The sequence below is a fragment of the Thunnus albacares genome, chromosome 17, assembly GCF_914725855.1.
Source record: "Thunnus albacares chromosome 17, fThuAlb1.1, whole genome shotgun sequence".
In the NCBI taxonomy this organism is placed as follows: domain Eukaryota; kingdom Metazoa; phylum Chordata; class Actinopteri; order Scombriformes; family Scombridae; genus Thunnus; species Thunnus albacares.
Genome location: NC_058122.1, coordinates 9,135,654 through 9,279,257, shown reverse-complemented (window position 1 = coordinate 9,279,257; position 143,604 = coordinate 9,135,654). Strand labels below are relative to the sequence as shown.

At 38.7% G+C, this 143,604-nt stretch overlaps 8 protein-coding genes, 2 long non-coding RNA genes and 1 pseudogene across 15 annotated transcripts; 4 read left to right on the top strand and 7 right to left on the bottom strand.

Annotated features, from left to right (window-relative positions):
• Nucleotides 1-15,967: 15,967 nt before the first annotated feature.
• On the top strand, nt 15,968-16,775 carry LOC122967537 (annotated as a pseudogene).
• Nucleotides 16,776-38,961: 22,186 nt separating this feature from the next.
• Nucleotides 38,962-79,069, bottom strand: LOC122967698 (myocardin-related transcription factor B-like). Of its 2 annotated transcripts, XM_044332474.1 has the most exons (20): nt 78,813-79,069; nt 73,970-74,139; nt 60,104-60,169; nt 52,256-52,311; nt 51,828-51,903; nt 51,551-51,712; nt 48,226-48,392; nt 47,803-47,919; nt 47,113-47,181; nt 46,778-46,986; nt 46,472-46,658; nt 45,741-46,014; nt 45,287-45,453; nt 43,922-44,899; nt 43,538-43,735; nt 43,014-43,130; nt 41,755-41,904; nt 41,442-41,525; nt 41,103-41,151; nt 38,962-40,968 (listed from the first exon to the last, which is right to left on the bottom strand). In XM_044332474.1, exons 2-20 carry the CDS (start codon nt 74,106-74,108, stop codon nt 40,436-40,438), a joined length of 3,798 nt encoding a protein of 1,265 aa, XP_044188409.1. In that variant the 5' UTR covers nt 74,109-74,139; nt 78,813-79,069; the 3' UTR covers nt 38,962-40,435. The 2 variants fall into 2 exon arrangements, with proteins under 2 accessions (XP_044188409.1, XP_044188410.1); XM_044332475.1 differs by lacking the exons at nt 73,970-74,139; nt 78,813-79,069 and adding an exon at nt 66,544-67,151.
• Nucleotides 79,070-80,257: 1,188 nt separating this feature from the next.
• Nucleotides 80,258-85,128, top strand: ccdc97 (coiled-coil domain containing 97). The gene is made up of 7 exons (XM_044330171.1): nt 80,258-80,679; nt 81,448-81,612; nt 82,201-82,360; nt 83,429-83,517; nt 83,646-83,838; nt 84,032-84,155; nt 84,867-85,128. The coding sequence occupies exons 1-7, from the start codon at nt 80,524-80,526 to the stop codon at nt 84,982-84,984; spliced, it is 1,005 nt and encodes a 334-aa protein (XP_044186106.1). The 5' UTR covers nt 80,258-80,523; the 3' UTR covers nt 84,985-85,128.
• A 955-nt stretch (nt 85,129-86,083) lies between these two features.
• LOC122966162 (myb-like protein X) lies at nt 86,084-93,044 on the bottom strand. 2 transcript variants are annotated; one of them, XM_044330163.1, is made up of 14 exons: nt 92,964-93,044; nt 91,136-91,186; nt 89,958-90,468; nt 89,759-89,821; nt 89,495-89,628; nt 89,345-89,398; nt 89,202-89,250; nt 88,790-89,026; nt 88,589-88,674; nt 88,041-88,086; nt 87,556-87,828; nt 87,195-87,446; nt 86,952-87,054; nt 86,084-86,870 (listed from the first exon to the last, which is right to left on the bottom strand). In XM_044330163.1, the coding sequence occupies exons 3-14, from the start codon at nt 90,178-90,180 to the stop codon at nt 86,687-86,689; spliced, it is 1,704 nt and encodes a 567-aa protein (XP_044186098.1). In that variant the 5' UTR covers nt 90,181-90,468; nt 91,136-91,186; nt 92,964-93,044; the 3' UTR covers nt 86,084-86,686. The 2 variants fall into 2 exon arrangements, with proteins under 2 accessions (XP_044186098.1, XP_044186099.1); XM_044330164.1 differs by having other exon boundaries at nt 87,556-87,813.
• On the bottom strand, nt 92,824-107,930 carry LOC122966168 (GTPase IMAP family member 7-like). The gene is made up of 2 exons (XM_044330173.1): nt 106,988-107,930; nt 92,824-94,577 (listed from the first exon to the last, which is right to left on the bottom strand). The coding sequence occupies exons 1-2, from the start codon at nt 107,034-107,036 to the stop codon at nt 93,628-93,630; spliced, it is 999 nt and encodes a 332-aa protein (XP_044186108.1). The 5' UTR covers nt 107,037-107,930; the 3' UTR covers nt 92,824-93,627.
• Nucleotides 99,211-100,405, top strand: LOC122966170. Of its 2 annotated transcripts, none has more exons than XR_006398336.1 (3): nt 99,211-99,410; nt 99,939-100,118; nt 100,319-100,405. It is a non-coding gene; the product is annotated as an uncharacterized LOC122966170 (long non-coding RNA). The 2 variants fall into 2 exon arrangements; XR_006398335.1 differs by lacking the exon at nt 99,211-99,410 and adding an exon at nt 99,440-99,525.
• On the bottom strand, nt 100,227-105,375 carry LOC122966167. The gene is made up of 10 exons (XM_044330172.1): nt 105,319-105,375; nt 103,516-103,566; nt 101,876-102,057; nt 101,676-101,738; nt 101,410-101,543; nt 101,260-101,313; nt 101,117-101,165; nt 100,709-100,942; nt 100,494-100,593; nt 100,227-100,412 (listed from the first exon to the last, which is right to left on the bottom strand). Exons 3-10 carry the CDS (start codon nt 102,054-102,056, stop codon nt 100,229-100,231), a joined length of 999 nt encoding a protein of 332 aa, XP_044186107.1. The 5' UTR covers nt 102,057; nt 103,516-103,566; nt 105,319-105,375; the 3' UTR covers nt 100,227-100,228.
• Nucleotides 106,072-116,969, top strand: LOC122966169. Its single transcript, XR_006398334.1, has 2 exons — nt 106,072-106,243; nt 116,705-116,969. It is a non-coding gene; the product is annotated as an uncharacterized LOC122966169 (long non-coding RNA).
• On the bottom strand, nt 108,014-111,454 carry LOC122966165. Of its 3 annotated transcripts, XM_044330167.1 has the most exons (5): nt 111,293-111,452; nt 110,913-111,149; nt 110,675-110,743; nt 110,096-110,388; nt 108,014-109,156 (listed from the first exon to the last, which is right to left on the bottom strand). In XM_044330167.1, exons 2-5 carry the CDS (start codon nt 111,145-111,147, stop codon nt 108,290-108,292), a joined length of 1,464 nt encoding a protein of 487 aa, XP_044186102.1. In that variant the 5' UTR covers nt 111,148-111,149; nt 111,293-111,452; the 3' UTR covers nt 108,014-108,289. The 3 variants fall into 3 exon arrangements, with proteins under 3 accessions (XP_044186102.1, XP_044186103.1, XP_044186104.1); XM_044330168.1 differs by having other exon boundaries at nt 110,096-110,304; nt 110,913-111,454; XM_044330169.1 differs by lacking the exon at nt 111,293-111,452 and having other exon boundaries at nt 110,968-111,127.
• sp100.1 (SP110 nuclear antigen, tandem duplicate 1) lies at nt 111,858-125,327 on the bottom strand. The gene is made up of 16 exons (XM_044330161.1): nt 124,964-125,327; nt 120,582-120,756; nt 120,184-120,414; nt 119,817-119,936; nt 119,550-119,683; nt 119,372-119,416; nt 119,245-119,284; nt 118,891-118,968; nt 118,686-118,793; nt 117,104-117,243; nt 116,418-116,486; nt 116,061-116,194; nt 114,960-115,077; nt 114,771-114,845; nt 114,460-114,603; nt 111,858-114,310 (listed from the first exon to the last, which is right to left on the bottom strand). The coding sequence occupies exons 1-16, from the start codon at nt 125,105-125,107 to the stop codon at nt 114,215-114,217; spliced, it is 1,851 nt and encodes a 616-aa protein (XP_044186096.1). The 5' UTR covers nt 125,108-125,327; the 3' UTR covers nt 111,858-114,214.
• An 884-nt stretch (nt 125,328-126,211) lies between these two features.
• Nucleotides 126,212-133,528, bottom strand: LOC122966163 (extracellular serine/threonine protein kinase FAM20C-like). Its single transcript, XM_044330165.1, has 10 exons — nt 133,002-133,528; nt 131,759-131,937; nt 129,448-129,526; nt 129,241-129,333; nt 128,900-129,015; nt 128,604-128,784; nt 127,337-127,446; nt 126,914-126,995; nt 126,664-126,723; nt 126,212-126,470 (listed from the first exon to the last, which is right to left on the bottom strand). Exons 1-10 carry the CDS (start codon nt 133,526-133,528, stop codon nt 126,212-126,214), a joined length of 1,686 nt encoding a protein of 561 aa, XP_044186100.1.
• Nucleotides 133,529-143,604: the final 10,076 nt, after the last annotated feature.

Genomic DNA, 143,604 nt, shown 5'->3' with positions numbered 1-143,604 from the left:
TTTGATATCTCTGTTTGTCATAACAAGTATATGAAAATGTCCACCTCTAACATGTGTTTATAGCAACAGTGGTGACACACAGTATGTCACAGTGTGCACATCATCTGTAGGTGCATCTCAAGGTGCCCTTACTGCACAACTCACTACTCTTGCTCTTTTGCCTTTAGCTCTTTTAGCTGTCTCAGCCATGCTTACTTTTTTAAAAATCTTTCTTGATGATTATTCAAGACCCCACTTGGCCCCGTAGAGGAAAAAGTGGCTGAAGCATCATCTATGTTAGGGTCAGCGAGTTGTGTGTGTCATCATGTTCTGTTTTCTTCTTTCTCGCTCCTCCTGACTCAACCTGAGGAAGCAGTGCCCTCAAGTAACCATGCAGTCATCACCATGGAAACCAAGACAATATGAAGGAAGAGGAAGTGTATCAACTAAACTATTGCCATCTGGTTGTTCTTCATCACCTATTATGCTTATATGATTTTATTTATTTTGAGTGACATGTTTTATGAAACTTTGGGGGTTTATTTCATATGAATGTTTTCTATTCTTTTATTTTGTTATTTATGTAGAAGTAAATCAAACAAAGCTTGAACTAAAAATAAAAGAGAAAAATCAGTAAGAAATTGACAAACATGAAAGTCAATTTGCAGTAGGGAATCTGCACCTGATCGATGCACAGTTAACATAATAATTGTTTTTCCAATCTTTAATTGCATATTGCTCGTGTTCACCAACAGCTTCTCTGCAAGCAGCTTACCTCAGCCTCGGGCTAGATGCTGTTTCCACGTAGACAGCTCATCAAGATGAGAGACGAGTGTTGGCTTGTGAACTAACCGAACTGAGCGTCAGGACTAACAATACACTTCCTGCCTCCAGGCATAAAGTTGTGTTATTGTAGCTTTAATTCCTACTGTGGCAAACCTCTACTGACTTTCGGAGACAGTGAAAAACAAGCAGTTTTTGTTTATTTTTCCTTTCTGGATCACACTCATTTTGTAAAAGCTCAACAGGCTTCTGCCCATATATTGGTCTAGCGTGTAGTAAAGCAGTATAATAGCTTGCAATGCTCTCTTTTGCCCACATTCTCAAATTACTAAGAAGAAAGAGAAACATAACAGAGTTAATGGGGTTCAGTTGTCCCTCACTGCCACATTAGCACAACACAGGAGTGCTACTATAAGACACAACACTGATACAGTAAAAACTCTCCTGTGGCAACTCTGAGGACTTCCCGCTGGTCATCTCTTCCCAGTGTTGTGTAACATCAGGCTGCGACTGACCATCGATTCTTCCCGCTGACTGTGTGAAGTCATGCGTGGTGCTCATCCTCACACAGCACATCGACTACAACAGTTCCTAATCAATGCTAATGACACCACATGTGCAACATCACTACAACTTTTACACAACTTCCACATTTTGCTCATTTAGCACAAACACACGTCGGCAGATAACTGCAGGGTAATCGATCTTAGATGCTGTTTCCTGATCCTGGGATGCTGCTTAACTGTGTGCAGCTTCGGTAAGGTTAGTTTCAGCTGTGAGACAGCAGACAGACCAAAGTTCTTAAGTCCCTCTTGTGTCAGAATGCACTATATGCAGAAGCAAACAACTACTGCTCTATTGGTCACCACAGCAATATTCCAATAAAAGTCAACCCTGTCGTCTAGAAATGTATTTATATACTACTAATATGAAATAGTAAATATGTTTTGAGAGAAATGTTATGCCACTCAGACATTTGAAGAAATGTGTTTAATATTCACTCAGTGCAACTAAAGCATAGTTAACATTTTTGGTTATGTTTTGGCAGCTAAGGACACTTAGTTAAAGTGGCTATAAACAATTGTTTAGTATGGTGTCTTTCAGCACATAATTTCCCACAATTTTATTCTTTTGGTTCATTCGTATCTGCTGGATGTGTAAATAGGCAACACAATATGTCAGTTTTGTGTTCACAACTTGTTTTAGCTGCCCTCAAGTTGCCAACAATCTGGTTCATCATTGCAAGTTTAAAGTCCAACAGAAATCCAATTTAATCATCCTTATTTTCAGTCAAAAATATTATCAACATGTTTTGTTAAATGTATTGTTAACAGTTTTGTGTTATTAGAATAAATAAAAAGGGTCTTTGGAAAAATATCAGAAACACTCTCTTTTGTCTCAGCTGGCTGGGGGGCGTTTGTTTGATTGACATTAGCTGGCAGGCTACCAGTATTGCTGTAAGGAACGGAGACAAAGTAAACAAACTGCTGTAGCTACAAGTCATGGACAGACAGTGTGTCACTAACAGGGATTTTAGGAAAGAGTAATGACCAAACCAGCAAATGTTACCAAGTAACATTTTCAGGTATGTTTACACACTGTTTAATGTGCTGCAGTTGAGCAGCTAATCTGCTATCTAGCCTGCTAACTTATGTTAGCAGTGCACTCTCATTTGTTTGTTTGTTCTCATTTGTTTGGTGGCTAACTCAACAAGTTAGGACAAGATGTGTGTTTATGCTTGTAAGTTATAAGAAGGAGAATTGTGTTGTGTAGCAGGAAGCTATTAGGCTCAGTGTGACTGTCTGCTCTGTATAGAGATAAGGTCTCTCGATCTACATAAGTGGATGACGGAACAGTATTTTATAGAAATAATGTAAAACTATTGGACACAATCACGGACTCAAAGGCTTTAAAATATAAGTTTCTCACTTTTGCACTTTTGGTTTCCAATTTCTTTCTCAAAGGAGAACAAAGGACCAGTGATTTACAGAGCAGAAAAATATGCTGTAATAGACAAAAAGAGGCAATTCAATTTCAGTTGAACTTTAAAGTTAAGGATAAGAATATTGAAAAAGTGAACATTGACTTGAAGCATGAGACAGAGCACTTTTTCAGTATTTACCCAAAACCATGATATTCCACCACCCCTAACCAGTTTGTTTTGGCTGCCTAAACCTAACAACCAAGCAAACTCCGGTCTCCACTTTGTACACTCATCATCCCTCCCAACCACCTCCCTACCATACACCAACACCTGTGACCTGCAAGAAAGCAATACTTGAGTCTGGACTGAAAAAAACATAATAAATATAATAAATATCCTTGCAGCATCTACTTGGAAAATTTACATGCAAGGCCATTTTAGTTATACATAAATGTAACTTCTAGGAGTCAGGGGTAAAAAAACAAACAAACACAAAATACCAGAGTTGTTTCCTGTTTTTGTGACTTACAATTAGTTCACAGAATACCTTTAACATTTAATGAATATGTGCTTGGTTGATGGTATACATGCTTCTCACAGTGTGTACCTATGTTTGAATGTTTATTTGTTACACACACACCTTCTGCAATCCTCTACTATGATGTTATTTATATGCTGTCTGAGAATACTCATTAAATAAGGGCTGAACAGATACAGAGGTGCCAGGCCACCAAATCTGTGAGATTGGAGGGGATGATATTACTGTACTGGAGTCAGCTATAAATCACAGACTGATAAGGTCAGCTCCTGAATAATGATCATAATAATGTGATGAGTCCCAGCCATGAGACCGAGCCAGCAGACATTTCTTGGGCATAAAGTAGTTAGAGGGGAGCTCACACACGCATAGTGTGGAACATTGATGTATATATACTGTATATGTTTGTGTGTGAAGGGTCTAGTGCATCTGTATGTGGATTGTTTGCATGCGCATGACTGAGCAATTGTGCACTTTGGATAGGTTTACTGAGAAAGCTCAATTTGGAGAGCCATCCGCCTTTCCCATCCCCCCCAACCACAAAACAATAGCTCCTCTGCTAAATATAGAACGTCTGCATTTTACCTCTCCCTTCTTTCTCACTCTGTCCCACCTCGCTCTAACACACAAAACATACTCTCTTATCTCTCTAACATATTACGCACTCTCCACTCTCACTCTCTCATTCTCCGAATTTTGTTCTTGCAATCTCTCATCTTTTTAGGCATGCTAGAGGCGTGGCCCAAGGGATGGTTATATTGGTCGAACAGTTAGTCTGTAAATCCAACACTTTGATCCTTAGCTTTTGGATTACCATGAAATCAAAACTGCTGACAGACCTTCATGGTCGCCAGAAGATAAATCCTAATGACTTTGAAGATTTACTGATTTAGCATCTCACTTATCCATCTCTTTAATTCTTGACAGGATAACTCTAAAGCTACTACTTAGCAAACACAGATATCTGAATTAGTGCTGAAACATTAGTGCTGAGGATTAGAAAGTCATCAATAATTATTTATAATGTCAAATGTCATCTTTCTTCAAGAGAAAAAATGCCCAAACTGTGCTGATTAAACAATTTGCTTATTAAAGGATAGGTTCACAACTTTTCAAGTCTGTCTTAAAACCACAGTCAGATGCCCAAATGACCATTGAAACATGTTTTTCTTGCTGTAATCATTCCTCCTGCTCATACTGACCATTAGAAGATCCCTTCATAATGCTCTTACAATGTAAGTGATGGGGGACAAAATACACAGTCCTTGTTTTGAACAAAAATGCATTTAAAAGTTTATCTGCAGAGAGAGGCTTCAGGCATCTGAGTCAAATAAGGTCTAAAAGTATTTCACAGTTGCTGTCTTTTTTATATAAAAAATTCACAAAGACAACTCTTTGTGTCTCTAAGGACAGTGTTTCCCTGTTCAGTTGCAGTGAAAGGATCGTAACAAAAACAGGGAATTTGGCACTAAAGATTTGATTTGACTGATATGGATGACTCAAGCCTCATACTAGCAGACAAACTTTTAAATACACTTTGGCACAAGGAGGACTGTGGATTTTGGCGTCCATCACTTAGATTGAAAGTGCATTATGGAGGGATCTTTCTACAGCATGAAAAACATGAATCAGTGTTTATTTGGGTACTTGATTGTTATTTTAAGACAGACTTGAAAAATGTAAACCTATCCTTTAATTATAATGTAATGTAGTATGAGATTCTTGATTCTTGGAGCATAATGTAAGCATGTTAATGTATCTATGTTAACATGTTAACATGTTTTATGTTATCACTCCTGCCTGTATGCTGTTGCAGGGCTGTGATCATCGCAAACTCAGCTTGTCGTCATAGCAGCCAATGGGGTCACACTAATGCTAATAGCTTTGATGAGTGTTTTCTAGTTGCTCTCCACCCGGCCCCACTGCCCCATTACCACGGTTCCCCCCTACCACACACTGTGTCAGCATTTTCTCAGCTTGTATGCCGCATTGGCATATGCAGGAGAAATGTGTGTGTGTGTGTGTGTGTGTGAACGCATGGGTGGGAATGTGTGTTCAATTTTACTGCTTGGTCGTCTGTCGATGCGCATTGATTCAGCTGCATGTCATTTGCATTTTGCTTTGTGTCTGTTGAATCTTTATCTGTTGTGTGGAAATATAATTCTCAGTTCTGGCTACATGACATGAAACACATGCAAAAATTAAGGGCAACCAATTAAAAATAATTGTAAGTAGGACAGTCTCATCAGTGGTATGAGCTGATGCATATGAATATGCTGATGAGGTAAATCTCCTTTTTTTTCTTGAGTTTTCTTGTTGTTAAATATTTCTCTTTTCCAGTTAAAGATTAAGCAGTAATATAATGATAACTGCAAGACATTCCAGACAGCAACCCTTTTAGTTTCTTTAAACACTCAATCACAGAAATAAATTTTCATAATGCTCTGCAATTCTTAAAAGAAAAAAAAAAAATCCTCTTTATGCAATGATTGAGCATCTCCTCAAACATAGATTGGACATAATGGTGAATACTGGTCACATTTTACTGAAAAGACAATGATGTCATGACAACAAAAATGAAAAAATGAAAATAATTAGCATTTTGATAGTAAATATTGATTTGGTTTGAGTAAGTTTTTTCTAAAGATTAGTGGTGGCCCATAATATTCTTGATCTACCTGAAATTTCCTGACATCATTATTTCAGCTGGGTTCCTGTGTGAAATCAAAGTATAAATGATCATTATTATAAATTATTTTGATTGTACTGCTGTTAGATATATTGGTTTAGTTATTGTTCTCCTGTTGGGGCCATAAAGACTTTTTTAACATGAGAATGATGGATGACACCATCCCAACACTGATTTATCCACTCAGCACAGAATAACAGAGGCCCTGTCTACAAGACAATTATTGCATATCAGTAAACAGCCATGAAACATAGTGTTTTATTTACATGAACAAAGAAACACTGTTAAGGAGCATGTGCTGTCAAATGGAAAGAAATGGCATTCTGTTTGACAGCCTCCTTTAAAATGTGATAATTTGTTGGGAATACATACAAGGGGAGAAAGGATGGCCATTTACTTTCCTGTTAACAGATTTACGAAACATTTAAAATGTGATTCATACCATCAACAGAGCATAACATAAACTGAGGATATTTGGTAAACTTTCAGCCATCTGTCAATAACAACTGCCTCCTGTACATATATGGTGTCTCTATGGTATGAAACAGAGAAAAAAATGAATAACACATTTAGTCATGTGTTCATGGCAATCTGTCACTTACATTTTGACATAGATCAGGACAGGGTAAAACTAACACTGGGACTTAAATATAGTTCTAAATGTGTTCCAGCCATTTAAACACATCCTACAATGTTGCAAATACTTTGGTTTGGTGACGTATCTTGCTTATTCATCCAGTTTGATCTTTCCTTGTAGGCACAAACCTCCCTAATTTATAACATGACAGCAGCAGTTTTCAGGCCAGTATTTGCAGTATTTTGATGCTGTGGTGGTAATCAGGATAACAAGCAGGGAGAGAGAGCGTACTACAAGAGGGAGGGAGGAAAAAGCATTTGAGGCAAAAGGGTTGGTTACTTAAAACAGCAAAGCACCATGGGAGCAAAGAATGGCATTTGAGAAGATGTTGTACTGCAACAGGGAGCATTGTTGAATTCATTTTTTTACACACAAACATTACTATTTACATTATACTTGAAAACATCAGTCTTCCAATAATCTTTTTTTGCAGATGATACAATTTTATATGTCTTGGGCTCCACCACAGCCTGGGCTCTGACTCGTCTTTATTCTGCCTTTGAAGCTTTCCGATTACCACTTAATTATGCACTTCTTTTAAATGCAGAAAAGATCAAGAATTCTCCAGCCCATACCTATATCACTCTTTCTGAACCATACAAATACTTTGGAATTTAGCTTGATAATTTGACTGTCAAATTCAACATTTAAACTATGCTTCCTGTATAGAATTAAAGACAGTTTGTCTTCTTTAAACTGTAAAACCAGTCAACTGTCAACTTTAATGTGTTCACTTTATGGAGATTGTGTACTGTCATGCTATTCCATCATTAATTTAGCAGCTAAACACTTTTTATCACAGTGCATTACGCTTTATCACTAATGAAAATTTCATACTTTCATTGCTCTCTTTATTACAAGGTTGGATGAACTTCCTTACAGACAAGAAGGAATAATCATCTCATGATATTCATCTACAAATCTCTACTGCTGAAAATTCCAAACTCCCTCACATCTCTTCACACGTTTAAATCTTGTAACTATAGCACTCATTCAGTATTTATTCTTGTCTGGCCTTATTTGTGTTGTGTCTGTATTCTGGTGGTGTGGTTGTCTGATTATTTCTTGTCTCTTGGTCTCTTTTGAAAAGTATATCTCAATCTCAATGAAACTATCCAATTAAACCCGCAGTGCAATATTTTTACATATAAATAAATGTCCGTCACAGTGGTGGAAGAAGTATTCAGATCCTTTACTTAAGTAAAAGTACCAATACAGCAATGTTAAAATACTCCATTGCAAGTAAAAGTCCTGCATGAAAAATCCTACTTAAGTAAAAGTACATAAGTATTAGCAGCAAAATGTACTCAAAGTATTAAAGTAAAAGTAGTGGTTTGCTCCCTCTTACTGATATATTATTATATATGACATCATTAGATTATTAATACTGAAGCATCAGTGTGTAAGCAGCATGTTACTGTTGTAGCTGCTGGAGGTGGAACTTGTTTGAAATGTAGTGTAAAGTCGCATATAAGTATAAAGTAGCATAAAATGGAAATACTCAAGTAAAATACAAGTACCTCAAAAATGTACTGAAGTGCAGTACTTGAGTAAATGTACTTAGTTACTTACTACCACTGCACAATATGAACAAAACTGCTTTTAACTTGAGCTTCTTGTTTACTGTAGTTAAAGGTCTTGACCACTAAACACAGGTGTGGTCTAGCATCACACTGTCAGCCTAGGCTGGTCTCAGCAGTTTCAAGTAAAACACTGACCTGGGCCAAGTTAGCAGCTGGCCAAGCTTCATCCTTTAGCAAAAACCAAACTAACAACAAAACTCTAAGAATGACAAAACCTTTGCCGTCATCAGTCACACCCATAAATAAATGGTCGGGCTTCTGTAACAAATTATGGCAAGATCATGGCAATCGAAAGAAAAATCAAATGAATGACAGTTTTATTTTTAAATCGCATGTTATTCATAAAATTATGTGTCAAAGATTAATAAACAGAAGCACATATCACATTTTTGATCACCTTGTTACTGCTCATTAGAACCCCTCTTCAATTGCTGGAACATCCGCACCTTTCCGAAGATGTGAGCAAGTTTGAAATAGCCACGTGCTATTAAGACACACATGTGCCAATGGCAGTGCTTGGCTTTACAACTGCATATAAAACCTGACTTTAGTGTACACATTGTATGTTATTTGAAAGTTTAAAACCGTGTCATTTGTTCGCCATGGGGTGCGGCTATGGTGCTGTTAGTGCATATTTTAGTACCAAGGCTGACCCAGTTTGAGAAGTTAATGTTTTTCTATTGTTCAACACAGCTGTTCAACATTTTAGGAGTTTGACATGAAATTAATTTTTAAGAATTCGACAAAATGCAGGTTATATTTAAAGACATGTATTAAGACAAAAATACTCTGCTTGGAACAATAATGGGTGCCTGATACGTTTTTTCCACAAAAAAGTATAATTACCACTTTAAAATCTTCAAAATTACATTTACTCTTTCTCCCTCATTAAAAACTCAGAATCTTTGAATATGCGAATATATTTCATTCAAAAAGTTTAACTGTTGGACACAACATATCTCCTACTTCACTTTAAATTTGGTTTCCAGTGTATGTGCTCTAAAGGCTTCAAGTTTCCACATCACACTTGCATAAGTTGTAAATTTGACAACGATTGACTCCAAACTAGTTGTGGTGTCAGAAATAATACTCACAGGCTCACCCCTTAAAATCAGATTTTCAGTTAGCACAGAAAAACTTTATGCTTTCAGCAGATGAGTGTAAAAAACAGCCTCCTAGTGTCAAACTCTGCACATACATCATTCTGCACAGTGAAGCTCAAACATCCAGCTGAAGGAACAAGAAGAAAAACATATTTTTGAGAGGAGGGGGACTTTGATGCTTTCTGTCTTTGTGCAGACAAATAACTGATGTTATAGTTTCTAACTTTGACCATTATAGAACAATGAACATGAGCATTTCATGATCATTTGTTTTGAAGGTATTAACCGTAAGTAATAGTATGCCATCATGTCTGAGTGTGTGTGAGTTTCACCACAGTTTCACCATAAATGCTTGTTGTTTATGCAGTTATTACAGTATTATAGAATATTATAATACTGTTATTTGTTGTAATCACACTAATAAGTTGTACATATTGTTACTAATTACAGTCATGCTGACTTAAACATTTTGTGTCAGCCACAAATTTGATGTAGGCTAGTGACTACTGTAGGCGACAGGGCCAGTGGTGGAGAAAAGACACATGGAGCCAGGGAAACACCTGGTGTATGGTTTACCTGCTGCTGTACATGCATGAGAGTTGTATCTATTTCATCAAACCACAACTGCTGCAAATACCTTTGGCAGTTCTGGTGGATGGGAAGCCAGTGAGGGATCATGTCCGTGTTGCAGGTCATGCCATTCTCTCCAAAAGGTCTTGTGATGAAGCTTTTGATAAACATGAACACAGTGACACCTTGAGGATGCCATGGAGAGCTGCTGAGTAATTAACTAAGTGCCCTCACCCAAGTCTATGCTTTTGTAGCCTAACCCCTAACCCCTAACCCCTAACCCCCTAACCCTAACCCCAACCGTCATCAGCCTCCAAAAGAAAGTTGTTTGATGTCAAACCTGTGATACACATCACACACATACAATACCAGCATTAATGTATCATAAAGACAGCATGTGGGTGGTAGATTGGCATGAGTACTTCTCAGGCATAAACATCCAGAGGTTTCCTTGTTCTTGGCTTAAATGCTTAGCATTTCCTGTCAGCATGTTCAAGTATTTTGTGAATTTATGAAATATATGTTTTACAAAAACATCAATCACAGAAATGTGTTTTTTGGTTTTTGTGTGCTACTATTTACTGTTAGGAATTGGCATGAGGTCAAAATGTAGGATAAGGTTTGGCACTGTTGCAGCTTCAACAAACCTTTAAGCTGTTCAAAGTGATGTTGTGGCGTCAGGCCACCCTGGACAAAAAAAAAAAATGCATATCAGCAGTCAAACTCCAAGCTCCCTAAAAATCCAAGACTGATTTTCTCATTACAAAAGCAGCATGTACCCATAGGTTTTATTCTGCCTGTTCTGCCTGTTTTTGCCCTACAGATGTTATATTCTATCTTATAGTCCTGTTGTTTGCACTTTGCAGGAAAAACAGCCAAGAACAAAATTGCTGACATGGTTAACATCAGCACAGTAACATAAAAAAATACAACAAAAGAACGTAAGAGAAATGCAAAAGAGACATGAAAATCTGACTGACTTCTTTTTTTTGCTCCAAGTAATGATGACTTTTGGTAAAACCAGCCATTGACAAAATTAGATAAGAATGAAACAATAAAGCTTCCCCTCTGACAAAATATTTCACACTTATACAAAACAAATAAACCGAAAGGCAGTGAGACAACACTGAGACATTACTGTGAACATGTACATCTTAGTGACTTGCAAAGTAATGTGGCACAGAGCATGTCCATGACATCACGTACAGTACAAACCACACAGTATCGCTGTGTGGTAAATGATCGGCAGGGTACACAGAGCGATCCACTGGACACAACCACTTTAAAAAGCATACGGACAGAAATCTCACAGAATCATGAATCACACAAATTTCCAGAAAGACAGTTAGATAAATCTGCTGAAGGGCTCTGCTGTTTCAAATTCTTCCCAAATAATTCTCACACAAGATAAACAAGGCCCAGTATATCAAATATACCTTGTTGTGGCTTCATACAGCTGTCACTGTATAGTGTTCAAAGTAAAAATTAAGTCCTTCTACAAAAACACTTTTTTTGCTGTGTAAACTTTTGCAACCAAAGGCACTATCTTATCTTCCACTCTTTTCATACAGTATGAACCATGGAATCAGATCCATATCCAGATCATGATGTGATTAATCCTGACTCTAACCATGTTCACACCTGTACTTAGAAACTCTGACATTAAGACTCATCCTATACTTAATATGCTAGCATCAACCCAACTTACGGAGTGTTGTATCTTCACAACAGCACAGTAGTAGTGCACATACTCAAAATCACTCCTTGTTGGCTTCATGTAATGTGCTCAGCTTCTTGCACAAGGCAATCTACAGAACACTGCAATCCATGAAAATACTGCCCTTAAAACATAAAAATGTTCGTCACACTCGGGGGAATAACAACACTGTCGCATTCCTCGTCAACTCATTACTCAGCTCTGTAACCACTGAATCTAAATTTCATCTCATGGTCTTCTCATGAATGCAAATAATCTTGCTTTTAATTTGACAAGCTTACATTATTAATTTCTGGTTTACATTGTGGGTGTATGTGATGTGCTATTGTGTGTAGCTTTGTATTTTGTATAATGTATCCTGTGTGTTTTTTGTTCTGTTTGTTATTGTGCTGTTATATGTTTTAACCGTAAGGGACTGCAAATGAAAATTAGCCTTAAGCTAAATCTGGTGCAGTACATCAAATGTTAACATTTATGTTTAACAGTGTACACGGTCCCAATAAATACAATACACACACACACACACATACACACACACACACACACACACACACACCCACACATATATATACATATATATATAGTTCAGTGTCAATTACTGCAGTTTGTGAGTGAAAAAACAAAAGTGAAAAAGTGATCAAATGCTGATGAAAACACTGTCATGGTAACAAGCAATAACACAAAATGTTTTCCCATTTGAAAACTCTGTATGTTAAAATATAACAGAGGCTCACCCGTGCACATCCAGCTGAGATGAAATCAAAAGAATGTTGGAACGCCAGTTTTATGCCTCAAAGACAAGCTGAGACAAATCCAGCTATTTAGGTTGGTTTTCACTGGAGCTGCTGTGCTACAATGTGGCATCCATATCATGCTTTGAAACTGGTCAAATAAAGCAAGCTGCTAAAATACTGTCAGAAATTATTCTATTAATATAATTTAATTAACTTCTATGCTGAAACCTAATGTGCTAAGGTGGCGTTCACAGAGATACTTTGCTAGACATGTCTGCATCAACAGACTGGCCAAAGCTCAGTGAGCTGGCAGCTGTCTGATTGAAGTGTGATTGTGATGAGTGATGCATCTCCAAATATTAATAATAATTTTGATTTTGTTCCTTGAAAAATGACAATTCACCAGCACAAAGACTCACCATGCACCAACAATATCAACAGCACATTTAACAAATAATTACACCAATTACACATTCAATGAATAAACCATATTGTGAATTTTATAATTTTGTGTTATTATCACCATAAATTGCATTATGAAGTGAGCAGACCTTCATGAGGTGCCTTGCAAACTTTCTGTAATGTTTCCAGAACGTGTGGAAAGTAAAGCGCATGCTGCTGTTGTGGGCCAAGTCTCTGGGGAACGCCATCATGCAGCAGGCTCTCACTAAGAACTATCATGATCCGCTTCCAGTTACTTCACACTAACTGAGGGAGGCAGGGAGCACTTATGAAAGAGGATCAAAAGAAAATCTTCAGTTACTACTGTGAAACATTTAAAAACTGGTGGAAATAATTGGAAACATGCTGGTATAAAAACAATGGCTCAGGTTGGTTTGACACAAGCATATCCATGCAATTTATTGGGATGATCATTAATGACATTTATTTATTTTTTGGTTTTCACAGACACAATATTTTACAGACCAAATGTTACATGTTAATCCAGACCAACCAGGTGAAACTGTGTAATGTCTATACTGTAAAAGTCCACAACAGTATCAAATAACCACAAATGTGTTCTATTCTTAAGACTGCAATTAGATGTCAGCTCTTACTGCCAGTCTAAGTTGTGGTCTAAATCAAACTGGGATTTGTTGCTGCACAAATCATATGTAATTTTCTCCTTATGAAGAAAATTATATTACAGTTTAGTCTTGTTCCAAGAGAATAGCTTCGGGGTCAGTACAGAGAGTTTAATTGTTGCAGCAACTAAGACCCATTTCCACATACATAATGGCACCAGTATTGTATTGAGACAGACTTGAAAAAACCTGAACCTATCCTTTAATCCATACAAAAACCAAAGTGAAAAACTGTCTCAGCTGGTTGTTTTGCAGCCTCATAGTGATGACAAGCCTCCAGGAATTCTGTACACCTGGCCAAGAAAGAGTCTGGCACATAACGTCCCATAAAACCACAACATGTCATTTTTGCATTTCAGTTTTTGCACAGATAAAACAAATATATAGATTGTAAAAGAATGGCTGAGTAGGAAGTCTACACCAGCAGCTGAGGCCCCAAACATGAGGAGGGCTTTTATAAAGCCTGGAATTAAAAGTTTGAGGGTTTTTTTTTTTTAGCAAATTTCAAATGTTATTAGGGATACAAGTAAAATTGTTATTATTATTATTATTATTATTATTATTTTTTTTTTTTTATTTTTTTATTTTTTTTTATTTATTTATTTATTCATTTATTTATTTATTTATTTATTTTATTTATTTTATTTTATTTTTTTATTTTTTATTATAAATAGACAGACAGACTATTTCTAAAGCAACATTAGAACCACACCCTCTAATTATCTCATAATAGAATTATTGAACGTCCTTGTAATGTTTGATATTGTCCTGAAACCTCATTGTAAAAGCTTCACCCAGTTATTACAGTATGATTAGAGAGAAGGGCTGAAATATACAGAGATCTCAGATTATACAAACTTTCTTAAATGTGTTATAAACACTTAATTACTGATAACCCTAATAACTACTACAGGTGTGAGTGTTTACAGTACTTGATGATTCATTTATTTTTACAGGTGTGACAATGAATGTATTAAAAGAGGAGGGGGGCAACTGCCAAGATAGCAAAATGCCGTGGCTCAGATCCAGCCCACACCCGACACTTTCAGCACTTTCATCTGGCCCACATACCGCGTGATGATGGCACTTGGGCAGTCCGCTCTGTTTCCCAGATCTGGGACATAAGCAAGTTGTATGTCAACCAAGAACAAACCAGATAAACCAGAACTGGCCCACATCCAGAATACACATAGCTTAGAGCACTGCATCTTTACCAAAAAAAGGTCCACATTTGATTTCGGATATTTGGGCCATATTTGCTATTTTACATGTGGGCCATTTCAGGCTCACATCCATTTTGTCCAGGCCAGAAGAAGGCCAGCAGTGCCGCATCATTGCCTGAAGTGGCCCACTTTTGTATGCTGTCTGAGTGAGGCTGCATATGTACCAGACACCGCTGTCACCAATAACGGTATCCTTCACTAAGCACAGATAGAGTAAGAGAAAAGAATGGAGCTTTTGTGACGTAGAAACTGGGCCTATGCAGCACAAAACAAAACAGCATATTGCATGAGATACTTATCTGAATATGGCATTTTAGCTTAGCGTCATCCCTGGGTTAGAAGCACAAACTTCTTATTTATTTTTATTTATTCTAATGATTTATTCTTATTTTCTCTGTAATTATTCATTAGTTTTATTTCTTAATAGTCCTCATCACTGCTTAGTAGTGCTAAAAACTGTTTCTACCGTATTATATTGCAATTTTATTAGGTACACCTAGATAAAACTAACACAGAATAATACAGTAGCCCTGCAATAATTCCTATACATAAAGGTTATAATGTTCAGTTTTTATTTAATCTTTTTTAGAGAGGTGTTGATTGATTTTATGGGCATTTTGGAGTTTGTTGTATTGTATTTATTGGGACCATGTGCACTGTTAAACATAAATGTTACCATTTGATGTACTGCACCAGAGTTAGCTCATAGCTAATTTTCATCTGCAGTCCCTTCAGCAGGTCACAATTAAAACATATAAGAGAACAATGACGAACAGTACAAAGCAAAAAACACACAGGACACATAATACAAAATACACAATCGCACATCACATACACCCACAATGTCAACTAGAAATTAATAATGTAAGCTTGTTAATTAAAAGCAAGATTATTTGCATTCATGAGAAGAAATTGTAGAGTCAGTGGTTACAGAGCTGAGTAGTTTTTCACAGATTTTTTAAATTTGGTTTTGAACGTACTGATGGAACTGCAGCTCTTCATATCATCAGGTATGGCATTCCACTGAGTTGTGGCTTTCACAGAGAAAGCTGTCTGTCCAAATGCAGTGCGATGAAATGGTACAGTACAATCTTGTATAGAGGATATTCTGGAGGATCTAATAGAACTTACCAAACTTACTGTTGAACTATATTGAATTATACTGAGTGTACAATGCAAACAGTATTATGATTGTCTGTATGCTCTTGTTCTTGAGATACAGAAAAAAAAAAAAAACTTAACCAGCATAACAACAGTAACCAACGGGTGGGGCTTAACAACAGCATTATAATAAAACTTTTAGAATGTTCATGCATGTCTTGATGTCCCCAAATGGCCTTTTTATGTCTGACTTCATAGGAAAACAAGAGCACCTTGTGATAGCAACCACTAAACAACCACTACAAAAAACAACAGGCATCATGTTTTGAGAGTCATAGAGTCAAATTGGCGAGATTGCTTTGTTTTCGGTTTGGATTTGCCCCAATATTTAACAAGAGAGGATCTGTGGATATGTTGAGGAACAAGAAGGAGCTAAAAGCCCAAGGCTTCACCGTGAAGGCCACCAGGAAGAACGTCATGGTTGAGGGTCCCCTGGCTGCAGGGGCTTTTCGGGAGCGCCCTTCCAAACCAACAACCTTTCGTTCTATGAGCGTGGAGAGTTACCGATAGCACTGCAGCATAAGCCAGCACGCAACTGCACTTGTATGGAAGGTAGAGATTGAAAAGCTGGACTACCACCACTACCTCCCTCTGTTCTTTGATGGCTTAAGGGAAACGGTTCATCTGTATGAGGTCTTCGCACACCAGGGAGTCCATGACCTGCTGGAGCACGGAGGCCCCAAGATCCTTCACGTCATCCCCCAGCTCATCATTCCCATCAGGAATGCCCTGAACACAAGGAACTGTCAGGTGATAGCCATCACCCTGAAAGTGGTGCAGCATCTGGTGATGTCTGGAGACAAGGTGGAAGAGGCTCTGCGGCCCTACTAGAGACAGAGCCTTCCCATTTTCAGAATCTTCAAGAACATGAATATAAACTCTGGAGATGGCATTGTATACAGTCAGCGGGAGAGAAAAAAAGAGCATTTGTGACCTGATCCAGGAGATTCTGGAGATGTTTGAGTGCTATGGAGGGAAAGATGCCTTCATAAACATCAAATACATGGTGCCCATCTATCAGTCCTGCATGAGCAGCTGAGGGAGCTGTCAGATCATGAAGCACAGATTTCAAACTTTTCTTATTAGATTGAATAAATTATGAAATTTTGCATTTAAGAACTGAGAACTTCTTTGTAAAACTATTATGCAAGAGCATTCGTAAGACATCTGTTACTGTCACAATGTAGCTATTTCAGTATATATATATATATATATATATATATATATATATATATATATATATATATATATATAAGAAATCCATAGATGACACTTATTTAAAAAAAATTCTGTTCCATGCATTATTTATGATTTTAATAACAGCTTCATTTAGGCTGTCTGAAAACCCTCTCCTTACATTGATTCAGTTCCTATGGCCATCTCAAGTCAGCAGGACAAATAATGAGCAGTTTGTTACATTAGGCTTATAATTAAACAGTAAACAAGGCTAAAGTTCTGACTTTCAGCTGTAAACTGGTTGAGCAGTGAGGGGTAGTACATTCCTTACATTCCTTTTAGTCACGCTAGCAGCCTGGCTCTGGGCTGGCAGTGGTGGTTGCTTGGTTCGTTCACCACTATGGTCCAGACTGAAATATCTCAACAAATATTTGGAGGATTTCCGTGAAATTTTGTGCAGACATTCATGCAGGAGTGGAAGAATTATTCAGATGCTTTACTTAAGTAAAAGTACCAATACAGCAATGTAAAAATACTCCAAGTAAAGTACTCCAAGTAAAATACTACAAGTAAAAGTCCTGCATGAAAAATCCTACTTAAGTAAAAGTACATAAATGTTAGTAGCAAAATGTACTTAAATTATTAACTCTCTATTGCATAGTGCAACAATTACAATTATTTTATCTCAATTTTACTAAAAGGCAGTAATATCAAACCTATGTTTTACTGTTTAGTTGTGAAAACTTTGATACAACAAATAATTGCTCACATCACATTACCAGGAAATCCTGTTTGCACTTTCCATGGACATGGACACTGAGAAAGTCATGATCTGAGGGCTCCCAAAGTTGACTAATTGATCAATATTTAGGCAAAATTCCTTCAAGAACAAAACTGAACAAAACTCCATCATTAAAAGCAGTTTAAATGTGATAAGTGTATATAACATAGTAAATGCATGAATGGTTGTTTGTCCATATGCAAAGGCCCTGCATACGCCACCTTTCACCCAGCCGGGATAGGCCACCCGCCGCCCTGCAGAGTATAAGCGAGTATAGATTATTTGAGTAGATATTAGTCAGGATAGTCTGTGTACAAACACTCATAATCACATTTAGCAATAGAGTCACTGATAAATACTCTTGATGTGCACTGCATGTGCTCAGTTATCAGTTTAATGCTTCATAATGGTTCCCTAAATTGATTCAAATCATCTGAAACATATTGTATGGAGTGACATAGGACACTACATTTCTCCACAGAAGACAAAACAAAACACTGTTGTGTGCTCATTTTAAGCCTCACTGCCTGCTCTACTGTAGCTATCTGTGGTAGGCCTGACATGCTGCTTGCTAGTTAAACAGCATGCTGCCTGGCACAAATCCCCCTCTCTGCTGACGCATGTATTGGAAATCAATTCTGTGCAGGCGAACTATACAGACAGCACTGCAGTGAGGTTTTCCAATGTTCCTATAGTGCCTTATGTGCTAAAGAGGTAAACACTGCTCGAGTCCAATTGTCAGAGTCATTACTGCGATTATAATTACTGTGTTCATCAATAAATTGAAGCAATTTACCATATTATTTCAGGAAATAGGCAAGTGAGCACATTGCATAGTAGAGGGATTACTTTCTTATAAAATTTGATGGAATCGAACTGCTCCTCTTAGCCCTGCCTTAAAAAATATTGATTGAATACTTGATCACTCATACATCTGGTCTTAATGGGAAAATCTAGCTTCTGTGTTGACTTTTGAAATTATTTTTGCCATAAATTGAATACAGTTCCTGCTCATTATTCATTTTCCTTTGAGGCCATTTGAGGATACAGTAAGAACAGAAGTACCATTGCCCATACTCCTGTGAGCAAAGTGTTGCAGCATCCTATTGTACGTCATTTGCTTTTGGGAAGCTACTGACATCAAATGAAATAGGTAAGAGAAATTTGAATTAAGACTCATGGATAACAAGAACGGAATCTGTTGTTCTGTTAAAGTAATGGAATTCATCAGTGTATATTGAGTCTTAACACATTTTTTTCTCTCCGTGTCCTAGAATTACATAATAATAATACATGCAGCAACCTGATTATTCATTATTAGACCCCAAGCACATAAAAGGAAAGCTGACAACACACAAAAAGGTCAGTTAATGTGTATGCGTGTCTCTGAATGCAGAGAAAAAACTGAAAATTTCCCACTCTCTAATTAGATGATTCTCTCTCGGTTCCCCTTCTCGACAATAACTCAATTTCCTGATAAGTGATTACACCATGCTTCCTCCGACATGAACAAGCACCACAACACTGACCCTGCTTGGTTTGATTCGCTAATGCTCTTTCCCTCCTCAAACCAACTGTTCTTTCCCAGCACTGACAGTATTCCGTTTTATCTCTGACAAAAGGATTTAAATAGGCTACACTGAATGGGACTTTTGATGGCGCCCTATCTGTTAACATCAGCTGTGATCATCACCAATTGTGGTTTAAAAAAGGAGCTGCTGAAAAAAAAAATCTTAGTCTGACAGTTTCAGAACTGGTGCAGACATTAAAGAAGACTTGCAAAACTATCCGAGCTGTCATCCGGATGCAGTGTAATGAGAAGAAGTGCTTCAAGTGTCTTTGGAATTTTGTTGCGGTGTCAACACAATATTAAGTATCATCTCATGTAAAACCACTTGTGGTTTGTGCAAAGCAAAGCTTTGATCTGTGTATGTGTGTGTGCATATTTCTTCCCTGTTTCTTTGTAGCAATGGAGGTAGATGTAGCCTTAAGAAGGGAAGTGAACTATAATGTCATTTTCATTTTCATCATCTGCAACTTTTACCAATTTTCTTATTTTCCATATCATTTCACCTCATTTCCTCTAAAATCCTCTCAGCATGTTGTTGTGGCAGCTTTGGAACCTGCCTGTGTTAGCTGTGAATTTGTGAGAAAATGGTGCTTTTAGAAAGAGAAATTGAAATGAATGCTGAGTGCAGAGTGAAATAAGGAAAATGAGACACTAAGGGTTGTGATCAGGAAAGAGGGCAAATGGGAGAACATACCACACCTGAAAAGATTGGGGTTTTGTATTATAAAACAAGGAATCTATAATCGGCAGACGTAAGGGAAATATTAAGATGATTATAGAGAGATGCTGGAGTTGTTGAATAGAAAAGAAGAATTCTATGATTGAGCTCATGCTGTATTTCCCATAATTTATTTTATGCCCTCTTCTAGCCAGATGATGCAGACGAAAAGACAAGAAAAAATCAACTGGCTTTTGGACAAGTGCACACCCAAATAATCTTACAGTGTCATGAAGAAATGAATAATAACTGAGATGAAATCTGTCATGTACCTGAAACTACGTATTTTAGGTACATGGTTGGTAAGTCAAAGTTGAATTACACTTGAAGTCACACTGCAAAATCTAACAGACAGTTACACCCGGTAGATAGTGTTTTCACCTCACAGCAAAGGAAGTTAGAGAGGAGTTTGTATGAAAGTTAAGAGGTGAGAACAAGGAGTGTTGAGGCGTGCTTTTTGTGGTTGTGATTGTTTCAGTCACAGCCTCTAATCTTTCAACAGCATTCCTGTAAGAGAATCCTCTTTGGCCCCTCTGTGTGAAAACAGGTTTAAATGTGGAGCTGGGATGAGAAAGAGTGAGAGAGGAAAATGGAGAGTGTGTCTGAAATGTTAATCACTGAGAAGGTGTGCAGCAAGAGCAAAGAAAGACAAGATATTTAGGGCGTTTTAAAACCTATAGTTGGTTTGCTCTGGTCCAAATCAATGGATGAGTTAGTAAACTCGTTGTATTTTCCCCTTCGTTTTCACAGAGGAAGAGATTAAAGCAAACCAAAATGCATCACTAAAAGCCACATGAGAACGTGGTTAGTTGTGTCTAGGGAGGAGCACTGGTAGAAGGCCCTGAAGAAGGTCTTCTGGTCAAATATCAAGAATGCAATGTACTTCATTGTGTTGTCCAGGTCGGATCTCGATTACTTTTCCGGCTAGTGGCTTGCAAATGTTGATTTTGCTTATCCGCATCCCTGTATGGAAAGCATGTTATGCCCCTGTAAGCGGAGATTATAGTGCAGAATTCAACTTCCTCACCCTTTACCTTGCGCTGGCAGTACTTCATACATTGGCATATATTTTCCCACCTGATGGATGACTTTGTGGATGCAATCTTCCCAAGTGGTACTTTTGGTTACCTCCTGAATAGGAGATGAGCCTATGACTTCACATCAAGTACTGCTGTATGCATAAATGAGTTAATGCAATGACTTTCCAATTTGACTTCTGCCTTTCAGTGAGCATTTTCAGTTTTTACAGTGGTGCTCTATTTAGCCGCTGAACTTGTCTGTTACCTTCTGGTTGGTACAGTGCTGTTCTTGAGCCCATCACTCCACAGTTCTTCTTTAGCTATGCAAATAACTGGTCTTCAAATTCACCTCCCTGGTCATGCTGGATGCTCAAGGGGAAATCAAACTTCAGTGCATAATCTTTAAAAAGATATCCATGACTGCCAGCAGCGGTTTCCCATGATATTCTGGGCCATCTTGATGAACCCTCTGCAGAGCTTTCTGGTCCTACCTGGTGTAGCTGGCATACCACGCTGTAATGCAGTATGTCAGGATATTCTCCATTGTGCAGTGGTAGAAGTTCATGAGAAGGATCTGCAGCAGTCTGGCTTTCCTCAGCTTCCTCAGAAAGTAGAGGCATCGTTGTGCCTTTCCGATGACAGTGGAGGTGTGTATGTCCCAGGAGAAGTCCTCAGTGATGTGTGCCCTGAAGTATTTAAAACTGGAGACTCTCTCCACAGCCTCACCGTCAATGAACACTGGGCTGGGATCTGTTCAACTTGTCTTCCTGAAGTCCACCACAATCTCTTTAGTCTTCTTGTTGTTAAGAATGAGATTGTTGCCAGCAAACCAGGCTGTCAGGTTTCGCACCTCGTCCCTGTATACTTACTCATCGGTGTTAGAAATCAGGCCCATGACTGTCATGTCATCTGCAAACTCAATAATGTTGTGTGGACAGGTAGACAGTCATGGGTGAAGAGGGCATAAAGGAGAGGGTTCAGCACACCAGTGTTCACGGTGAGGGTGAAGGACATATGTAGGTTTTCCTAACCTAACAGTATGGGGTTGGTTGGTCAGAAAATCCAGAGTCCAGTTGCAAATGGTTGTGTTCAGGACACTAGTCTCTTGGGAATGACAGTGATGAAGGCCCAACTGAAATCCAAGAAGAGCATCCTGATGTACGTGTCTAGTCTTTTCAGGTGATGCAGGGCAGTATGCAGGGCAAAGCTGATCGCATCCTTGGTTGAGTTTCCCCATTAGGCAAACTGGTGCTGATCCTATGTGGTCAGGAGGGTACATTTGATGTGGGCCAAAATCACCCTCTCGAAGCATTTGGCTATCACCAGGATGACTGCAATCGGCCAATTGTCGTTCAGGCAACTCACAGTTTTTTTTGCTTAGGGATGGGCACGATGGTTGTGGATTTGATGTATGTTAGGACAACAGTGTAGGTCAGGGAGAGGTTGAAAACATTGGTAAAGGCCTCTGCTAACTGGTTGGCACATTCCTGAAGCACATGCCCTGGGTCGCCATCAGGTCCAGCTGCTCTCCTTGCATTGACACTGTGCAGTGCCCTTCTGACCTCATTAGTGTCCAGTTTCAGTCCATGGTGAACTGATGGCAGTCTATCCATTTCTCTATTGTTGTTATCTCTGTCAAAGTTGGTAAAGAACCCGTTATGGTCCTCTGCCGGTGAGGGGTTGCTGCAGGCTTCCTTCATTTTATAATCTTTAACGGCCTGCCAGATGCATCATGCATCATTATTATTAAAATTGTCCTCAATCCTGAGTTTGTTGTTGTATTTTGCTGCCTTAATGCCTCGTTTAAGATTAGCTCTTGTTAGACTATAGGCTGCAGTGTCATTAGCTCTGTAAGCAGCATCTCTAAGCCTTAGCAGATTCCTGACCTTTTTGTTCATCCAGGGATTCTGGCTCGGGAACCCCCAGGAACACCTAACACCTCAACCCTCTGGTTGTGACTGGTCTGAGACCACATCGACAAAAGGTCTCAGTAGTTTTTTTCCACACCCGAGTATGATTGCTGTGTTCAGATCTGCCCAAATTAATCGCATCAAGGGGGAAAACAAACCAGAGCCCAATTCAACCAGACTAAACAATGCAGGTCTGAAAACACCCTTAGAAGCCTGTGTGTGTGTGTGTGTGTGTGTGTGTGTGTGTGTGTGTGTGTGTGTGTGTGTGTGTGTGTGTGTGTGTATGCGTCCATGTATGTGAGCATATGCATTTCAGTCCAGTAGCTGAAAAATGCATGTGTGTTTGAAGCTGACATCAATCCCTTGCTTCTTAACCTTTACATTTCCCCTGCCAAGAGAGGAGTATGGACATGTCATGAATCAAGAATAAAGAACACCACACACACACACACACACACACACACATACACACAAGGAGCAAAAGTGAAAAATCTATAATAGAAAGACATTCAGCGATCAACTGGTAAAAGCCATTTGTTGCATGCTTCTCTACCCTTATAAAGTAGTGCAGGTACATACAGTAATAACCACGACACACTATTTGCAGCAGGGAATGCATGATGTGTTTACATCCACTATATGTGTCTTCTTCTCTGACGTTTATGGTTATTACTTCATGTCTTTATAAGGCTCTCTCACTGACAGCTACAAACAGCTTTACTAGCAGCAACCATCGTAGTTATACAGCTATAGGGACATACAAAAAGTTATCCAAGCACTTTGGCCTGTGGAAGAAAAAAGAAGATCAGAGAGAGAATAATAAGATTTGAACTCAACCTTCAATCTGTTGTCATGGGAAATGTGCGGTTGCTGAACAGGAGGTGGATAAGCTCACTGCCTTGATCTTCACTCTTTGGGAATATCACAACTGCCTGCTAATATTCTTGACTGAGAATACACGGGAAAATAACTGACGCATTGATCATGCCGGAGGGTTTTCAGGCAGTGTGGGCAGACTGAGGGTAAAGCAGAAACTGTTATCATTATGGGGTTTGGCTCCTGTGTTAATTGCAGAGGGTGTATTCTGTGGAAACAGTGAAGATGTTGCAGAAGAGAGGGAAAATATCTACACCAAGATATTAAGATACAACATTAAAGGATAGGTTCACAGTTTGTCAAGTCTGTCTTGGAATAAATCAAGTGAACAAATGAACATTGAAACAGGTTTTGCAATAGTATTTCATCATACTGTTTAAAGATCCTCTTCCCAATGCACCTCTCTTTCTGTGCAAAAAATTTTAAGGCTTAGGAACTTAAATAAAATAGGCAACATTAGGGCTGTGACGATAACTGCATTACAACAATACAGCATTCATGTGATGCCTATCGTGGGGCTGAGCTCATTACCGTCATCACCACAAAGTTTTTTAAAATGCCAAACACAACTGGGTGGAGATACATTGGCGAATCTGCGTTGCCTCAGCTTTCTCTGGGCACCAGATCATAAGACTTCAGCATCACTCCACGAGAACAATCGCCCAGGTGGATGCTGAAAGCAGTGCCCGAGGAAGCGGAAGTGCAGCAAGGGAGCAGGAATCCAAGCTAGGCTAGAGACTATCCCCAGTCTATCACCTCTCATGTCAGCCTTCTTCACCAACATCCGCTCCAATGACAAACCTGAAAACTAGACCACATAAAACTGCTTCTGACCTTCCGGAGATATATCACAAACTGCTGTGCCCTCATCTTCGCCAAGACATGGCTGCATGAGAGTATCTCTGACTCCGCTATCCAGCTAGCTAGGCTAACCGCTCTCTAGTCAGGCAGGATTGCTTCACTGTCCGGTAAGACCCGAGGTGGTGGCCTGTGTGTTTATATTAACAAAGACTGGTGTATGAACTAGGGGTGTGCCCGAATACAGATATGTTGTTCTGCAAAGCACAAATAGTGTGGTTTTTTATGAATATTTGTTTCATACAAATATTTTAAAAATTACTTGTTTTTGGGTAGAAAAAAAAAAACATGTCAAACATCAGGGCACAGGTCAGTTATATCGCTATGTCAGTCTCTCTTTTCTGCTCCGCTGTTAAGTCTATCAGCAGGTCTCAACAAGGGGAGTCCCATCCACCTGCAACATGATGCACATTACGTTACACAGTGTGTTGTCTCTGTGTTATGGGTGTATAAATAGGTAAAGGTCTGCCTGCAATGAGGCGATGAGTAAAGTTTTAGGCCAGTAGTCAGCGCAGTCGTCTATGATGTGAGAGACTCCAGTTTGAGACTCGGTGTGGGGACCTCCTTCGTAAGGTAGTTTATTCAGCCTCTTTCCACTTTTATTCGAAAACAAATACAAATACAAATAATTTTGCTGCCTCAACAAATACAGATACAAATACAAATACTGGGCTCTCTGCACATCCCTAGTATGAACACAGCGATCATCTCTGCACACTGCTCAGAATTAGTCAAGGTTCTAGCAGCCAAATGAAGTCTTTTTATCTATTAACAATATTTTTGGACTGTGAAGTCCGATTAGAAAAAGTCCAATAAGAAAATATTCTAATTATTACATTATATATTAATTATATAGTCCTTTTTCTCTGTGGTAAGAAAAAGTCACAGTCCTGGGCAGCATTTCAGGATAAAGCAGATGTAATTTATCTTTTCATTATGATCAACAATTCCCCTCCATAGACTGTAATCAACAATTAATTTATCCTGTTTGTATGTGTAATTTGATAGCATTCCCCACTCTGTCTTCCTTTGCCCTCCTCTGCTGCTTGTAATTTTGGGGGCCACATGTTCCACTTATAAGAAAAGTCAGGTCAAGTAACATCTGCATCTGAGTCATAAATCTTACAACTTAATCTGTTGTCACATGACACATAGGGTGGAAAGAATACAGTTGCTCTAACAAGGATAAAATGGAGAGAGGGAGCAGGAGGGATGCTTGTCTGCATAATTTGATAAAGTTTCTTTAAACTTTAAATTCAAAGCTGCAGTTGGTCAGATTTCTGTATAAAAACACACTTGTCTTGATGTAAATCACAGGTTGGCATTTAGCATATGCATATTGTTTCTAAACAAAGAAATGTTCATTTTAGTCATGGAGTGGTTCAGGATGTGTCATTTTACCAACAAAGTGAAATTCAAATTTATAGTATTGTTCTATTGTGACAACAGATTCATGTTCTCATCAGAAACAGACAACATATCACATGATTTACATGTGTTTCCTGTGTGTTTTCTTAGTATACAGAAATATATTAAGTGCCACAAAATTTATAATCTGATACAGGTACAGATCAGTGCTGAATACAAGAAAGATTGAACACTAAAAACATTCACAGATCTAAAAGTGTAGGTTCACATCAGAAAGTATTAATGCATGTATCAAATACATGACTTACACACTCTTATCTATATGCACAACATACAAAATATAGTCTACAAAGCTGACATGTTATCATTCATTCATTCACTAATCACACAACATCAACAGGCGACTGAACAACCACTCAATTAAAAACGGGATCAATTCCAAGTGAATGAGTGAGTCCAGACAGCTCACTGTAACTTCAACAAGCAAACTACCTACAGCACATTATATGATATCTGCTATATTCTTGTTAAGGAGATAAATTCACACAGCAGCCACACAGAGAGACATTTAACAATCAGAGATGAAATTAGTGACCAAAGAGACAGAGAGAGAAGCTGTATCTGACTCACATTATCTGATATCTTCTTCTTTCTTTCATGGAGATGAAGTATCATGTCATTTGCGGTTGTTGGTCATCTTGTTTGTTAGTTAACAGAACTTTGTGGCTGCTGGTTAAGCAGTCTGATATCATTAGCAACAATGACAAACAAGCTAACTCTCCTAGTTGTTTCTCCGGTTGCCCCTCTCTCCAGCCTCCCCAGTGGCGTCCTGCCACTGCTGCGCCGCACAGTCCAAATCCATTCTCCTGTTAGCTTAACAACAGTCCTTAACAGTCCTTCCATTGGTATATAAAGAGTCCTTCAGGCTGCTACAACAAGCTAACGCAATGAGCTATCTACTGCTCGTTATCTACTGCTGCTACCCTGCCTTACAGTGGAGAGAATTGGAAACTATCATTGGACCAACGCAAAGTCAATATTGCATTCTGGTTGTTGATTGGTTAGGGAGGACATCCTCCCTTGGAGCGTCATTTTACGTGTCTTGGCCAATCATAGATGAGCATGAAAAAAAATTAAGTACATTAAATTGATGTAAGAGATCCCGCTCTGAAGAGGATAGCAGGCACCCATCCTCCTCTTTGTATTGAATAATAACTTGTGTCTGATTTTTGTTTTGTTTGGTTTATTAAAGAAGAAAATAAAATCAGTTCCCTATTTATACCTCTCATCCAAGTCATCTGCAAATTTACACATTTTCTGTGGTAACACACATCAACTTCACATTACATCAGCTTTCTTAGGGCTCTCTTGCTGCAACTCCACTGCTGCATAGACAGTCTCCTTTGACAACTTTTATGGACTTGAGCCACAGCCTGGAAAACATGTTTGAGGTAAACAACCTGTTTTCAAAGTGCCCTCATTTTACTGATACATTCCCTCCATGGCTCCAAGAGACTATAAATTGCTTTTTCTTAACTCTCTAGGGTATGTCCAGTTGTAGGAGACTGAAAAAGCACTCATTTGATGCTTTTATTAAATTTCAGTAACAGATTATGTAGGGACTTACTCTAAAAATGTCCTGCACCATTTTGCCATTACAACAAACTGTTGCTTACAATTATAATCCTTCTAGGGGCTTTGCGATCCATGGAACCACGGTGTTATTTTTGGATACTTCCAAAAACAAATAAAATCGATAAGTCACTGTTATATGTCCTTATTCATCTAATATTTACCGTAAAAACAACTATTTGGGTCTTCTGGTAAATGAAATCGATGGCAGACATATTGACTCTCTCTCGACCAATCATAAACTGTGTTATTGAACTGTGCGTAAAGAGCTGAGCCAATGAGAGTCACAAAATGTCAGATTGTTGATTTACCAACATGATTGGAGAGGTCTATGCTGTGTCTCGATTATTAAGAAATCTAGCATGAAAGCGCCTTTGAGACAGGAAATAATCTGTAAAGATAGTAATCTGAAGTTCATTGAGATGCATAAAGACATGTTTCTAACTCCATACACACTTGGAGAGCATTTTAGTGTGCAATGTGGCACCGCAAACCCCCCCCCCCCCCCCCCAAAAAAAAACAAACAAACCTGTGGACACTAACAATAAATATGTAAATAGTTTGGGTTTTAACTCAATAGAGAATTTTTTTTTTTGTTACCTGAGACCAAATACTTTTTTGTGTTGAAAAATGAATAAAATGTACATTCAAATTAAATAAAAATTCATATTTGCATACATATTGAATAATATATGGTGAGCAGTTGATTGCAAAATAAATACATGTGAAGTTCTAAAGTGCATGGGTGCCATTCACTGCTTATTATCTTCATTTTCTTGTGAGAAAAATGTTGTCACCTGTTTGGAACCTCACCAGTTCGCACCCCTGGCTAAAGACATACCAGTCTTGTCCAATACAGAGAGGGACATAGCTGAAGGCACTTACTCCACAGCTAAAGGACAGATGTACATAAACACAGCCAGATGGACAGACAGACTTATGAGATCAAACATAGAAACCTGACAGAAACGCTGACAGGAAAAACTGCACATCATCGTAAACAGATGGGAACCCTGGATGCAGAGCTGTCTTTCTGTGTGTGTCTCTCCGTCTCTCCTCTCTCCCCTCTCTGGCAAGGGTTCAGCAGTTTTATTGAGCAGAGGGAGAAAGTATGGAAGCTGTCAGGGGCCATATGATGCTGCCTCTTGATGCAGAGTACACATTTGGGCCCCTTCAGACTTGCTAATTGATTGAGTCTCGGTGCCCCTCCCCTCCTAGTTTAGCCCCTTTAATCCTGTCAACTGTGTCCCTCCTGCCCCCTACAGGTCTAAATGCAAATACCCCCCTTCCTGCTTTTTGTTTCCATTTGTAATTGCATACCGTCTGATCACTGCCTTCTCTTACCCTTTGATCCCTACCTATTTACATACTGTCTGATCACTGCTGTTATTACTGTATAAAAGTACTTCACTGTCATTATTCTTGGTCAGCTCACCAGCTCAGATCCTCTCTGTATCTGTCAGTTCACCAATGTGGCAGCCTGCTTTAATAAACTAACCACTATAACCAAGCTCTGAACAGGACTTGAATGATTTTCTTCAACACTCCTCAGTTTATTCACAGAGACAGGGAAAGAGATTGATGGCAAGGACATGGAGACATAAAGAGTTCTGCCAGATGACAGTGAATATTTTACAAAGGGTTGAAGGTAGACATTAAAGGAATATTCAGGTATATTTCAACCTGATGTATTTCCTGTAAATGTGGCCATTATAACTCTATGGATCATGCTAACTTTGCATTCACCGTTATAGAGATTTGAGGAAACAAGGACTCACGCATGACAACGTATATTGGGGCAAGCTGCTGAGCCTCCTACAGCTTTTCAAAGTAAACACAGAAAGTAACCATCTAGAATAGCCATTATTAATTATGTTTAGAGCAACATGCTGGCCAACCTACCCACCCTGCATGGTTATCCGCATGCACCAGGCTGTTTACATGCACCAAGTTAAAATGCACCAAAGTTTTCCTTTAAAGACACAAACCCAGGTAAAACTCATGTTTATTTTCTTATTCCCATGTGTTTCCTTCTCCATACCTGTAGTTTTTGTCAGGTAATGTGTGTTGTGTGTGCATTAAAGGTCAGTACTGTCTCCACCACTCAGCTGACCTAGATTCATGTACGTGTGATGGTGTGCACATTTGTGTGTGTTTGTGCGTATGTGCATGTGTGGGTGGGTGGCCTGCCACTGTCTCTGTATAATCCCCCTGGTAGCATTTGGTTTTGAGCATAAGTCAGAGAACAGTCAGGGACTCAGTTTGCAATACGCCTGACCTACATCGGCTGCTCACAGTGTGCTTAAGACGACACATGAAGTCACACTTACTGTATCTTCCCGCAACATGTCTGCTTTCAAGGGCGCGTGGGTACATGTGTGTCTATAGTCTGCTTAAACACATGCACACACACGCACACACACCAAAGCTCAACAGTTTAGTAATGATGGTAGTTTCACAGAAAATGCTGCTGTCACATTAAGGCAAGGATTAGATTCTCCTTAAGCTTCTCTCACCAGGCTGCCTCTCTCCAGGTGGTTAACAGGAGAGGTATAATCTCCACACACACACACATACACACACACACACACAGTGACAAAAACACAAAAAGAATTACAGGCACTGAAATATAGAGACAAGATGTGCAGAAACAGTCTTGTAAAGGCACAGAAAATGTGGAAAAACACGTCCTTTACATGAATATGTACTGTACACAAATACAGCTACACAAGGACATGCACATACACACACACACACTTCCCTGATTGTGTCATATTTGCAGCAATGTGGCAGCAGTAATTAGAGGTGCGACAGCCAGACAGGTAGAGGTGATGATAATGGGCTGCAGCTATTTCTGTTCTCCACTCTTGCTTTTCACCTCTCTCTCTGTCTTCTTTCTCTCTCAATCTCTACTGCTCACAAATTTTCTCACCGTCAAACACCCAACTGGTCCAGGTGGAACTGAAATATTCCTATACACACATGCACATCATACACACTCCAACACGTATGCCTCTCTTTCCTTACACACCCTCCCCTCTCCCCCCTCATTCCCCATTCACCTCCTCCTGAATTCTCTAACACCTTATCTCGCACTGCTTAATTTTCTTCATTCCTTTTGTGTGTTGAATTGACTTGATGTCAGCTTTTTCTCCGGGATCATTACATTCCTCCGTCAGTTTCACCGTGATACAGAGGGAGAATGGTAGACAATAGTTGAGGTGCACAGTATTGAAAAAACATTAATTGGCAGAAAATAAGCCATATACTTTAGATGCATTAATAGTGACTGCTGAAGCTATAGCTCCATGTGAGATAATATTATCAAAGAAAATCTCCACTATGCTAGACACATAAAAAACTGCATATAAGATGTACCAGACTCAAAGTTAAATTTCATCACATTCCTTTCAATAAATGTTATCGAGATGTATGGATATCACCAAATTAAAAGGGCCATGGTGGTGGTTGAGTTAAAGAAAAAAGGGACCATATTTTGGTGAAACTTATTTAAAGTTGGCAGCTCACAGAGTTCACAAGGCACGAGGAGTTCAGTAGACTGATTCAGTTATTCCAATTATTATTCTCAGAGTCAGAGTTCTGTGATTAAAAAAACCTGTTCATATGAGTAAAAACTTATAATATTAAATGTAACATTATCTAAAATTGAAAAAGGTTGTGATTTCTATTAAGTCTTCCTACTTATACTGAAAAACAGAAGTCTAGAGGCAATAGGATCGAAAAAAATTTGGCCACTTTTAAGACGATTGGGCGGGTTCTAGTTCTTGGATTGGGCTACTTTTTGTCACTTCTACTGTATCTGGCAACACTGTCCATGAATCTATGTCCATTACTCTCCTTTTAGCTCCGTTTTGGTCTCCAACAACATTTTTAGAACAAAGTCTTTGTTCTAAAAATGTTCTGAGAATGTTACATGTAGTGTTCTAACAACGTTTTCAGCGGGAAGTTTTCTTTTGGTTCCAGGATAATGTTCTCTAAAAACATCCTAAAAATGTTTTTTGATAACATTGCTAGAACAGTATGCCCAAATGTTTCTTAAAACGTTTTCAGTGGGAAGTTTTTCAATTGCTTACACCCTTGAATATGGCATGCAGCGCTAAATGGCACAATCACTGCAAGACCTCAATTGTCACTTCACATATATTATATGCTTAACCTGTACCAATAATACAATAAATACAAGAATAGGCATGTGGGCATGTGTGTCTCTTGCAGGCATGTTTTACTCAGCTGCATGTGTTTCTGACAGCCACTGTCAGCATTTTTGTCTGTACATACAGCTGGAGATGAAGTCTGCCAGTGCGTGTGTGTGTGTGTCGGTATGAATATTTCATCACCGCAGGTTTCCATTAGAGTGGTCCAGATTTAGCATATTATCTGTCATCTGGGGTGAGACTGCTTTGACCTTGAGGATCTTACTAAGAATACATGTTGCACTGTTTCTACTCTGCTGTTCCTGTCCTCTCCTTCCTCCCTCTATCCTGCCGTGTCTTTGACAGTCCCATTCTTTCTATATGTGTCTCCTCCAGCTTGAAAATGATGCTGCGTCAGTGGGCAGATATTCTTTACCCCCCTTGCTAACAATGAATTAATTTCACTCCCTCATCCACCATGGGGGTGTCATGATGTTTGATCTGAAATAACCCAAGCTTTCAAAGGACTGTCACATTTGATCAAGAACTATAGCAGCATCATACCCAGTCTCCGCTTTTTGCTTCGTGACTGAGGTTGTTTTCACATTAGGAGTTTGGTTTGCTTGGTCCACACCAAAGAGGAAAATGTAGTTTTTAAGTATAAAGTAGTGTCACAAACTGGCTCAGGAATGTGACAAGGAAGGAGTCCACACAAGAGTTTGCTTAAACCAAATGTTTATTAAAACTAAAGCTAAAACAAAACAATAAGGTGTTTAGAACAAAGTGCAAAACCAAAAGAAGATGATGTAGGGTGGATGTCAGCAAGAGGAAGGGAGAGAAAGAGTGACCACATGGGTCAGCTTTTATAGTTTGGCAGGCCCAGGTGAACCATATTACACTGACGACCCTCCACTGTCAGCCAATATCCAGAAGGCAGCCTCCAAGACAGTGGGAGGGGTGTCACAGTAGCATAATATGGATTTATTCTAGTAAAATACAAGTATATCAAAACTGTACAGTGTGGTACTTGGGTAAATGCACTTAGTTACTTTCCATCACTGATGACAACTGGGTAAGCTCCCTGTGATGATGATGCTGATATATGATGATCAAAAGCTCAATAACAGCTACCAAACTTAGGAAGAATTAAGTAGTAGTAGTTGACATGAGTAGAGACAGACATCATGGCTACACAAACATGGTATACATACATACATTTATGTTTTCTAATGTGTAATGATTCCTGAACCATATGTGTCTCACCCTTAATATTTTCCCTTGTAAGGGTTGTAAGTACATATGTGTGTATTTGTGCACTCCTGTGTTTAAGAATAAATCCCTGTTTACATTTTGTGTGTATTTTTGCATGAACGTGTTTCTGTGTGTGTGTTTGCAATATGTGCAAAATATACTTCCACATCACAAGCAGACCCCCCTCTGCTGCGCTGAGTTGCATCAAAGCATCTACGGAATTACTTCAGGCTGCCTGATGGCAAAACTCCCTCTAAGACCAGCCCTTGCATTGGAATTAGGGATGTGTGAACGAATATGGTGTGCGTGTGTGCATGCAGCTTACACTTCTGACTCATGCTAGAGGTTAAGATATGCATATTAGAGTAAGTGGGATAACAGACATAGCAGAGCAGAAGGTTGCAATTTCTTTGGCTCTGAGTTTTAAAGAATGCCTCTCATAAACATCTCTAGAAGAGGGACCGGTGGTTTGTTTTTCTGACCTGGTAGAAAAACACAAGCTGCTCAGTTACACTAACATCAATCAATTCGATCCATTCTTTTTAAAGCTTTCCACTCCATTTATCACTGAGCAAATAACACACATATTTAATCTTTCCATTTCAACTGGTATAATTCCCAGTACCTGGAAGTCTACTCATGTGATTCCTTTGTATAAGGGAGGAGACAACAGCAATCTCAATAATTATTGGCCAATATCCAAACTTCCTTGTCTGGCAAAAAACCTGGAATCACTGGTGAGTAACCAACTCAAAGTATTTCTCTCAAAATATTCTGTTTTGTGCCCTTACCAGTCTGGTTTCAGACATATGCATAGTACCAAATCTGCTGTTACATTAGTTGTAAATGATATTGTTTCTTGTACGGACAAAAATAAGCACTGTGGTGCTGTTTTTTATTGACTTTTCAAAAGCATTCAATACAATTGACCATTCTCTGTTTATTCAGAGACCGTGTAATATTGGGTTTGATTTAATTGCTTGTAGAAGGTTTCAGAATCACCTTTCTTAAAGATTTCAGTGTGTGAAAGGTGGAAATATCCAATCTGATTTTTTACCAGTAACAAAAGGTGCTCCACAAGGATCAGTTCTGGGCCCTGCCTTGTTTACAATTTATATTAATAATAGTGTCTCTTCTCTAAGTCACTGTTGTGCCCATCTTTACGCAGATGACACTATTCTGTATTGTTTTGCTGACTCCATACAATTTGCTGTTGAGAACCTGCAACTTTCTTTTATTGCCCTTCAAGATGCACTTGTCAACCTTAAATTAGTACTCAATGCAGCCAAAACAAAGTTTGTGCTTTTTTCTAGGGCAAGAGATTGATTTTAACAGTCTACACCTATCCACATTGAATGGTAACAATATTGAGAGAGTCACAGGATATAAATATGTAGGTATTTGGCTTGATGAATCATTTACATTTAAACGGCATACTGAAAATCTCATCACCAAATTGCGGCAAAAACTCAGTTTTTGTACAGAAACAGATCCGGCTTCCCTTTGAATTGTAGGAAAAGTATAGTTGAGGCAGTCTTTCTATCAGTCCTATGGTGATATAATCCACAGACATGCTGCTGCTTCCACTCTCAAATCCCTAGACTCATCATTCTGTCCTCAGATTCATTGCCGGAGATTGCTATGCTACTCACCATTGTATTCTGTATGCCAAAGTTGGTTGGTCCTCTGTGGCACTGAGGCGTGATAAACGCTTGTATCTTTTCATGCATAAATCCCTTATTGGACATTCACTCCCCTATATAACATCTATGCTGGACTGGACCACAGGACCCTACCAAACTCGCTCTACTAACAGTCTTATGCTTCAAGTCCCACAAGGTTATTCTGAACTTGGAAAATTCGTTTTTATGCACCAGACACATGGAAACATCTTTAACACATCCTCAAGATCGACACTCTCACTACCCCTGGACAATTCAAGATGACAATCTCAAACTACTTCACCTCAGTGTGCGATTGTTTTCATTGAGTATTGTCGTCCTCTTTGATTTGTTTACCTCTGCGTATTTCTCTGTATCTCAACATCATTGCAAATTAGGGAAACCTCAATGATTTTCGAGGCTTGTTTAAGATTACTTCAGGTTATTGAAGTTCTTCTGAATGACATGGTCTGCTCCCCAAGGAAAATCAAGCTGTTTAAGGCTTTAAAATTCATACAACAACATCTTACATCAGTGGTTGTGCATAGTTGTGGAAGAATGTAGATTTGGGAGCTGTTTATTCACACACACTTCTTTGTTATGGGCTTCAGTGAGAGGCCTGGGAAGCCCACTGCGGAATAGATGTTTGCCTGGCATCCTATGCTCCCCTCTATTAGTAGATAGAGTTGTTATCAGCCAATCATCCGCCTCCTTCACATGCCCACCCATATCCTGGTCTGGCAAGGATGTGTGTGTGTGTGTGTGTGTGTTGCTTTTCATATGTTCATGTTTATTCGTGTGTTTGTGTGTGTGTGTGTTCGTGCTCCCTCTCCCCAGAGCTGTAACCATGTAGTTATCTAGTTTTCCGCCCTCCTGTGACTCACTTTTTTTTAATACTACAGTTCTGTCGTCCTCCTGCTCAAAGCACATTTTAACCACACAAATGTGTGCATTTGTGTTTGCACAGGCTTGTGTTGAGGGAGGTTTACTTGTGCGTGTGTGTAGTGACAGCATGTGTATGAAGACAGTGTTGCATTAAGGAGAGCTTTCTTGCACCCATGTTGGCTTATAGTGGCATGAGCTTGCTTGTTTGTATGTGTGTAATTTTATGCAACACTTCAGAGACAAGCAGCACGCTTGTGGGTGTAAAGGCCAACACAACTGTGCACATTAGCATGTGATTATGTATGTGCTTTATGGTTCAGTGTCATTAGCTTTTATCACAGAATGTCTGGGAACATCAAACCAACAAAGACCTAATAGACAAATCATTTTGTTGTGTTTTTCTAAAAACAAACCCTCTAGCATTATTGTCTGACAGTTTCAAAATGTCAATGTGATTATTATATCATCAAGTTAAAAGCATATTGTTACCACTTGGAGAAATCCCCCAATATAGCACTAATGTGTGCTGTACCATTTACAATATTTACAATTTACATAACAAAATATCTTGTTATCTCATGTCTGTTGGTAAATTTGTACAAACATGGTTTTTCTCTTCAGCCAATTACTTTGCTCTCTGTGTCATGTGCATGCACACACAGCGAACAACCAGTAATTTGTTCAGTAGCTGATCAAGTCCCACATAAAGGTAGTGTATTTGCACGGTATTACATTATTCAAGGTGATGCTACTAGACCAGAAGAATGTGAAAAAGAGGAGGAGAGCAAGGCAAGGAGAGATACCAAAGTGTCTTTTCACTTTATAATTATATATAAATAAATGTCACATAATTAGAAGTTATGATACCACACCAGACTTAATTACAGTATATTTTCTTTTATTAATAAATCCCCTTTTCTTCTAGAAAAGAAATGCTTACATTTAAAGTATGCAAAAGGCTCAAATACTTGAAGCAGCTCAACATCTACAGGTATATATACAGCAGAAACAAAACAAAACAAAAAAAAACAAAAACAAGTTTGACAAAGTTGAAGTGTATTTGATACATCCAGCCAGGCACTTAAAATCCTAAAAGGTTAAACAAAAACCCGCATGAGAGTATTTGATCATAACTATTTGAAATAGCTGAGTTTGCAGTATTTAGTAGGTTTGTCAAACAATACCAGACTATTTACTAGACACTCATTTGAAACAATATTTTACCATTAGAATTACAAGAATACATTAGTTTCAGCATGTGTACTATGTAACTGTTAGGTGCACTATAGACATTTTATCAATTAAGCAGCCAGACCGTAAAAATCTGACAATCAAGGATGTTGTACTGGACAAACACTAAAACTGAAGTAACCACTATTCCTCAGAATGATTCATGCAGATAGAGAACAATAATGCAAAATATTTGGGTTACTGCATCCTCGTCACATTAGGAGATCATCAGTAAAACCTGCAAAATATTTTTTATTCATCTTTTAAAAGATGAAGAAAAAGTCTCCAAACCCATCACACACTAGGTAGAAATATGATTACAACAGTATGTTTGTGATGACAAAAGCATGAATATGTGTGTTTGCAGTAAAAAAGCAAGTCTGTTTTCTCAAGAGCTTAATGCAGACATTTTGTCATGAACTTAATTAGTAATGCAGAAATCTTAATTACCAGAGTGTTCCTTAGACAAAAATGGAAAAACTATACAATCAAATATGTCTTTTAAGACATCTTCAGCATCTAAACTGGCACATTAAAGCACTTTAAAGTAGGAAAGTACTTAGATAAAATGTGTTTTCTCCATTGACAAAAGTACTGATACAGTACAGGACAGCAAAAATATCACCGATGAGAGAAACATCAAAATGATTTTAAAAATCCTTATGAAGAAGGCATTTCATCCCACTAAATCATTTGTTGAGAAATTGTTATGTGTGTATTTATCCATTAGTGCAAGTGCAAATAGAGAGCATCCCAAATGACCACACAGACCTGTTGGTACCATGAAACAGGAAGCCTTGTGAGCACACAGTATATACAGGGTTCACATCAAGCTGTGTAGTCTGTGTTAGATGCAGTAATGCATAAACATTATTCTCTGACCTTTACATTCAGATGGCTTAATACCAAAGACATGAAATATGAATACATTTGTATAGATTTTTATAATGTACATACTATAAAGTAGCATTATGTTGAATAAAAATTAAGACACTTGGATTCACATGTGACACATTCAAAGAACATTTCACAAAAATATGCAAAAAAAACCCCTATTTAATATTTTTTTAAATCATGCCAAATAAATTGGACCATTTAAGTGTATTTTGTTATCATTATCTGCAGGAATCAGCTTCTCACAACTCAGTACTTGTAAATAGTAAATCGCTTTATAGACCAGAAAAAAACATTTTAGAAACACCCTTAATAATGTACTTATTTGCTTTGAAGAAGTTTCTGGTTTCTTTAGTCTTCTATGATAGTGCACTGAGGGGCAAATTCACAAAAGGATTGCTAAACCTGTGCAAATGAAACAAACAGAAACCGTGTAATTCACAAAGGGTGAAATGCACCCCAAACTGTGCTGCCAAGCAAGTAGCCTCGGCGCTCTTTTGCTATATGCATGTATGTAAATTAGATAATATGGATACATGTGACGCAAAATTGGCCCCTTTCTATGCAAATGAGCCTCACTGGAAAAACAGTTCAATTCACAAAGACCAGCGCTAATAGCCACACACAGTTAGACTGAAATTATTAGTGTCTTCAGAGAGTTGATGGTAACTGAATCTCATTCAATCTCTCTCTCTTCAAATCAAGCTTGTGCAGCACTGAATGATATTGAATTGATATTATTATTACATATTATTATTATTATTATAATTATTATTCACCCATAAAGACTTCTTTATTACAAACAATTCCACCTCATAAATCTGTGTTTAGTGGCTGACCTGTGTAGATGTGTAGCAGAACACAGAACATTAATTACTGTCAGATCCTGACCGATCCAGTGTTAATGAAGTTACCGCTGCTGTGCCACGTGCGTAAATTGTATTGTTAGAGCTGCTGTATGATGCTGCAGCCAGCTGTGACACACAGCCAGTTGTGGGCAACAAACATCAGTACTGATGTTTATGCCACAACCCGACACATTCAGTGGCATCTGAACAACATTATTGTAAGATTCAGACGTTAATATAACACATATCAGACCTGCCTGAGTCACATTAATAGCTGTATTCTGACATTTGACATGTCAGAAAATTATTTTACTAGATGTGAAATACTAGAGAAGTAAAAGTAGCAAAACACATGAAAGTTGGTTTGTGATTGTGGAGAGCTCTGTGTGTGCGCACCTCTGCTAATTAAAGACACACTGCAGTTTTCATTTTGGACCAAACTGTGTGCTGAAATGTGGAGAAAAGCCTGAAACAGTGGAAACTGCTCCACTATATCAGTCAGATGCAAAACAAGCTGCAAAAACAGCTGCAAAACTTTATGGGCGTGTTTGCACCGTCATATCATTAGCGCAAAATCTTTTATGCATCGGACCTTGTGATGGGGCAGATTGCAAATGATGCACAATTCATGGTGCAATCAGCAGCTGCAATCCATTCTTTGTGAATTCGCCCTTGAATATCTTTGGGTTGTGGAGAGTTGGTTGGGACATTTTCCCCCATTTTCTGACATTTTATCGACCAAACAACTAATCAATTAATCAAGAAATAATCGACAGATGAATCGATAATGAAAATAAGAGTTAGTTGCGGTGCTAGTCATGTTCGTTATTGTATAGAATTACCCACAAATCTATCAAATTAATAAACTCTAACACGCAATCATGTACAATTCGTGTTTCTGTTAGCACAGCAGCCTGATAACAGCATGTACTGCAGACTGCAAAGTATTTTTATTACCTACAGAAAGGTTGTGAGATACTTCTTACAACTCTTTGGAAAAACAAAACCTTTGTTTAAGTTAAAGCTTGAATACTGAGGAGGTTTTGTGCAATGGACCCCAGATTTTTGTACATCACTGATGTTGATGACCATCTATTTTATAATGTCACCACACTGCAACACTGGAACTTTTGACTTATCCCATAATTTTAACAGAGGACGTTTAGTATTTTATCATTTTGACTTGCATCTTTTAAATGTAATCTCTGAAAGTTTAAGAATCACTGGACAGAATATAAATAAGTGAAAAGTTCCAAAAAAGTACCATATGTAGTAACACTTTCAGCACTTTTCAGCACTTTAACATGCATAAAATCAAGATTAAATTTAAACATGGAGACAGTATACATATATATATATATATATATATATATATATATATATATATATATATATATATATATATATATATATATATATATATATAAAATACTGATGTTATAAAATTTTCTCTCACCTTAACTTTGGTTATGGATGAGCCATACCTTTTTCCTATAATAGTAACATATTGGTTTTCTTTACTACATAAGGCAGCTAAGAAGGAGTTTGCATCCTAATTACAGAAAGGTCAAATGAATCAATATACTTTTTCACTTTAACATGGTGTCTGTGACAAGGAAAGTTGTGATTAATTCATATGTGGTGCGAATAGAAGCACGAATAGATGTAGGGCCTGCCTGAAGAGTGTGTGCACAAAAATCAATGTTGCAGTGTGTAAATAAAATAAATAAAGGTCAAAGTGCTTGAAGATTCAATACACCAGTGTGTGTGAAGATACCAGCGAGAGTGCTCTAATCAAATACTGAAGCCTCAGCAATCAATTACATGATTTCGTGCATGCAGCTTCATATTGGACACTTGTTTTCTGACTGCTGTAGGCTATAGGCAGGAGTCCCAGTGTGTCTGCAGGTCATATGTGTCCAGGAAGTCTGTGGAAAAGACACTAGTGGGTGTTGGAGGGCCCAGTGGAGCCAGAGCAGGGGTTTCCTCACCCCTCTCTTCTCCCATGGTGAGGTCCAACCAATCCATACTGTCCAGGCCTTGCTCCCCCTCCGCTGATAGGTTGAATGTATCCATGGGAGATGGTGGATGGTCCAAGATGCTGGGGGTGCACAGCATTTGGCTGTGGAGGTCATCAATCAAAGTCAACAGACCACCAGGCTCCACCCCCAGGAGAGGCGTTCCAGTGGTGCTTTCCAGAAAGTCCTCCAGACGTCCACTTGTACAATCACTGAGCTGTTGCTTCTCTTCTGGGGTGTCGACTGGAATCTGAAGCTCAGGTGGCGCAGGGGGGGTGAACTGTGGGGTGTCACAGCCTGGCAGGGAGGGGGGAGGAGGGGAAGAGACAGAAGACGTGGAACTAAGGTGGTCCAGAGAAGGGTCTGGTGCTGGTTTGAAAGTGGTGGACATTTCTGAAAGGAAAAACACAAATACTATTAAAAACACTAAATTTTAAAATCAGATGGTCTTAATGGTTACTTAATTGCTGAGTAAACCTTAAAAAATATTAATTCAGAACAAACATGTTCATGTTATTGCATCTTACCTCCTGTCTGCAAAATGATGTCAATAAAATCATCTTCATGCTCTGTATCCTGAGAACAGACAAACAGGTGGGAACAACACAGTTCAGCTGAGTCCATGGTTAAGTCACAACTCACCACAATACAACACAATACTAATCTAACATGGCATGGTGTAATGCAAAACAATGTACCGAAACAGAACACAAAGCAACACAACTTTGCTTAATAAAAGGTACAGTAGCAAAACCTAAGAAAAGGCCCCCGAGGGCAGTAAAAATCATACTTTTTGAAATATGATCATTAAATTCATAGTGTGGAAAGGGCCTCCATGAAACAATCAAACATGCAGTGCATCATACTTTGTTATCAGGTGATGACGCAACTGTCTTAATGGAAGCAGGAGAAAGAGGACTAAACAGGACATCCATACTAGGGCACACCTCCTAGAGGAGAGGAGAGGAGAGGAGAAGAGAGGAGAGGAGAGGAGAGGAGAGGAGAGGAGAGGAGAGGAGAGGAGAGGAGAGGAGGAAATTAGAAGCTTCCATTCACTTTCTGTTGCAAGATATGGGGGAGATTTGATTTTCTGTGCATCCAAAGTCATCACCAAGTCTTTTATAAAGGTGACTGGATGATACAAATCACACTGAAAGATTATCCATGTCATCTACTTACAGTTTCAGAGGAAGGTGATATGGTGTTTTCCCCTGAGGGAGTGGTCTCCAAGTCCTTGAAGAAAGGCTGCAGACTGGGTGGTGCTGACAAACACTGAGCGACTCCCTGCTGAGGTTCATCTACAGATACCTGCAGTCCCCCGTTGTGTGCCTTCAATTCATCAGACAGAGCGGAAAGATAAGAACAGAAGCAACAGTACTAGTTACAAAACAAATCAGTCAGAAACCATTTTTTCTACATTAGACTTTATCTTTAAAGAAATTTCTGATTTTAGTAATGCCAACAACTCATTCATAGTTGTAAACACATCTGCCTACACAAAAGAGTGATACTTATACACTCTTTCTGGTCAAGGATGTCTTGCTCTCATCATCTGACCTTGCAAACCTCCACTCCAAAACCTTCTTCAATAAACTTTATCCTGATGCCTCCCAGTATAAAGAGTGTCATCGGAGGGATAAAGAGACACAGAAGACTGCTGATAACAGCAATATGTGAAATCAGCACACAGTGTCCCACTAAATCTTGTCATTTTTGGAGGCACACCTGCACTCGACGAGAGATACCGTACATCTCAATTAGCCGAGATGAGATGGCGTTTTTGTTCCTCTTCTGTTAACAACATAAATCATAGTAATGGAGGGTGTCGTTAGAGTAATTAGCAAAGCAATAATAATCAGCATCAGGCTAGTGTCAGACACTCTTATCATATACTGCTGTCACTGTCTCAAACAGCATACATCATTAATTTCTGCTCCTATAGGACTCAGTGGAGCAGTTCTCTTTCACTCCCATCTTTCTCTCTCGCTTTAAAGAACATTAACAAACTGTCCTGTTGTTGCACAAGTGATGGGGAAAGAGGCTCAAGGACTCTGGGGTTTGGTTGAGAATGAAGTGTATGACCGGCATCCATTAAATGTGTAAAAGAGATGGTATGAACACTTTAAAAATGTTTCAACATCTGCTGCTCAGCTGCTACTTATGGTGGCAGAAATGCTCCAGCTACAGTTTTTAAAGGGACGTTTCACCAAAATAATCATACATACTTGCATACCCATTGTCATATTGAGCAACAAGGTGTGTAGCATGAATTGCTAAGTCTGTATGTTAAGAAAGCAATACAACTTTTAAGGCTCAAAATACCCATAAATATTTTACAATGCAATGTTTTACCAGTTTTTTCGTATTTTCTGTATTGTGCAGTTGAGCTACTTTGAATCTGCAAGATGAAACAATCAGTGTCTTTATTTAAACCTCACCTTTAAATTTTGTTGTTTCAAGAATTCAAGATGCATGCTCTGTTTGGACTGATTATCAGCTGTTGTCAGCTGAACAGGGTCGTGGCTTGGGAGCTTGGCTGGAGTAGACTGTAGTCGCTAATGGAAAATGGAAAATTGAAAGAGCTTAGTTAGTAATGTTAAGTACTAAATATAATAATAAAAACGTACATCAAGCAAAAGCTTTTTCATGAGTTAGTTTGAGGCAGACCGTTAGTGGTTGAAACACTGTCATTGTGCAGGTACTTCTAAATCTTCACACACTACTGTATATGTATAAAACACAATACACTATAAAATTACACTTCCTATCTGTGATGCTTAGATGGTTGATATTAGTGTTGGAGAAAGTTGGTTTATCTGTAAATATACTTCCCTTCCACAAGGGAATCATGCATAGACGTGGTCAGGACTGTACAGACATTCTCAGGCAAAAGAAATAATTTAAAAACTGTCTTTTTGTGAGAAAAAACACACAAGGGAGCTTCTGAAAGTGAGACGTGTACCTGCAGTGTAATGTGATTGGTCGCTTTGTTCTCAGGTAGGTCAGTTCTTTGGTTCTCAGTGATGTGACTGGTCAGTGCGATCAGGAAGTGGTTACCGTTGCCATCGGTGACCAGAGTTGGGGTGGAGTCACTCTTGAGGAGATCAAGAGTGAAGGAGGGAGTGGAGCCTGACTGCTGGTTGAGGTGTGCTTGAGACACCTGTACATATAATAAAAGAAATAACTTTAAGAGAAAGAATATGAATTTTTCCTACATATTGTCAGCACGGCAAAATGGTGCCTGGAAATTCTGTGTTGACTTGCTGCATCTGTTATTAGAACAACATGCTGTTATTTTTACAGAAACCCTTGCCAAAGATAGCATTGCATTGTTAAAAGACCCTACCTGCAGTGACTGCTTTTGCCCCTTTTGTTTCTGTTGTATTAGCAACTGTTGCTGCTTCAGATGTATCTTCGTCTGTATCTGGATTTGTTGTGGCTGTTTCGTCTGCTGCTGTTGTTTAAATTGCTGCTGTAACAGTGACTTTTGTTGCTTCAGTAGAATCTGTTGCTTCAGTTGCATCTGCTGTTGATGTTGTTTTGAATGCTGATGCTGTTGTTGTGACTGTTGGCTCTGCTGCTGCAGTTTGAGCTGCTGTTTGTGAGATTTCTTCTTTCTCTGCTGAGAAAGTCTTTGCAGGTTCTGTTGATTGTCCAGCATCTGATTGTTGTTGTGAATGTTGTGCTGTTGCTGTAGCAATAGTTTCTGTATGGCCTGTTGCTGGGCCAGCTGCAGAGTGGTTTGCTGGAGACGTACATGTGCATCTTGTTTTGTTTGTGCGGTCGTCTGCCCTGGCTTGATTTGCAGCTGAATCTGCTCCTGAGTTTGGGAGTGCAGTAATCCATGAGTGTCTGGTGATTGCATAGTTGTTTCAGATGCAACTTCCTCTGCATCGATGGCTTCCTGTTTCACAGTTACCTTGGTAACGTCCATCTCACATGAAAGGGAGGATGATGGGAGTGGGAGACCAGGCTTATCAGGTGGTTCTTGTTTTACTCTTACAAGAACCACAGGCTCAGCAACTTGTCCTCCTCTTTTCCCGTGCTCCAGCTGCATCCTGAGTACCTCCACCAGTCTTTGTTTCTGCCTTAGCATCCTGGTCAATTCCTCTATCTGCTTATCTTTCTGCTGCAGCATCTTGTCTTTGTCCATAGTCACTACTGGAGCTGTGGTTGTGGTGGTGATGGCAGCTGATGAGACCGGGCAGTGTTTCTGCAGAGAGACAGGCTTTAAAGAGAATTCACAAGGTGCTGCGGTGGAGCACGAGGGCTCTTCTTTAATGTTTGTGGGGAGATGAGAAGTTGAAGATGGCTGTAGGCTCAGCTGTGAGAGAGAGAAGGAGGAACAAAAAATAGTTAAAAAATACAGTATTAAAGTAGTTGTAATATGTGTATATAGTAAGTATATATTAAGCTGTACTAATTATATATTGGTAATACACTACTAGAGTACAATACTAGTCAAAAATGGCACATTTTGTACATTAATCATAGCTGCATATGGAAGTACATACTTATTACAACACAATTAAATATATTATTAAGTATACTATATTTTTTTTTTTATAAAGGAACATTAAAATGTGTGTGTGTCATATCCTGGTAGTTTATGAATAAATCAATAACCATACTCAAATTTGTAAGATGAGTGGGGAATGTCGCTGTTTATTTATGAACAATTTAACATGTCACATATGAAAAAAATACAGACCATTTCCCCTAAAGGGTTGCTGTTAAAGCAGGTATCCTCTGGACTCATGGGGGCCGGTGAGTGGTCAGAGGGGGTGAGGGAGACGGGTGGGGGGGATACAGTGCCACCACAGTTCATGAGCTGCTGAGGAGTGGCTGCAGCTGGGGTGGCACTTCTTCTTGCATCAGCTATATGGAGGTTAAGAAAGGTAATATAACATTAAACATATCAAGTAAGTCAAGTCATAACATTATGCAGACAGCAGACAGATAGTACATAACCTATGCTGTTGTCTTTTTAAAAAACTTGATTTAGCCATAAAAAATGAACTGAGCACGATCAATTTATGTACAGTATGTGCAATGATTTTTACAGCAAGACCCCATTTGACTAATTGTGATTGCATTAAATTACAAACAAAATTGTACATATCTATGAGTAGGGCTTTATAGTGAAATCACCATTCTTCATTTACCTGACTGACTGATCAGAGAGGATATCTGATGACACTGAAACTGAAACTGTTGTTTCTGTTGTGATGAACTGTTATTGATGGTGGCTGCCGCAGTTTTAGGGGATTTTCCTGCTCCTTCAGCCCCTAGCCCTGTGGTACCCCCTACTGTTGGAGAAGAGGTAGTGTCAATGCCTCCATTCAACTCCTGGTAGGTCCTCAGCCTCTCAATAAGGTCATTTTTGGTGCCGGAGACAGGCAAGCCACGTAGCTTTAACTCGGACTTCAGTTCTGCCACCTGACAGACGACAGAGTAAAAGAGAGATTGAGATTGAAGGGAAAGAGTGAGGAAAAGTGAAGAGATGAGAATACATATTAAAGGAAAATGGAAAAGGATCAAAGTAAAAAGAAGAGAGAAAACAAAAAGACAGAGCAATCCATCACTCTCCCTCTCTTTGTCAGCTCCGAGTTTGCAGGCCACTCTTCAGTGACAAAACTTTGTTAACAGAGGATGTTTTACACACATCAAGTTCTATCCACCAACTACTCCATCGACTCAGTAGCTTGTAGGCAGCAGAGAGAGAGCTGCTGGTCTACATTGTACTGATTCTTGACTGAAATGTACTATAATATGGGTGAGTAATCATCACCAATGCTGCACACATCATGAGAAGTAAAAGAAGAAGAACAAAAGATACAGATCATGTATTAATCAAGCAATTTATTTTGGATTTGCATGCTGTTCTGCAACTAACCTTCATTTCATCCAGGTTTGGAGGTAGACACACTGGTTTGGTCCCCCCTGAAGGGGTAGAACTCTGATGGCTGAGACTTCCCTGGTTAGAGGGGGCTGTTGAAGGGGCAGCGACAAGCTGATGTGGGGAGGAGGTGGTCATGGAATTGGAGGAGGAAGAGGAAGATGGCTGCTGGTCTGTCTGAGGTCTGTTGTATAGAAAGAGAGACATGAAGGAAATGGATTGTGATCTCTGCAGTCAGTTTTAGACAGCTAAATGCAAATAAACCTTAACACAAGATACCAGCACCCCAGTTTTGAGACTCACTTGGGTGGTGCAGGCAGGATGGTGTGGTAGTTGTGGTGCTGCTGCTGCTGCTGCTGCTGCTGTTGCTGCTGCTGACTGAGGATCTGGAGCTGCAGGAAGAGCTGCTGCTGCTGGAGGATCTTGGCATAGGATGAGTCCAAATGGGGAGGAGGCTCTTTATCTCCCTTCTGGTCAGGAGGGATGTACTGATGGTATTTTAACTTCTTTATCTAGAAGGCAACACATTAACAAAAGAACAAATAATCATTTTATAAATATTTATTATTCTTTGTCTCCTAGTATTAGATCTAGTTTTAACAATAGTACTGTCTACATGTCAGAACCAAAAGATCTACCTTAGGCTTGTTGTCCTTGGGTTTCTTGTGTCTCTGGGCAGAGCGGTCACAGTTTAGTTTAGGCTGGGACTACAAATAGAGGAGTTTTTCAAGTAAGTGTATGCTACAAACTTTAAACCTGCATTAATTGTATTTTTGGCCACTTGGGTGGCAGTGAAACAAGCTGTAAACACACTTTTATAAATATTATCACCTTATAAAGTTGATATGGCCAAAACATTAGCAAAGAGTTGCCTATTTACGCATCCAACAGAAAGAGAGCAACATTAGCTTTCATTTGAAGTCATGTTTCAGGCCACCTGGCAAATGTAATGTATTTCCTGTTAGCTCTGTTTTGGTCTCCACTAATTCCTGAGGGAAATATCTGGCTCATTAGCTGCTAAATGCTCCGATATGTTCACCAGCTAGCTGCTAACTTTGTCTGTCTGCTGTTTGGCGCTAAAAGACACTAAACATGAGTTTCATGCACTGTTTCACACAATTTCATGTTCTGTTCATCCCTTTTAGCGACCCCTGTCACATTACACATAGTGATGTGATCCAGCGCTGACATAAAAATATTGATTGGAGCAGCTTTAAAACAGACCACCAACTGTGAAAACAGTGGCGAATCCAAGCACAGTTCTCTCATGTTCTCTTTCAAGACATTTTAAACCTTTTTGTTTGACTGGCCTTGAGAATGTTGCTTACCTTAATCTGACAGGTAACACCTGCCCTCTGGGCAGATGGTGCTGGCACCCCATTGGTCAGCTTTAGTGAGGGGGAGGATCCAGAGATTGGTGGAAGAGGAGGAGCTGGAGGAGGGACCTGATGGATAAGAGGAAAACATAATCTAAGGGATGGTTTATCCATAGCCTTACAACTCTGACACAGTACTTACACCTAAACCTTGGAAAAAGAAAGAACTAGAAGAAGAAGATGAAAATCCAACAGTTAACGGATCCCAGCAGTAAGATGACATAGTGAAGCTTTATGGTAAATAATTAAGTAGTTTTTCTGTAAAGTTAGCTATTGTAATGGAGTATAGACACATTTACTTTGAGTTCCAGTTTTACAATCTTGCATGACACACAACATGCCAGTCACACTGTGTCTACCACACAGTGATCCTACCTGTGAAGGAGATGGGATGCTGCTCCCAGCCAGTGTCTCTGGTGGAGAGGGCAGAGGTCCCAAGCCCAGAGGAGACTCCTGGCTGACTGGCTGTTCTGGAGACAGACTGTCATAGCTGTCCTCATCGCATGACGAGTTATCCGCTGAAACCTTTGGAAACTGCGTCTCTAAGAGTGAGAAGGATGGATTGTGACGAGAGAGATAAATAAAAACATAAATAAACTTTAAAGCAGAGTGGTGCAAGAACTGCATTTATCCCTCTGTGAGGGAGGGAGTGTATGACACCCAGTATCAAACATTGCCATAGTGAAAGCTAGTGTATCTACCTCCTTGTCTGAGTGTGTGTGTGTGTACCTGTTTTACTTGTGTACATCACTGCAATAACAGACCACACAGCAAACTGTTATCACCTGCACTCAGAGGTGTTGACACAGTGGATGCCTCCATACAATCCAGACTTACTCCACTGTGACAATGAACTAACGCCTTGTGGACATCTCTTAGTTCGGCCAAAAGGGTTGAGCTACACATCACTGCATGTGTGCCTCTCTGATTGTGTGAAATACTACGAAAAATACACACAAGCTTCTTCAACGGTATCTGCTCTAGTAATGTCAACCAGTGCATTAATGTGATTGCTGCAGAACAACCGAAGCGCTCTCCCTCTCTGTGTGTGCATCATGCCCATGACAGCCAGTTGTAGATAACTTCAATGAAAAAATGCTTATTTTGTCCATGATGAGTCAGGCCATTTCTGACTGAAAGTTTTCATTCATCTAAGTTTCAACACAGCCCCCTCACTCATACCAGTTTTCATCTGACAGATGGCATCTCTCTGGGGAATGACGTTATGCTGAGAATTCTGAAGGATCATTTCTGTAATTTATGCCATGAGTGCATTAACTGTTTATGTAATGGCTTATGCCAGCCTTCTGTGCTACAGTACTAATGATGTACTCTTTACAAAGTGCTTTCCAGGTAACAAATAAACATAAGAGAATAAGATTTTTAAAAAATGGACCTATAACTCAGGGGAAGTATGTAAAAGCCTGTCATCAGTCAACCAAAGGACGAATGTTTCCATATCAGCTGGCATCAGTCAGGTTGAGACATCCTACAGCGCAGCAGTGAATCCGAGCCGTGCCCCCCCTGCTAATTTTCCCCTCAGGGATATCATATAATCATGTCATTAATATGCAGGCTTTTGAGTCTTTACAGGGATTTACGAAATAAAAGGTACCTGCAAGGATCATCTGGACTAGGATGGAGACTTTTCTTTTCTCTGGTGGATGTGTGTTATTTAATTAGAGAAGCTGCTATGGGCTGGAACAGACAGCTATGTAGAATACACCGCTGGCCATTAATTTAGCATCAGCAGGCAATGAAGAAAAGACAACATGGGGCTGATTTAATACCCTCTGATCCAATAATGTGATGACTTCCCTACTGCTGAGCTGTGCCAGTGTGTGTCTGTGCTTGGTCTGTTTGTGTCTTTGCATGTCAACTCTGTGTAACTCTTGTGTTCCCAGTGCTCCTACAGTAAGTGGCGGTAATGCAATTGTGTTTATTGTGTCGCCGTGACGGAGACGGATAATCCACTGACACCGTACCTTATTGAATCTCAGCATTCTTCCTTCCACACATCAATCAAGCAGCTGGGCCCACTGTCTCTGATCTCATCCTCTAATATCTGACAGTACTGGCACTGGACCAAATATATACAATAAAAGTTGTGCATGTCCTTTATATAAATCCAATTTATGCAACAGTATGGGTCCTTTCTTTGTCTTCAATTCTTTCTTTCTCTTCAATTAGTAGTTAATTCTCCTAATCAAAGCTAATGGGTTTTATTAACAGACACTGTAGCTATTGAAAGCTGACAGCTGAGAAGGATATGTCTTCAGTTCCTGTCTGTCAAGCAGACATGAGACGGCATGCATGATTTACTACATCCTAGTTTAACCTTTCTAAACCCACAGCTAAGGCCGTTTGAAGCATGAATACTCAGGTGGGGAGGGAGTACGTGTGTGACTTGGGATGTGAATGTGCATGTGTGCCTGTGTTTCAAATGTTTGTCGCCAGGCATGTGTGAGTGCCTGTGTGTGTGATGAGAACAGCTGAGGCTTCTGAAAGGCAACATCAGTATGTTCATGATAGCTGGAAGAGATGGCCAGGAGGGACATCCTGTCAGGAGTCTCAGACTGTGGGTGTGTTGTGAGACATCACACATATAAAATTATGTGTCCCCCTCCCCTCCTCCACAAATATATACTGGGCAAATTTTATTTAAAGGTGCATTTATAGATTTTTGGCCACAAGGGGGCAGAAAACACAATCTGACAGATATATCCAGTCTGAATTGTGTTTTTTGGCCACCTGATGAAAATGAGCCCAACATTCACTCTTCTGGTCTGCTTTGACCTCATTTGATTCAGTGTCAACATCAAAAATATTGATATAGTGGTTTAAGTATTTATTTGGTTTAATTTTATGAGTAAATCCTAATTTGATCATATTGATCTATTAACACAACAATGTTTTATTTAAAGCATAGGTTCACAATTTTTCAAGTCCAAAACAATGGTTTTTAATAGCCAGTATAAACAGGAGGAATAATTACAGCAAGCAAAACCTCTTTTAATGTTCATATAGGCCACTGAGTATTATTTTCAGACAGACTTGAAAAATTGTGAACCTATCTTTTAATCTGGTGGCCATGACAAGGTAAAAAGGCCTCTTACAGGAGACAGACAGGAGCAAAAATCAACAAGCTTATCGGATTCTCTGTTGAAAGTATATCAAAAACAGACAGAGCCTGCAGCCAGCTTCAGTTACTACATCTGTGCTTTTACAGCAGTTCAAATGACTCTTATTCCTGCCACAGTGCTGATGCTGTTGGTGTTCAAGGTCAAAGGGGCTGCAGTCAGCTTAATTAATCATGATCTTAATCATCATAATTTAACACTTATGTTAAGCTTGTAATTGGCTCTGCCAGTGAGAAATAAATGTGAAAGGAGTTCATTGTAGTCTGACTATATTGGATGAAGATGGCTGCAGTCCAATAAAAAGAGTTAATTTGGCGAAAGATAATTGTAGAAATGCTGAATTACCTTGGATGGATTCCATTTGTAATTTAGACCCAGTGGAAGAGTAAATGACAAACAGAATCCATTCTGTATAAGTTACAGCTACCCAAAGCTGTAAGACCTATTAGACCTTCTATGAATCTCATCACTCAAGACCTCAGAGATTCAATAAAAGCTTCAAAGGTCTGCTCATGTGGTCCCTTTACCTGGGACCATGATCTGAAGCCTGGCTAACTTACCTATGATGGCCTGTTTGATGCTGGAGTGGACAGGTAGGATGTTTTTGTGGATCAGTTCCATAGGCCCCGGGCGGTGGGAGATCTTATCGTTCAAACCGTCGGTTAGACGAGCTCTTTTCAGCTGCAGCTGCTTGGCCTGCAATGACGGCTCTGCTGATGTCTCTGGACATTAAATGATGGAAAGATTTTTGACCAGTGTGCTATAGGTAATCATTGGAAGTTACTTGTATGAGTGGTGAAGGCTCCCGACAGGCAGAAGGCACTATGAAACACTCACCCTCTAGGATGTGCATCCTGATCAGTTCAGATCGCTCTGGCCGACTCCTGATCTTTCGCTTCAGATAGTCCTCAGTCTGGAGATACAGAGATTAAAAAAATGAGAGACAATTAAACACTCTTTTTGATTTATACCATATGCTTGTCATTTTTTCCCAATTCGGCTTGTGCCCTTCTTTAGTTTTCACTCAGTTTCTTCAGTCATTATACCTCTGTGCTACATCATATAGCATTTAGTGGATACTTTTATACATTGCATCTAGTCCAATAAGAGTATCTTATTTCTCTTTTCTGCCATTTGCTGTACTATATGATTGTTCAAGAGTTAATGTAATGATATCATATGTTAGGGCCTACAGAGAGTATGACAATCAGCTTGAAACAGGCCAGTTTTGACTCCAGTGATTGATTTGAGTGTGGCATACTCACCCGTGCTCGTTCCAAACATCGTCTCTGTTCATGGAAGGCAGCTGAACTTTTCAGTGCTTGGAGAATAAAGCGTGAGAGCAGAGTGAAAGTGGAGAGAGAGAGAGAGAGAGAGAGAGAGAGAGAGAGAGAGAGAGAGAGAGAGAGAGAGAGAGAGAGAGAGAGAGAGAGAGAGAGGGTATTAACATGGCAGTGTGTAGATTCATGCTACTGAGAGGAAATGGAGAGCAAAATGGCTTTGAATGGCTCTTTGCCTCTTCAGTTCAGTTTGAATAGGTTGACTGATGGTGAGGATTATTCCTCCTTATATTGCCAAATCTTTTCCTTTCTCAGTGTAGTAAATGCCTGCTCACACTGTACAGGCTCACATGCTTATAAGCCATGACAGAATAAAATGCATAATATCCCAGGCAGTGGTCCCATTAACAGGCTCTGTAAAAAGCCAAGAATCACAAGGTCAAGGGAGAAATCTAATGGGATGGACTCTGAGGGTTCCAGTCAGACGAGCCTCTCTACAGCAGTGGAAATTATGGAATATCTTCAGCGTTCACAGATGACTCAAGAAAGATTTCTTGTAGGCCCATGATTATGCAAAAACCAAGGGATTACTGGTACTGGAAACCTAAAAGCCTAAGGGTTGTCATGACACCACACTAATATCACTACAGCCGTTAAGATTTGGCTTCTAATACATTATGACTAAAAACAAAAGAGAATGAACATGGACAAGTTAAGAAGGATAGAAAATTGTTGAGAATCATACATTTTCTTTTGAGTAAGATGGAAGAAATGTCCAGTGTTCAGAGCCACACAAGTACAAGTAAAAATTAAAAAAGATAATTTGAATGAATGCATGACATTTCTAAAACCTGCATTTTGTTAACACTGTTTTATCAGTTATCTCTATGACACAAAATACAATACTTTGATACAATTACTGTGCACTGGATAGCTGTACATTGTATTTTTTATGTAAAGCAGATGTTTATTTGTTGACCAATCACAAGTTCCCATGAAGGAGACAAAGGTATTAAAGTAAGCATTTTTTGCAGGTGGATTAAAGAGTGAACTGATTACGCAAGTGACTGCTGTCGTGGATTTGTTGCTAAAACATTGGCCACAGACACAGAAGTAAAAGCACAGATACTGATTACAATGAAGATTAATGAACTTATTATTGATCAAATAAGGAGATACACAAAGTGAACCATTCCCCTATCTCACTGCACGGAGCCAAACTAACCTTTTTTATAGCCTTTAAAGATAAAGAAATGATCAGTGATTGGTCAAATCAGATCAGCTAATAGATTACAGCCAATGGCAAACAGTCATGAGATATACATCTGCATGTACATGCATGGTACATGAGAATCATATTTCCCCAAGACACGAGAAACCAAGGGCCCCAAGCCAGATGCAGCTCTTGACCACTTGACATATTTTGGTCATGCCAAAACCCAGAACATTACTTTTTTGTGGCATGAGCCAAGAGGAGGGAGACCAGTGGGCCTCAAAGAATAACAAAACAACATTCCTTTCTAATAACACACACAGTAAGAAGGTAAAAAATAATGATTTTACTTCCACAATTTTGTATTAAAATGATAAGCCAGCCATTTCATCTTTCATTACTTGTACAACACATCATACAATACAATACTTAGTATTGACTTAGAGTGTTACGCAAGTGGCTGCCACCACTTCCTGACTTTTGAGACTAAATCAAGCCTCCATCATACAATCAAAGTAAAGTTGGTATGCAAAGCCTTTAGCGGCCTTGTTTTTTGTTTTGCTTTAAATGCCATCCATGCTTCTGACAGAGCTGGCTCACAACTCACAATCACAGAGGGAAAACACTGCAGCAAAAATGTTCAATATGAAAGTAGCCCTTTCATAAAGACTGCTATACCGTGCATGTACAGTAGCTAAAATAATAATAGGCTGTGTTTTTTGAAAGCATCCTTGTGTATTGCAATGTAACACATTATATTATAAGGTCATAACATGTAGTTTCAACCCTTTTGCATATTAAATTGTTGAATATTCATGCATAAAAATAAAGTTATATTTGAATAAAGTTCTAGACAACTAACATAAGCTGACAATTTCAGAGAGTTACAAACATAAATGCAGAAAGTACACATTGCTATGTGCTATGTGGTCATTAAAGGATAGGTTCACGATTTCTCAGGTCTTGCTGTAATCATTCTTCCTGCTCATACTGACCATTAAGAGATCCCTTCATAATGCACTCTCAATCTGAGCCATAGGGGACAAAATCCACAGCCCTACTGTACTTTAAAAGTTTATCTGAAGCTAATATGAAGCTTCAGCCATCCAAATTAGTCAAATCAAGTCAATATGTTTCAAAGTTACTGACTTTTTAATGCCAAAGTCCCTCTTTTTCTTTTCGATCCTTCCACCACAGCTCAACAGGTAAACACTCTCTCTAATGGTCAGTTAGAACAGGAGGAATGATTACAGCATGAAAAACATGTGCCAGTGGTCATTTGGGCACCTGACTTTTGTTTTAAGACAGACTTGAAAAATTGTAAACCTGTCCTTTAAGTATTAAGACAGTAATAGTGTATGCTTTTGGCTCTCCAATAGCAAACCGGACTTGAGAAGATACCAGGTGTCCACAATGGATGTAAACACCTTCAAATTAAAGCTGAGCATCAGCACTTTAATTTCATACTCACAGTTTAATTTCAAATCCAATGTGCTGAAGCTAACACCACAGAAAATGTGTTGCTGTCCTAATACTTTCTGACTGCACTGTACACACACACACACACACAAACACACACACACACACACACACACACACACACACACACACACACCCACCAGTGGTGTGACTGGATTAGCAACCCTGGGGCAACACTGCTGGTACCTGCTCAAGCCTCAGTTCACGTCGCTGAGCACTGTCACACTGCTGGTACACACTCACTCTTGCACACCCTGGGGACATCAACCCTCTTAGACCTCTCACCCTTCCACTGGGGGGTTATGTGGTCTCCTTGAGGGCGCATGAACCTGCCTGTCAGTCAGTTACATGGGAAATGAATGGTGGGATGGAGGGAAGGATGGATGGATGAGCACAGAGTAAGGTTTTGGAAACGGTGACGGTGAAAGGGATAGAAATAGATAGCAAGAAGATGGAGAATCAGAAAACGGATGGAGAGAGGACAGGGTGGATGAGATAAATGGGGAGAGGCAGCTGGAAGAAAAATGGAACAACAGACCGAAGGGCAAATGAGGAAGGGGGAAATAGAGAGTGGTGGGGTGAGGTCAGAGAGAAAAGACCCCATTATGTGCATGAGTGGCTGCATCATGGCTTCTTGCCACCCTGCTAAAGCTAACCAACATTCCCAGTCTTTAAACTCTGAGAACACCAAGCAGCATCACTTCCTCTGGCGGTTGCTGTCTTTTTATGTTCAGTCTGCTGCTGACTAGGTTTTGTTTTTCCTCGTGTGTTAACAGATTGGCTTGTGCTAAAGAGACTCTTCTCTGTATTTTACTTTACTATTCCACGGGTCAGCCATTAATACTGGCTCATATATTTCATAATGGAATAACAAAATTCAACATAATTAGAGGGAGCATTGAAAAATATAATTAATTGATTAATTAGCAGATGTTTTCTCTTCTTGTTTTTTGTTTTTGCTGCTGTCTCTCTGTCTGTTGCTCTTCTTTTCAGAGCTTTTCTTGTCTTTTTCTGTACCCGAATATACTTCTTTTCTGTCTGGACAAACTCAGGTCAGTGTCTGAGCTCTGAATGTAGTCACTGTGTCTGCTGCAGTATGGAAGTTACAACGTTAAACTGCAACAAACCCAGTTAGCAGCAGGTGGAGTTAGCATTAGCAGCCTGAATGTGGCCTATCTCATATTACATATTAACATTTTGGCTTTCATATTTTAAGTAGTCACAGTAACTTAAGTCACTAATAATAACATTAATTATTGCCAACAACTGTGCTGTGTAATTAAACTTAGCAAGCTAGCTGACTAGCATTTTTTTATGTTCAAAGACCTTTTCTTTTCTCAAAATTTAGGGCCAATAATACAGAAAATAAAAGACATAAACATGCACACAATATGAATAACTTGTCAAAGACTATTTTCATGTGAATAATTCATTTTTGACAAAAATGTCAGATAGAACCGTATAATTCTATGTCTATAGTCGCAAAATGACTAAAATATCACCGCTGTCGTCAACAGACATGTCAGGTGTTAATACAGACCACAGATGTAGAGGTGTGAAGTTTGTGAGAGCTGCTTTAGTACAGTGCTGCTCCAACTCCACCAGTTAGTGTAAATTCAGTATTTATGCAGAACTCTAAGAGTATGTACTGTACATAATAGCATCTGTGAAGCTAATAACTGTCAGTGATCAAAGTTTTGTAGAAAGGTTTGACCTCATGTCCATTCAGAAATAGCAGAGACTTTTAGATTATCACCATATAAACTTGTGAACATTGAATAAATGTGTGACTAAAGCTAACATTAGTTTTCACTGTGTCTGCAAAGAGGGCAGAGGCAACAAAAAATTGCAAAATATGCTTTACTCAAATGGATCAGCTGAGTTTCACTGCATGTAACTACCAGCTTTGTCTCTTTCTGCTCTTTGGAAAAGAGCAGAAAGAGACTAGTGCATTAAGGTTTAAACCTGAAAAGCACATTTACTGAAATGAAAAACACTTAATTTACCTCTTCGTGTCTTTGTGAATATTATGGTGAATATATTTTATATTTTATATTTATTATATATATATTTTTTAGAAGTGTTCAGTTTTTTCTAGAGGCACACAGCATTTAGAAAGAGTATAAATAACATGATATGTAGGGTATCACACTGTGGGCTTATTATAGCACTGTGTTAAATGAACACACCCTACCACACACCACGACCTCCGGCAACCAAATGTGCAGCTACAGTCACACACACACATATAAATGACTGATTATTAATTAAATAAATAAATGGACAAAAAAACAGCACAATAGAAACAGTGGTGCTGCTCCACATAATAGTCTTAGCTAAGATAGAATTAAAAAATAAAGTTTTTTCTACACAAAGCAGGGATTTAACAGATTATTTTCTGTTGGTGGGATGGTGGGAGAAAACAGAAAGTGAGATTTTGAGACACAGAGCACAGGGAGGTGGACAGACGGCAGAGAGAGACACAAACACCACTGTTGCAAAAAGAGGTGGTATTTGTGAGACTATCGACACAGAACTAGAGAGGGGGGCTTCCTCTGTTGTCTAGTCTGGTTTTTTATAAAAGAGACAAAGATGATGTGGTGTTATGAGAAGTACTTTGATGACTTTGATGGGAGATGAAAACGGACGATGGAATGTAGGTGGAGTAAAGGTGCAAAGTCAAAAAGTGAGGTTTCTGTTAAGCAAACTCAGTGGAAAAAAGAGCAAAAAGGAGGTAAATATCCCTTTTAAACCAAATATAGCTTTTACCTAACAAAGGAAACTTTCAGCTACCTTTCTCTGTCAGCCACATAACCCTTAATAATATAATAATCATATTAGTCCCTATCAATCATATTAATCATATTTGCCCTTGTCTGTAATGTCTCACCTGTCACTACATGAGAGTCTCTGCTCTGCTGAAATTATAAATCCTAACAGGAACATTTAGATACACAGAATGTATTTCCTTTATGTTGTTCTCTGCCCAGGCTGTAAGGGACATAGTGTAATTCCTCTAAACACTGCTGGAGATATGACAGTGGAACAAAACAAGCTCCTAATGAAGCAACAAGCCTTTGGTTAAAAGGCATTGAGAGGCATAGGCTAATTGGATGAAACCAAGCAAACAACACATTTGATCTTCGAACCTAACCAGTTTCTACAAAGCAGCAGAGGGGAAGAAACACATGTCAAGACAGACGAGAGCTGTGATAACGTTAACTCCTCTGGTCACACTCAGCCTGATTGCAGCTAGACTGTGGTGTCTCTCTCCCACCCACACATACAGTATATGCTCACTATGCAGATAATACAAAACTCAGTGGCAAATATTGTCCTTCTAATTGTTAACAATGGCACATTTTAATTCACATTTTTCCATTTTAAAGTTGCTCTCCAGCTCATTATTAATGCTCTCTGTCTACAAAGATAAGAACTGGTTATTGTATTGAAAATGTTATTTATAGTAAAGAGTAAATAGCGTTTGCATGTATTTGTGATGCAGAACAGATTGTATTCCTGCAACAGCCGGGTGAATGCATAAAATAGTCCACGTAGATAGTTTTCAGGCAGCTTATTCAAGCATTAACCACTTCACAGATAACAATACTGACCCAGAGGAAATAGTGGCAGATATGATGCACAGCACAACACGCTTTCTGTGTGACAAATGTGTCAAAAAATTCAAATAAACTGCGAGACTATTGCAAGATCAACTGTCAAAGGCAGTGTATGAGCGTCAATATATGTGAAAATCAGCGGAAATGGTGTACTAACATGACCTGCCCCAAGCTTAAAAATACACTCTCTTACAAAGAATGTAATCTATGTATGATCAACATCACCACATGCTGCTATTAATACATGTACAGCATACAGGTGCTGTCTAATAATGAAAATGACAGTTTTAACAGCGTACTTGAAATGCAGAAACATGTTCTATTGAATGAATCAAACAGAGGCTGTAAATTAAAGCCTCTAAACATTTTTTGGGGGGGAAATCTCTTCATCAGATAAAAAGTAGTTAACGGATGTACGTGTTGGCAGTTGAGGTATGAACTTGATTCACCTCACTTTGAAGACTGAAACTGCTGTCTGTCAGGAGATGATGCCACTGTCTTAACCACGATCCAAATCACTTCAGAAACTACCTGTTGTGCAGCAAGTATTGAGGCTAAAACAACGTGGCAGATTTTCACAGGTGGGGGCTGAATGAAAAACCTCATCATGAAGCAAATGACAGGCTGCACTCTGTTGCTAGTTGGTTGAAGTGCACCAAGCTAAAAACTAATGAGTTTAATACAACAACCCTTAAATAAATAAATCTTTATCTCCATGAAGGTTATAATGTTCAGTTTTGTTGAAACAGATGTTGATTAAAACATCAGAGGTGTAATATTTATCTTCATTAGCTAGGAACTAATAAATAATAAACTGCCAGCAACGATAAAGTCGACAGAAAATTACTACACCAACTATTTTTATAATCCAAATATCACTTCAGTCATTTTTAAAGTAAAAATGCCAAACACTCTCTGGTTGCAGCTTCTAAAAAGTGAAGGTTTGATGTTTTTCTCATACATTATATTTTTATTATATTATTATTATTATTATATTTACTATATTATTATATTATTTACTATATTATTATTTATTATATTATTTTTGTCATACATGATAGTAAACTGAATATCTTTGAGTTTTGGACTGTTGGTTGAATAAAACAAGCTATCTGAATACATCCCTTTGGGAGATTATAACAGGTATTTTTCACTATTTTGTGGCATTTATGGACAAAAGATTGATTCATCAGTTGTAACATATCATTTAAAAAAAATAGTGTAACCCCCTTTAACAATAATTACATATGACTTATTTTATAGTACAGTATGTCATATGTTCTGTCAGTTTTTACCTTATAATCACAGTACATTGTCTTCAAATGAAAAAAAAGAGCCATGAATGAATAGTCAGGGTTTACTAACTAATATACATCATCAGCCATCACCCACTGAAGTCTAACCTTGTGAACAATTTAAGTGTTTGTGGCCCCTGAAAGTATGCACTCAGAAAATGGAAACAATGAATCTCTTGGTACAGCGACCAAGATTTTTCTTGAAAATATAGTGCTGTCTACTTACGAGGCATGATTCCCTGGTTGACCAGCTCTTCTCTGCTCCTTCTCTGTTGTAACTTCAGCTGGAGAACTGAACACCAAGACAGAAACAGACGAAAAGGAGAATGAATGGAGAGCATCGCCAAACCGACAATACATAATCTCTCCCTCAGTTTGCAGCCACAGAAAGCCACAAAAGTAGCAACATTACTCATACGTTACATGTAAGTTAAAAAATAATATCAATATGGCTACAATAGATGTAATTAATAATGGTAAGTCTAAGTTTCTGTAAAGAGAGGTTTTCATCTACCCTGTTTGCTGCTGATGATCAAAACTGTGGGCCTCTTTGAGAAAATGTCCAACATTTATGTTACACACTATAAAGGAAAAGGAAACACACACACACGCAGACACACCAACAACTTCCTGCTTCAACTGCGTTTGATTAAAAAGCAGCACACACACTTTATCACTACACTCATCTCGTTACCACAGAGACGTAGAAAGTGTGTTGAAGAGAAAGAGAGATAAAGGAAAGAGAGCTGCATGCATGTAACTTTGTTAATCCTGATGTTAAATATTTTAAATGATTTACTCCACAGTACATTTATCATTCCAACGTTCTATTCAGGAGAATGGAGGCTCAGATACAAATAAAGTGTAACATAAAACAAGGACATGCAGCCTCACATTTTCTCAGGAGAAAATATGTCTGCGAGTTTTCCAAGATGAAAATGTGAATTGGCAGGAAATGATCTTCTGCAGATGAGCAGCTCTACTGCATCTGGGTCATGAAGCATTAAAGTGCAACAAAGTAATGTATCTGGAAACATTTTTGGTAGAGGCTTCTTTTTCACACACCCTGCCCAGCCACAGACACCATTTTAGCTCACTCTTTAGCCCTGCAGAGCAGTGGCTAAGGTGTTGCAAAGTGGATTACAGTATGTTTTATGTTATATGTTGTGAAAATTACCAGTAAAAGATGATGCTTGGAAAAGACCACGTTGACCTCGTTTAGAATGAGAACTGTATGCTGCATGCCCACAGTTAATGTGTAAGAGTGGCTTTACTTGGTTATATTCAACTATAGAAACATTGCTAACTTCCTAAACACATACAAATAGGTGTACTAATCTCACTGTCTTTGTTCTGAGAACATACTGTCCTCAGAGGACATGGCTGTGTTGATTTTGTCTCACATAGTGTGAACACAACACATCAAAAATTCTCATTCTCATGTCATTCTGTCTTGATTAGAGGTGAAAGGATGTAAAGTCAAAATTTACTGCTGCACCTTCTGGGTTGAAGTCAATCACCCAAATTCATACTGTAGTTCAACCTCCTGAATCATCGGCTGAGACCTAACATGGGGTCACCTGATCGTAAAACCAAAAATGATACTTCAAATGATTCGTGCAGGACTTGTACATGAAAGAACACAGAAGAACACACATGACTCCTGATATATTTTTTAAAAGTTTGTAAAAAAGAAATGCTCACAATAGGATACTAACGCTACATTTTTGTTAGGAAACGCATACAGCACATACTGAATAGCATAATTAATAAACTATGAGCAGTGCTTTCACAATATATGATCTAACATATTGAAAATATGGTTGCAAACATTTCAGGTATTAACAGCTCAAGCTATGTAGCCTGTGTTCATGTATTCTACGTATTAAGGATGACTGCCCAGTGAGTAAGGGTGTTGAAATCACATTAAAGTGATCATACTATGAATGCAGCATGCACTGTGTGTGGGACTGAACAAAATTTGGATTTGCCTCATTTAGTTTGCCCAGATCCTGCTTGAATCTAAAACTTCTCCTCTTCAACCTCTATCTACTTTTTTTCAACCTGTCTCTGGTCCATTTTCAGAGATGTTATCCCTGGTCTACCAAACCATGACTGTTTTTTTTTTCTGTTAGTCTCTCTTCACATCAACTAAAAACAAGTGAGCGCTGTCATTCATTGCTCCCTTTGTTATGCCCTTGAATTTGCACTCAAAAAACACTGGCAGGAAATGAAAGCAGTCATCTTTCTCATGCATCTGCCCCTGTTGTTACCCTTTTTCGCTTATCTGAAGTCTACATACGCACTAAACTCTATATTCTCATTTTTATAATTACTGTTTTTTCTTCTACAGTACATTTTCTGTCCCTCAAGTTAATAATAATGAGAGCGGGCTCTCTGCAGACAGTCTTTCTGTGTGTCCTACAGTAGCCTGAGATAAAAAAACATTCATATTCCTTTGATTTCTGTGACGAGGATGTGGCTGACGCAGGATGGTGCAGTTTCTCCCCTTGGCAGCAGGAAAGATTTAACTGGCTCCTGCAGGCAAACACGGGCAGACTAACAAAACAAACACTAACGCAAATACTCATTACAAGCATGCATAATATTTGCAGACAAACATACATATGAGTACATATTAAACGTGCACAAATAAACACACATGGTTTGATACCTACACTTACAGCTGCATAGTGTGAATACGCATACACTATCATAAGACATGCCCACGCACGCTCTGCACTCACAGTCACACACACACACACACACACACACACAAAACACTTCTTTTCAAGGCAGATGATTTGTGCCAAGAGTTGACAAGCAAGTGATGCAATGTGCTGATACAGAACCTATTCTGGGAAAGTGTGCTCATTGCTCAAATGCCACTACATAACAGCATGTGTACCATCACTTAAATAACAGTTTAATGCAGACGAAGAGCAATTCAATCATCACACACACTACACATGACATTAGAGCTACATTTAAGAGGATTCTTGGACAGCCTGTACACGAGGGCAAACAAGTCATAATTACATAACTTTTTTACTTACTTTTTTCTTTCTTTTGTTTGTGCATATATTTTAGAATTCTTGTCATTTTAACCATGAATAGGTTTTTTTTCTAAATAATATGATTATTTTGTTTCAGGTTACTGTTTGTAAGTGCGCTTTTACTTACTCTAAGTGTTTTTCTTGAGACTCGTCTGTCTTTTATACAACAATTTTGTTAATCAAATCTTACAAGAGGCAATAAAAGTAACCTTGACATAAGTTGGAAACTAACAAACAGTGATATGATGGACATATACAGTGCAGTATTCAGTATGGGGTTGACAAACTAGGCTAACTGCTATACAACTTAACATGACACACCTACTGCACCAGGGTTTGCACTGATGGTTAATTACTTCAACTTTAAGTTTATTATGTTTAGTTTAGCCCCTGTAACATCCCTGCCACACATGAACCAGTGACATTGCGATCATGGTCGGCACCTTAACCCCTAGGCCACTAGGTTGACCTAATTGATCTTCATGTTATTGTGATCAATATTGTAGGAATTTGTGCACTCAAGTAGCTTTATGATTTTATAGGGGAATTATGAGTTATTATTGTGCACAACTCCAACATGAAATTATTCATCCAGCAACATAACTCATATTAGAGTAGGTATAATAATAAGGAAAGAGTGCTCCTTGTGGGCCACTTTTAAGGTTAAGTGACTGAAATGCAAGCACAAGGAAACACCAATAAGTCCACTTAGGTTACATACCCATTTATTACTAATACTGCAGCTACAGGTACTAAACATTATAACATTGTACAAATAAGACACAGAAGGGAAAGGGGAAACTGGTACACAAAGCTATGGCTAGTGAATAATTGAAACGAATGATGCAGAGTTATCTATTGTGTAGTTGTGTAGAGACCTGATGAAATGACTGTTACCTGAGAAGCAGCCAGTCAAATCAACGGTACAACGGCTAAGTTCTGAATTACCAGTTGAAGTTACAAATTATAAAAGCACCAGGGTTTAAGCGAATTGGTGGAGGTTTTACAGAAATACTTGCATGCTCCCTGGAGTGGCTTCTTTTGGAGAATGGAGTTCAATGCGCTGAGGTGAGAAGCTGGAGTCTGGATCTTGTAATGATGAGTAAGTTGGCCAGTCCAGATTTGAAAAGTTTCCATTAGAAGAGAGCTCCTTGTTCAGACTTTCCTTGTTTTGATCCTTAACTCATGACTCAAGATTCTGAAGTTTCACCTCCTATTGTTCTGAATCACATCTTCAGACTAGCAAAATGCAAGCTTTCTACCGACATGGAAGAAAGCAAGAAGACAAAGACAAAAGCAAGACAAAAACAGCAAGAAAAACCAGCAGCCAGCCTGGAGTCTCAGATAAGAGACAGGCAGGTACAATTCCTGAATGTGGTTATTCTTTTAATCAAAGTATTTGCAATTTAACAATTGCATGTTTCCTACATTTTTTGATAGTATTTCTGATAGTAGCTTTAGCATTCTGAGAGTGAAACAAGCAGAATGGTACTAAACAAGATGTTAGTGTTATCAAGGATGATGGAATTATGTTAGTGGTACATGTCTTGGCTTAAAGGCAGTGGAATTAAAGTCTAACTAAAGCAGATGACAACACACATATGATATACACACATATCAACATACAATATTAATTGTCCTTAGACAAGTCTACATTTTAGAGTTCATGTGTGTGTGTCCACATGTTTGGTGTGGATTGTTCTGGTAAATGTCTGTGAGTGTGTGTATGTCACTGGGGCACGACATGTTGTGCAGCAAATTCTCCTTGTTGTTGATGGTGATGACTTGCAAGCTGTTTGAGGCTCTTGCTGGTTTGCCCAGTGATCAGTTCTTGGGTCGGTTATTCAAGTCCTGAAAATCAGAGTCCACAGTGGGATTAAAGTTGGTGGCAGCTCGTCTCTGTGGGTGACTGGCTCTTAGAGATGAGTTATAATCGCCAGTGGTGGGGGTCATTTACCCAAGTGGTACAATTAATTCACAATGGGGTGTGAATTGGTCTTTCCATCTTGCTGGCTCTTGTAGCTTGAAGGATGAAATGTGATTTGGGTCAGTGGTGTGGTTTAGTGACCATGCGGGACATGGGGGGTTCCTTATATGATCTTTTCGGTTTGCAGGATGTTGTTTAGATTGTCTGATCAGTGAGAAATTTGGAAATCTCACTTATGTGTTATTCGCCAGCATTCCTGGGGGGTTGAAGAAAGCACTGGTCTATTGCTTGAGGCTTGTACTGTCTGCCTTCGAAACATGCAGGGATTTTACTCTACAATATGTTTTCAATCTTCAACTCTCCATTCTTCATCACAGACTTTTTTGTCCCATCTACATGTCTCAATGGATGACGTTTTTCTTGTTTATTTACCATCCTCTCCTCTTCTGAGAGAAACATGAGCCAAGCCTGATGATATCAGTGTCATCTTTCAAAAAACTGTTTCAATGGATTTTTTCTGATTGGTTTAGACATTTATGTTGATTGGAATATGTTAATACCTGCTTTATTTCTCTATGATCCCATTTTAGATGTTGTATGAGTAAAATTTACCATCATTATTCCTTTTATGCCTGTTTTTACACTGCAGTTTTTGCCAGTAGAACAAAACTATTTTGTGCTCTCTTCCTGCCCCTAACCTGTGGTCCTCCTCTCTCTCCCCTCTTTTCACTGCCACTCAGTTTTCTATTTGTGTCCATGTTGTAATCACTAGGAGCGCAATCCCTCTGGAGAGCCAACTGAATTAAAAGTGACATTACTGTAAATTACCAATACACACACACACACACACACACACACACACACACACACACACACACAAATACAGATGGACTAAAGACGGAGGAGAGCAATCTCTTGGGGAAGATAGGAGAGAAAATGAGACTCATGTTCATTATTGTCTCACTTCATCATGGTTAAAATACAGTCACTATGCCAAGTTATCTCATGTTACACAATAATGTCTCTGTAAAAATATGCTTTTATAAAGCCCTAGTCACATAGAAATCAAAATCTGTTACAAAAAGCTGGAACTTAAATCTAAACAAAGCCACAAGCTATAGAGTTTCAGGTGTAATGTAAGTTTTTAAAAATCTTAATTCTCTTGAAATCTTATTTTTAGAGGTTAGTTCAACCCATGTCAATACAATTTAGACTTCTCTGGAAGTCTCTTGGACTTCACAGAGTTTGACCTTTCCTAAATCAGTCCAAACTGCTCTCTGTCCAGCTACTTTGGTCCAAGGCCCATGCCATTACAGTCAACAGGTTGCTGGGTTCATGTGCTCAAAGCATTAGTGTGCTGTGCCCAGGCTGGCTGAGACCCAACTGTAACCCAGCCACCTGTACAATATTTGATCCACTTTACACCTCAGCCCAGAGGAGGGAGGCCTATACACTTAAAAGGGTTTCCCACAGCTTGTAATATACTGTTTTTTTGTTTTTTTTTAATTGACAGAAGCCTGCAAATGTTGCACAAGTGTAAACTTTGGCCAATTACTGCATTTTTGTTCCAAATTTAGTGGAATGAATTTGAAGCATTAAACCAACAAGTCACAACCTTTTAAAAGTATTACATAATATAAATGTTGGAATGTTGGAAGCATTGACACACAACAGGTATCCCACCTTGTCTGAGACTCTGACAGGCCTGCCGCTCTAACTCAAACCGTATGGCTCTCTCATCCATGTTGCCGCTGATTGGCTGAGGCCTGAAAGTGACAGGGTCAATGCGGACAAAAGGCAGGTGCTCCAGCATGGTGAGTGCGATCCAACTAGGAAATTATTCTGAATGGGACATCCACAAAAGAGTAACAATGAGAAAAAGAAGCAGGAGGTTGGCTACAGCTTGGTCCAGGTGTTGGTTTTACGCAGCCGTTGCAAGGTCACAAGTCTGTACATCCATGACACAGAGCAATGTAATCCTTTGGATATGTAATCCAATGGATACAGTCGTTGTAAGTGAAATGAAGGAAAATTATTTTGCAAAGCAAAGAAACATATGAGAGGAAGTGCTCTGTAAATTTTCTGGAATTAAAGACCATCAAAACAGGCACTTCTTTTCAAAAACTCCTTGATTAGATTCAATAAAAAACTTGTCAGGCTCCTCTACAAATGTATCATAGAAATAAAATTAAAAAGAACATCTAAATACAAAGCTATCAGAGCTAATTCACAGCTTTAGAAGAGCTTCTACTGTATTTGCTGCAGCCACAGGACTAACTAAGACGCGTGTGTGTTCATGTGTGTGTCAAATGTCGGTGAATCCGTGATCAGGCAGTCTGTCACAGCTGTTGCTGTACTCAGTCATTCAGCCGTTGACAGACACAGACAGGCGCACACGAGCGCACAAGCAGAGTCCCTTTCCTCCTCACCAAATTCCTCTCACTTAGCACTTCTGATCTGAGCTCAGTGTGGTGTCAGTGATATGCACCTGTGTGAGCACCTCTCTGCCGTCAAACCCTCAGACTTAAAATCATTACACACACAAACAGTAAAACACCTGCTGCCACTCGGCATGCCCACCGTCTTTCCTTTCTGCTTTCACTTTTTTTTGTTTTTCAGCCTACCTGTCTGACATTTGTGTTTTTCTTTTCCTGCTAACCATGTTTACAACTTGAGCAACACCAAACACTGTGAGATCATTTGAAACACAGATCTTGACCCTCTGTCAAGCAAACAACAGGAAACTATCCCAAAAGGCACAGTTTTGTGGATGTACAGAGATGTTGACATTTGATAGACAGCAGCTACGCATGCATGACAAGCTTAGCATAAGAATGAACTGAGGGCAGGCTGCTCACATTTATCTAGTCATGCGCTCTTCGGAGGGTAAATAATGACAAGGACCACAGATAAGTCAATCGTGCTCAACCAAACCTATTGTAGTCTGATGACAAAGAGAACAGTCAGCTGTGATGCAACAGATTTTGTAATCAAGGCGCTAAGGTTGACGTTCCAAATTGGCACAAAAATGAAAGTATAGAGAAAACTGAACCAAACATGTGGAGTATCACAGCAGACATCTTTTTAACATCTGCTTTTAGGCTTACTCTTTCATTTTACATTTATAATTGGTTGATAATATAATATTATCAAATAATATAATATACGGTCTATCAGATAATATAATATTATCAACCAAATCCACAGTGAATAGGGGTTATTGTTTTAAGCATAGGTTCTTGATCTTGTGAAACATAGCTCATGCTATAAAGATAAAAGGAAAATAGCACACACTGACCCACTAATATGGTATAGTATCAATGCCGAAGCTTATAAATTGATATGTGATGCCATTTTTTAGCATTTATATTCTGTAATATTTCCATTCAATACTACACTTTGTGTTGATTTTTGGTTATTGTATTTTTTTAAAATAGGATTATGAAGAAAAGTTGATAGATTCTTCCAAAGATAATCAGTTGAGATAATTTGGTCGCGTGTTCTGTCTGTCTATTATGTAGCAAAAATTAGAAAGACTGCAAGTAACTTCTGCACTGGTTTCAACGTTTAGCCGAAGTAGTTTCTCGTTGAAAAAACAAAAAAGTATAAGAAGTATAGGCCAACTACCAGCTGATCTGTTGTCTTTTTGCAAGTCAATAAAGTGTAGGCTACCTCTCTGCTTGCCTATAAATTGTCTCTATCTCTACCCTTTTTGATTGCCTTCATCTCTCCCTGCCTGCAAGTCCATATAAAGCACCTGTTCACTTCCATTGACAGTTTCATTCATCTCCATTATTAAGGCCCTGTCCCAAGTGACATCATATAATATGATGTGACATTAAAAGATAAGAGAGGGCCCTTTCAAGGTGAAAAAACAAAGCACCCTTTCCTCATCTGTCAGTTAGCATTATAATGAACCAATGGGGCTTGTCATGTTCACATTACGTCGATGAAAAAAATATATAGAGACGGCAGAGATTCAAAAACAAAGATAAAATAAGCACACCGTTTTTACATTTGTCACTATTACAGACAGTAGGCATAAAGGACTGTTTTGTTGAGCTATGTCAAGCATGATGTTCTGTGTATCTGCGTGCACATGTTAAATATACAGGATGATGTGTCTGTGTGTGCAGTTTTGTTACTAAGGGTGTTAATATGCAAGATGTAGCGTCCCCAGGCAATGAACTCCTCAGTCTGACAAGAGAGGGGAAAACGAATCAGGACTCTGATCCGCCATTACTTCAGATAAGACCCCAACCAAAACGCTGGGAGGGATAATCCTGCTTTGCTGTGTGTGTCTGTGTGTGTGTGTGTGTGTGTGTGTGTAGGTGTGTGCGGTTGTTTAGTCTCAGTATGTGTGACAATGTGTTTAACTCTGTGCACACTGATGTGCCTCAATAATTCATGTAAAAGCAAGAGTAAACTGTATCTAAAAATGTTTCATCTTTGTTTTAATCTAAGTCTACTAAAGTCTCTATAAAGTGTGTCTACTGAATAACAGTGTGTTCTCATATCAGTTATAAATACTGAGAGAAAAGCCAACAAATTGCTAAGGGCTCCAATTGGGCCGTAAATCTCTCTCTCTCCCACACACAGAGCTTGAGGTTGGTCTATCAGTAGAGGCAGATGTTAAATTAAACAGTGTTTATTAATAAACAGAAAGAGATCTCAGAGTAGTGGTTTGGAGAGGTGAAGTTTCCACCACTGTTAAAAGCTATGTATTAGATAGTCCATCTGTTTTCTGGTGGGAGTGCTTATGGAGGTAAAAGGGGGATTTTATATCTGTACAATTACTTGAACATCTCTATAATTGCTATATAGTGTGTGACCAAAACAGCTGAGCAGGCTCTATTTGCTGGTAAGGACCATGGGATGTGGCTAAAAGCTATTATAAAAGCTAATGCGATCTTGTTCTCAAGGTCGAGAGTGAACCTTCAAGCTCGAAAATTAATTCGGTGTCACCCAAGTCAAGATTTACCCAGTCATTCATCTAAATCCAATCCAAATCAAGGAAACTGAGTACACTTTGTACATTTTTAACATTTTAGCACAGATACTGACTGGAAACAGTCAGCAGCCATGAAAGCTGTTATTCTAGCTATATGCTAACATCAGGATGTCAACATGCTCAGAATTACAACGCTAAGATGCTGATATTTAGTGTTTATATTTAGGTGTCGTTTTTACCATGTTCACAATGATAGTTGCAATAGTTTTAGCATGCTAACATTTCCTAATTAGCAATAAACACCAAGTACAGCTGAGGCTCACGGGAATGTCATTAGCTTTGCAGGTTTTAATGTTTTCATATTTTTAGTATTCGACAAAGTGAAATTTTGACCTGATGATAACACTAGATGAAAAGTCTGAGGATTTCAAAAGTTATTACAATTCATTCTGAGAGGGGCATGAATTTCTGTACCAAATTTCATGTCATTGCAACCATCCAGATATTTCAGCCTGGACCAAAGCAGTGGACCATAATAACAAAATGTCCACAAAACCCTTGATATAAAGAAACCTCAAAGACCAGACACTACTTTTAGTGATGAACCTTGTACAATGCATAATCTATGAAAACAGTTTAAATGTATAAATAATTAAATGTGTTTTCTGTCAAGACACTGCTGGACCCTTGTGTTTGACCTCTTAGCATTACAGCATGTCTGGCTATGTTTTCATCAATGTCTCACCATCATCTCTGAGGAGGTAGCCCATGGATCTTAAAAAATGATTTGCTGTTATGTCAAGAGGAAAATGATGAGATTAGAGGTCAAAAGTCATTGCCAAAAGCAGTGGCTGCATGTAAACTGATGTTTCAATGTGCGTTCATTAAAAACCTGACTCAGTACTATATACATAACCCCAACGACCCTCTTTAAGTTGAGTTAAATTAAGGCATGGCTCTGAGATTGCAGTATACAGAGGAATAGTTATCCCATCTTCCAGACATCAAGTTACTACTACTGGATGTACAAACAAGTTATCTGTTATGAAGCCATGGATTTATTATTTTGTAACTCTAATATTAAGGGTTCTCATAGGAACACTGGTCATGAAAAGCTGTGTCATGGATTTTATATTGTTTTAGAGATAAATTGTTCAATGGATGAGAATTTAAAATTAATTCTAATCTATTAACATCACAGTAGTAAATAAATTCTGACTATAAACGCCATTATTTTTATATTTCCCACTGTTATTAATTCCTAGGAAGACATGTCCACCTCATCTACAGTTTCCTCACCTTTACTCTTCCTAAGACAAGACAAAGCTGTAAACAAGTGTCAAATTAACTCCAATCCCAACTCCTCCTCCCCCTGGTGGAGTTGTCATGCATGTAATTACAATGAAATGTCCAACAATCATATTACTGCTGTTCTTATTTCTGCTCTCCACATAAAGACTCTATTATCTGCCTATGAAAGTTATTGTACTTTGTAATCTTGAGATGTACTGAGATGTCTAATATTTTATGTGGGGGGGAAGGCGTTCTTACTGCTTTGTGCAAAATTATCAAATCAGATGGTCCATTAACTTTTAACAGGAGAGGCACACTGTATATTTCAAAGTCAAACCTTGCCCCTTTAAACATTTGGGAGCATGTAGACTGCCTCTCTTTGTCCACTGTATGCTGCTTTTGTTCTGCATCTTTCCCCAACTGGGATGATGCAACTGATGAAATCAGCTGTTGACTCAAAGATACCCATTTTTCAGCCCACTCTATTCCCCACCCTCCACTTAATGTCAGTATATCTAAAATTTATCTTCCTCCTCCGTTTATTTTTTTTTCAAGCAGGCCACCAAGGAATAATTCAGCCCAAATTGAAAATATACAATAGTTATTAACTATTGATCCACATGTCAGTCAAACTGAAGTCTATATGAAAAGCAGAGACAGAATAAATAAGGTCCATCTCAGTTTTCCTTCAAACTATTAAAAATAATGAGATCACATTTTGACAGCTCCAAAAGATGCGTCAAATTTCTATATTGGGTGAAGCATAATCCATGTGTTTTTCGGGGCAATAAAATTACTGAGTTGTAAATGGAGCTCAAACTTTTATGTAGGTGATAACTGTTCTGTTTTTCCCACAAACCTCAACCTAATTTCATATTGAACTCTTCCTTTGACCTTAGATTTCATTTTGTTCTTTCATACTGCCCCCCCAGCTTCCTCAGCCAATACCTTTTCTTCACTTTATATCCCCCCACCCCCAACCCCTCCTCTGACATTACATCTCTCTTTCCTCTTAACCTCTGTACTCTATCCCACTGGTTTAAATAGCAGGACCAGCTGGTCACATCGCTATATCCAGAACTTCTTTATCTGTGCACAGTGGGGCTAAGGTTCCTCACAAATAGGGTCCCATTACACTCTCTCACTCTCTCTCTCTCTCTCTCTCTCTCTCTCTCACAAACACACACACACACACACACACACACACTGCCAAACTCACATAAAGTTATTCAGGGCTGATTAATGGGATTTTAGGGGGGCTTAACTGATGGTCCATCAGATTGTATCCTGTTCATAAACCGCTAAACCAGACACCATGGATTCACAATTGTTTCAGTGTTACAGAAATGCTGGTTGTAGTACTTGTTTTGGCCAGAAGGTGGGCACATGCACCATTTTTAAAAAGGAGGGCTTCACAGTGTTTTCCTGTTTTACACATTTGGTAACTTTCCCAGATGTTTCAGATTACTGCGTCAACTGTGTACTCACTGTAGCTCATATTGTATATTCTTATTGTACTCCTGAAACAAAAAACAAGCAAAAAAAACCCCAAAACACATCTTCTCTATCGATCTTCATTTCTGCTCTAGAGTTTACTTGAATTGGTCAAATGCTTATGCACCACTGAAAGAAAAACAAAATAGTGCTATAAATATCACTAAAGCTCTTTCATTTTACTCATTTACATTCAAAAAATAAAACCTGATAATACAGGCTTCAGGACACTAAGAAACTCATTTGACGAGTCTCCATGTGAAAGGATCATTTATGTTCTGCAAATAGAAAGATACTTCTACACATATACACACACAATTTGTCATAATTAATGCCAATGTTGGATAATATTAAATGTTACCAAAAAACATTCAAATATGCACAACATACTACTGCATTATCAAATCCAGCAAGACATCAGCTAAATGCCTCCAGCTAGAGGAGTCTACATTTCAACTGTGAAAAAGAACCATGGCTGTTATTTTAGGATGCTATCATTTGTGTTGAGTTACAGCAATCATGCCAGACAAATGTGCACGCAGACAGTGCATGTGATGTTGCAATATACAGTATGTGTTGATTAGTTAGGTGGTGGTATGCATTGCTGTCTCTAAGTCATACAGTAGTTTTTTCAAATCCTACACATTGAGACTTTAAAGAAATTTAAAGCCCCACACAGTCATAAACACTGGCAATGTATTTGCACTACTGTTTGCAATAGAAGAAAATAGTGAGGGACTTAGTTGCAGTTGGTTGCAAGCCATTTAGGCTGAACACTGCCCCTGAATGTGCGGCAAAGTTTAGGAAACAGTGAAGTGTACCTTTAAGAACCTCAACTATTAAGTGTTGTATATATACTACCACACAAACTCACACATAAGCCTTAGTGTTTGGGTCGAGTACTTTATCGTTTCACCATCATTTCAACAAGTGCACTTCACTGAAATATGGTGTGTGTATATAACTTTTTTCTCTCCATGGTTCAAGGCTGTGTGTGTGTGTAGTCAAGCTCACATCTGAATGTGTGAGTTGTTTACAATGAGGTAATGCGAAGAGGGACCTAGTATGTCTGAAATGTAAACTCCCTCAGCTTGCAGCTCTACAGATACTGGAAAAAACCCTGACACACCCTCTCTCCCTCTAGGAACATTTGCTTGACAAGTTACTCATTTGAGTTTCCTGAAATACAAAGAAAAAAGCCCACAGTCATGCTCAACAGACAAATTCAATCAAATGAGACCCTAATGTGGTTTTATTTGGATGCTTCATCCAAGTATCTTAGTACATTCTTGTACATGATAACTGGGCCATGTTGTATTTGATTAAGTAAAAGCATTTATATTTTGTTCTTGTGCACAAAATGGCACTCACCATTTTTCCTCTCTCTGATTGGCAGCAGGTTGGGGATAGGATGCAGGGACAACTCTTGCAGCTCATTGGTCACAGCTTCACTCTGAGGGCTGGGGATGGAGACATCTGCATCTGGTCTCTCTCCAGACTTCGTCTCCATGGCTACAAGGGAGTTAGGCTCGTAGACAGACCTTGAAAAGTGAGGAAATAAACACAGGGACGATTGAGGACCAATTGTCACACCTCATCTTGTTTAGGGTTCTCAGGTCTTTTCTCAAATCAAAAGGTTCAGCAATTACATATGACATGAGTATACAGTGGTAAATTAGGAACATCAGATCTCCCATGCTGTTTGTATGTCTCCAGTAATTGAAGCATTATCATTCATCAAATCTTACCAGTGGTGCAAATCTGTGTTTCAGGGCCAAATCTACCACGAACACTGACAAAAACTCTGCTACTTGTAACCCATAGCATTTGCTTACTATTCTCCATGTAGTCCTGGCTCCCTCAATCTGCAGCTCTTTCTGTATCTATCCTCTCCATGCCCTCCTATTACCACAGCTCTAACACATACACAGATCTGTCCCTCCATCGCACTCTCTCTCTCTGTCTGAATGACTCATTCCTAGTTATACGAGCCTGTAGTTAACAGTGAAGACATAACAGAGGTAATGGACACTCTGGTGTCCTTAACACCGACAATGGTCCACCACGTTGTTGTTATGGCAACGCCCCATAAACAGGGAGAGTTGTTGGAACGGTGCAGCCAATGAGCTGCTGTGTTAAAAAAACAAAGCCACAACAATCTGAATGGCAACACATTACATAATCAGCTACTCAGGGGAAGTGTCCTCTGTTGTATTACCAAATACACAGATACACACACGATTAAGAAGAGAATGGGGATGTGGATATGGATATGATCATAATAAAGTATAACAATGAAACTGACAGTTACCACAGATATTTTATATGTTTAGAAATGCCGAAAACACAAATTTCTTCTTGAAAAAGTCTTAGAGGCCATTATGTTTAAATTATATTTTAACAACAATTAGTCGCTTTTACTTGATATGTTTCAATACCGCATTTACATTTCTAAATACTAAGCATCATGTATTAGACAATACTGAGTACAGCTCTACTCCAGTAAATTTACCGACAAGGTTACTAAATAATGATAATTGAATTAAATAACGTACCTGAGGCTTTTCCACTCCACACTTCCCTAAAATATTTTTACACTTTACTTTACAACTATTTTTGCTAGAGTATCTGAGTTCATGCATGTCTATGTCCCACTAGGATTTACTACTGAATGCACCACATAATTAAAAGACTGACCCCGCTCTTGAATTAGTGCCATATAAAATGCTATGTGTAAGATGAGAACATCAAAAAATCATTCATTTTGACATATGTATTAATGTAATATTTGCATAAATACCTTCAATAAACAACATATATGTAAAGACCATCAACCAAATCGCTGCCCCATACCCTACTTCCTTCTCTTCGAAACAAAGGCAGAAGGAACAATGGCAGGGAGGATACAACCCAAATATCATAAACAATAGTCTTGTTGTTTCTCTTATTATATCAAGGTATAAAGCTCAACTTTCTTATTTATCTACCACCCCCAACCCCTCTTCTGTCATTACATCTAAAGTAAAAGGATCACGTGTCTTTTGTTAAATAAAGTACTGCCTGACATTTGCAGTCTGTTGTACACGTGGGGAACTATCCTTTGCAGTCTTCCACTGTTAGCCTATGAGCAGGGTTTGGTTTTGATATTCCTGTGTCTGATTTGTATGTACAATTACAGATCATTGTAATAATAACAACAATAATGTCTAGTAACTTAACACCTACTATGTCAGTTCTGTTTTCATGTTTATGACTCGTGGCTGACTCATTCTGAAATACTCTTTTTCCAGCACTGATCTGTCAAGACTGAACTGTCAATGTTTCCATTGTAAGGACATAACCATATTTCATTTGAAATCACAGCTCCATCTCCCTGCTACTGACAGTACAAGCATTACACAATATCACTGAATATAATCTCTCTGTTATTGTGTAACAGCATTGATACGTTGTAATGGTAAGGGTTATTTTTGTCATTTTTATGACCTTTTCCAATGATTTCGGAAAACACTGACCTTCAGTTAATGTCTGCAGGCACAACCACAAAGTTTGGAAACTAAAACAAATAAATCAAATTTTCCCTTCCTGAAGCAGCCCCAAACAGGTTTATCGTTATGACTGCTGACATGGCAACTGATTTGAGGCCTTAATTTCTCTCCTGGGTACACTTAAGTCTACTGGTCCTCCTCTTCCTCTACTCTGCTCTCGCTCTTCTTGGTTCACAAGCACTTCTGCCTGCCTGATAGTCTGGCCCATAAGTAGTGGCTCTGTTTCTGAAAAAACTCCAAAATCATTAAAACAATGAGTAGGAAGTATTGTGCATTTAAGTGTTCCTGAGGACTATCACCAGGTAACAAAAAATCCTTTCTTTGCCTATCCGGAGTAGTTTAAGGCTGGCATATACTCCATCAGAACTGTTTCTCAGATGGTTGAATCATTTCAGAAACTCCCTCCTACAACACTTTTCCGAAAACGGATTAGGGAAACTGTTTCAGATCATTCCTGTAACTTTCCAAAGCCGACATCTGACATGCATACCTTTTTCACACTGTGATTGGTCAGCTGTGTGGAGGTGAGAAAGGAACTGGGTATGAACTTCTCCAGCCCTCTTTTTTCATTCTTGACACAACTATTTGTGTCACTGTTCATGTGAACAAGTGCAACACTATCAATGCCTTCCAGGAGAGACATTTGGCCCACTGTGGTTCGACCAGTAACTGCCCATTTGCTAAGTCCGTTCCTAGTCCCATAGCAAAAGTAGCAGCGACACCTTCAGTCCTCAGTCTGTGCCTACACAGGATGTGTTCAGGCACAGTATGGAGTGAAGGTCACCCATGTTTTGGCAGCGCTCAGAGCTAAACACACAACCACTGTAACAAGTGTAAAACAGAAGAAAATTGACTTCAAGCATAAAAATACACTTCTGGTTGCGATTACACACCTATGGCAAAGACTGAAGCTGCTGCCCCCCATAAAACTGCAACTGTACTTGCAGTACAGCACTGGCGTTACTGTGAGGGGGACTTTTTTACCTTTTAACAGAGCCAAGCTAGCTGTTTCCCCCTGTTTTCAGTTTTAGTGCTAAGCTAACTGTCTTCAGGGCAAGACAATGAAATCAGCAATTAAGTGTATTTCTCAAAATGTCAATGTATTCTTTACTGGACCCCTGATGAGTTGGCCAGGCAGCTGAGCGACTGCGAGATAGAGAATGAGGCTTTGATATACAGGTCAAGGTGATGTAGGTTCATGTCAGGAGGAAAAGGCTACTGAGCTCTCCACCAAGCTGGAGACAGAGACCAAAGAAAATAAGTCTCTGAGGCAACAGGTGGAGCATTTAACCACCAAGCTCCAGGAGGGCCGAGAGACTAAAGCTCACTGATCAGCTTCAGAGAAAAAGAGAGAGCCACCCATCAGGAAGAGCTTGAGGCAGAGTTGAAGTCTCATGCTGACACAGTGAGCGAGGACCAGGAGCTGATCCATAAGCTGAGGGCTTTGAGGTGGCCCCTCTGTGAAATGATGGAGCAGCAGATAAAAGACCTGAAAATAAGACTTGATGGACAGACCTCCACCAACCTCGAGCTTGTCACTCAGCTCCAGGCTGAGAAAGAGGCAAGCCAGGCCCTCCAGGAAGAAACTGCCAAGCTCAAAGAAAAGCGGAAGGAGCAAGAGGACAAGGCCCTCGTCGCTTTACAGGCCGTTGAGCTGCTGGTAGAGGAGGAAATCACTGAGGAGATAATCCAAAGGAAAAAAAAGAGGAGCTCAAGGTGGAAAAGAATCTGCCACTTCCTCAGTTTGAAGAGGAAAAGGAAGGATAGTCCACACCCACCAAGTGAGACTCCTAAACCAAAGCGGCTCACCCACCCCCCTCCATACTTAATGTTTAAGGGCAGTTGAAAATAAAACAGTTCAGCTGTATATGTTCTATACTGTGTTTGAAATGCTTTTAGAAGATCTAGTGTTAAAAGTAGGTGGACAGGTAAACATGATAGAGACTGAGAGATTGGCTAAACTCAAAACTACAGCCAGAGCTTCATACTGAAAACCATATTTACAAAGTTCTTCAGTTTTTCTTGACTAAAATTACACAAAAACTATAACTGATAAACTGAATAAAACTCAAATTATTTTCAAAGGTTTTTCTTCAAAAAAATAAAAATTTAAAAAACTAAATTAATCCCACAGATAACTTATAGATACAGTAGATATAGATTTATTTTTTCAGTATTTCACTTGGAGTAGTCAACCTAAGGTGTTAACTGCAGGTTCTCTAAAACAGTGGTTCTCAAAGTGGGGTCTGGGGATCATTAAAGGGGTTCCACGGGGTTGTCAATAAAAAGAGAAATAATTTATTTTCACTATAATTCCATACATAAGTAACCCAATTACAGAATGTATGACTATTTCGGTCATGAGTTTCATACACTTTCTGTAATAAAACATCTAAAAGCAAATTTCTAATCAGATGGGACAAAATCTTATCAAATGGGGATCCTAGGTCTAATTTGTGTTAGTCCTTGACGAGAAAAAGTTTGAGAACCCCGCAAACCCACTTCTGCATAAATGGCAGTAAAATGTTTTTGTATATGGGACACAATCTTCTTAATTAGTGACAGTCAGCTGATAGTCTACTTGTCAGCAGTGTAGTCGGCACACAGAAGGAGCATGCTACACTAGTGCAGTCAGGCCAGCTGGAAGCTCTGCTGTAAATACTTACCTCGGTACTATTTTTGTTCCTGTTTGGCGCCCATATTATTATCCATCTCAAACGAATACAACCAAAAGACGAACAGAGCTTTCATAGTCCGGGAGATCGACAGGTTAATGCGATACACATTGTGAAGTCATCCAGGATGAGAAAAATATAATTTCCTGTTACAGCTTTCAAAATACGACAGTTTCTGTCGACCCAATCGGAGTACAGTTTGAGAATACCACCTGCAAGTGTTTGGAAAGGAAGATATCGTGTCTCTGTGTGTAAGAGCATATTTATTTCTGTGGACAGGCTCCTCCCTGCTGCAGCGCTGCTTGGCTTAACAGTGGCTCACCTGTCCTGAGATAACTGCACCTGTATAATTACTTTGATAGTTACTTTAAAACATATTAGCATATTCACTGGTTGCTCATTATTTATCTGAGCTGATAAGGAGACCGTGGAGTTCGAGGAAAATAACCAAAGTAAAATAAATATTTGACTGCAGTTGACTCCACAGGTGATAAAAAAGTGTTCCAATCACTGTCTCTAACCAGGTTCACCTGCAATTTATGTGAAAAGACATAGAAATATACTGCTTTTAATAGTTATTTGTGTCCAATACGTTTTTTCCACAAAAAAAAGATAAATTACCTGGTTAGAAATTCTCAGAATTACATCTACTCCTTCTCCCTCATTAATAATCCAGAATCTATGAATATGTAAATATATTCATTTTCAAAAATTGAATTGCTGGACACAAGATGTCTCCTACTTCACTGAAAAGTCCATTGTCACTGGCACTTGAGGCGTCAAGTTTCCACATCACACTTGTGTAAGTTCAATACTGGACCAGGATTAGCTTCAAAACTGATTGTAATGTCACAAATATTGCTCGTACGCCCCCTTTAACTTAGATTTTCAGTGAGCTCAGAGACACTTTCCATTTTCAGCAGATGAATGTGTAAACAGTCTTCTAGTGTCAAACTCATCATTCTGCACAGTGAATCTCAAACATCCAACTGAAGGGACGAGAGGAAAAACATTTTTTTGAGTGGAAGGGGACTTAAAGCAGTGGTAGAGTAGAGAGGGCTTATGTGTAATTTAGTGTGGCTAGTGATGTCATAAATCATTGGCACAAAAAACTAAAGGTAATGGCATCTTGTGTGTTTGGAATTTTATTGATTATATATTTTTATTGGTAGCCCTATGTATGTGCAGAATTAACTACCACAGTATAAACACCACATTGAATTTTTTTGCTCTTTTCTGCTCAAAGATCATCTGAGTTCATAAAAGCTGACTGCAGTCAAATCTTTGAAGTAACACTGTCTTAATTAATGTATCATATAACACACACATAGAGTTTAAAAAATGACATCCCACTTATTTCGATGCCCAAAAAGCTACCACCAGAGGTCGACAAAATTCGGCGCCTCGTTGACTGAGGGGGAACCAATCTTTCCGTCGCAGAGGAGGTGGTCGATAATACTGACGGACCAATATGGCGGCCAAACACGCCCCAAAACAAATGTAAGGTGTAACTAAAATGTGTGTTAACCTGTAATTTGGTGCATTTTACATGTGATAATGTCCATATTAAATAGAGGGTCCATGATACATATTCAGTACAGTAACAGGCAACAGACGTAAACGCTAGCTAGCTTATCGTTAATTAAGCGCAGCTTCCTATTGAGAGCTACTGGACACACGTTAACAAGTTGTATAGTTCACTATGTGGGGTGAGATCGAAACTCCCGTTAAAACACAGCCGAGTTTGTATGAGAGGGATGACCAGAGCAGATTACCAGAGGAACCGGTGACACAGTCCCAGTCCCGGAGATGCCGGTTAGACAGTCCCGCAGACACTGGGCAGCTCCAAGACACTCAGGTGAGACCACCAGCATGAGCTCCATATACACTATTTTATGTAACGTTAAGACAGTTTTATTTCAGGGTATCTGCAGGTCTTGAAAAGTCTTACAAAGCATGGATTTAGTTTTCCTCTTAAAAAAAAGGCCTTAGAAGGTATTTAAAAGCCTTAAATTTCGTTCACAGAGGACTTCAATGTTTTTTTTTATGTTAGTTATAATATGTTTTTTATGTGATCTTGGCAAAACCTTGCTGGAAAATCCCCAACTCTATTGTTCCAGGCCTATTACTTTAACTGAATTGCTTATTAATTCATATGAATCATTTTTAATTGGTTAACCTATCCATCCATTCATCCATTGTTTTTTTTGCTGCTTATCCACATCCAGGTCATGATTAATGAGTAATTGGTCGTATTATTGGGAATGATTGTTATATACTGCCAGAAAGTAATGACAAAAATGTGAAACTAATTTAAATAAATTAACTTTTTTTCACATTGCGCTTGGTAAATAATTGTAGCTCTTATCATTGCTAATGGTTTGTATTGATATCATTCATACTTTGACTGTGAAAGTATTAAATTGCATTCTATGTGTTATTAAAATGTCCTTAAAAGTCTTAAATTTAACTTGGTGAAGCCTGCAGAGACCCTGTATTTATATAGCACATTTTATTACAGGTATGTGCCCTGGATGTATAATGCAAATACCTGCCCACTGTGCTCTGTCAATGTCATCATTCTGCTTTACACTAAATGTGTTTCTGGTTGTCTTTCATGAGCCAGGCTGTGTCCGGTTGTGTAAATGCCATGTTAGAGGCCATAGTGCTGAGCGGAAGCCTAGTGAAGAGCCAGCAGATAGGAGAAGCTGAACTGACCCCAAAGGAGTGCAGAGAGGAGCTACTACATCAATTCAGGAGCAGACCACTGGTGTTCCTGGAGAGGTACCATGTATGTGTACACAGCTCTATGTGTGAATGTGTCCCACACATCCTTATTATAAAGGCTGGTACAATTATTAAATTAAAAGTATAAAACAACCACCTTTGGATACTTGTGTATTGCTAAGTATGAATAGGCAGTGAAGTTTAATGCATCAGAGGTGTTATGTACAGTGAAGCGTATGTGCTGCCCTATCTGACTCTATCAGAGATTCCCAGATGACTGGGAACTGGGACTGGTTCTTCAAAATACACTTAAAAAACGTTCTTATAGGACTTGGCTTCATGCTCGCCTGTTAAACGGTTGCTTGGATTTTTAATAACCTTCCTAGAATACGTTGTAACTTGTTGCATTCAGCAGGTGGAGAGAGCTATAATGACAGTTACTGGGTTCAGTAAGTCTTAAGAAAGTCTTTCCGACTGTGTTGGTTTTAGAAAATACTTAATATAAGTGCAGCACCACAGTCAACCTGACATGTAAGAATTACTACATCATTTGGCAAAGGGATTTAACATGCTAACAACATATGTGTTTCAAAAAAAGGTTACTGTGTTAACTTGTTTTTTTTTGTGTTATCTACTCTTCCCCCATTTCCAGGCCTGCCTGAAGCCTCAGCATCTGTCAGCATTTACCCACGTCAGCTCAGACCCACGCACCCAGCACTACAGCAAAGTGATACAGAGACGAGCTGCAGGATGCACCAACAGGACCAGGGTCCGAAACCAGCGCTACGCTGCCCTCAGGGCCCTGGAGAAGGGTAGGGGCTTTGATTTTCAACAGTGTCAAAAATACAGATGGGGAGCTCTTCTGGAGGGATGAACACCATTCTTCAAAGAGATATTCCCTCATTTGGTGTTTTGATGATGGCGGTGGAGAGCGCTGTCTAACACATTGGTCCAAAATCTCCCATAAGTGTTCAGTTGGGTTGAGATCTGGTGACTGTGAAGGCCATAGCATATGATTCACATCATTTTTATACCCATCAAACCATTCAGTGACCCCTTGTGCCCTATGGATGGAGGCATTGTCATCGTGGAAGAGACCACTCCTATCAGGATAGAAATGTTTCATCATAGGATAAAGGTGATCACTCAGGACAACTCTGTATTGATTTGCAGTGACCCTTCCCTCTAAGAGGAAAAGTGGACCCAAATCATGCCAGTAAAATGCCCCCCACAGCATAACAGAGCCACCAGATCCCCTCACTATAGGGGTCAAGCAGTCAGACCTGTACAGCTTTTTCCTTTAATTTGTCATCCATCTGTATATATATATATATATATATATATATATATATATGTGTATATATATATATATATATATATATATATATATATATATATATATATATGTATATATATATATATATATATATATGTATATATATATATATATATATATATATATATATATATATATATATATATATATATATATATTTATATATATATATTTATATAGGTACATATCTCCTGACATTACAGTAAAATAAAGGTGAATGGAATTTTGTTTATGTCGCTCAAAGCATTAAAAAAAACAAAATTTAAAAGTCTCAACAGCAAGGGGACAGTCAAAATTTACCCACTGCTTCCACCAAAGAAATAAGAAGTAAGTTTTGCTGTTTAGTTTTTGAACAAGTCATTTGAATGTGGCTGCAGTGAAGTGTTGACTCAAGACCTTTGCCTGTGTAAGTCAGTTCATCACCACACCAATCACTGGTGGTCCTGTAGTATGTACTCTATACCTGATGAAATACATGAATTGCATGTTGTTTTTTTCTGCTCACCTTGTCATCTCTGTTCTTTTGCGCCACCTCCTTTCCTAGAGGGTCAGTATTTCAGTGAGGAACAGATGCGGATGAGGGAGCCGCTGCTGTATGAACAGTATATTGGCCAGTACCTGACTGATGAGGAGGTGAGAAGAGAACATGCAGTGCCAGTGTTGTCATACACAAAGGATTTGCATTTGATTCCATTCATAACTTACAGCTGAGTTTAGATGGTTTTAAACTCCATTTCTGAATGATTTCATTCGTGTTTCAGGTGCTAGAGCGCTCCCAGGAGGCCATGTTGGACGGTGCACAGGGGGGACCAGGAGCACCCGGGGGAAGCACAGGAGGGCTCGCCCACCTCCTCCTCAACTCCTACCAGGAGCGTCTCATCCAGAATCGCCTGCAGGAGGAGCAGGAGAGAGAGGATGGTGCACAGGAAGAGGAGGAGGATGAGGAAGATGAAGGTGAAGTTATAAGATATAAGACAGGAAATGCACAAAACACCAAATATACATGAGTGTGAAAACAGTGTGCTTGTGGATTTATTTTCTGTGTTGCTCAGGTGGAGAGACAAAGAAGAAAAGTGGCTGTTTTACTCTCACTGCTTCTCTCTCTGCTCTGTTCATCAGCATGTTTCTCTCTGTGTTCCCACTGCAGATAACGGAGTCCAGGAGAAGGCGTGGGAGCCGACCTCTGAGGAGAAGGCTCTGCTCAGGGAGGAGTTCATCAGTCAGATGCACCAACGCTTCCTTGATGGCAAAGACAAAGATTTCAACTACAGGTCAGCCACACCACCACTGACACTGACTGGGCATTCAGTCTGGGTAAAGGCTGCATTAGAGTTCAGCAGACATTGGTCAGGGTACAAGACAGTTTAGATCTGGCTCTGGCAGATAAAACCATTCCCCCTAAGTATCACTACAAAAATATTTATCTTCTGAAGCCTGATTGAGATATTTGGGATTTCTTCCATATTTTATGAAAAATGCAACATAAAAATATTTGGCAACATCAGTAAATTACCACTGAGTGAGCAGCCTCGTTGGAAATGTTATTCTTGTTACAATAAACATGATTTTGGTGTTGAATTTATATATTAAAGAGCTTTTAAATACAAATAAAAGCCTGTTTTTTCAGATGGTGTAATGTCACCATGTACAGTAGCTTCATTTATAGCTGTAGTAAAGCAGCAACATCCTAGCTAACTACTAGTGAACTAATGATAGTGTTAAAGTTATCTTCAAATAGTTACTGGCAAAGTCTTCAATTGAAATTTGGGGGAAAAAATCATATGCTCTGGTTTATACTTTTGCTGGTTTTACTTGGGGCTTCAAATTTTAGTTCACTGTGAGATAAATGACGTGTATGACCAACAATATACACCAGGATCCTGTGTTTGCACAAACAGATGTCACCAAACCTTTTGATAAGCTGCTTTGAGAAAATTTAACATTGCTTTTGTGTAAATTGTGTGTGTGTGTGTCTTTTATAGTGAAGTGGATGAGAACCCCGACTACGACAACTTGGACATAGTCAGTAGAGATGCAGAGGAAAAATACTTTGATGAAGACGATGAGGAAGAAGAAGAGGAAGAAAACATGACAGAATAGTAGCTGTACTAACAGTAACAACTGTTTTACAGTCTCTGATCTGAGTGAACTGTGAATACAAATGTACAAAATAAGGTTGTGTTTTCTTTTTTATGTTACACCTGAATGCTTAACAGCTGGTAATAAACATTGTTTTGCAATTTGTATGACTACAATCTTTTTCCAAACTCAGAGAAACTGAACAGCCTCTTTATTCTGCCTTATATAATAAAATGACACAATGTAGCTCAAAACCTCAGAAATTCAACAGCAGTACACAGAAAATACTGTGTACTGAGGAAGTGAATCAGCTTCATCATTTGAAATGTTCATTTTTATGAGATGTACCAAGTCATGTTTTTTAGTGTATGTACTAAAATATATGTGAAATATATGTAAAAATAACATTCAAGTTGATTTCTGAGTATCCAAATTATGCCCTATAGAAATAAAACACATTTGCTTTTACTATTTACAGTACCATTAGAAGCTGGATGTCAAGGATGTCATCACCTGACAAGAAGAAATAAAGTTTTGGCTGATGTATACACTGATCTTTAGTTTTTAGGTTAATGTGTAAGATTTTAAATGATCCATTTTCTCTTTAAAAACTACAAACTGTAGTAAGAAATTACAAGAGTTAGTACAGTGCAAAGATATTCCAAAAGATTTCAATACCTCAAATGGTTACTGTGGAAATTTAGATTTTTTTCAGATAAAAGTTTGATCTTGTCTGAATCTTTTCAGTGGCATTCCTGACTATGGATTGAGCAAAGTTGTTAAATTTCATCATACATCACACAGTGTATCACGTCATACAGAATGGATCTAATTTTCCAGTGGGCCTATAATCAAAAATGCAGTTGATGACTGCCACATTCTAGCAGAATAAGGGCCTTAAAATGAAACAAAATGTGTGTGACACAGAAGCTTAAATTTTTTATTGCTCAAGGATTTTGCAGGGGTTAAGACTACATTTTTTGTCTTTGACACAAGTCAAGTCAGGTCTGCAAGCTGCAAGTCTGCAGCTCTGTAGAAATCATCATTGGCTATATCACAAATGACACATTGGATACAAACCTTTGATAATGTTGGTATGTGTGTGTTTTTTTTTGGGGGGGGGGGGGGGGGGTTGTACATTGGGTCTGATATATGGCTCAGAATATGAAATTTTTCACAATTAGCCCAAAGTCCTCAGATGGACTCATTTTTGCTCCCACTGTTGAGAAAGAAAGTAAAAGCATTTTAGCATCTTAATTCTGAAAATTACTATGTCCACAGCTGTCTTAATCTGTTTTTTAATCTAATGTTTGTTTGAGATCTAACCTTGGAGATCTTGTTTGCAAGTTATATCTGGCCTGGCAGTGTAAAATAAATACTAGGAGATGGTGTTCATTCAGGCGAAGACATGCACATTTCAGAGACAGGTGTGTTGGGATTACATGACAGCAACACATCACTTGCTTTGTTGTTTGCAACCAATTTCATAATGGAAGAACAGGGCCTTAAAAACATGATGTCAAAGTTCTTTAAAACTTGCCACCAAAATGTGATCTCAAGCAGTTGTTCGGAGTTTAATGTAAGTAAATTGCTACGCCTTCGACTGTGGGAAACCAGACACAGATGGAAATGATGATGATATAGTTGACAATAATATGCAATTAATAATAAAGCTGTTGGTGTGAATTAGTCAACTTTACAATAAGACTACAGTGACACGCTTTCATTGTTTAAATTTCTTTATTTGCAGGGTGTAGTATTCCTCTTGTAACTTTAAGACTTTCAATTGCATTTTTATTTTTTCTCTCTTTAGCTGATCAAGGTCCATCGTATCCAGATTAAAGCCAGCAGAGGGCCCAGAGGATGGACCCTCCAACATGTCTGAGGCTTGGACTGTTTGGGGACACCTGTGGAAGAAAAAATCTATTATGGCCGTGCATGTAAATGAAGCACATTTGTTTATCCAAATAATGTCATCATGAGACTACCTTTTTTCTTGCGCCATCTCTTGTAATTGAGCCACACCAGAGGTGGTGATATCCGAGTTCTCACCAACCAGCACATTCACATGTATAGTGGGAGGGCCAACACCTGTATAGTTAGTAGAAAAATTCAAATTTGAAATGCATTTTAAGTAATTACACAAAAAATAGACAATGTTTCCAACAAAACAGAATGTAAGTTATTAAACTTATATCTACAAAAAGCACATGAAACTGTTGTTTTCTTACTCGTCGCCTCTATGCTTTCTTCTTTAAAGCCTCCAATGGACGTTGTGTTTGCATTTTCATTTGCAAAGGCTTGACCACTGGCTTCAAATGGTGGCATGTAAAAATGCTCAGTATCAGCACTGTCACAGTCTTCAAAATGTTCAGTCAACTGTCTCTGCATTTCAGGCCCCATCGCTCTTCTCCTCCATTCTTCCTCCTTCTCTTCACAATGCCCCATTTCCGACTCTCCGACTTCTGTCCCCTGCAAGTTGTCTTTGCAGAAGACAAAATGTCAAACAAATAAAGATATTTTTTTCAAATTCCTGAAATCTTAAACCATTGTACTATTCAAGGAACTGTTTAATCTTCATTTGATGCTAACCTATAATGTCGGCAGGTTTGATTTCTGGGGATGAGGTAGTTGATGATGGAAAATTTACAGCTTCAGTTTTGATTTCTCTTTGTCCATGTTCTTCACTCTTGATATTTTCACTCAGCTCCTCTCCATTTTCTTCCTTAATACCTCCAACGACGGGTGGTTCTGGTATCTGAGTGGGATCAATGTGTCCGGCTGATGTGACGGAGGTGTCATTCTTTGCCGAGGCATTGCATCCTCTCTTCTCTTCACTCTGTGCATCCACTGTAAAAAAATTGGCTGCTCACAAGTTACAGAACAGTATCACTTGAATTACAAAGTAATACTGTGGAATTAGCAGACACATATTTCTAGATTGAAATGGGATGAACATTATACGTGGTATGAGCATCACTCTACAAATTAACTGATTTAATCTCACTGCTCATACCGTAATAAATTGCTGACTTTGCTGAAGCAGGAGAGAAGCAATAATAATAACATTTGCAAACCTATTACTGGATGATCTGTGCAGTTGGACTGACAATCACGCCTGACCTGAAACCAGGACACATACAAAAATAATACAGAAAAATGTGACACAGTTCATCAGAACTACTGTGCTGTGTATTATCATTAATATCATTACTATGGTAAACATTTTACTTATGTTCATAACTACAGTATAGTGTGTTATAAACCATTTAATAAATGTTTATATACTAATTATACAGCAAATGCTAAATAGGGGGATTTAAAGTAAAGTGTTACCAGTATTATGTTTACCATGTTCACCCTCTTACTTTAGCGTGCTAGCATGCTAACATTTGCAAACTAGCACTAAACACAAAGCACAACTGAAGCTGATGGGAATGTTTTGTAGGTATTTAGTCATAAACCAAAGTAATGGACACATTTAAATTTTGACCTGATGAAGGTACTAGATGAACAGCTGGATGTGTAGGCTTCAGTGTGTGTATCTATCTATTCAATGGTCTATTTCACACTAAACCACAAACTTCATGCTGGCACGACAGGAAAGGTCAGTTCTCAGTCTTACCTCTGGCAGCCTCTCGATGAGAACTTGCAGTTTCATTTGCAATGCACTTTTCTTAGCTGCTGAAATGATCAATTTTGTCTCACTCCCTGAAAGAAGAGGATTGATATTGAGACATCCACCAAGAAATGCTTAGTAGCCTAACATGCCGTCAATTTAAATAATAGTGTTTCAGCAGATGAAAGTTGCTATTAGAAAAGTCACCTTCAAATGCATCGTTGTCACTGTCGTTATCAGCAACAACAGGAATATCCTCATCTTCCATTTCTCCCTTTTCCAGTTTATCTTCCTCTTCTACAACCTCTCCTCCTTTTTCAGTCCCTACCCTTTCTTCCTCCTCCTCTGTCTCTGGTGCCAATTCTTCACTGCCTGGATGCCAGTCTTCATCTTTAACATCATCTTCCTCATTTCCTTCACCAGATTGTAGGCTTATTTCTGACTCTTTGATAGGAATATAGTCATTTGAAATTGTTAATTACTACTTGATAGGTCTAAGCATTGAATAAATATAAAATGGATACTATTAAGTTGGCATGCACCCTGTCTTAATGGTTTTTTTTTAATTCAAATGCTGGTTCAAGTTACAGTTAGAAGTTGTAAGAAGATGCAGACAAACCTTCAGAAAGGCTCCCTGATTCATGGTCTGATGACAGGATTTTCTTATGCTGGAAGAATAAAGATAAAATACTCATTACTGTCAAAGTTTCATGAATTTGTTTAAGAAAATCTGTATCACAATGTATTCTGAAGTTCAGTTACCTTTGCAGTCTCAGTTCTTCTCCTTTTAAATCCCTTAGTGGTTAAAGAACCTTGCTGTGAAGTAAGTAGTGTTATTTAGTGTTTGGGCAGACTTTCTTAAATAAAGAAATGTAAACCATGCATAAAAGTTAAAAGAAAAAAAAATCTTACCTCAAACCAAAACTGTAGAGGCTTATTGTCATAGAAAATACTTGTTTTCCATTTTTTACTGGGCCCTTTCCCTCCAAAGTCCTCAAAGGCAGGTGGAGAAAACCAGCGACCTTCACACTCAATACACTCCTTGCCTAATCAGCACCCCAATACAGCAACACAAATTAGAAACAAGAAGGAGGAAATTACCAAAGAACAATCAAACGAAAACAAAAGATGTGTTGAGTAAACTCAAGTACAGTACAAACACAAGATCCTGCTCACCTCTGTCCAGCTTTCCTACATCCAGGATGCCCTTCTTGTTTCCACAGGTTACATGTAAGAATCCTGGATTTGGCACACATTGACATAAATGGCAGGAGCTGCTCACACAGTTGACATTCAGCAAGAAAATGTTTGACTGTGACATGTCAAGGACATGTTTTGTAAAGAATTCAATAACCCAACTTAATGTTAGACTCACTGTTTTCTTGTGTCCTCTGGTTGTGGGTGTTCTGGGTGGATGGGCCTGGCTGCTCATTTTCTTCTTCTTCATCCTCCTCTTCATCCTCCTCTTCGACTTCCTCTTCCTTCTGCTCATCATCTTCAAAATATCTGACTCTCTTTCTAAACCTTTGGCTAGATCTCCTGTCCCTATCTTCTTCTTCAGAAGAAGAAAGACTTAACCGAGTCCTTTTTCTCTCCATTCAGTATTTTCAAATAATTAAAAGAGAAACACAGTTAAGTTCTCAGAGCAGCTTATAATTAAGCTGTTGCATTCTTACCTTTTGAAAGGCATTTTCACCTTTGTTTCAGTATTTACACGAAAACTACAATTTTAAAAAACAGAGGAATAGCACCTATATAGCAATATTTTTGTCCTAAAAAGCATGCTCCATTTTTTTCACTGCCTGGGTGGCACAGGGAAGAAAATATTTGCATACCACTGCACAGATCGAGGTTCAGGTTGTGACAGTGGTGCATCCAGTTTGGCCCTGAGGAAAAGACGTAGCACCATTAGTGGTTGGGAAGCAAGTGAGAGATCCTGTCCTTGTGGTCTGTTTGTACTGTGTCTCTCAAGCTACATAATTCAAACAACAACAACAAAGAAGACCTGGATTGGGAATAAGAAACTGCAGTGGTTCTTCTATGGTCTGTGGAAGCAGAAAATTATTTCATTTATATGAATTGTTTGTCCTTGTTTAACCTTGAAGATGGCCTAGTGGCCTGCAACTTACTAACATTTTAAGCTACATAGTGTTTTTATGAATATAATTTCAAATATGATTCATTCTTCCAATAATCATTTCCTGTCCTCCTCCCCCCAATTATATACTGTATGTGATGCATCCTTGGTTTTTATAGTGCCCTCAATCTAACTAATCTAGACTAATGCAGATGGCTGTTTTTTGACTTAATCCAAGAGGTTAGGTAGTGTAGAAATGCAAGAAATTTGTTTTAAATTAAAAAAAATCCCCCTCCCCACCAATTATGTATCTTTCAATTTTGTATCAATTCCATTTTGATACATGACCAGGCACCTATGTACATGAGTACAAGTGCAATCTCAAAAACAGAGGAATAGCACAACATTTTTGTCCTAAAAAGCATGCTCCTTTTTTTCTCTGCCTGGGTGACGCAGGGAAGAAAATATTTACCCACCACTGCACAGATCAAGGTTCAGGTTGTGACACTGGTGCTTCTGGTTTGGTCCTGAGGAAAACAAATTGTACCATTAGTGGTTGGGAAGCCTGTGAGAGATCCTGTCCTTGTGGTCTGTTTGCACTGTCCCTGAAGCTACACAATTACAAGACCTGGGCTGAGAGTAAGAAACTTCAGTGGGTCTCCTATGGTCCTATGGTTGCCCGTCATTTTTGTTTTACTTCAGACCTCCTTTGCTAAATTGCTTGTGGTTTCCTAATCTGCTGCCCACCTGATGGCACAGCAGGGTCTATCCAAAGAGTCCATGTTCAAAAGCCCGGACACATTTAATATCATGTATTATTACTATTATTATAATTGTTATTATTACTACCATTTTGGCACAGTACACACAACCTCACACAAATTTCTGCAACACAGTACTTACATAACATACTTAAGGTGCAACATTCATATTGTGCACAATGTATACTGTTAGACTTCACCCTACATTGATATGTCAGTAACAACTTTTTATATAAATGTGTATTGCATGCTTTTAAAAAAGCTCATCTTTTTGAATGTCTATCATTTTAATATGGACCAGACAGTTTCAAAGAGACTGTGGGTCTCCCCTCAGACAAAGCTTGGAAAAAGGTGCTCCCTCACCACCCATTAGTTTACTTGCCTAGTTTCACTCTGATCCCGGATGCATATGGGATGATTGTGTTATCTGATCCCATAGACACTCAACAATTGAGCCAAGATAGCCTAATATTGTTGTTTTACATAACCTTAGACTACACAGAATACATCAAAGTCTGTCCTAAGGCTCTTGTGCTTACTAGCAGATGACAATAAATGTAAACCTCCCACACAGGTGTCTAATGAAAACATTTCTTCACTGAGTCAGCATTCCAGATATTGTCACACCCATTGGTTGACATATTACTTCTTATCACTTGTTTAGAAAATGGGAGAATGAACATACTAATACACCTCCCAGTTTCAAGACAATGAAAAATGCAATAACGTTGCAAGTTATTGTAAGTCCCACAGTTTTTAATTTTGAACAGAGTTATGAACTGTACAAGATCAGTCATCCAACATAGACTACATCCTCTACTGTTGACGAACCCAATGATAAGTTTCTTTAAATTCTCCTCAGAAATTAAAATGTATTTTCGCAGAACTAAACAGCCTCCCACCGCTTCCTAATGACTGTAGATACTCAGCTGAGGTAAGCAGAAAGGGTCGGGCAAATTGTTCCGTTTCTTGTAAAAAAACCCCGAAAAAAAGACCGCGAGAGCATACGGAAGTATGCTGCTGCTGCCCCGCAGTCCCAGTCAGCGAGAACTGTCAAACTAGTAAGTCAGATGAAACCACGTGAACTCACTTCTCTCATCTCTTCAACTGTCCGATAAATATTGTGACGTATACATGTTAATATATGACAAATTCACGTTTATCGCGACTCATATAGGCTTTTGCCCACAATGCCACATACAGCATACAATGTGGCATTATTATCAACCATCTGACGTGAACATAGATGCGTTAAGTATCGTATTGCACAATTCACCTTTCTTTTGCTTAACAATGAATTTATGCAACAACACTTTCAATCCATCGGACAGTTGTGGCAGCTATTGATTGGCAACTATTTTATTCCAATTACAGCAAAAAGCTCAGCAAACACACAGCGCCTGTTCATCTGTTCATCTGTTCAATCTGTTTATTATGAACGATTGTTTCACAAAACTGGAGTAGAAACACACAACGGACTTGACATTTGTTGTTCAAAAATCACTATAATAATGACAGATAAAATCTCAAAACATTGTCCTACCTCTGCTGATTAGGAAATGAAACAGAAACTGAGCAATAGACACGCCTACAAACGTAGTGAATCACCAGCAAAGAAATTCAGCCGTTTGAAAGTCACCCAGCATGTTATTGTGCAAGATCTACCACCAGGGGGCGCTGAAATATGAAAATCACTCCGTGTTCAGACACCGAAGAGGCAGAAAAATACTGTCACAACTAAGCAATTACAGTTCTGAGAGGTAAACATTAACATTTCCTTTCTTTCTTTCTGCTGGTTTTATGTTTTTTATGCTGCTGGTTTATGTTTTATCTTTTATGATAGGTGGCTACATCACCGTTACAGACACATTATTGCAAATTGCCACAAACATACTATGAAACATATGAAGAATATCTGCTTAAGTAAACCATTTTTTGACCATAAAACAGTATTAAATTCCATTTCAAAACACAATGTGTCTCATTAGCATTTTTTACAGTTTTGTTACATGAGTGGATTCAGTCTAAATCAGGAGAAAGATATAAAATCTAATCTTTTTTCTGGTTTTTGACAGATAGATTTCATAAAACCTTTTTTTCCAAACAATTTTTTTGAAATACAGTCCATCACATTAATTGAACATCTATTATAGAGTTGAGGAAAAGATGACTAATTACTAACAATGCATCACTATCTAAACACACACCTACTCAGTTTTCTTGTCAGACAACCATGGTATTTTTCCTGAAGTAGTTTGAAACATATAGAAATAAATGCACATCAAGATGATCATCATCGGTAGAGCCCAAACTATTCCTAAACTCAAGAGTGCTCCAAGGAAGAACATGCAGACCAAAAGTAGCAGTTTGAGTTTTATGTTAGTTGCCTTCTCTGCAGCCAGTCTTGCATTTTTCTCCTCTTTTCTCCACAGCATCCTCTTCTTCATCTCTAGTTCTTCCCCCTGGTAATGCTCCTCCAGCTCTCTCTCCTTGCGGCTGATCTCATCATCTCTCTCTGTCAGGATGCTCTCCTGTCTTTTCCTGATCTTCCTCTCCTCTTCAGGGTACAGGTCCGTATGGTAATGACCCCCTGCATTCAGGGCCATCAGGGTCTGGATCTTTGCGATAAAGCTTGTCACCTGCTCTGGTTCCTGGTCTTCTTTGTTGTTGAAGACATGGAAGCCACCACTACACTTGCGTATGAAGCTGCGGAGGTTTTCTTCACTCTCAGTGATGACGTCGTTCATCGTTTTTCCGTCCAAACGATCCCCATGGGTGAACAGCACAATAGTGTAGTCCCACACTCTTGGGCCAAATCTGTTTTCGATCAGTTTGTTGGTATCTTCATCCTCCTGAGTCATCCTTCCTACAGGGACCACTAACACAAAGACGTGAGGTCCTGGCTCCTGGAGTTTGACAGACTGCAGAATCTCTTGAACTATTTCCTCCTTTTTGCGATCTGTCTCAAAAAGCCCTGGTGTGTCAATCACAGCGATGTCCACATCCCCAACTTTTCCAACCCCCTTTTCACAGTGTTTAGTGACTCTCGCCAGACTCATGTCTGATTCAAACACCTTTCTTCCCAGGATGGTGTTCCCACTCGAGCTCTTGCCTGCCCCGCTCTTCCCAAGAAGCATGATCCTCAGGGGCTTTACCTCTGTAAGTTCAACAAATAGGAAACACAATAGGTTTGTTTTTAGTCATCAGTGTGGTCTCAGCCCACAGCTTCGTTCACCTGTACAAAATAAGTCACACTTACATTGTGTCATCACATTATCACAAATGCATTACATTTTAGTTATTCGTGTTGCTGATTTTAATATAGAGCTGAACCTAACGATTATTTTCATTAACAATCAATTTGTCAATTATTTTTTCTATTAATTGTTGGTCGTTTGGTCTATAAAATGTCCAAAAACGGTGAAAAATGTCACCGTTTCCAAAAGACAAGGGTGACGTCCTCAAAAGTCTTCTTTTGTCCTGACCAACAGTCCACAACTCAAAGATATTCAGTTTACTATCATAGAGGACTAAATAAACCAGAAAATATTCATATTTGAGAAGCTGAAATGAAAGAATTTGGCATTCTTAAAAAATTACTCAAAAAGACTAATCGATTATCAAAATAGTTGGCGGTTGATTTTCTGTCAATCGCCTAATCGATTAATAAACTAATTGTCTTTCACTAATCATTAGTATACAGGTTAACACACTCAATGTGCTGTATGGTACAGTATATGGTGGTGTGTAAGCTATTACTATATTAGTTAGTTTTTTCTCCAATATTTTTGTGATAAAAAATATGAAAGCACGTAAACAAGATGTCATATTCTAGTTTTCCCTCTAAAATCTTCTTTTTGATATCACCATATTCTTTTATTTTTTCAAATAATCAAGTTTTTCTATGATTAGCCCAACTTTCCATAAGTGGGTCAAAAATTACTTCTATGCATTTGCAGAGGAAATGTACAGAACCCTTTCATGCTTATAAGTTATTTCTGTCAGGTTTGTATTTACTGTGAACCACAGCTTGACAACCCTTAACTTTATCATTCAGCTACTTTATATTAAATAGTACATGTAAACATTCTCTCTATATTGTTTTATTTCAGAAAAAAATACTATCACTAAATTGGTAGCTGTTTTACATGTTATTCACACATTGATTTCAATTGTGTTAAAGAGTATCTGTTATTATAATGATATTAACCTGCTTTGTTGCCAACTAGCAGCACTGTATTTGGATGGGATCCAATGACATAAGTAAGTAGCTTAGTAGCCTCATATAGAGATTTCACAGTGTTTCCTCAAGGTGCTTACTAAGGAGCATGATAGAACACATAGAGAGTCAGCTGAAAGGCCATGGCAAACTATCAACCCAGTTCACTGAAGCAATGGGGAGGCATGAAGTGGCACCAAAACAGGGTCACGTGAAAAACATGTCACATCTGCTGAGTAAAAGCAATATAAGCAATATACTAATGTCCAATGATCACAGCCAGAAACAGTCAAAAACACAAATGTTTCTTGCTTTTTTTCTTTTAAAATATGTTAAAATAAAAATTACAAAGCTTCAATAATTCTTGTGTGGAATTCACAAACCTATTTTGTGCAAAATTATGAAGATAGTATGTAGAAAATCCTCCTTCCTGCCCAGTCCTAGGTGGGCAGAACTTAGCCTCAACTTAACAGGCCACACCTGAACTAATAAGAGGTCTGGCTCAGGCCCTGCTCAGTCTCTTTTTGTTTGCTGTAACATTCTGGTCTGTATGTAGAAGCTGCTGTTTCTTCCAGTTGACTGTAACCCTGGATGCGTTATTTGAGTAAGTTATGGATATTTGTTATGGTTACTGCTGTTTCTTTGTCTAATGACCAAATGAGTGCTTTGATTTGATTAAGATTTATTAGAGTACCTTTGTTTACGGATTGTTTTCATTTGCCTTTTAAATCATCTGTGACAGTCAACTATTTAAGTGGAAATCTTTTGAACAAGACAATAAAGTGTTGAACTGCTCTCATCTCTGTTCCTCAACTTTAACTGGTGTGCCAGTGCAGCGGCTCTTTAAATAACCCAGCTACCACAAAGTCAAGATTCTACATAGTCTATTTATTTCTAACAAAATCTTGATTCTTGGAAGAGTCGATTTTGACCCAGTTACAGAAGAGTGTTTCCTGCTTTTCCACACTGTTTCCATTTCTGTAATTTTGTTATCTTGGTCTGTTTTGTACACACAATAGCTTCTGCATTCCTGTCCATCCTGGAAGAGGGATCCCTCCTCTGTTGCTCTGAGGTTTCTGTTTTTTCCCTGTTAAAAGTTTTTGGGGGGAGTTATTCCTTATCTGAATCGAGGTTCTTGGGATGTGCTGTACAGATTGTAAAGCCCTCCCCCAAGGCTGTGATATTGGACTATATACATAAAAATGTTCTTGACTTGACTAGATCCAAATGACTGTTAGCTTAGGGTTAAAATGCAATAAAACAAATGTTTACTGGAAAAGAAGGGATGACACAGAGTGCCTGTTCATTTTCAATTACTGTATGACTTAAATGTGTTTTTAAGGGTGTCATGTAGACTTAAAATTGTGTATTTAGCTATATTCAGACTTTTATACTCTAACTCTTTCAATTTGCACATCCAATGGAAAGCAGCCAGGACAGAGCAAATACAAAGCTGTACAAATGACTGTTACAAAGCCTAAGTGTAACTGAGACAAAAATGGGACAAAAGGTGACAGGACATGCAGTACTCTGACCTTTTTAGTTAGAGTTAAACTGTGTACTTCGATAAGTTGCTTTAGGTAAAGGCCTCAGTCTGGAAAAGACAAAAAAACACCTCTGCTAAACCTCCCCTCTGTCTTCCCCTGCTCCTTTTTCAGACCTGCCCACAGCTTCTCGACGTGTATGAGCAGGATTCCTATGCAGTTGTGAACTTTCTACATTACTGAAAAATTAAGTGTGACTAAGTAATTCCTGATAATGAGTGACAAAGTGTTGGGTGGCTACATTTGTCCCACGAAACAAAAGAGAAAATAAAGCACAGCTTATTTTAAAGAACTTACAACTTTCCTGACAGTATAGCTAGGTCTACATTTTTGTTACCAATAACTCCAGAGGGCATTTGTGTTCATGAGCAACTAAAAACAGCTTAACTAAAAGAGTTAAGACTAAAGAGCTCATTTTCATACTTACGTTGCCCGAGATCCTCCTCTGCAGATGACATGTTGTCAGAGTTCATGGCAGAAGCAGATCCAGCTCAGTACTGTCTGAGTTTACAGAGGTTTCTTGGAAACAGCTGACTTGTCCTCACTCGCAGTTATTCTTAATGTATCGATGCTTTGTATCGACCTTCGATCTCGCGAAGGGAAATTTAATTTGTTCAGATCAGTCGTGAATTCAGCTTTTCTCCTGTCTCTGTGAAAATGTGTTTTACAAGACGGAAAATGAAAGTAAAACCATGAGGACATGCAATGACGGCAGAAAACTTGCTCAACACAAGTTTCACAGGTTTCAAAGGCCAACGATCTGAAAAATATCCTCCTAGAAAATCACTGTACAGCATATTATACAACAAAACTTTAACTTGTGAAATAGTAAAAACCTAAAGTAGAATTATGTGTTTTCATGGTGCAAATATATACTTTTTTCATATTGTCAAGTGATAGAAAACAAATGAAAGCGACACACTGAACACCCGTGACTCACTGTCTCATGATGATAGTCTGCATACAGATGATTTCTGGTTTCTTTCATTGCAGTGAATTAAAACATGTTTGTAAAGATTTGTCTGCAGAACAGCTTTTAAATTATTGAAATGTTTTAAAGGGTCACTTGGCTGATGAAAACTACAAAAGTATTTAAACGTATTTAGGTTTCAAATGAGTGCTTTGTCTTTACAAGTCTGATGAAGGCTCCATATAAAGTGGACTTATGAATACCTTAGCTGACCAAAAACCAGTTAGTAGATGAGCAGCACCATCTAGTGGTTAAAACATTTTATTGATAAAGGTGCATTAAGGGCCACAGTATCCACAGACCACAGCAGGTTCTGCCTTGAAAAATGATGCAAATTTACATCACGAAAGGTACAGTATTTAATTGTAATAGTGATGTAAACATTGTAGATCATTTGTACTTTATTATGAGATGTTAGATCAACTACTCTGTACTGTAGAAATGTAGAAATTTCCTATACAAATAAGGGTATTTGAGTTTTTGAAATAATTTCTGTATTATTTTATTCTTTTTTTTTCAGAGTTTTTCTCTTAATCATGTGGTTGTTTCAAACAACAAAAATGTTCATAGTTGTGGGCCCCTCAGACAAAATCTTTTCAACTGAACATTTGAGGAAAATTATTTTATTGGATGTTAGCACTGCAAACTGGCATCAATAAAGACGTAAAACATGTAACAAAAAAAACCCATTTGGGCAGTTCATATGATTGTAAGTTTTATTTCCGTTATGTTGAAGAGAGAAAAATCCCTTTTCAGTAGAACTGTTGCTTGTAAAACTGAACAAGACATAATACTCAGGCTGGTCACCACATGTCAGGAATGTTCATAATCATGATCTCAGGACAGGGAAAGAGGTTTAAGAGCCCCTGCTTTCTGGCCTTCATCACTTCCGATCAGCCATTCTCTGCAGGAGGGCAATGACTGTGTCCTGTTTGGAGGAGAGTAGCTCCAGGGCTGTGGCTATCCTGCCGAGGGACTCTGCCATCTGCACCTCCCTCCTCTCACACCTCTTTTCTCTGGCTTCGACCTGGCAGAGAGCCACTCGATCCAGGTAGGCCTGCTCCTCCTGTCTCTTCAGAATCTCCTGGAACAACGTAGTGCTGCTCTGCTCCTCATTTCCTGTCTGGTTTTGTCCATCTTTTCCTGTTGTGGTTGTTGCTGATAATGAAGTGGAAATAGAAGATGCGAGACAGGAGAACGTAGGGGGTAAAGAGGAGGAGAGACCAAGGAGATTCTGGGTGTTAGTAAGGTGAAAGGGTTTGACACCCTATGAGAAGGACAGCTTTACGGCTTACGAAACGGGATGTGTTAAGGTCTGTGTTACAGGTTGGCCCAAGATAAGGGGAAGTCAAGGCTGTTTCTGTAAAACAAGGTGAGGAGATAAAAGATGGAGATGGCACAATGGTGGCTGAATGAATACTGGTTCTAACAATGTCACTGTTCAGGACGATCAGGGGCTTGATCTCTGACAATGGAAAAAGAAGAAGGTATATTTCTGCCAGTGGGAAGTTAATTCAGACTAATTTCAACTTCCTTATGAAACTTATGGAAAACGTTTGTCAGTTTGGTGTTCTGGGTCAGAACGCAGACTTGATCCAGTTCTGCGTTCTGACCATTTGTTTTCACGTTAATGTGTAAGGTTTTAAATGATAAATTGTCTCTCTAAAACTATGAACCGTAGCAAGAAAGTACAAGAATCAGTACTTTACAAAGATATTCCAAAAGATTTCAATATTTATTTACCTCAAATGGTTACAGTGGAAATTTGATTTTTTTTTTTTTCAGATAAAGACATGCACATTTCAGAGACAGGTGTGTTGGGATTACAAGACAGCAACACACCACTTGCTTTGTTGTTTGCATCCGATTTCCAAATGGAAAAACAGGGCCTTAAAAACATCATGTCAAAGTTCTCCAAAAACTCACCACCAAAATGTGATCTCAAGCAGGTGTTTGGAGTTTATAGTAAGTAAATTGCTCTGCCTTCCACTGTTGACAATAATATGCCTGTTATTTATAACAAAGCTGTGGGTGTGAATTAGTCAACTATACAATTAGACTATAATGACATGCTTTCATTGTTTAAATTTCTTTATTTGCAGGGTGTAGTATTCCTCTTGTAACTTTAAGACTTTCAACTGCATTTTTATTTTCTCTCTCTTTAGCTGATCAAGGTCCATCATATCCAGATTAAAGCCAGCAGAGGGCCCGGAGGATGGACCCTCCAACAAGTCTGAGGCTTGGACTGTTTGGGTACACCTGTGGAAGAAAAAATCTATTATGGCCGTGCATGTAAATGTAGCATATTTGTTTATTCAAATAATGTCTTCACAAGACTACCTTTTCTCTTGCGCCATCTCTTGTAATTGTGCTGCATATTGGCCAGAGGTGGCAACATCTGTGTGCCCTGAGTTCTCACTTCCACACTTCACCAGAAGAACTGAAAAAAGAGGATCGATATTTATACATCCAAAATGAAACGCATAGTAGCCTAACATGCCGTCAATTTAAATAATAGTGTTTCTGCAGATGAAAGTTGCTATTAGAAAGGTCACCTTCAAATACATGGTTGTCACTGTCGCTATCAGCATCAGCAGGAATATCCTCATCTTCCATTTCTCCCTTTTCCAGTTTATCTTCCTCTTCTACAACCTCTCCTCCTTTTTCAGTCCCTACCCTTTCCTCCTCCTCTGTCACTGGTGCCAGTTCTTCACTGCTTGGATGCCAGTCTTCATCTTCATCATCATCTTCCACAGTATCTTCAGCAGATTGTAGGCTTATTTCTGACTCTTTGATAGGAATATAGTCATTTTGAAATTGTTAATTACTACTTGGTAGGTCTAAGCATTGAATAAATATAAAATGGATACTATTAAGTTGGCATGCACCCTGTCTTAATGTTTTTTTTAATTCAAATGCTGGTTCAAGTTACAGTTAGAAGTTGTAAGAAAATGCAGACAAACCTTCAGAAAGGCTCCCTGATTCATGGTCTGATGACAGGATTTTCTTATGCTGGAAGAATAAAGATAAAATACTCATTACTGTCAAAGTTTTATGAATTTGTTTAAGAAAATCTGTATCACAATGTATTCTGAAGTTCAGTTACCTTTGCAGTCTCAGTTCTTCTCCTTTTAAATCCCTTAGTGGTTAAAGAACCTTTCTGTGAAGTAAGTAGTGTTATTTAGTGTTTGGGCAGACTTTCTTAAATAAAGAAATGTAAACCATGCATAAAAGTTAAAAGAAAAAAAAATCTTACCTCAAACCAAAACTGTAGAGGCTTATTGTCATGGAAAATACTTGTTTTCCATTTTTTACTGTGCCCTTTCCCTCCAAAGTCCTCAAAGGCAGGTGGAGCAAACCAGCGACCTTCACACTTAATACACTCCTTGCCTAATCAGAGCACCCCAATACAGCAACACAAATTAGAAACAAGAAGGAGGAAATTACTAAAGAACAATCAAACGAAAACAAAAGATGTGTTGAGTAAACTCACGTACATTACAAACACAAGATCCTGCTCACCTCTGTCCAGCTTCCTTACATCCAGGATGCCCTTTTTGTTTCCACAGGTTACATGTAAGAGTCCTGGATTTGGCACACATTGACATAATTGGCAGGACTTGCTCACATAGTTGACATTCAGCAAGAAAATGTTTGACTGTGACATGTCAAGGACAATGTTTTGTAAAGAATTCAATAACCAAACTTAATGTTAGACTCACTGTTTTCTTGTGTCCTCTGGTTGTGGGTTTTCCTGGTGGATGGGCCTGGCTGCTCATTTTCCTCGTCTTCGTCCTCATCATCTCCAAAATATCTGACTCTCTTTCTAAACCTTTGGCTAGATCTTCTGTCCCTATCTTCTTCTTCCGAAAAGAGTCTTAACCGAGTTCTTTTCCTCTCCATTCAGTATTTTCAAATAAATAAAAAAACACACACACACAGTTGTATTCTCAGCGCAGCTTTTAGTTAAGATGTTGCATTCATACCTGTTGAAATCCCTTTTCACTTGGACAAATTTTGTGTCAGTGTCTACATGAGCATAGGCGCCTGATCAATTGAGCAAGTGGCACAAATGCATCCTCATAATTCAATTAGGGGAAGCAAAGTTATGGTTTTGCTACCCCACTTTTTGTCTTTTTAAAAATCAACCTATCATCATACAGTTCCCACAATCAGGTGATTATATTTAAGCACCCTATATCAGTGATCATTTTTCTATTTTCAGCAACTGACAAAAACAAGTAATAAAAAAATCTGACGTTTTCGGACTACCCTTTGAGTTGGTTCAGTCCAAACCGTTGCAAGAGACAGACAGAGCGGAGCTTTTCCTCGCAGCGCCAAAGTGTACATGCAAACAAACAGTCACATGTAGTCAGACTTTGCATGGAATTATTTTTAAATATGATGATACATCACTCCATGTAATGATCTCTCATCTGGCTCTGTGCTGCGCTTTCATTATTATGATTATTCTGTCATTTTCTCATACAGGATAAATGAGAGCTGCAAGTTTACTCTGAAGGGGGGTTTGGAGGTTTGAGGAGCAAAAATCACCTTCTGAGTTGTGCATTAAAATAGCCTATCAATTGATTTGAGATAATGTAGGTTAAAATAATCTACTTTTGAAGTTATGATTATTCATTTCTGTATAACATTACACCTACATCAGCTAGTGGTGCTAATAGCTACCAATAGCACTTGTGTGTGGGATTGGAATTAGATAGTTGTTGTGAGGCCATTTCATTCATCCGAACTGTTTTTACTTTGTTGCAATTGTTAGACTTTGAAGATGCCTTGTGAGCATTGAGAATAGCAACCCTCAGGTTTAACCAGGTTTAATTATCCAAATCATATTGTGATGTGTTGTAAGACTATTTCATTTATATAAATTGTTTGTCCTTGTTTAACCTTAAAGATGGCCTAGTGGCCTGCAACCCACTAACATTTTAAGCTACATAGTGTTTTTATGAATATAATTTCAAATACGATTCATTCTTCCAATAATAATTTCCTGTCCTCCTCCCCCCAATTATATACTGTATGTGATGCATCCTTGGTTTTTATAGTGCCCTCAATCTAACTAATCTAGACTAATGCAGATGGCTGTTTTTTGACTTAATCCAAGAGGTTAGGTAGTGTAGAAATGCAAGAAATTTGTTTTAAATTAAAAAAAATCCCCCTCCCCACCAATTATGTATCTTTCAAAGTTTACTCCCCCATTTTGATACATGACCAGGCACCTATGTACATGAGTACAAGTGCAATCTCAAAAACAGGGGAATAGCACAACATTTTTGTCCTAAAAAGCATGCTCCTCTTTTTTCTCTGCCTGGGTGATGCAGGGTAGAAAATATTTACCCACCACTGCACAGATGGAGGTTCAGGTTGTGACACTGGTGCTTCTGGTTTGGTCCTGAGGAAAACAAATTGTACTATTAATGGTTGGGAAGCCTGTGAGAGATCCTGTCCTTGTGGTCTGTTTGCACTATCCCTCAAGCTACACAATTACAAGACCTGGGCTGAGAGTAAGAAACTTCAGTGGGTCTCCTATGGTCCTATGTTGCCTGTCATTTTTGTTTTACTTCAGACCTCCCTTGCAAAGATGCTTGTAGTTTCCCAATCTGCTGCCCACCTGATGGCACAGCAGGGTCTATCCAAAGACTCCATATGTTCAAAAGCATGGTCACTTTTAACATAATGTATTATTGCTATTATTATAATAATTATTATTACTACCATTTTGGCAGTGTAGACAGATGTGTGTATGGCAAAAAAACAAACATACAAAAAAAACAATGATTTGCGCTGCTTACATGCAGATTGCAAATTGTGGCACTATCTGGTTTCACAAATTATTGTCAACATATTATCATCAAATCTATGAGTCCTACAATCCTTTCACATGCATGGGTCACAACTAAGTTTATTTTTATTAGTTTAACATGTTAGAATTAATGTGAAAGTCACAGCTTGCATGCTGCCCAATTACCAGATCACACACACAACCTCACTCACAAATTTCTGCAGCAAAGTACTTATATAACATACTTAAGGTGCAACATTCGTATTGTACACAATGTATACTGTTAGACTTCACCCTACACTGAAATGTCAGTGACATCTTTCTATATAAATGTGTACTGGATGCTTTTAAAAAAAGCTCATCTTTTTGAATGTCTATCATTTTAATATGGACCAGACAGTTTCAAAGAGACTGTGGGTCTCCCCTCAGACAAAGCTTGGAAAAAGGTGCTCCCTCACCACCCATTAGTTTACTTGCCTAGTTTCACTCTGATCCTGGATGCCTATGGGATGATTGTGTTATCTGATCCCATAGACACTCAACAATTGAGCCAAGATAGCCTAATATTGTTGTTTTACATAACCTCAGACTACACAGAATACATCAAAAAGTCTGTCCTAAGGCATTTATTAGTTCCTGACTCTGGGAAAGTGGGAAAAACAGTACATTTCCCCCAAATCTACTGTATCTCTAAACTATCTCTTTAACCAAATCACACAAATTATATTCTATATGATCTCCTTTTGATAACTTATGTGATTACTAATGTAATATTTTCTCATTTCCATTCACTGAGCCTCCCCTGAAAACTGTTTGAAGTTTAGAGTTTAGATTTATTTAGATTTTTGTGCTTCCTAGCAGATGACAATAAACGTGAATCTCCCACACAGGTGTCTAATGAATACATTTCTTCAGTGAGTCAGCATTCCGGATATTGGTCACGCCCCTTGGTTGACATGTCACTTCTTATCACTTGTTTAGAAAATGGGAGAGTGAACATACTAATACACCTCCCAATTTCAAGACAATGAAAAATGTCAATGCAATAACGTTGCAGTGACAGTATGCTAAGTATGCTGCTGCTGCCCCGCAGTCCCAGTCAGAGAGAACTGGTAAACTGGTAAATCAGGTGAAACCACCTGAACTCACTTCTCTCATCTCTTCAACTGTCCGATAAATATTGTGACGTATACATGTTGTAATATATGACAAATTCACGTTTATCGCGACTCATATAGGCATATCTGTTTATTATAAACAATTGTTTTACAAAACTGAAGTAAAAACAGATGACCGACTTAACATTTGTTGTTCAAAAATCACTACAATAATGACAGATAAAATCTCAAGGCATTGTCCTACCTCTGTTGATTAGGGAATGAAACAGAAACTGAGCTTTAGACACTCCTACAAACAATCACCAGCAAAGAAATTCAGCCGTTTGAAAGTCATCCAGCATGTTATTGTGCAAAATCTACCACCAGGGGGCGCTGAAATATGAAAATCACTCCCTGTTCAGACACCGAAGAGGCAGAAAAATACTGTCACAATTAAGCAATTACAGTTATGAGAGGTAAACATTAACATTTCCTTTCTTTCTTTCTGCTGGTTATATGTTTTTTATGCTGCTGGTTAATGTTTTATCTTTTATGATCGGTGGCTACATCACCGTTACGGACACATTATTGCAAGCTGACACAAATATACTACAAAACAGTCATAAAACATACGAAGAATATCTGCTTAAAAAAACATTTTTTTTATTATCATAAAACAGTCTTAAATTCCATTTCAAAACACAATGTGTCTCATTAGCATTTTTTTTTTTTTTTTTACAGTTTTGTTACATGAGTGGATTCAGTCTAAATCAGGAGAAAGCTATAAAATCTAGTCTTTTTTCTGGTTTTTGACAGATAGATTCTATAAAACATTTCCGCAAACAAATACTTTGGACACAATCCATCACATTAATGAACATCTATTATAGACTTGAGGAAAAGATGACTAATTGCTAACAATGCATCACTATCTCAACACACACCTACTCAGTTTTCTTGTTAGACATCCATGGTATTTTTCCTGAAGTAGTTTGAAACACATAGAAATAAATGCACATCAAGATGAAGGCTCTTGGTGGGCAGGGCTTAGCCTCAACCTAACAGGCTGCACCTGAACTGATAAGAGGCCTGGTTGTGGCCCTGCTCAGTGTTGTTTGCTGAAGCATGCTGGTCTGTATGTAGAAGTTGCTATTTCCTCCAGTTAACTGTACCCTGGATGCATCATTTGAGTAAGTTATGGATATTTGTAATAGTTATTGCTGTTTCTTTATTTATTTATTAGAGTACCTTTGTTTACGGATTATTGTTTTGTTGTCTTTCAAATCATCTGTGACAGTTAACTATTTATTTAAATAATTAAATTACATTAATTGAATAACCCAGCTAACACAAATTCAAGTTTTTACATAGCATTTTGTACATGTACATGACTATTAGCTTAGGGTTAAAATGTAATAAAACAAATGTTTACTGGAGAAGAAGGGATACCACAGAGTATTCACACAAATAACACACAAAAGACTGCTACAAAGTCTAATTATAACTTTAGTTAGAATAAGACTGTGTTCTTCAATAAGTTGCTTTAGGTAAAGGCTTCAGTCTGGAAAAGACAAAAAACACCTCTGCTAAACCTCCCCTCTGTCTTCCAATGTTCCTTTTTCAGACCTGCCCACAGCTTCTCCACTTGTATGAGCAGGATTCCTACGCAGTTGTGAACTTTCTACATTACTGAAAAATTAAGGACTAAGTAATTCCTGATAATGAGTGACAAAGTGTCGGGTGGCTACATTTGTCCCACGAAACAAAAGAGAAAATAAAGCACAGCTTATTTTAAAGAACTTACAACTTTCCTGACAGTACAGCTAGGTCTACATTTTTGTTACCAATAACTTCAAGAGGCATGTGTGTTCATGAGCAACTAAAAACAACTTAACTAAAAGACTTAAGACTAAAGAGCTCATTTTCATACTTACGTTCCCCGAGATCCTCCTTCTTTGCAGATGACATGTTGACAGAGTTCATGGCAGAAGCAGATCCAGCTCAGTACTGCCTGAGTTTACAGAGGTTTCTTGGAAACAGCTGACTTGTCCTCACTCGCAGTGTACTTATTCTTAAAGTCTGATCTCCTGAGGGGAAGTTTATTTGTTCAGATCAGTCGTGATTACAGGACATTTAACGAGGGCAGGAATGCAACATTTTATACAACAAAACTTTAACCTGTGAAATACTAAAAACTTACAGTAGGAATGTGTTTTCATGGTACAATTTTTTTTCATACTGTCAAGTGATAGAAAATAAATGAAAGCGACACACTGAACACCCGTAATTCACTGTCTCATGATGATAGTCTGCATACAGATGATTTCTGGTTTCTTTCATTGCAGTGAATTAAAACATGTTTGTAAAGATTTGTCTGCAGAACAGCTTTTAAGTTATTGAAATGTTTTAAAGGGTCACTTAGCTGATGAAAACTACAAAAGTATTTAAACATATTTAGGTTTCAAATGAGTGCTTTGCCTTTACAAGTCTGATAAAGGCTCCATATGAAGTGGACTTATGAATACCTTAGCTGACCAAAAACCAGTTAGTAGATGAGCAGCACCATCTAGTGGCCAAAACATTTTATTGATAAAGGTGCATTAAGGGCCACAGTATCCACAGACCACAGCAGGTTTTTCCTTGTAAAATGATGCAAATTTACATCATGAAAGGTACAGTATGTAATTGTAATAGTGTTGTAAACATTGTAGATCATTTGCACTTTATCATATATTATATTAGATCATTAGATTATATATTAGATCTATTATTCTGTACTGTAGAAATGCAGAAATGTAGAAATTTCCTATACAAACAAGGGTATTTGAGCTTTTGAAATAATTTCTGTATTATTTTATTCTTTTTTTTTTCAGAGTTTTTCTCTTAATCATGTGGTTGTTTCAAACAACAAAAATGTTCATAGTTGTGGGCCCCTCAGACAAAGTCTTTTCAACTGAACATTTGAGGAAAATTATTTTATTGGATGTTAGCACTGCAAACTGGCATCAATGAAGACGTAAAACATGTAACAAAAAAAACCCATTTGGGCATTTCATATGATTGTAAGTTTTATTTCCGTTATGTTGAAGAGAGAAAAATCCCTTTTCAGTAGAACTGTTGCTTGTAAAACTGAACAAGACATAATACTCAGGCTGGTCACCACATGTCAGGAATGTTCATAATCATGATCTCAGGACAGGGAAAGAGGTTTAAGAGCCCCTGCTTTCTGGCCTTCATCACTTCCGATCAGCCAGTCTCTGCAGGAGGGCAATGACTGTGTCTTGTTTGGAGGAGAGTAGCTCCAGGGCTGTGGCTATCCTGCCGAGGGACTCTGCCATCCGCACCTCCCTCCTCTCACGCCTCTTTTCTCTGGCTTCGACCCGGCGGCGAGCCACTCGATCCAGGTAGGCCTGCTCCTCCTGTCTCTTCAGAATCTCCTGGAACAACGTAGTGCTGCTCTTCTCCTCATTTCCTGTCTGGTTTTGTCCATCTGTTCCTGTTGTGGTTGTTGCTGATAATGAAGTGGAAATAGAAGATGCGAGACAGGAGGACGTCGGGGGTAAAGAGGAGGAGAGGCCAAGGAGATTCTGGGTGTTACTAAGGCGAAAGGGTACGACACCCGATGAGAAGGACGGAGCTTTACGGCTTACGAAGCGGGATGTGTTAAGGTCTGTGTTACAGGTTGGCCCAAGAGAAGGGGAAGTTGATGCTGTTTCTGTAAAACAAGGTGAGGAGATAAAAGATGGAGATGGCACAATGGTGGCTGGATGAATACTGGTTGTAACAATGTCACTGTTCAGGACAATCAGGGGCTTGATCTCTGGAGCATTTGTTGGGCTAACGGTTGCTGTAGTCATTGAGGTTATGGCAGCAGTGCTACTGATGATCTGACCGCTGGTAGCAACCTGACCCATTGATTCCACACCAGCAGTCATGGCAAAGTCACCATTGGGGTGCGTGATGGTGGTGGGCTGTGGGACCTGTGGTTTTGCAGCGATCTTTGCCAAGGGACCAGGCAGCGCAGAGATGGAGCTGCCACCTTTGGTTCTTTTATTGTTGGTGATCTGAGTTCCAACAGTGTCACAAAGTGTGGCATCCATCAACTAGAGGGAGAAAAGACAGACACAAAGAGGTGGAAAAAGAGCATAAAGAATTAAGTTATCTGTGTCTAAGAATGTTTCTGACTGTAAACAGCTTTGTAATCTATGTTTTACAAATAAGTTCCTTCATTTACAACTATAAATGACTGTCTTGTCTTCAGTCTTTCCCCACTTGTAAAACCATTTCTGTAGTTTGTCCTCAGAGTTATAGAGGCTAATAATCCTTACTAATTACCTTTCTCTTTTAGCTTATTTATACCTGGCAAATCATAAAGACATATTTACATGTTCCTATGGCTGTAAACACAGTCTGTATATATTGTGTAGACAGGCAGAGTTGGCAAGAACATCCAAGGGACACCATTCTTCAAAAAGATATTCCCTCATTTGGTGTTTTGATGATGGTGGTGGAGAGTGCTGTCTAACATGTCAGTCCAAAATCTCCCATAGGTGTTCAATTGGGTTGAGATCTGGTGACTGTGAAGGCCATAGCATATGATTCAAACCTTTCAGTGACCCCTTGTGCCCTGTGAATTGGGCCATTGTCATCCTGGAAGAGACCACTCCCATCAGGATAGAAATGTTTCATTATCAGATGAAGGTGATCACTCAGACCAACTTTGTATTGATTTGCAGTGACCCTTGATTTGCAGGGGACAAGTGGACCCAAACCATGCCAGCAAAATGCCCCCCACAAGCATAACAGAGCCACCAGATCCCCTCACTGTAGGGGTCAAGCATTCAGACCTGTACCAGTTTTTCCTTTGTGTGTATGTATATATATATATATATATATATATATATATATATATATGAAGTGTGTGATTCTGTTATTTTTTATTCAACCTTGGTTGGAGATTTTCTCTACATTGTATTTGAATAGAGAGCAGGAAGGAAGCATTCATCCTGTCCCCGTGTTTCTCTTCCTACCATTACACTCACATCAAAGAACTCCCAGGTCGTTTTAGCATGTCCCGTCTCTCGGCTGCGGTCTTTCACCCTCTTGTACGTAACAATGAGGTTGTTCCACTTGCGGCGGATCTTTTCAACGGGAAGTACATGCCCCTTTGAGGCCATCTCCTCCTGGACACTCTGGAAGAGCTGCGACCGTTCTCGAGTCTCATACAGGCCCCAGCGGCGCCCGACAGCCTCTATCAGACACAGAACAGCTTTGGAAGAGAAATCAGAACCAGAGGGGAGCGTCTTCTCTGAAGGAGCAGGTGGCATCACTGAAGCTGGGAAAGGACACAGATGACTTAGGTTGAAAAGATATATATCTGAAGATTTTCTGTAGGGTTGCTTGAGGTTCCAAACGTTTTCAATACCACATAGTTGAATTTGTTTTAGTCAAGTGTAATAAACTGCAAAATCTTTCTGAAGTCTGTCAGCGCTAATACGTTTATCTACACAACAAAAGTTATATGTGAGAGAATCGCTTTTTACAATCTAATGATTATTCTAATTATTATGAGGAAAATGCTTCTGTGAGCTCATATTAATAAAAATCACATTATTAATTACCTGGAGCTATCTTCAGGTAGGTTTTTCCATCCCCTGATGTGGTGAAGAACCGGTCTGTGCTCACAGGATCTGATGATGATGAGACAGATAAAAGACACATTTCCTGCATGATAGATCAACAGATTCATCATGGTAACTGTTGTTATAGTCAGAATTTTTAAATAATATCAGTGTGGAAATGAATGCATTTTATTTTAATTTGCACTTGAAAGAAAAAAAAAAAGATGACAGCACTCACACAGCAGTACAGGAGTAGCTGTGGTGGCTGCTTGCAGCTCTGTGTCACCCAGTACCTCTGCAGTCTGATCCACTCCTCCTCCTCCTCCTCCTCCTCCTCTGCATGCGGTATCACCGCAGGGCGCAGGCGACTCCTGACTGCCCAAAACCAGCGCAGATGTATTTTCATCGACCGCTTCAGTTTTCACGTGCATTGCTGCGACGTCGCAGCTGCCTCCTTGTCGATCTTCCTCCATGGCTGACACAGAAACAAAAACATAAGCCAAATGGAGGAAAGACAGAGAGAGAGCGCCTGATTTGGCTGCGCAGGCGTTGAATTGGGGGAAAGTTTGGAGATCGCGGATCTCAATCGGTGATGCCGAGTTCAGTCCCGGTACTCACTGCTACAGTCATCATCCCCACACGTCAGGTTACTTCATGTGCGTGATGGACACACGCCACCCCCTGTATGTTTTTCATGAGGGGCAGAGAAATGGCTGCGGTGTCCACCTCAGCCGACGGATGCGCAGGGCGGCTGCGCAGCTCTCAGCACAGATTTGCTGCGGGCGACTGTAGCAGTGACGTCAGCAGACAGCACATAGAGTACACACGTTACATTTTATACATGTTTGCTGAACATTAAAGCTTCAAAATGAGACAATCATCAGGATCCATCTTCATGCAGCTTCTCTCAAATGAGTTAAAGAATCTGTTTGAAGGCCTTTGGACCACATTTAATGTGAAAAAACATTCACAGCATTGTTTTTTTCTCATCTCATAACTGAAAGTATGGCTGTGTTTATAGCTGATATAAACAAAACATCAGAAAACATTGATATATTAGATTTAGTTGTGGTCCAGTGTTAGTCGCTGTATTAAAAGACCATTCTGCTTTTGGAAATGATAGCAGATGCTAATCTTGTGTTTTTTCATCTACATCTGAATGTTCATCAATATAAGCCAAGGCTCTGCTATTAAAGCTCTGAACAAAAAAATATTTTATTTAATTAGACACCCATAGGCAACAGACCAGTGACGTCACAAGTACATCATACTTTAAATTCTGTAAACATGGAAATCCCGTTTGACATTTTGCATGATGTAAATGCTTTAGTCATACCCTGTATAGTCTTCCTTTTCTAATACATAGTCTGTTTCTCTTTACACATATTCTTTTTCCTGATACCTACACACATTCATAATACATATAATCTGAAACTCACAAGGTGGTGCATCATATAAATAAATCAATAAAACATCCTGGGAACATACAGTACATATTTAAATGAATTTAAGTTGTCCTTACTGCAAAGCACTTTTTTTTTTTTTTTTACAAAATTTACAAATATTAATCTTATTTTTAATTTAAAATGCAATGCCTCTGTCGTACAAGGGACTGAAGGAAAACACTGAAATATTAAACCTGTGGTTATTTTTGTTTGTTAGATACTTGTTACATCATTAAAGAAAAACTATCATTAGTGCATAGACAAACTAAACAACGGACATTACCTTTTCAAATACATTCTAGCACTTTTTTACATTATATTGAAATGTGTTCCATGTGATCAAACTGAAATGTACACTGCTGATGACACATGACAGTAACATTGGATATACTGTATATAAACTGTACTTCAAACTACAGTATTTGTAAAAGTAACTTAAAGGAGAAACTCCACTGGTTTTGCATTTGTTTACAAGTCTTGGGGAGTACCACTGCATATTTGAAAAAAGTTTTATGAAGCCTTTTTGTGGCTCCAGAAGGAGCAGTGCAAAGTGAGAAAGATATTGTTGCCTAAAGATTATAAATTTTAAAATGTAAAAAAAGTCTTGGGTTGTAGAGTAAGAAAGAAATGAGGTCACACTTTCATAGAGTACATCCTCTATATCTTAATACTAATTTTTCTAAATAAATTTTGCATGTCAAAAAGTACGCAAGTTAAACTGGATGAAAACTAAAAACAACTAAAGACCGATTTTTGCTTTAGGCAGCACCACAGCACTGAGACTGTGCTTATTAGGGTAACAAATGATCCATTAAGCATTGCTGACAAAGGTGAATGCTCCATCCTCATATTGTTGGATTTGTCTGCAGCCTTTAACACAGTTGACCACAGTATACTGACTGAAAGACTCTAGCAATGGGAGTATGGCATATCTGGGACAGCCTTGAAGTGGTTTATCTCCTACTCATCCAACATAAGCTGTTTTGTTCCAACTGGTGAAAATATTACACCTTCTACCTCTGTAAATTTTAGAGTCCGTCCTTGGACCAGTGTTGTTCTAATTGTATATGCTCCCACTTGGTTACATTATTCGCAGGCATGATATCCCATTCCACTTTTATGCAGATGACACACAGATGTATATACCGGTGAAGCCTGAGAATCCCACTAGCATTTCCACTTTAAGAAACTGTTGAGCAGATATAGAACATTGGATGTCTGCAAACTTTCTGCATCTGAATTCTGACAAAACAGAAATTCATTGGCTCTGACCATCACTTTGTCCATTCTGTAAATATCTTAAGCCCTCTGCAGAAACCTCGGTGTGATATTCAACTCTAGCCTCGTACAAAATTGTACAAAATGCAGCGGCCAGACCTCTAAGACAGACCAAGAAAAGAGAACATATTACTCTTCTTTTAATGTCCTTACACTGGCTGCCAGTTGGTTTTAGAACTTATTTTAAGATCCTATTCATTAATTTTAAAGCACATCATGGCCTGTCCCCAGATTACATCTCTTAGCTACTCTCCACTTATCAACTTGCATGCAGTTTGAGGTCCTCAGGCAGGAACCTCCTAGCTGTGCCTAATGCAAGGGTGAGGACTAAAGGACACAGCGCTTTTTCTGTCAGGGATCCATTATTATGGAATGACCTGCCAGAGAATCTCAGACTTGCAAATTCAGTGTCTTCTTTTAAGTCATTTCTAAAAACTCACTTTTACTGTAAGGTTTTCTTATAATTTATATAAATTTATTTATATTGTATAATGATATACACTGTATGTGGGAATGTGTGTGTCTGGCATTGTATTCTATCCTTTGTTCTTTTGATGTCTGTCTTGTAAAGCCCTTTGTAATGACTTGTTTTGGAAAGTGCTATATAAAAAACTTAATTGTTATGATGTCTCCATATTCAACTATAAGTCCCTTTCCTTGTATTGATTAGCAATTCTTGCTTTTGAGTTATTTATAACTAGATACAAAGGGTATGTTCGAAACAAATGATCATATGGCTACTTCCTACTCCTACTGTTTACATTTAGAACAATTTCCCAATATCAGTATGGTGAGTCATATAACTGAAGACTGTTTATCAGGTTGCGTTTTCATGGATGTTGAATGCATTCTTAAATTCCACGTCAAATAGCTCCTTCAGTCTGACTCCCATGGCGAGGAATTCAGCATTACCCTGCAAGAGAACATAATAGTCCTTGTCACTAAAATATTTTGTAAAAATGAATTTATTTCTCTATCTGTTGATGCACACCTCTCGGGAAAGAAAGTAAAAATTATGAACACTCTTGACCCCGCCTGTCATCCAGAGACACTGCTTCTTACTTTGTTATATGAGGCACAGTTGGTGAAAATGAGCTGGACGTCAGACACAAATTCTCCAACAGTCTGGTAGTGGTTCTTCTGGAGTTTGTCTGCTACATTGCCCAGCCACATTGGAGTCTTGATCACAGTGGTGTAGTCTCTCAACTGTGGGTGTCAAGCAGAAATGAATGAAATGATCAACACTCTACAAGCCAAAATATATTTTGAAAATTAGATTTATGGTGTGCACCAATTTCAGGCTACTATAAACAAATAGCTGTTGATTGTGTGACTCTGTCTCATCCATAGGGACGTATAAGAAAAACACTTACATAGAGGCTTGGGTTTGTAGCAAATACTTGTCTCTCATCAGCGCTGTGCAGACAGAGGAGGATATACTGGCATTCCTGTAGATGTACGCAGTGTGAACGTTAAAGACAGACAGACATTACTGTAAGATTGACAGACCTAATGACAAAGAGACAAACAGAGAGAGTCAAAGAGTCGGACACTGTGCTCACCAGCATGTGTCGGGATATTTGGTGGGACATGGCTGCTGTCCTTTCCAACTCATCGGCGTAACGCCACTGTTGAGTCATTCTGAATACACAGAATGTACACATCCATGGTCTATCGTCCCTGCTCACACATACACACACACACACACACACGCAGTCAGTCAGTTGTCAATTTAACTAGTGTTATATGAGTATAAAGCTTGTAATTTATTAACTCCCAACATCGCGAATACATTAGTAACATTATTTAATTGAAATGGTGCACATGTTAGCAAACTGTTGCTTATTTAGTAATCCAGCAGACATGGAGCCACATTGTCATTCATTTGAAATCATGTTTCTGGTGAATTTAGAAGTAATATTCACTTTCCTTTTAGCTCTGAGGGAAATATCTGTCTCTTCAGCTGCTAAACACTCCCCTATTTTCACCAGCTAGTCGCTAACTTTGTGGTTTGGTGATGGGTAGGTAGCGTGCAGTGGTAAGAGAGGATGATGACAGTGGTGAGAGTGAACCAAAACAGTAAAGTTGTAGGCCATGAAGCCAAAACAATGAACTAAAAGACACTACATTGCTCCGCAGAGCTGAGGGAAACTGCAGAATCGGGTGTTATTTTTTCCCGCGGGTTCATTGATACATTGTTTATATAAATATTTATTAGTGCAGCTTTAAATTACTATTTCACCAAAGAAAAGTATTTTAGGTCACATTCATTACAATGTCTACTGTTTGAAAAGATCAATGTGATATTTCAGTTTTTCCTTTTTAATTCATTTGCAAAAATTTCTAAAATTTTGTTTTCACTTTGTCATTATGGGGTATTAAGTGTAGATTGATGTGGGAACAAATTTATTTAAATGATTTTAGCATAAGGCATAACAAAATGTGAAAAAAAGTAAAGGGGTCTTAATACTTTCTGAATGCACTGTATATTGTGATTCACAGTGGTTTAAAATGATACAAAATCTCTTTCAGCCACAATAAAGTAGTTAAAGCTAAAGACACATGACAATCAACAATCAACTAGAAACAAAAAAGAAGAAACAAAGTAACAATGAAATTAGAATTATATGCCTTGGTTGGCTCTTATTGTGATCAAAGCTCACCCTAAAACGGTGTCTTCCACATGAGGCAGGTGACATTTCTGGTGGAAGGAGCGAGGGCAGTGATCACACACCACCAGCTTTTCTTCTTCTTCACTTTTACAGATAAAACACTCATCATCGTTTTTCTCATTCTCCTGCCAAGACATACATGAGAGCAGCTCTATTTACAACATAGTGCTAGGCCATTGAGAGAAATAGTTTCTTTGTTTATAAAAATCTAAACTCTTTTTACACTCCAGAAGGGGCAGACTTGTAAGTAGCTCACTGCACTGGCCATCTCATTGTTCATGCAGAATAAATATGAATGTAATGTGAGGAAATTCTGTTTCAGAGTCTGAAACAGATCAACAAACTTACCAGTTCATCATGATCTGGACTGCACAGTTTGCAAGTACACAGCAGCGAGTGGATTTTCAAGATTTCTGCCTGAAATAGAAACATTAACAGTGTCTTCCTCTTTGTTTCATAATTTATGTCTTTTTGGCTTAAAAAAGCTTGTGGCTCTGTTTTTAGATGATTATTCCTATAGTTGACCCAACCTGTCTATATATTTTCTTTTGCTCTCTGTCTTCAACTCTTTACATTTTTTCTGTAAGTTAAATAACCACAGATGATTTTGTTTCTTTTTAACCTATTCTGTTTAGGCTGATTTGAGTCCAGGATGGTCTGGATTGAAGTCCACTGTCATAAGCCAAGCTGAAGATTTGTCCACTCTATTGTCTTTCAACTTCATCTTGTAACTTCTGGAGGCCATGTTGGGATGCAGCTTACAGTTCATATGGTGGAAGTTTGATGAAATGTTATCTTGAAAGTGTGGTTTTATGACAACAGCAACCGCTTTAGAAAAAAATCAGATTTCAGTGCATTTAGTCCTATGACCTGATTGGTATGATTAAATGACAAACTTCAAAGTGTAATTATTCCCTCCTTCTCTATGCTAATGCTATAAACTCCACATCTGTGGACTTTAATGACCAACACACACACACACACACACACAGACACACACACACACAATGTGACACCACCCTGACCGTAGTTACCTCTATGAGGACACTGAGTGGTTTGCCTTCCCACAGGATGTCTTTCCTCCAGGAGGTGTCTGTCTGTGTTGATGCCTCCTTCACAAACTCCTCTGGGCTCATCCAGCTCGTCTCGATACGGATACTCTTCCCACAACGCCCTAGAGATTAAAGCAAGTTTAGAGGAGATGCATTTCTTTGTTTTGCAGGATAGTTCATATGTTTTTACACTGACTATTCACCAGAGTTGCAAGTCTCTAATAGAAAAACAAAATGCACATTAACCTCTTCCACTCCCTGAGGATGCCAGCGTCCGTGGGTGACATTATTGTCTTTGAGAGGCTGTAGGTGGCTCAGCTTTAAAGCTACAGTGAAGATACTTGTATCATATAAAATTAGGTGACCTCAGTATGTCATGCTAGCTTGTCAGGAAGAGGGCTAAATAACGCTCCAAAGTTATGCTAAAGTTAGGCTTCTGGCAAAGCAAAAGCTGGCATGGCCATTTTCAAAGGGTTCCCTTGACCTCTCACTTAAATATATCTGAATGAAAATGTGTTCTACCATTACCCACAAGTCTTTCCTTCACAGACATGCCCACTTTATGCTAATCCCATGCAGTTTTGGGCTAAAATCATGCTGTTTTTGTATGCAGTATAAATGTATTTTCACCTATTCTAAAAATGGTGTATTTGAATATTTCTGCATACTGGGGTCCCTAAACAGTCTTGGAATTGCATAAATTGGGTATGACTGGAAAGTTGAGACTCTTGAGGATTCAAGAAGCCCAACTGTATTCATATGTGATGATGTTAGTTCCCATAGTAGCCATTTTATTGTAGTGAGACCAATTTTTGAAATTTGACTTCACTGTATACAATGACCTATTGTGAATTCTAGGATAATCTCAGCCTCATGAAACTTTACAACCACAATCTAGAGTCCCAGGGCATTCAGCAGATATATGGCTTTCCTAGGTATATTGAGAATAAGGGGATTTCTGAGCAATTTCCAGAACAGAGACCTTACAGAAACTCTTACAGAAACCCCAAAATGTCAAAAGATTTTGATACCAAATCACAGCATGAATTTTTCTATGGTGTTCCTCAAGGTCTTGGTGTTTTAATGTGTTATTTTGGAGGGAGTTTTGACCATTTTTTAGCAATTCTTTACTGGTCAAAAATGGTAAAAATTTGCACCAAATCTTTGTAACAAATGGTATCAACCCAAAAACTGCTGCAACAGTTTATGAAACATAATTGAGCATGGGAATGGTCATAATATACTTCCATCATAATGTTCTAAGCCCCTATACACTCTAAACTTCCAAAATTTGAATAGGCACTTAACAAAAACACAATGTTCATTACAGATTTATTACTTGAAAAATTTGACACACAGTGCTGAACTGCACCTCAAATTAATCTTCAGGCTCCCAGCTTTTAGATGATGTATACCACTTCTATGTGGCATATACAATTGAACTGCTATCTCTCGCTAAACATCCCTTGTACATGGTAGGGGGTTGGGAGTAGAAGAGATTGAACAGGATTTACAGTAGAGATATCTCTATTCAGCTTCACTGTGTATAGTACCATATAGTTACCTGATGCAAATCGTTTTTTGTGTAACGTCCCAGCTATAGTGCCGCATGTCACTTTGAACACCGTCTCACCACTGTTATGACTGGATTCTGGCTGCTCTTCTTCTTCATCTGTAATTGACACATGTAGAGAATTTGATTAACAAAGTCTATTCATATTAGCATGGTCGTATTTCAAACCTGAATATCACTGTGTATAAAACAGCACCTGTGACATCTGGGGAACTTTCTCTCTCACTTGATGACTCCTGGTCTTCCTGGTCTTCATCCTCTTCCTCATCAGACACTACAAAAAGGAGGAGGTGAAAAGCCATCTTATTTTTGTTTCACATATCAATAATTTCTCCCACATTAGCACTTAAGAAGCTCACTTCAGCTACCATTAGATTTTAATGTTTTAATATTTTATGTGTGGTATCAGATACTTGTGGGAATGTAGCACTCACTCATAAGCTATAAAAAATACCCTATGTATTAACGTGCAGTCGTAAGAAATGTTTAAGACCACTGCTGGTATTGCCAGTCTTGCCCAAAATCAGTATTTTGCACGAAAACAACAAACCTGGGATAGAAGTTTCAGATGGGAACAGTGATTTCTTGGCCTAGCAGGAAGAAAAATGAGGATACGACTCAGACAAGAATCAGCAGTCAGAATTTGTTTCTATATTTTTGCCACATTCCTTTCTTACCTTTTTACTCCCTCCTTTGTAGCGCACTGATTTCAGGTGCCCTTCCTGTAGTCAATTCCAAAAAAACAGAAAATAAAATGATTTCCACAGCAAACGATGTGAAGTTAAATATTAAAGGAAATCAAACTGTGTCACACAGTCTTTTTTCATGTATAATCCAAAAATCTCATGCACAAACCTGAATAAGTTTTATTAGGGGGGTGTCCATACATTTGATGCTCAACTTCCAGTCCTTGCAGTTCTTCTTCCCTGCAAGTCTCTCAAATTCATTGGGAGTGATCCACTGTTTCTCGACCAGAATGCACTTCTCCCCTGAAACATTCACAAGATCGGGAATTCAAATAACTTTTTTCACACACAGGAAGATACAGAAAAAGATAAAGATAAAAGTACTTATTTTATAATCAGTCACTTCAGACATTCAGTTTTGCTTTGCTGTTCTGACCTTTAGCCAGTCTGTCTTTGTTCAGCATCCCCTTCTGAACTCCACAGGTCACAGGCAGCTGAGACTTATAGATGGCCCAGGTCCAAATTTCGCTCTTCTCTCCCTTCTTCAGCGGAGAAGCTGGAAAAAAGGCATTTTGACTCCTTTGTTCCAAATAAGAAACTCTTCTTCTGCCCTATGCAGAGACAAATTTCCGATTCAAACATTCTGCTCATTTATCGTCCTGTGTTTGCCACAAGGCGCAACCACTGAATCTGTTGCATCTTTTAGACTGTATAACAAACTCAACTGCGACAGCAATTTTTATGTTATATACAGTCATGGTTACATAAGTAAAGCATAGTGACATTGGTGAGAGATGACTTACAGAAGCATATTTTCTTGGACTTTTTCTTTTGACCTGTAGTCAGCTGAGAAGATGGGCCGGGCTGCTCCTCCTCCGAATTGCACACACTCCTATTTCTTTTCCTCTTCTTTTTCACTGAGCTTGCTTGCTTCTCTTCTCCCTCCTTATCTTCTGAAGGCTCCTTCCTTTTCCTTTTGTCTGTCTCTTCCTTTTCCACATTCTCAGGCAGTTGTGTGTCAAAATGGAAGGATCCTGCAATGGAATTAAAGTCCAAGGATATAGTTGATATCAAGTAGAGAAAAGAGACAAATGGCTGTTTTTAGAGGTTGCCGTCAATGAAAGAATAATGAGAGGACAACTCTTATTTTAAGGCAACATAAACATAGCAAGCACATTAACAAACATTATCATAGTCATACCATCCATGAGGCTCTTGCGTAGCAGTCGCAGGGTGGGGTACTGGTTCATGATGGTCTCCTTGAAGACACACCTCCAGAAAACTTGGATGTGCTGTGATCGCTCTTTTTCCAACCAGTCCAGAATTCCATAAAGGCCTTTCTTCATGTTGTCTTTGCTCTTCATACGACTCACTTTCTGCATGCGTGCAAGTATAGGAATATTAGTGTAATGTACAGTATAATTTAATATTTATGATGCTAAGTGCAAATTGTTAGTTATGTATAAGGAAAGGTGGTCTATTGATATTTAGTGCAAACCTAAATTACGAACATGTTTCATGAAAAACAACCAGTGTTGATTAGAGTCTTATGTGAAGCAGAATTTAACCAAAAGTCAAAGATCAAGTTACATTCAGGTATATTACCATTAGCTACAGAAACAGGAAGGTTTAATAGTCTCCCTGAAGAGAGAAGACTTATTGATTTCGGTGAGATTGAAGATGAAGTCCACTTTATGTTTTACTGTGTAAAAATGTCCTTCATGTCTGAAGAGTTCTTCTTGATGGATGATTATTACAGAGGAAAAAAGTGTGCTATGTTTAGCAAGGGGACTTTTTTGTGGCAGATTTTATTTGTAGAACCTGCTACAGGAGACAAAGTTTTTTGTTTGCAATGTAGCAATATGTAAGAAGTTATGTTCATGTCTGACAAATGTTTCATCTTTGCAATATGGCAGGCCACTTATATGTGCATAACACAATAAATAATAGTGGTGCTACGGATCGCAGTCGATCCATGATCCGTACAGATCGCCCCCCACAGTTCGGCACGCATATAAACTGCGAATTAATTGCAACATTTAATATGTCTCGTTTAAGACAAAGTAAGTTTAAGATTTTATTTAAACATTGGACATCTTGAATGTTGTCTTTATTTAAGACCATGGGCAAAAGTTCCATGCTGTATGTGTTTTAGAATATATGGAAAACAAAGTTTTATTCCCCCCCCCCCCTTTTTTTTTTTTGCTGATCCGAAAAATGATGCCAAAATGATCCATGACTCAAATCCATGATATGATCCGAACCGTGAGTTTTGTGATCCGTTGCACCCCTAATAAATAACATAACTAACTATAGAGAAAAGTACAAATGGATGATAAACTAAACCGTATATCATGATTAATTGTCATGATCAACTAAATAATGGCACATGCATTGATTTAAATTTAAAAAAAATATACACCAGTGTATATTTCATTTCTCGTGCAGGCTCACTTAAGACTTTTACAGACATGGCCGAAATTATTGGTACCTTTGCATTTTATTAAAATAATGCACCATTCGCCCTGAACAGTGTTGAAATTAAAATATATCTTATTATTAACGCATGTCTATGTTTGGTTTGCAGTGGAACAAAACAAAAAAGTTGTGAAAATAATTGAATTCATGCTTTATTCTACAAGGACATTCTAAAATAGCCCAGACAAAATTATGGGTAGAATTATTGGTATACTTCCTTTAGAAGTTGTAAGAAATAATTGATTTGTAGTGATATTTTAAGCACTATTGTGTTTTAATTAGTATCACAGGTGTTCAATCTTATGATCATTCATGCAGCCAGTTTAAAAGGAGAAAATTACTCACTCTGCTGTTTTGTGCCACTGTGTGCATCACACTGAACATGAAAACCAGAAGGAAAACTAGAGAGCGGTATGAACACATTAGAAAAAAGGTAATCGCCGAGCATGGTCAATGTAAAGGTTACAAGACCATCTCCACAGAGCTTGATGTTCCTGTGACCACTGTTGCCAATATTATTAAGAAGTTTAAGGGAGAAGGACTGTGTCCTGCTCTGGACAGATGAAACAAAATTAGAGCTTTTTGGTAAATCACACCAACCCTATGTTTATAGAAGAAAATATGAAGCCTTCAAAGAAAATAACATGTGGAAGGGTACCAATATTTTCGGCCACATCTGTATGTCTTGATTAATACCGTATAACCACGTAGACTTGTGGACTGGATTATGGTGTGACTGATTGGTTGAACTTCTGGCTTTACGTCACTTATTGTTGCAGCTATTCTCAATTTAATTATATAAAAGTTAGACAGTTTTTAAACAAAACATTTGATATGAGAAAACCTGGATCGGTGAGAGATTCATAACATTGGTAATCTGATAAATTTGGTTGATTGTTCAGCTCTATAGAGTATATGTTAGAGAGAAGTGAATCAATATTAAGTACAGTTTGCAGTTGATACTAAATTTACAGAGAATATAATTATAAGGAAATTATCAATCATATTTTCAAATGTTCAATATTACGTAATGATTTTGTAGGCTACAGTTTCCCAGGCTGAGACTGGGGCAAACACTGTGTGTGTACAAAGTTCATGTTGCCATCTACTGTGGTGAGTAATTAATATTTATTTTGGAGTGAGCTACTCCTTTATATAACAGGCTGGCGGTGTTTGTAGCTTGTTGGTGCTCTGTATTATTGTGTTTTCAGTGTACATAAAAAATGCATTTGGACACTTTTCTGAGATAAATGGTGCACATAAAAAGAAGACAGATGATATGTAATTCATAGGATACTGGCAAGGCTAGATCATCAATTGTTGAAATGAATAATATCCACGTAATTGAATAATAATCCTTCTTCCTCATTAAAAATTCCAGATTCTATAAATATGCAAATATTTTTCATTTCAAAAGTTTAACTGCTGGACAAACAAAGTCCATTCTCAGTGTTTGTACACTGGGGGCTTCAAGTTTCCACATCACACTTGTGTAAGTTGAATATTGGACCAGCATTGGCTCCAAACTATTTGTGATGTCACAAATCATGCTCATAGGCCCACACCCTTAAAACTGGATTTTCAATGAGCACAAAGAAACTTTTGCACTTTCAACAGATGAATGTGAAAACAGCCCTCTAGTGTCAAACTTTGCACAGACATCATTCTGCACAGTGAAGCTCAAACATCACACTGAAGGAGCAAGAAGAAAAACATCTTTTTGAGTGCAGGGGGACTTTAAATGATTAATCGATTATCAAAAAAGTTGCAGGTTCATTTTCTGTCAATTGACTAATTGATGCAGCTCCAACACAAACTAATTTCTAATTCATTAGTAATTCATTATTAGGTTAATTAAATGAACTACTAAATAGGGCTAAACCGGTATGAAAGTAACACAGGATTTAAGTAACAAAGCGATAATCTCAGAGCCCATACAAGTTTGATATGCTTAACTGCATCAGCACATACAGCGCACAACACTTACCAGAGCCTTGAAAAATCATGTGGATATGTCACACTTTCACTGAGTTTTACGTGAAAAGCTGTTTTCGACCATGGTAAGTAAATTCACTCAAGTAGTAAAATTTTTTGAATGACAAGTTGTATTGTTCATTTGACAGATTATTTAGTACTTTAACACATCCTGAAGTTTGCCATATTAGAGTTTTTCACTATAGAAGCAAGTTAGATTGAACTATCCAGACAATAGTAACAGCTGTCTCTTTCATTCCGCTGGTAATACGGTCACACTGTGTGTGTTACAAATTTTTATGTTTAATTTATGTTAGTAATACAGCAAATGAAATGTGTTAGTTTTAAACTGTTATACTGTTAAATGTTCTTTAAAAGTTATACTGTTCATACTGTTGTTGCAAAACATTTGATGAAATTGAAAATAAAGTTAATTTTTTTTTATTAAGATAAAGGACATAATATGTTTGCAATTACATACGAATAAGGATATTGACAGATATTTTTTAATAAAAACAAGAATAATATAAACAATTCAAGTTTATACCATTGTGTTACTTTTCACCCATTCGTGTTACTTTCATCCCGACTGACAGGCTGGAAAGTAACAATGTGCAACCTTCGTTCAAAGTCAAATAATACTGAAGTCATTCTACATTTGTATAAAATAGCACCTAGTATTGATAGACTACACATGTGAGTTGTTGCTCACAATGAAAATTAGTATCCGTCCGTAACATTATCATTTAAAATGAGCGTTTAAAATGAGGTGTTACTTTCATACTGGCTTCCCCTTATAAAATGCACAGAGTGGGAAAAAGAAATGAGTCAATGGGGACCCCCAACTCAATTTTTGCCCCAGGATTCCCTTGATGGTTAGTACAGCCCTGGAATACTGGGGAACAGGATATTACTGTGAATTTAAATAACATTAAACTTTCGTAGGTTTTAATTAATCAGTCCTGGAAGGAGCACTTGCCATAGACGAAATTAAATGTTCGCGTGTGCTGGATTTCCCGCTTTCGCACCAGCGCGCGCAGTTAAATTCAAACCATCCCTATGTGAGGAAGAGGAGGGGGTGTTTCAGGAACGTAATAACAAATACGTGACGTTTCCACTTCAGTAACTCACCTTGTATCTGTCTTCTGGGATAAGGTTGTAATCCCGCAGCTGGCTGAGAAAGGTGTGCGGATTCTCCATGCATGACATTTCGGTTTTGTGACAGTGGAAAAACCGCAACAGTTCATCAGACTCCAGAAAATCAAGTGGATCCATCAGCAGTAAGTCCTGCCACTCCCCCCCCACACACTGCTCTGCAAAAATAACTCTACACTCAGAGACACCTCAACTGCTCCAGATGGCCACTGGAAAACTTAAAAGTTCACGCTGTTATGTCAGAAATCAGAACATGAAACAAGCAGCAGATTTGCCGAGTAGGCGGAAGTCCCTCCATTACCCATCAAAGCTTTTCTTGTGGAACTGCCCACAAATGTGTTCTCAGTTCCTCCTCATAGTGACGTTGGGAAAGTGAAAGTATTTTATTTTTCTGTTGGGAAGTCGCAGTACTGGTCAGTGGCTGCAGGGGGCAAAACTGCTCCGCTTCTGAAGCCTGACTGGCTGTATCCTGTAGACTTCCTATAGTTCTTTGATGAGGCACATGGCTTGAAATACTGTATACTAGGCTTGCTAGTCTTGACTGATGGATATAACAAGTTTATGTAAATGTCAAAAGGTGGTGGCATTTTGTAAGTATGCCAGCATTTATATTCTGTTCTTCAGTGTGTCTGTGCTGTTTTTTGGTTCCTGTCTTTAGAGGAACTGAAAAACACTCCTCTGTGATTCACATTCAAGATTCACTGTTATATCTTAAAGTCCCCCTCCACTCAAAAAATGTGTTTTGCTTATTGTTACTTTACTTGGATGTGCAAAGTGATGCACGTGTAATGTCTGACTCCAGAAGGCTGTTTTCACTTTAAATTCACCTTAAATCTTTAAGACATCTATGTACAAGGATGATTTTGTACATAGATGTACAAATTGAGTTAGCAACTAGTTCAACTTTTAAAATGAACAATATTCAGATAATTTTTTCACAGATTTTTCTATGGGGAGATGGAATAAATTAATTTTCGGAACTTTTAGTGGAAAAACCATATCAGGGATAAATTATTATTGAAAGCAGAGAATTTTATGTGTCTTAAAACATGTCTGGAGGGGGTCTTTAAAGTTAAAATGGTGTCATTCACCCTGATACATTATCTTTTTATGACTGAAGTTAATCACTAAGATTAAACTTCTGACAGCAGACTTTCTACAATGTTACAAAATTAGTTAGAGACAGATACATGTGAAAGATTCATAATTTATTGTTTTTTTTTCTTAGTTAGGCTGTTGATCATATTCTTTATCATATCCCTCCATGTCATTGTAAATGACATCATTGTGGTGACCCTGACAGGTCTGCACCACCTGCAGGACGGTTGCTAGGCGTCGGTCCAGAGCAGAGAGGTGTAGCTCAGAGAGGAGCGGGGCCACGCCAGCCAGAGGATCCTGGGCCAGCGACTCCCGCATGACATCACTCATGCGGAAGCCCGGGAGGGACAAGAGACGCAAGCGGAGGAGGGTGGAGCGACGGATCCTACGAAGGTGACACCAACATAAACCAGAATAAGTTTCCTTTTGTTAATTGTAAGCACTACAATATTCACTGAATTAAATGTTTTCCTTACCACACCTTTCAACTTTATCCACTCTTGAATGACATGGACTAGTTTATTACAATTTACTTCACCAATGCTTCATTTTTAAGAGTTCAAGTCACTCAGTTTTACCTGCAACACTGTTGCAAGGGTGCCAGAATAGACGGCTCATCCCGAGAGTGACGCCCAAATCTGGAAAATATTTTCAACAATGTCTAAGTCATGAGAAAGTAACATAAATAATACTTACACCTGAGTTAGAAATATAACATGTAAAAATGTTGCCATTGGCTGACAGACATGAGTTGTTACATTATTACCAGAACACCAGAACTTGTATATCCTGAAATGAAATGAGTTGAAAGATATTCATGGTACTTACGCCCGTCCGTTATCCAGATGAAGGAGGAAAGTCTCATTGCCGAACTTCTCAAATGTCTCATAGTGATGTCTATCCATGTTGCCTTTGAATGAACATTCATGATTCATCAGACTATGTGAGAGACATTTTTATCTGCATGTAAAAATGTCCAATATTAGTAACTCATAATAACATTCTGAATGCTTTTACATGCTGTTCTTATTATTAAAGGTGTTTCAAGAGTTGATGCTTGCGACACCATGTGCTGAGATAAGCTACACTCTCAGGATCTACCTTTCATTGACTTGTTTTGAATGAGTTCCCCTCCTCTCTTGAAGGAGGAGAGGGAGGACATGTAGGTCAGTGACTCCCATTAAGTTCTTCTGTAAGCCCCCTTAAGTTACAAATGAATTGAATGCTGCGTTAAATTTAAAATGTACTGACTCATGAGGAAGTCCAGTATTGCCATATCTATGAGATCCACCAATCTGGTGCCATGGTTGTAAGGAGGTGTCTGTTTCACTGTGTCACAGTAGGCCGGGTCCTTCTCCCACCTGGGGACAACAGTGCAGTTAAATAAAATAGAAGAAAATAGATCTTGATGGGCCTTAGTCATTACTGATTTGGAATTGAATTTCACTAAACTAAACAGTAATCTATAATCGATATTTCTGGTTTTAATGTTTGGCTTTTTGTCTCTTTTTGTTCTGTTAAAAGGAGTATTTTTATCAACAGTGTGACCAGCTTTGATGATAAGTTTGAGTTTTAGCACTTAATCAGCTATCTATTGAGGCTCATGCTAAATATTCATATTAGTACTACAGTGGTTAAAGTTAAAGCTTGCCATTAAATAGGGTGCAGATACTTAGTATATATCTAAGCAATGTACACTATTCATCAGTGTCTTTTGGTCCAAGTTAAGTCAAGTCAATTTAATTTACATAGTCCAATATCACAAATCACAAGTTTGCCTCAAGCGACTGTCAAGGAAATTTTTCAGAAACTTCAAAATCAAGGAAAAAAGTTTGTCTTGCCCAAGGACAGGAGGAGTGGAGTGTGATTAGTAAATGATTAACTCTGCCTACTGAGCCTGATACAGTATAAGCAAATACATGATCAAAATAAAACAAAATACCAGACTAGTGGCCAGAAACAGAGCAATAACAATGTAAGTTTCTCAAATAACAGTGATATTTTTGATGTAATCCTGCACATCACCTGAAATAGATCCCACAGCCCTGGGGGTCCCAGGATCAGCACCTTGGACAGCGATCGTGACACAATTTGTGCGAAGTGTTCTGAAAAACCACTTGAGCTGAACAGGGAAACTCAAGGCTGCTGAGGCTGCAGACTGATCTATGGGTAGTCTTCAGCCTTTAGCATGTTTAATATAATGTTAGTTAAACTCACTTAAATTTTATGTTCACTGTTTATTCATTTTGACCCAGAAGCGTTTTGATAGATAGTTATAATAACTGCTGCACATACCGACTTGATGATCCTCCAACAGCTTGAAATTGGCTTATTTATAATTTTTCCCTCCACAGGAATGTATAAAACACTTCTGATGTTACCCTTGTTTTTAGTTATAATCACACTAATAATGAATTCTATGTATTGATGACAATATTGATCATGCTGATATTAATGATAATTAGGAGACTGAGACAGAGCCTCATTAATGAGACAGACACAGAGACAGTGTACCCACTGTGCCAGCTTGGTGCGGCTGTAGGATCGTCTCCATGGCGACCTCCAGGACCTGCGGGAAGCAAGGGTAAGGTCGGGTAGCATGGCAGCCAGGGATACCTCCAGGGCATGTGGCTGACCGCACACTGGGTTCTCTGTTGTACAGTAGTATTCACACTGGCCATAGAAACACACGTTACCCACTAGAGGGAGTCAGAGAGATGGCTTGACATCAGAAATAAGGTGGTTTGCATGGACAGTATACAGTATATGCTGATGTCTGGTATAAGGGCAGTGGTAGGCCTGACACAAGCATACCAGGGGAAGTGAAGAAGGTCCTAGACAGCCGGTGGTCAGTAGTTATCTCTCTGATCTCTGTGGTGACATTGATGAGTCGACCAACTACTGGAGGGATCCTGTTAAAGCCCAGCAACCTGAGAGACAGAACAAGACAGAGAGATGAGAACAGAGAAAAACATTAACAAGAACAGTGTGTATAATTCTAGTGCTAATTAATCAGACTTTATCCCTGTGAGACAGGCAGCGCGATAGCTTCGCAGATGAATGAGTGTCAGATCAGTGACTTGATGGCTACAGAATGATCTGTCTACCCACAAGGACACCTCCTGCCTGCTGACAGGGTGTTAAATCATCTGTACCTGTCAAGGTGAAAGGCAGAGATCTCTGCATTGTGTCTTTCAAAATCTGAGAAGTAGAAGAGGTTTACGTCTGTCTCTGCATCTCTGGATTGTCTGTGCAACAAAAACACACACACTCGGAAAAAAAAGAAACTGTACAGGAGAAAACACTTTCAGTCAGCTTGAGTGTCAGACAGTCAGTATTACAGAAGGACAGAGTGGTCTTACTTCATGGGTTTGAGCAGAGCTTGTCCATAGTTTGGGAACGATATGAGCAGTTTGAGCTGGGTACCTCCTGTCTTCTGAACTGAAAGATATGCATAAAGTGCATATAATAGTAATTAGAAATGGACAAAAAAAAAAGCTGTATACTGTTAATATGAGTACTGCACTGGATATTTCCAGTATATTTCACCTCTTTGTCCATATGGTGGCCCATTATATAGTTAACACTAGACCTTCCATTTTGTATGTCACCGCAATAAGTCCAGGATAAAATACTTTATGAATTGGACTTAATTAGTTTTATGGCATCATTTGATCCCTCTGGCTCTATGGATGTCATTGCATTATGTATTATTTGTGTAAAACTATAAAACAAATATATTTTTGTTATCTTGGAGGTCTCTTTGGGGAACGTTTGGTAGCAGTTTTGCCCCTGCAACTCATAAACAAGGAAATCAGTGTATCATTAGCTAGTTTGGAAGCTAAGGCACTTTTTATTCAAGTACAGCAAGTGTAATCCACCTCACCCACACTCTAAATCAAAGAATGTGTTCTTTCAAGTGTATGAGTTCAGCGCTAGGTCCCAGACTGCTGGAAAAAGAGGCTGCTTTAGTTGTTGCATGCCAAGTTTGGAGGAGCAAGTTCAGTAAATATTTCAAAATATATGAAATATGAGACATAAATGAAATCCTGAGTCATAACCAGTTTCTCTCTCATATTTATTTATGATGATGTTGTTGATGATGATGATGATGATGATCATCATCATCATGATGACGATCGAAAATGTGCCTGAATTAAATGTTTAAAGATATACACATGATGTCAAACATGAAAAAGAAATGGATGACACAGCAACAAAAAAAATCAGCCTGTAGCCGAGATTAGTGCTTAATCTGCACCGTATAATACAAATCTCAATACATTATTCATCATGCAGTGTGCTGAGAGATGGGGAAAGGGTGTCTGAGATGAGCAAACACAAAATGTGCGTGAGGTGACGCAAGTTGTATGTGTGTTTATGGATGTGTGTGAGAGATAATGCAAGTTTGTGAGCGGATTATGTTGAACACCCTACAACAAAAGGTCATGTGTGCTGCAGATTAGAGACAAAATTATCTGGCTGTCAAGATTTTTTTTTTCTGAACCTCTACACATGTGCCGGCTGTTTGAAATTGTAATTGTATTTTGTGTTTAGGTGTTGGTGTGTGTGCATGTGTGTTTGTGTGTGTGTGTGTGCAGTGCTTCATTTGCCTCCAAGGAGGAATTGCTCCTTCCTTATGTTTTTATCATAAATTGTACAAAAACATGGTGCACTCCAGTACAGTGTAATGCTATAAAGCTGTAATGCTCTAGTACACCATGCCAACACAAACTACAGCCTCATCAACACTACAAGCTTCATAAAAATAGTATTTATTGCAGGGCCTGTAATGTCCACACACATCCACAATGAATTTATACCTCTTCCCTGTTTTCGACAAAGAGGATTTGTGGGTCATCAATCAGTGTGCCGAAGCCTCTTCCTGGGTTTATTCTTTCATTCTGTGTGAATGTGCTTTGTGATATCAATGTGTGTGAATTTAAAAGTTTTTCTATACATTAATGTCACGTGTGCCTGAGGATCTGTTATCTTATGTCTCTAACTTTGTGTGAATGTGTGTATTTGTTTCTCAAAAATGTAAACTTTGGCACACCGTATCCACAGAGTGAAAGCTTCAGTGGATGCTCTGTGTTGCCTCTGGCTCTCTCACAAACTACATTGTTTGTATAAAGGGATTAGAAATAAAATGAGAAAGCAGCATGGTTGCAACTCTGTAATTGTGTTTAACCAAAAGGAATCAAATATGGGGATAGTGGCACTGAAAATGAAAAAAGCAAGCGTTTACCCACTTGCCATGAGTTGTTAGACTCCACTCATAACACATTTTCTGATACTTGGCTCCTCAGGCTGCCTTCATCACATCATTCTAAACACAGTGCAGAATATAGATCCAGGTTTAATATGTTAATGACTGAATTAGTTAATGTCAGGAGTGGAGGTTTTAGCAGAGCATAAATAATGTATAAAGAATCACGCCTGCACTTTGCAATATGTTTTCTAATATATCGTACACAGGTGCACCAGTGAGAAGCAATTCTGCCTGGCTGACACTTCAGGATGTATTTTAGGAACAGAGCAATTAAAAAGAGAGAAATTAAATCACTGGTAACCATCTACCTTCTTCAGCACAGCTTACTCTAATGTCTCTCCTTTCTTTCTAAAATTTTACCCTGGCCTGACCTGTTAGCCCTCCCTCTCCTCCTTACTCACTAGCACCGAGGATACGCTGTGTTGCCAAAGAGTGAGTCAGCTGGGCCAGATTGGGGTCCTTCCTGTTGTACAGCTCCCAGCGAGAGATGCCCAGGTGGAACCGCAGCCAGGGAGGGTGGGTCTCCACATCGCTGGTCCAAGCGACTTTGTCGTAGCCTTCCTCCTGACTGGCACTCTGCCTTCAGGAGAGGAAGTAGAAGTGATAAATAGACAGAACCTGCCAATGAGGGTTACTGTCAAACTGAAGCTCAGAGAGTTTGTTTCATGGGGCTACAAAGAGATATAAAACGCACTGTAGGGCTAAAATGTGTAATGAAGAATACATATATTAAAGCTCCATTTAAAGCAACACATCACATTACATTCATGATAGGAATAAATATCCCCAAGAGTTGTTTATAGTAATGAGACTGTGGTGCAACAATGATTTATTGTACAATACAGACCATTATGAAACACATCTACAGTCATACTAGAAGCTCAGTGAAGCTGTATTTAGGCACAACAATGTTTGTGCTTGATGCTTGAGTTAAATTTTAATTTCAGCATGCTAACATGCTCACAATGACCAAATGTTAACCATGTTAACCATCTTAGTTAGTGTGTTAGCTAATTAACACTCCACACAAAGTAAAGCTGTGGTTGAGGGGAATGCCATTAGTTTTGCAGGCATTTGGTCATAAACTTAAGTATTGGATAATTTGAAATTTGACGATAGATGAAAAGTCAGATGATCTCCAAAGGGATTACAATTCATCCTGAGGGGACCATGAATGTCTACCAAATTTCATAGCAATCCATCTAGTAGTTGCTGAGACATTTAACTAAAAAACCAAAATGTCAACCTCATGGTGGTGCTGGAGGAAAAGTTAGAGGATCACCAAAGTTTGTAGGATTCTTCCTCTGGTGACCATGTTTGTAATTGCATCCAATAATTGTTGAGATAATTCAGTCTGGAGAAAAGTAGGGGACTGACTAACAGACCAACATTGCCATTCCTAGAGCCACACCACTAACGTGGCTGAAGAGAGGTGTGTCATGATCTCATTTGTAAATGTTCAGGTTTTGAACAGAAACCTCTCAAACTCCTGGGCCGAGCATTATTAATGAATAATCAGGGGGAATTAACAAGGAGGGAGAACACTAACCACATTTTTTAGGGGACTTTGTTAGTTGTACTTGAGGTTAATTGATATATTTTCTCCATCTGTTTAATTATTACACTGCCACCTGTTCCACTCACCACTGACTGTCACTGGTGATGGCGTCTTCCCTCTTATCCTCCTCACTTCCTGTTTCTCTTGCATCTTCATGTGTCTTCACCCTCAGTAGCCAATCATCTTCTTGCAGCTCTGGGCTTGGCAGGTTGTACAAAAGGTGCTCAAAAAGTGCCTCCAGCTTAGAACGACCCTTAACCTTTTGGATCAGTTTTCCATCTCCAATGAGTTTCTTCTCTCTCTCAGTGGTGTCAGCGAGGGAGTCTCTCTCTTTATGGTGTAACAGGGCCTTTAGCTTGTCATGTTCCTCATCGTGGGTGCTTGTTGGCAGTTTATGTGAAGAGGAGGCAGCCAGAGAAGAGGTTGAGATTGACTGATGGCCCTGGATGTCAGTTCTGAGATTGGAGGAGGAGGAAGAGGAGGTGGGAAGGACACAGGCTGTCTGGAGGACAGAGAGACAAAAAAATGCCAGAAGGAGGTGGAGAGCGAGGGACAGACATGCCAGACCAAGATAGATGGAGCGAGTGGGTCGGCCCAGGTACTGTCTCACCATGCTGGGAGACAGAAAAGGATCAACAGAGTGAAACATTATAAATCCAAACAGACCGTGGAGCCCTGCCAAACCCTTCAGATGAAGATGAAAGTTTTTATGCTCATTGCATTCCACAAAATAAGAAAAACACCAGATAAATAATAACCTTAACTTTGAAGTAACAGAACTCACAAAGGCAGTGCAACAAGGTAAAGGCCAATTAATCTTTTAAATCGACAATTAGTCTGTCAACAGCAAAATGAAAACATTTTGATAATCGATTAAAACCAAAAATGCCATAAATCCACAGATTCCAGCCTCTCAAATGTGAATATTTCCTGGATCTCTTTGTCTTCTCTGATAGTAAATTGAATATCTTTGGTTTTTGGACCACCAGTCGGACAAAACAAGTCACACTGAGATGCTTTGAAACAATATGGAAATCTGTCAACACCTATTTAAAAAACCTTTGACTGTGAAGAGGAAAAGTAGCTGCAATTAAACTGATATACTGTACAGTAAAACATTTTAGACACAATATTTGGTACGAATTACAAAACTATAGCCTCAAAAATAACCACAGCATACATTTACAACTCTATGACACAGTTTTATGTCTGTTTTTGTTGAATACCAGGGGAAGATTAACAAATCAATACTTAAAGTAATAGTTTAGTATTTTGGGAGATATGCTTATTGCTTCCTTTCCCAAAGTTAGATAAGAAGATCAATACCACTCTAATATTTAATCTGTACAAAAACGGTAAAAAGGACACTTTTTGGAGGTTATGTACTGGAATATTTCTTGGCTGGGAGCATTCCCTTTCTGGAGTCTTGTGGTGACTGTGATTTTTGCCAGGCAACCAGCAGAGACTCCAGGAAGTGACTTCATATAGCCAAGAACTACTCCATGTCAATTTGTAAGCTTTAGATGTGTTAGTAGGTGCATTTTGTTGTCATTGAGTAGAGCCAGCTAGCTGTTTCCCCGTTTCCAGGCTTCATGCTAAGCTAAACTCACCAGTTGAACGTGATAGTTTCCCATTTACAGTACAACGAACACTGTTACCTCATCATGCTCCCATACTACCACAACACAACATCCCACTGGTAAAGAAATTCAGCAGCTTTTTCATGATCATCAGGATGAAGTTGAACACGTCCTTTAGTCTCTTCAGCACAAAAAACAATTGAAACTTTATGGGATGTTCAGGAACACAAAGGACATTTCTACCTTATTTATTCTTCAATAAACTGGAAGCTCTTCTTGAAAAATTAACAATATCATACTAAACTGAATCCCTACACTTTATTATCCACAGTACTTCATACATAGAGTATATAATGTATAGTGAGATACTGCTTTTATTCTTGGCTAAACTCTTTCTCTTTGCACAAATAAACAAACATTTTGAGGAATAAACTGATTAATTTAGACTGTCAGACAGAAAGGTGGATGGACACAGAAACGGGCACCCATACAGACATTCACACTGCATGAAGTACCAAATTGTCAGATAATCATTTAAATCAAATGCTCCAAAAAAAGGAAAAGCTCACTGAAGACGATCAATACATTATTGAACGACTTGCTGCTCCCAAATTCCCTGTGTAGACCAGCAGGCTGGAGGAATTACTTACATCTCTTTCCCTTCTAGACCTTTTTCTTCTCCCTCGCTCTCTATTCCGCTCCCCTTCCTCTGTTAATGAGAGAGATATTCAAAGTTTGGTAGCATTTTTACCACAGATTGCATTTGTGTGTTTGTTTGCTATCATGCGGCCACTGCAATCCAAACAGAAATGAGAGGACTGGCATGTTGCGGTTGCGGTGACCTGTGTCTGCGTGACCCAGAGTCAAGAGGGAGGGAATGATAATATACTGCCAAATGATCTTTTAGTCTGCCTGGATCAATACAGAGTGGGTGATAATGGTGATGCTAAACAGCACTGCTGTACGGAGGGCTAACACAATATTTTTGACACATAATGTAAGAGGATGTTAAAAAACAAATTTAAATTTCACCTCAATTTCTCCTTCTATAATATCCTGTCCCTAAAGCAATAATTGACACCACTCTCATGTCTGCATGGTAAACATGAAGCTACCAAAAGCTAGCTTAGCTTAGCATAAGGACAAGGAACAAGGAAAAAGCAAGCCTAGCTCTGTCCGAAGGTAACAAAATCTGCCTAACAGCACCTTTTAATAATCACTATTTAACACCTTATATCTCATTTGTTCATTTTTTATACAAAAACCGAAGTATAGAAACAACAGTTCATCATTTTATGGGGGCTATGTGCCAGACTATTTCTTGGCTGGGACCAGTAACCTCATAAAACCAGTCAAAGCAGATGGCCGCCCACCAAGAGCCGGGGTCTGCTTGAGGTTTCTACCAGTTAAAGGGGAGTTTTTCCTTACCGCTGTCGCCAAGTGCTTGCTCATGGGGGAATTGTTGGGTCTCTGTAAATTAAAGAGTACGGTCTTGACCTGCTCTATGTGAAAAGTGCCTTCAGATGACTTTTGTTGTGATATGGCGCTATATAAATAAAAATTGATTGATTGATTGATTGAAAACCACAATGTGTCATTTTTAAACTTAGGGTTTATTTGTAGATTAAAGCAAATGAAACATAACATGTTAATTAGTGAGCTTTAGAGGTGCTCTTGGGATTTTGATTTTGTTACCATCATACAGAGCCAGTTGGTTATGTGTTTCTAGTCTTTGTGCTAAGCTAAGCTAACTAGTTGCTCGTGGTAGCTTCATATTTATTTTACCCAAGACACAAGAGTGGTGTCAATCTTCTCATCTAACTCCCAATTAGAAAGTGGGTAAGCTCATTTTCTAAAATGTCAAGCTATTCCTTTAACCCCATGTAGTCCACAATTTTTATTTTCTCCATTTTTCCCCATATGGCTCTTGTTGTAGTCCCTCTTCAACAGTTTCTCTCTCAATTTAATTCAAATAATTTCTGCCTCTGCTTTTACTTTTGAAAGGACTTGATTTGTGTTCATTCTGTGAATTAAAGGTGGCTCCTTTTTAAAAATAAGCACAAAGTTTTGCTTAAACACTTACTCAAGATTAGGCAGTTGGGTCCTTTGTTATAAACAATTTAATCTTGGCAGCATATTACTATAAGGTGCACACACATGCATACAGAGAAACATGCAGAGTAATGAATTCATATTCTAAAGGAGCCCAGATTAAATATTCATCTCTTTAACAGTCTCTTTTTGTCTTTCTTTGAACCTGCCCCCCTTATTTTTCCCCCACGCCCTTTTTACATAAAACCATGCATTATATGTCCTGCTGTCACATTTAATCCTCTCTGACTTTCAGTATTTTCTGTCCTCTGAGGGTTGGAAAATCATTCTCTCACATACTGCTAATTAGCAAACTATATGTTTCTGTTAATTTGCTAACTTAGCTTTGAGAGAGAATGTATAATGTATGTTGCAGCAGGTCCCAGCAGAATAGGCCAGTGTTTTTTAAACCTGCGGCAATATGCTGTGCTTTTATATGCAGTTTCTAGGAGTGTTTCATTACTTGTAAACAACTGTTAAATGTCACAAATTACATCACAAACACTCACACACAGAATGACTCACTTGTCAGATTACTCAGTGCCATTATTTGTCATGTTTGAATGAGGAAAAATCTGTGATATTATTTTCTTTATTAATCGATTAATCATTTGTTCTCTGCGTGTGTTTATGTGTGTGTGTGTGTGTGTGTGTGTGTGTGTGTGTGTGTGTGTGTGTGTGTTTTAAGAACAGAAGATATGATCTCAGCACAACAGCTACAGCACTGCATTGTTCAGCAGAACTAGAGTTAAACAGTTTACCACATTGTTTGAATGTGAGCCATGTAATGAACAGTAGGACACAATATATCATTAAAGTGAGTCATACTGTACTAAGAAAACCAGGACACGGCTGGGAATATTGTTATATTATTGTCAGCAAATCTCATCAAAAGACCAAAACCAAGAAATACTTTGTCATCTCCCGTCTATCTGTGACACTCAGCCCCAAGCCCAATGGTTCCTACATAAATCTTTAAACAGGTCATAAATATGTGCTTTCATTTATAAATAAGGATAAATAATTTCCCAAAACAGCTGAGCACCGTAGTTTTTAGCAAACATTACTCAAACAGGAGTAAATAGTTGGGGATTGTATTTAAGACAGCAAGACGGTGGATGTGAGATTGACTCAAAATAAACTACAGTTCCCATGTTCACTGATATATTTTTAATAGTTTTTGGACAACAATGGAGCTCTATGACACATAGGTTTTGGATACACAGACAATACTTGATAAATTAATTTCTGGTTTGGGTCTTTTCACAGGATTCGTTGACAAAAAGAAATGCAATATATACAGGGTCACCACATGTATTCTTTAAAGTACTAGAACATAATAAAATAGGGCTGTATAAGCAACAAAAAAAAAAAAGACAGACCAAAATGGACCCTGACAATCTCGGAGAACCCATTGACTATTGTCTGATGATGATTTAGCCTCTGGAGGCAACAGTCAATGTGTCCGGGCATCCAGTGTAGCCCGCAGCTTCTTCTTCCATGCGCCGGTCATTGTTTACAGTTTGATATGACAACTTGCTAAAGCAAATTTCAAGTGAATTGAAAGCAGTTTGTTTATTTTATTACACAAGTCAAACGTTTCTCCACACAATACACAAACATTGATACTTTTTGTAGGTATTTTAGGTCCAGACAACATTTCGTCCAATACGTCTTTCGCTCCCCACACGGAATGTTTACCTGCATTGAAACCAGAACACTTCTGAAACCAAAATCATGTCCCTTGCCTACAGGTTCTGCATTCTTATGCAGATATCTGTTATTAGACATTAACCTTGGGATGGCTAGCACTGCTATCCAAGTTAATTGAAGAGGCCTAAACTGCGAATGGCTTCAAAAGTTTGGAAATAAAGGGAGAGCTGGCTCTAATACTGACAACTGATGTGTGAGTGGAGCACACACTGTCACACAGGGCACATGCATAATGACAGCTCATAGTGCAAGACATACAGTATAACTAACCGTTATGTAATGTGATATCTTATGAATCCCTGTCTTTCAACAGCCACTAACAGAAAAGATTGTGTTTTTGTTTAAAGTGTCTCTGATCAGTGAAGGCACAATCCTACATACAGTGATTCTGGTTTCTCAGAGCTCTGATCTTATTACAGGATGCCAGGAAATCAAATATAACAACATATTTTGAATTTGTGTTGCTTTCAATTTATTTACAGCCCTTCTCCGATCTTTATTACATTTCTTTCTCTCATCCACGCACATAAAACACACTGAAACCCTCACATTCAAACAGGGAAAACATCCTTCAAAGCTTTGAAGCCCCATTTCCCTCATAGCACTTGCAGCTTAATGTAGGTTGCTTGGAAACAACCCAGAATTTGGCACCTAATTGGAGCGTGCGCGTGCTTTATCCACTAGGCAGGCAGACATCGACTCTGTTGTGCAAACTCAGGATAATAAGACAAAGTGAATTGAAGATCACATCTGGCACTTCGGAGGGAGAACGAGCAGCAAAGGAGCTGTTGGATCATGTTGAGGGTTGACCGATGAAAACCTTAGAGATCAAATGTGTGTGTGCTTGTTAATGTATTAGAGGGTGTTGCAGAGTCCTATATGCATAGAGTAGGCGCCTGAGCAATGGAGCCATCGGAGCAGCTGCACCCCCACTATTAGACTTGGTGGAGCAAACGTGCTTTTGCATCCCAATTTTTTCGTCAAACAACTTTGCTATTTTTAAACATTTGAGCTAGTTTGGATCAAAAATAGTTATATCTGGCTGTTTCATATACAGTATATGAATTAAAAATTACATTTGTATCATCCTTACTTAGTCTCTTACAGTCAGAGAACTACGTTAGATACACTAACTATGTTACTGCGTTCTGAATATCTGTCTGGTTGGTTTTCAATCATTGTGCTGCACTCGGACAAGTCAAGACCGATGTCAGACAGTCACTCTGACTCTGTTGGTGCAGACTAAAAATGAAATGTCAAAGTTTGTTGAATTTTTTCGAACTGCCCAGCAAGAAGTCGAGACATGATGATGCCAAAGCACAGAAACAGGTAGATTAGCTAGCATGTTGGATGTCAAAGCTAATATAGCCATCAGGTCTGTTAGCTACGTAATGTGTTATTGGAGTATTTGAGTACTTTTGCATGTGAATAAAGCTGCTGTTTACCTAGCTAATGTTTGCTAGCTAGCTACTGTAACTACATAGCCATTGGACTTGGATTATTTTCTCTCTCTCTCTCTCTTTCTCTTTCTCTCTATCACTCACACACTCACTCTCCCCCTCTTTCTCCCTCCCATTCTTTACCTGTTTAGCCTAAGTTCATTTATTCACAAACCAGTTCAGTGTATTCATAAAAGTGTTGCTCTCCTTAATGTAGAATGAAGTGACTCAGGGAGGACAGAAAGAGACCTAAGATTTTAATTTATAGTGCAGTATAAACTGAGCTTTATAGTGAAAGAGTAACTTTATTGGTCATGATTAAAGGCTCTATATTGCAGGAAATGGCACTGTCAGATGTTAATTAAATGAAAAATTTCCTGCCAAACCTCTTCTTGCCTTTCACTAAGTAGGTACCCATGCCTGTATGTGTGTCAAATTTGTCTCCCCATGTACTAGTTGTGTGTGTGTGTAAAAACGGCTTAAGTGGCCTTATGAGCACCCAAGGGTGCAGGGGTTTTTTAGGTGTGTGCGAGTGTGGAATATAAAGAGAGTGAAGTGTTTAATCATGTGTCAGCCGATGTTTGAAGTGCTGGAGGCGCTGTATGATCTCTCTTACTCCCTCTCGCTCTCTGGTTTTCTTTCTCTTTGTGTTTAACCTACAGTGTGTGTGTGTTGTCTTTCATCATGTGTCAGCTAGTGTCTGATGTTATGGAGGGGGTCCTTGACCCCCACCCAACCCCCACCCCCTCCCCCTCCCCCCACCCTTTTCACTTGTCCTCCTACTCTTCGTCTCTCACTCGGTCACTACTTATCTCTCGCTCACCTGCTCTGTCTTCATCTCCTCTCTCTTTCTGCCTACTCCCACTCGTCCCCCCCTCTCTCTCTAAGCTCAGAGGCCCGGAGTCTTTGAAAGCATTGACTCCTGTGGCTCCCGCTGCTGCTGCTGCTACATTCCTGGTATGGATGGGCATGAATATTTCATCCGAGGAGAGAGAGAGAGAGAAGGGAGGGGGGGGTTGGAGGTTGGCGGGGATCGAAAGACGTGGGAGACGAAAGAGAGAGAATGAGAGAATGTGATGGAGCAAATCAGGTGAGAGCAATAGGTACAAATAAAGACAAAGAGGAACAAATCAAATGTGGAAGAGAGGGAAACAAAAGACACAAACAGGGAGAGAGCGATGCAGGGGAAGAGAGGTAAGATAGATGTTGGAGACCATGAGGAGGAAGCTCGCATGGAATACCAAGTAGAGTTAGAGCAACAATGTATTTGATATGCATGGTTTATTTGGAGAGGCGCATTTACTCCTCTGTGAACACACACACACACACACACACACACACAAACACAACTCACCAAAACAACACCTATAAAAGTGGAAAATCATATAAACTGTCTGCAGTCCAGCAATATTGTAGTCTCAGTAGTCATTCTAATTTTCACACCGTGTTCATATCCTCACTCCATCCATCTTTCATAACCTCTGGTGCATCTCTCTCTCTCTCCTTCTCATTTATTTCAAGGTGACAGCTTTTGGGATAATCTAATCCTGCATCTCTCCACATGGGACAATCTGTCATGAGATGTAGCTGTGTGTGTGGATCTGTGGACGTTATTGTGAGAGGTAGTGGAGGGCAATTAAGAATGAAGCGAAAAAGGAAGGAAGGGAAGAAAGAATGAAAGAGCATGGTCAAAATCGAAGCAGTAGAGACTGAGATATCCTGACTTTTAGCATCTACGTGTCTGACGTAGCAAAGGGCCTAAGTCGAGTAAGTCATGTCTGATTCCAAAAACCCTGAATCCTACACTTCCCATAATGCAACTTGATAGCATCTTTCATTCGAGTCTCCCTGCCTGATTAAAAACACACACATCTTTCAAATGCCACACCAGTTTGTGACACAGAATTAAATATTTATACATACATACATTTGAAGTCTGAAGATGAACAGAGATAATCCTGATGATGTCATCGGGGTAAGGTTAAAATACTCCCTACACAGCCACAGAAGATATTATCCAGCGTTTTTCACAGACTGTACAATACTTGATGATACATACGATGAATTAACTGAACTTCATGTGTAAAATCTTTCTCATAAAACAGCAGATCACAGTAGAAAAACTTGCTTGCACGCTGGCAGCACAGTGAAGTGTTGCCTGTTTAACTGCCTGTTTTTCAGTGCTTCTGAAAACGTAGTTATTGAAAAGGCTTTTGTGTTGTATTGGTCCATATGTTATTGTTTCATCACCTTAAGTTTTGCACTCAATACTGTAGTTTTTTTTTATCCTTATGTTTGCGGCACTGTATATTAATAATAATAACATCTTGTATTCTTGTCTTTTTAAGCAATTTTATTCCTGGTATTTTACTATTTCTGCCTCCCAATTTTATTGTCTGATCTGAAATTCTTTTGTTTTTTATTGTTTTATGTTTTACTCTTTCAGCATTTTATTAGTTAATAAAGCACTTTGTAATATTGGTTTTGATAACTATATATAACAGTTGGAGAAACCAGTTTTTTCTCTAAAATAATCCAAGCAGCACCAGGTTGTGTAATCAAATCTAAAATCAAATGCAGTACCTTTGTCCCAGATCTGCGCTATTTTATTTTTGCAGGTGCTTTTAATGTTGTCTGTCTGCTCTTGTGTCTCTGCTCACCAGCTCATATGCTAACGTTGCCACACTTGAAAAACCTGCAGTATAATATCAGTCCTATTACAGTGCTCCATCTATTCAATTCTATTGTATTCTGGCTCGAATTGTAATAATCGAGAAATTCAACCTCTGCAGTTGTCTTTCTAACTGCAGAGCCCTATACTGTAGGTGGTACTAATAGCAAGATCATCTCTACAGAGCCATGGGAGAGGTCAGAGGTCATCTCATCTTACAAACTGAGCCTTAGGTGGTCTGTGATGAAGCAATAAGTCCGCCTTTGAAGTGGAGAGCTTACAGCAGCATAGCGGCACAGTTAGCATGAGTACAGTGACACTGGCACTGGCAGCATCCTATGCAAGTAATGACTCTTTTCTACCTCTACTTGTTTATTGCTTGCTCATTTCACAAAACCTGCAACAGCCCCGCCAGTCTCCTGACAAGTGATGCAAGAAAAACCACCTCAGCCTCCTCGCTTTCAACACCATCCTAGAAATTTGATGACAGCTTCAAGCAGACTTTACACTGCAAAAATAAAGTGGCAAGACATGTGTTTTGGTTGGTACAAAAAAATCTAAGAAGTAAGACTGTTAAAAGCATGTGGTATGTAAGTGGCCATGTGGCTCATGAGTCAGAGAGTTGCACCATTGTCGTGCTGCTAATACAGGCTTGTGATTCCTAATTGATGAGTTTTATTTAGAGTGGTTGCGTGGTAGATTTGGAGAATCCATTACTCATGAAGATGTAGGTTGTGGGTCTTTTTTCTTGACTACAATTTTTCAAATACTTAGGAGAAGAGAACTGAGAGGACACAAGGGGAGAAAGAGTGATTTTTAATTTTCTCAAGATAAAGTTGTCAGCTGATCAATAAACTGACTAATCGTTGCAGCTCTATTTGACATTATATACCAAAGCAGTTGATCAAGATCTTACCTGGTAGATTAATTTATGATGAATATAACCAACCCTAATCAAAACTGTTGCTGAACTAATTATCTGTCCATGAATTAATTGATCATTATTGGTTTAGGATTTTATTGAATTGTTTCTAAATTTTTCCCCCCTCATGTTATAGATGGGGTTACAGGGGGGTTTGTTTTATTTCATTATATTTTATTATTTTATTGTATTTTGTTATTTTGTGTCGTCATTGAAATGATTACTGCTCTGCTCTTCCTTTGGAAATAAGAACAATTTATGTCAAAGATGAAG

What these genes read in the sequence shown, in the direction of transcription:
- ccdc97 (XM_044330171.1), top strand. Translation starts at nt 80,524, where the DNA reads ATGTGGGGTGAGATCGAAACTCCCGTTAAAACACAGCCGAGTTTGTAT. An exon ending in GGCAGCTCCAAGACACTCAG is followed by an intron (nt 80,680 to 81,447) that starts GTGAGACCACCA and finishes TTCATGAGCCAG; the next exon opens with GCTGTGTCCGGTTGTGTAAA. An exon ending in TGTTCCTGGAGAGGTACCAT is followed by an intron (nt 81,613 to 82,200) that starts GTATGTGTACAC and finishes CCCCATTTCCAG; the next exon opens with GCCTGCCTGAAGCCTCAGCA.
- LOC122966165 (XM_044330167.1), bottom strand. Translation starts at nt 111,147, where the DNA reads ATGGAGGAAGATCGACAAGGAGGCAGCTGCGACGTCGCAGCAATGCAC. An exon ending in AGCTACTCCTGTACTGCTGT is followed by an intron (nt 110,744 to 110,912) that starts GTGAGTGCTGTC and finishes CATCATCATCAG; the next exon opens with ATCCTGTGAGCACAGACCGG. An exon ending in CTACCTGAAGATAGCTCCAG is followed by an intron (nt 110,389 to 110,674) that starts GTAATTAATAAT and finishes GTCCTTTCCCAG; the next exon opens with CTTCAGTGATGCCACCTGCT.
- LOC122966163 (XM_044330165.1), bottom strand. Translation starts at nt 133,528, where the DNA reads ATGGTGAGACAGTACCTGGGCCGACCCACTCGCTCCATCTATCTTGGT. An exon ending in AGCCGCACCAAGCTGGCACA is followed by an intron (nt 127,447 to 128,603) that starts GTGGGTACACTG and finishes TGTTGTCCCCAG; the next exon opens with GTGGGAGAAGGACCCGGCCT. An exon ending in CATCTGGATAACGGACGGGC is followed by an intron (nt 126,724 to 126,913) that starts GTAAGTACCATG and finishes AATATTTTCCAG; the next exon opens with ATTTGGGCGTCACTCTCGGG.
- LOC122967698 (XM_044332474.1), bottom strand. Translation starts at nt 74,108, where the DNA reads ATGGAGACGAAGTCTGGAGAGAGACCAGATGCAGATGTCTCCATCCCC. An exon ending in CCAAGGACAACAAGCCTAAG is followed by an intron (nt 46,987 to 47,112) that starts GTAGATCTTTTG and finishes GTTGCCTTCTAG; the next exon opens with ATAAAGAAGTTAAAATACCA. An exon ending in ATCCTGCCTGCACCACCCAA is followed by an intron (nt 46,659 to 46,777) that starts GTGAGTCTCAAA and finishes TCTATACAACAG; the next exon opens with ACCTCAGACAGACCAGCAGC.
- LOC122966162 (XM_044330163.1), bottom strand. Translation starts at nt 90,180, where the DNA reads ATGGAGAGAAAAAGGACTCGGTTAAGTCTTTCTTCTTCTGAAGAAGAA. An exon ending in TGTAGGAAAGCTGGACAGAG is followed by an intron (nt 89,629 to 89,758) that starts GTGAGCAGGATC and finishes GGTGCTGATTAG; the next exon opens with GCAAGGAGTGTATTGAGTGT. An exon ending in ATCAGGGAGCCTTTCTGAAG is followed by an intron (nt 89,027 to 89,201) that starts GTTTGTCTGCAT and finishes TTCCTATCAAAG; the next exon opens with AGTCAGAAATAAGCCTACAA.
- LOC122966168 (XM_044330173.1), bottom strand. Translation starts at nt 107,036, where the DNA reads ATGAACTCTGTCAACATGTCATCTGCAAAGAAGGAGGATCTCGGGGAA. An exon ending in GAAGGAGGATCTCGGGGAAC is followed by an intron (nt 94,578 to 106,987) that starts GTAAGTATGAAA and finishes TTGAACTTACAG; the next exon opens with AGGTAAAGCCCCTGAGGATC.
- LOC122966167 (XM_044330172.1), bottom strand. Translation starts at nt 102,056, where the DNA reads ATGGAGAGGAAAAGAACTCGGTTAAGACTCTTTTCGGAAGAAGAAGAT. An exon ending in TGTAAGGAAGCTGGACAGAG is followed by an intron (nt 101,544 to 101,675) that starts GTGAGCAGGATC and finishes TGCTCTGATTAG; the next exon opens with GCAAGGAGTGTATTAAGTGT. An exon ending in GAAGAACTGAGACTGCAAAG is followed by an intron (nt 101,166 to 101,259) that starts GTAACTGAACTT and finishes TTATTCTTCCAG; the next exon opens with CATAAGAAAATCCTGTCATC.
- sp100.1 (XM_044330161.1), bottom strand. Translation starts at nt 125,107, where the DNA reads ATGGATCCACTTGATTTTCTGGAGTCTGATGAACTGTTGCGGTTTTTC. An exon ending in CAAAGACAGACTGGCTAAAG is followed by an intron (nt 119,684 to 119,816) that starts GTCAGAACAGCA and finishes TGAATGTTTCAG; the next exon opens with GGGAGAAGTGCATTCTGGTC. An exon ending in GTGGAAGACACCGTTTTAGG is followed by an intron (nt 115,078 to 116,060) that starts GTGAGCTTTGAT and finishes ATGTGTGAGCAG; the next exon opens with GGACGATAGACCATGGATGT.